Consider the following 144,179-nt stretch of genomic DNA (forward strand, 5'->3'; position numbering starts at 1 on the left):
CTCCTCAATCTTTGAAGACATTGTTTAATTTTCCATCACTTTGGTTTTCCTCTGCCAGTTTGCTTCCTTTGCTCTTGTTCATATGCTTCTGATTGAAGTGCTTGTTATTTAGTATCTTGGTTACAGCTCATGTAAGAGTTTTTCCTACGCGGATCCATTCAGAAATGGTTTCTAGGAACCCCAGTCTGTCAGCTCGCAATCATCTCTTTAACTGTCCTCCAGCCTCCTTTTTTTCTGTTACTTTAAAAATAAGCTATTTGCCTTCACTTACCCTTTATGGCATATGCCTACCTTACCATAAGGTATTTTTATATGTATACCTAAAATCATTCTATTTGATACAAAGACAAGTACCTATTTGTATGACCTAAATCTAATAAAGCCATGATGTTGTTCTTCAATGTGTTTTAAAGCAAAAAATTTTAGGCTTTATCACATAGTACTCTTATTTCAAGAAAATTCCTCTGGAAACATCCACAAACTTAGCCCATTACCTTCCTTCAAATCCTTCCTTCAAATAGCTACCAAAAGATGCTGTTTCAGCCTCTATCACAGAAACTGTTATCTTGCAACTGGCTTTTAAATTTCAGGCTTGCTTTTTTTTTTTTTTTTGGTGGGGGGGAGAGGTAAGGGAAGCAGTAGCCAGGGCCTTCTCCATGTCCTGTGTTGGTATAACATCTGGCACAATAGGGGGTCTGGTCCCTGGCTACTTCATTTAAATGTTGCAGCAACAGAAATAAATCCATGTAATTTTTTTGTTGGCAAATGCATCTATACCCACTGATGATAATTTTACAGGTCCCATCTGCACATGATCTGCAGAGAATATGAATCCAGCTAGAGGATTTATTCTGTCACAGTTTCAGCTTTCTGTTCTGAAACTCTTTCATTCATTCCCTATTGTGTTGGCCAAGATGGCAACTGTAACGTATACTGGGGTTTTGCTTATGCTATTGCATTCTCCCCACTAGTAGTAGGACCTGTAAAATCTTTGTCCTGCAAGGACCCCATGGATGTGTGTTTTAATTGCAGAGTTTCCTAAGATCTCAAAAAAACAATCCCAGACCCAGCAACCTTGGAGGCTTTTTCTAGGGATGCTGAATACTAAGTAAGCATCAACTACTTCTTCCATTCCTTCTGCATATCAGGGGAAAATTGGCCTCGTGAAAGTAATTGCACATTTCATTTTTGCCAGTGACGTGATCCAGGAAATCTTATATCAAGAAAAATGCAAACAAAAGTTAAATGAATTCCCACCTAGCCACAGGAGCCAACAGCTTATATTAACATTCTGTATTTTGGCTGAGTATTCAGGTAGAAATTACAAGGCATTTCACCCTATTTATATGTGCATGCAAGATTAGAGCATGAAGGCCAGACAGTACTACATGAAGTTGCAAAGAGAAATTCACGGTGTAGTGTGCATCCTTGTAGCCTACTGAATGAAACAGTAGTGGTGATTTCTGGAAAGCAGTATATGCTGCTCTCTTTGGATATGTTTTACTGGCTGTGTTCCCTTCTGTGATGGCTTTCTTTCCATTCTTCCAGTGAGAAGGTGCATTGTTAGGCTCAGTCCATAACTTTGGTAGGGGAAGTCTGTAAGACTTTATTTAAAATTTGTATTTATTTTTAAATATATGTATAAAAATTATAATATATAATTATATATAATATAATATATAATTTATATTTTAATGTATAATTTATAACATAATTATATAAAAATATAATATATATATTTAAAAAAAAGGAGAAATAACAAAGTGCAGAGTTTGTCATAACTTCCAGTAAGCTACCTCAGTATTGTTGCCCCTACCCGTTATTTCCCATTGGTGTTTGCCCAGGCAAGATGTGTACAGAGATAAAAGAGAGAAAGTGAGATTACTTGGAGTCAGGGGAAATTAATGTGTTATTTGCAACAGAGCTGAAGTGCAGTGCATTGTATGGAAGGTAGTTTTAATTAAAACCTTTATTTCAGAAATAATAATAAAAAAAAAAGTAGATTGAAGCTCACATAAAAGAAAGGAGGGGGGGAAAAAAGGTTGCATTGTCTTGCATTTTTCTGTTATAGAAACTGCCTACAAGCTGAAGCTACCCTCTGTGCCACACTGTTTGGTATATCACAGGATTTGCAGCCAGGTGAAGGAGAACACTAGTATGATTTTAGCCTCCTGAATTGGCTGCCTACACAACAACCTAGGTTTCTGCAACTTTTTAACAGAGGAACTAAAACTTCAGAGAAGAGCTTCTTGTACAGTATTTATTTCCTTTACTGTTTGCAGGCAGAAAATGGCTAGAAGTGGTCATATTTCCCTTTCTTCTCATTTACTGGCCAGGTAGCGTGCACAGAGGATGCTAAGGACTAAAAGGGGTTAAATGCTTTATTTCTCCTAAGACTCCCAAGATAATTTTGAGTTTGTTTGTTGCAGTCTGTTCCCTGAATGAAAGTAAAGAGGAAATGTCACTATTGTTCCATTCTGCGTTTCCTTTGCAGAAATTACAGCAGTTGGCCTGGAATCTCTTCTCATTCATTGTAATATAAGTCCACAGCAATCAACCGAGTTGTTCTAGATTTTACATGAGATTGGAATGTGACCTGGAATGTTAGCTGGATAAAATAAGAGCAGGATAAAGAATTGTTCTGAAAAATATTTCAGACTGCTTCTAACCATCTGGATTGAGTATACCAGCATCAATGTGTTTTGCAGATGTGCAAAGAAAATCCAGATTCTGCTAACTGTACTGGTTATGGTCCCTACCTCCTTAAGTGGTATAGGTTACAAAGTCTGCCCCCCACTCCCCCCCTTAAGGTAACTCACATATTTTAAAAGAGATCTTTTTAAAAGAGATCCCTTCTAAAAAGGAGATTCAGCTGACCTCTCTTCTTTCATCAGCAGTGCTTGTTCAACTCGATAGAGAATTATTCGTCACTTATGTTAGGAAAGTTTTAGTGAAGTGAGAAACAGTGTAAAATAAGTGATTTGTGGTTTTAAAACAAGAAAAATACCTAGCCCTTACAGAACGGTTTTCATCTCGTCTAAAGGATGCAAGCATCTTCACGTGTTGGGGAAGAGAAAAGCCAAATGAAACTCCTGGTACTAGGGTCTCTAAAGTGAACCTAAGCTTTTTTTTTTTTTTTTTTAAAGTACATTAAAATCCCAAGTATAAAATTATTTGCCTTTGATTCTGGAAATTGAATCTATGAGAGATGTGTGAAATTCTTACTGAGATATTGTTTAGCTCTTCCTCAGGTGAAGTTTCTATTGGGTCATGCTGTGATCTTGCCCCAGTATTATGTTGGTACCATTCAGCTTATTTCAAAGAGACTTCTTTTGGTGACACCAATGTACATAATACACAAGCTTGTTCTGGGTTTTGCTTGGAATTTGACCTAACGTGGCTTTACAGGAAGGGCAGTATCAAGATATCGCTTTTAATGAGCAAAACAAAAAGCTACAGACTGCAAAACGCACGACATGAGATTGATTTTTGCCGATTAAACACCTACTTCGCCACAGGCAGCTAGGGCTCTGTACCTAACCCGAGATGTGTGTGTTTGCTTGTTCTTTCGCTCCCTGTGAGCATTTGTTCATTTACTGCCATGCAGATAATGCATTGCATTTCACAGCACAGCAAGTTTAATCAGGACATGTCATCATTAATTTGTACTGATATGCGCTGATGGACAGGGTTTTCCAGGAGCATGACTAGCTGTTTATCAAACAATTGTCAATTCTGGAGAAAAAAAATGGTGCTATCCCCCTGTTGTCTTACAGCATCTGCTTTATCTGCTCACAGGAGTGCCCTTTTTTCTTTCTTTCTTTTTTTTTTCTTTTTTTCCCCTGGGTTTCCCTTTGTAGCTGTCACTTTCAGACAGCTTCATTTATTTCTGCTGATTTCTAATTCCTTTAGGAGAGATGTCCAAAAGACACTTGACTTACTGAGGCATGCTGTGGTACTGAAATGGTTAAGGATGGCAAGACAAGACTAAATACCACAATCTGCATTTGATTTCTGATCTTTCCTGTTATTTACAAAGTGTCTCTTGCAGTATCATAAATAATTTACAGTTCAAAGTGAATTCTTCTTCCAAGTGCTAGAAAGCCAAAATCACATTTATTTCATTTGCTAATGTTTCTACAGTATAGCACAAAGCATAAAAAAAAGTTCTATAGTTTAACAAAAGAGCTATTAGAGTAGCACAAACTCAAAAGGGCTCTTATAATAGCAGGTTAAGGAGAGGTGTTAGTTGTTCAGTCCTGCAGTTCCTACTAAGGTAAAATTCTAACTCAAATCACAGTGGGTTTTGTCTGACTAAGGCTGCCAAGATTAACCCTTTAGCATGCAAAATTTGTTATCTATCAAATACACTGTTGTATTGTTTTGGGGAATCACACAGTGGGAATAACTCTCTGAAAGCTACATGTTATATATTAATAAATATTCCTAGATAATAAGGATTTTAATTTTAGTTGGACATACTGTGAATTGTTTATAACAGGTAGAAGTAGCACCATGAATTTCAAAATGAAATGATGACAGATACTGGGGGGGGAAAAGAACATTGAAATCAAAAGTTTTGTCACTGATATGCAATTAGTCACATCCACTTTAAACCCCTTCTGTTCTTGTTACCGCCACAGAGTCAATGGACATAGTCTGAGCCAGTTTAAGAGATGTGCTAGAAGCAGCAACTAGTCAAACTCTTGCACTGCTTTATCTGTAGAATAAAGACTTCATACGTTTTAGTCCTTAATTCTTTTTGGAGCAAGACACCCCAGGTCTTACTGGGATGGGGGAGGCAGAAGAAAAAAATGGCTATCAGTCTTGGAGCACAAATGAAAACATAAATTAAAAAAGAACATAGAAAACCAGGTATTAAAAATAGAACTTAAAATCTGCGTAGTGATAATGCCATCTCAAGAAAAGCGGCCTCATCAGAAGACATCCCCCCCACTTCTTTTGGTAAAAAGATAAATGTCAATTCTGTCCCATACATGCAGACCAAACAAGTTACTCTAAGGGACATGAAAGTTCAGCTGAAATAAGATATAATATATATTTGACGCTGTAAATGGTGTATAATTTCTGGAATTATGTATTGTTTTGGTACAAGTATTAAAAAAAAGTCAAACATTTGTAGAATGCTAACATACAAACTTGGCTCATTTTTGTAAAGAGAGGGAAGTTCTGGTTAAGGATCTCTCTATATTCAGTTTATTCTAACAGAATAATTTGAGCATTACTGACACTAATGAAAAATTCGATCAATCAGATACATTTATTATCAGTCATTATTTTTGCACCATCTCTTCATTCTGCATGATCCGCATTTACTTCGTCCACCAAAGTTAATACAAAGGCTCACTGATGGTTAAAATTAGTCTGCAATGTTTAACGTTGCATAACAACTTCATACAGTAATTTGAAGGGGAGCAAGGAAAGGAACACAATGCACAGAAGGAACTTTAGGAAAACAGATATTGACTCTTCAAATGGACGTTTCGGCCCTAGGGACAGGTTCTTAGCTGAAGGAAATAGTAGTTCGCTCAGAGTTAGTGGAGCTGATTTATTACCAGCTGAAAGACTAGCTCTAGAACGACAATGTCCCAAGCCTTTGAAAGCACATGTCGTATTCCCAGTGAATACAAATTGGGTGGGCCTTTTAAACAGGCCTGAGTGGAGGTTTTGTGTTTGCCTGTGATTTGGCAAATGGTCCATTTTCTGAAGCCTGAAACGATTTGCAAATTTGGAGGAAGAATGCAACTGGGGAGGGGGGGAGAGGGAGGAAGGCTGTATTTTTGGGAAATAAAACTGTTAGGAGAGGGTGCCTATGCAACCATTTTTTCAAGTAGTGTAGAGCTAGGGGCACTTCCATGGCAAGAGTCAGCGTCAAACCCTGTTTGCAGGGTATGAACCCTCATCCCCCAACTTCTATGAGAGCTCTCGATTTTGAGGTCTGATATACTGTGGTGGAGGTTATCTTTTCTTTTCCTTTCGGAGTTGCACTTTAGATATAATTTTAAGCAAGACTAGAGTGTGTTCTTGGGAAGGGCTTAGTAAATGAAGTGCCTGTTTTACTGGGAATAGATGCCTCAGGGCAAGGAGTGGGGTTTCTCTGTGAATTGATGGTTTTCACAGAAGCTGCAGTTGACAGCAGAAGAAATGAGGAACTCATTAATTTGTGGCAGGCTAAGCAGGCACTTCTTACAAGGCCCCTGGCCTGACCTTCTAGGGCCCTCGGTTCCCTTCCAACCGCACGAGAAAGTGCGGAGGCATGGAGAAAAGGAGCAAAGTGGCAGGGGCAAGAAAACATTGGAGATGTGTTGCAAGTGGTCAGCTGAAGTTAAAATACCTAGGGCACAGAAAGAGAGTCTTAAATAGTATATTTGATACGGATATTGATAAATTACAAGTTTTCTCAAGTGTTTTTGGTTTGTTGTCCTTCTAATACTTTAGTTTAATACAGGAGTCTCAGTACAGTATATGAAGTGGGGAGGGGAGTATTGCTTGTGAAACATTTAGTTTCTTCAGGTTACTAAATGAATACTTATTTGTCAAGATTTCACAAGAGACTTGTAGTTTATTGAACCTGGTCCTTTTTTCAGCTGACAGCATTTAGCAAATGAATGTTATTCTATGATGTATAAATATATAGTTGTATATGCTTATGAACTGAAAATTGCTATAAGTGTAGCAATTATAAGTTTAAATAACACCTAATTAAGAGGTGCTGTTTCAACGAATAGAAGTATTTAATTAACCTTTACACCTAGATTTTGTCCCTTCAAACTCATCCTTATTATATTGACCAAAAGAAGAGAAAGTAAAATGCCAAAAATCCTTAAACTGAATATATTCATAATCTGAAATGTAGTTAGCAGACAGCTTTAATGATACTGTTGTTCTCCCCCCACCGCTAACATTCAAATCCACCGTTTCTTCTGGATTTGGTTTGGCAGCGCATCCCACTCAATATGAAGGCGTGTGAGTGAGAAAATCAGTCTGCTAGCATACTATATTGGACCCAATTTCTTACTCATCTCATGGCACTAAGACTTCTTTTATCTGCAGGAATGCCAACTGATAGAGCAAATGACAGATGAAGCAATCGCTTGCAACAGTTTGGCTACAGAATTTGGGATACTTTTTTTTTTCCTATTGTGAAATGCCCTTTGGTACTGGCAAAAAAAAGTTAATGAAAAACAGTTAAATTTTCAAAGGCACCTCAAGTGAGTTGGCATCCAAATCTCATTCTTTTTTAATGTCACATGAGATTTCCAGATATTTTTTTCCTAGATACACAGAAATTATTGGAGTGAAAGCCATCAATAATTGAGTAGTTAAAGGAATAGTGGGATGTCTTTAGTTTTTGTGAGACTTGGGCTACTCTTATGGACTGACAGCTTTTTGTCTAGTTTCACAAATAGGTGAAAATAGAAAATTTATACATTCTTTTAAAAAGTTGTCTTAGTAGGATTTTTCTCCTGTCTTAAATTATTTTAATTTTATTCAGAAGATTTCCCCCTTCTATCGTTAACTTCTCTGCCTCATTCAGCAACAGCTCCTGCTTTTTCTTAGTCTTCCTTTTTCTTCAAAGACGCCAACCTTGGATGCCTTTTGCATCTCCTGCCGTCTGAGCTTTGGCTTTTCTAATTCCACTCCTGCATGCCCAGGCAATGTTTTCACAACTTTTCTGAGTAGCCCAACCTTGCTTCCACTATCTGTATGCTTGCTTTTTTGCATTTGAGGTCACTCAGAAGTTTCACATTCAGCCAAGCTGACCTCCTGTGCTTGACCTTCTGCACATTGGAAAATGGGCAATTCTTGTGCTTTGGGGAGACTGTCATTGAAGGTTAGGTAGCTCTCTTGGGCCCCTTTGCCCTTCAAGAGAGCCTCCCATAGGATTCTGCCTACCAGCTCCCTGAACATGGACTTCAGGACAGTAGCCTTTGGCTTGATCATTTTTTCTGATACTTGACTTCCTCACTTCTCTCAGGATCTTAAACTCTGCTGTCTCCTGGTCACTTCTGATGAGGTTGCCTTGACTATCACATTCCCAACCCATTCTTTCTCATTTGTGAGTAGCAGATCCAGGAAGGCATACCCCCCAGCTTGTCCAACGCCTGTGTCAAAAGTTGTCCCTGGCACACTCCGTAAGTCTTCTGGATTTCTTGTGCCCTGTCATGTTCCCCTTCCAGCAGATGAGAGGCGGTTCAAAGCCAGTGTTGTTTCAATGCATTAGTGTGGTTAAAATCCCCCTCGGGAACCAGGGCCTGCAGTTATGAGGCTTCTTCCAGATGTTTCAAGTAGACTTTGTTCACTTCCTCTTCTTGATTAAATTGTCTGTCATGCATTCATTGCAGCACTCAAATCATGGAGTCTACCTTCTGTTATAACCCCTGTAAGTTTAATCCTTGACCATCTCCGTAACTTTTTTCTGTTACTGAAACTTAGATTATGTCTACACTGTGCAATAAACTTTTTTATTACCTGGTTTTTATTTACTTTCCTGGCCCTCTCAGCAAAGTAGCTTACTTAGATTTGGACTTGCTTCAAAAATTAGAATCAACACACTTCAATTTTTGAAACTTGCCTTTGTGGGATGCAGGTTAAAACATAGGTTCTCAATGCTCTGCATACTCTGAGGTTGTAGTAGGCTGCAGTCTAAATTTTCTGAATGCTAGGAGTCCTCCAGTGACTCTGTAGTTATCCCCAAAGTGACATATACATAATTGGCATGAGACTGGGAAAGAATACAACGTCTTATCATTAAAAAAACCATAGATTATACCAGGTTCTTTAGTGAGTATAGGGACAATGACAATACAGGAATTAGGATGTGGCTTTGCAGTGGGAACTCTTGCACCAGGCTAGCCTGTGCTATCTCAGGTTCTGGTCACCAAATTATACTATGCAGGTAAAACTTTTGTGTTTTGTAAGGTATAACCATATCGCAACTTGAAAAATAATGTCGTGTCTTAGGCTATGAAGAAGAATAAGTTAGGAGTTGTATAGATATTCTTTTGATCTACCAGAATTTGTTCTCTAGCGTCACGGTGAGACCAAAAAATATGCTAGGTCATGTTTCAGAAAATAAAATGAGACCAAAATGTTATTTGTGTTGAAGGAACAAAATACTTTCATACACAGATTCACAACAGAATAACTGAATTTCGATGAAAGTAATAAATGGCAGGTTCACAGTCCTGTGTTTATGTTCCTCTTACCTATTCAGTTGTTCAAGGCTTTCACCCTAGCACTTGCTGAACATCTAGAAAAAAACTGAGTGATCTCTTGGGGTAGTAAAAAGGTAGAGTTATTCAATTCCACTGTAAAGACTGGCAGCAGTCTAAGGACAAAAATTAACTTTGCAAATCTCAAAAAGTGTAAGATTTGCTTATGAGCCTCTAAATACACAGACCTTATGGATGATATTTCCAATGGACTCTAGAAAGAGTCCTGACATGACAGCATCTTTATTGTTTGTCCGCACTGAGAGCAGAAAATTCTACTTTTTCAGAAAACTGTTTGTTTCAGGATCACCCTTTCTCTTAAATATTTCAAATAAAATGATAAGTATCAGCTATTATTTCTTCAGCTTGCTGAAAATTAGTGTAAACTGGATACTAGCTATGGAGATTCTAGCTTGGTAGATGATTTAAAAGGAGCATTTAAGTATGTGAAGGCTTTCATTTAAGACAATGGGTCTGTTGTCATACTTAAAGTTCAATATGTATTTAGGTATTTTGCTGCAATGGGGTTCCTCTCTTTAGATAAGTTATATGACCCAAATTTTTGTAAGTAATCAGAAGGCACTCAGCTACTACAGATAAAAATAGCAATAATTCTTTCTTCCCCTTCTGTAGAGGAAATAGCTCAATTAGCTATTTTTATTTGCTTGCTTGTTTGTATGCATGAGTGAGTAGTTATCATCCATGTAGAAGTTAGATCCATCCAAGACAGTGAGTCTAGTGAACTTCATCATATCCATTTATACCCCTCTATCAACTTCTCCAGTCAAATTTTGATGTCCAGGAATTTATAGATTAGTGAATTGTTACCGAGGTTAATTTTGCTCTGCTGTTAGAGATTTAAAGGACTCTCTGAGGACTTTGTTTGGAAAGAAATGTCTTTGCATTTCAACTTAGACAAAAGAAAACTCTTTCCCTGTCCCAGCTTTTAGCCTTCCTCTCCATGGGTTAGGCACATGACATGAATAGGTATATATGCTGGTGAGATGAGCAAGCAATAAGAAGAAGCTATATTCTGTTAAAACAGATTAAATGGAGTTGTTAGACATGGATAAGAAAGAGTTTATTGGTTACATCTGTCTTGCATTAATCAAATGTAGCTGGGGTCCTGGTTCTGTATATATCGATAAATAACTGCTGGGGGGGAAAAAGTCAATCATTAGGCTAATTTAATGTTATTACCGGAGTGCTATGTCTTTGACCTAGCTCCTTTATTTAATAGCTCTTTGATGGCAGCAATGGCTTATTCCAGTGTATTTCTGACTTTGAACTGGAATGCATGTTGGATCAATCAAACAGAAATGTGGGGAACGTTCAGAAAATGTTGGATTATATAATGAAAGTTTTTTAGCCTGCTGAAACCTGAAGCAGAACTGAATAATGAGAAAACTAGAAGAGAAGCCCCTGGAAAGGTTCATGAGAGACGTTGGGGTGATTTTCTGACTTGTATGGAAGCCCGAATCATTAAAAAAATTTATTGGGCAACCTGTCAAAACAATAAGACAAAGATCAGAGAGAAAACTGAGGCTTAGACTTTGTAAGGGTAGGAACAAACTACTTCATTATTCTTCTACCTATTTTAGTAACTGCTTGTCTGGCATACAGTCTGGAACCCTTTAATATGCAAACATCTGGCAATAAAACTTGGAAATTACCTTTCATACTTTCATCACGTTCAGTTTGTCAGTCTCTGAGCACTCTACTTCCTTGTCTTTCCAAGGGTAAATCTAAGGCTCTTGAAAATTTTTGCAAAAGTTCATGCAATTGGATTTCACTTTTGTGTAACAATACAGATATTTAATCACTGCAAATGAGTTCCAGGTGTTGTAATCTTCACTGCTCAGACTAAGAATATGTCTCTGGAATAAATGCACCTCAGCAATTTTGTTTGAATATCATAATTGTTCCTGTGTAAAGATGTTCAGCTTAGTTCTCACCTCTTAGTCCATGGATGATAGTATTGTGATTTTCAGTTATCAAAGATGTCTGTTTTCCCCGTACAAAATTGTATTAGTTGCTTGAGAATCCAGTAAATTGAGTTCTACTCTGTTTCTTTAGAATATTATTTAATTTTGTCAATTAATATATTGTAGCCTTACAGTTTTGAAAGAGTTGAAACATTTGTGAATATAAATCTAGAAAAATAGCAGTATGTATAAGTAGTTATTTTCTAATACAAAAAAAAAATCTTCCTGAAGATTCTTGAGTCGCTTTTGATCCAATATGTGGATTTTTTTTTTTTTCCAACTTCACACTCTTAAAATAAGAGTACTACAATTTTGGAAACTCGTGGGGGGAGGGAAGGTATTTTGTTTGCGTTTTTTTGTTTTGTTTTTAATTGAGCCTTAGCACTACTGAATAGGAACATTTATCCTTGGAATTATCTGTTACTTATTTCATCTCTTTTGTTTGAGAGTCAGCTGCAGATTTTTTTCAAACAAAGTTTTAAGAACTATGTTGATTAGCTTGTTTATTATATGACCTAGTATTGTCTCTGCTCTAAATTTTAGCAGTTTTGTTTGGTCATTGGAAGAGAGCTAAGCCCTTTAGTGCAGTCCAGCTGCTGTCTTGCTTTTTGTACTCTACATGGTCCACAAACTGCAGGTAAATCCTAAAAAGGGACAATGCTCTGAAGTAACTGATGTATTTCTGGCAGTTTGGATTGAGAATCTGTGAGATTTGATTCTTTTCAGGATAAGTCATTTTTTGATTCTCATTTCTACATAATTACTACTATTTGGCCAGTATAAAGAGCATCTTAGCTCATAGCAGTTTAGACAATGAACTGCAGCCCATCATTTTTCTTCCTACTCTCTCCTCCAATGAGGAAGGAAAACATTATGTCACCTCTTTATGCAAACAGGTTTATATCTGATGTGCTTGGCCAACTATTCCAGGCAGTGAGGAGAAAGCTGTTCCTTTCCTCTTTACTTCTTTCAGTTCTCTCCCAGCGTCTCTGGAGCCACAAATTGAATGCTGCTGAGAGAGGGGAACATTATTCCCTAGATAGCCTAATAAAAGTAGTGACAGGGACTTGACAAAGAACTTGGGTTTTTCCTTGTCATGTAGGGAGTACAGTAAAAATAGTACTCTATCCACTCTTTGTTCCTTCAGATACTCATGGCTCTACTGGTCACATCACAGGCTTGGGCAGACACAGATGCTGTGGGAGCAGTAATGACTGCTGCTGTCACTGTGTGTCTCTGATGACAGAGAACAGATCTGCTCAACTGAGTGGCATTTATTAATATATTTTCTGACGTTTCAGCAGAATGGACTTAGCTGTTCACCTTATGATATGTTATGAGTAGAAAAATAGTTTATATTAGATTTCTTTGGAGTTTCTTTGGAGCTCTTTGGAGTTTTTTAATACGTCAACACTTTAAACATTTTGTTACTCACAATATATCCCTCAATCTAATCTAACATCTATTATTGAATTTTCCATTTCCAAATCTATCTCCATTCTTTCTCAAACTTTTCCTTCAACACATTTAGTACACTAGAAAAACACGTTTTCACTCATCTCTATCTTACTTTAAAGCACAGTGTACTTTTGATCTCAGTTTGTTCCTTTCCGTGACTTAGAAAAATGAGCATTTTGTTCCCTTTTTTCTTTTTCTTTTGCAACTGTCTGTAAGTCTCTCTCTCTCTCTCTCTCTCTCTCTCTCTCTCTCTTTTTTCTGTTTGTTTGTTTTCTGTTCTCAGGTCTTAAAATATCATATTGTGGTACTGTCGGTACTGTTTATTTGCTATCACTTTCTGTATAGGCATTTAGGGCTTGTGAAATTTGCCAGCTAGACTAGCCTATGAAAGTGAAGGTTTCTGATAATCCCTAAAGTAGATGCTCGTAAGCAACAAAGAGAATCCTTTTCTTATTGTGTATTATTTAGAGTTAATATTTATAGTTAATTGTTGGGATACTTTTAAGATTTTGCCTTGCTCTCATTTGTGGACATCAGATATCGCACAAATAATGGCCAATTTGTCTGAGGCAAACTTAACATACTTGACTCATTTTTGTAACAGACTTACCTATCAACAGCAATCTGCCTTTTTTTCATGACAGTCAACCCATCTAAATTCATCTGGTTGAAGTTCATTCAGCAGTTCAGGAAAAGATCATTGATTACTGATTCTCTGAAAATTCCCTGTTGTGCTACTCTTACTGATTTACTGATTTTTTTTTTTTTTCCAGCAAGCTACTTCTAGTTCTAATATGAAAACTGTATTGCTGGCAACATTGTTCTTTTTTTAAGAAGCTTGTTTACTTTTTTTTTGGCTTTTATTAGAGAAAGAGAGAGACCTGTGTATGTGTTCATTACATGCTTATATATGCACACACAGAGCTAATAGTGCAACCTAGTGTGTAAGAATAAAAAGTGTTAAGGAAGTGTAAGAAAAGATAGTGGTCAGCAGTTTTATAGAGAAGAATGAGGACTTCCTGGACAATAAGTTAATAACAATGTTGATGAAAGGATCGAGTCTTTGACCTTTAAACAAAATTAGAGTACAACACCAATCAGACTGTCTTTACATCCCTCATCTTCCTTAGTTTGCTTTGCAATCTAACTAAACCTCTCAGATTCCTAAATCCTACAGTACATTGCAGTATCCACCTAAATGATTTGTCTATGACTGGTAAATAAAATGACGTTCATCAGCAGCTGACCAGAATTATCCTTCAAGCTTCCCTTCCAATCCATTTTACTTCAAGCAGCATGATGACCATTTCATTTTTAATTTGAGAATATATGCTATTGGTTAAAATAAGCATGGAGAACTGCAGCTATATTTGGGGGACTGCTTTACTGTATTTATCACTTTTACAGTGGTATCTATCACTTTACTATTTTATTATTATTTATCACTTTATTATTATTTTATAGTGGTATCAGCTGGCTTCTTTCCCACTTCCTACATCAATAGACCCACTAGCCAAATTTAATTGTTACTTTCAATTTTTGGTGATGAGGATAACCGAGGAGGACATAGTTTGACTTTTGGATCCCTGGCTAACTCTGTGGCATCTACTCTTCTTTGAATCAAGTGCATTTGATGTGTTAAGTACTACACAGTAAGGAAATTCTTACAGTGAACTTTAGAATTTTTACATTTCAGACTTCAAATATAGAGTTGCTCAATTAGGGTGAGATTTGTCATCCTGCTGAGAACAATAGATGATAAGATGATAGCTGCAACTTAGTAGGTCAGAAAGATGAAAGATCTACCAGCCTATAGTCTTTCTATTTAATGTGGCTGAATCAGGATACTTATCCTGAATACCCTGAGTTGAATGTTTCCTAAAGTCGCTGAAACGATAAACACTATTTTTACTGGGGTAAGAGTTATGTTCCTTGCTTTGGAAAAAGCACAAGGAAGAGCACTTTCTCAGTCTGCAGACCATACACTTTCCATAGATGTCCAGATCTCCTGTACAGTGAAATTAGTGGACTCCCTAGATATAGCTCACATATTCCATGGTGTACATAGTCACAAGCTGCTAACATCTGTTGTACAATCTTTGCTTTAGTTCAGGAATTTTACCAGCCAGACTAATATTTCTGAGAGTAGAAGTCTACACATGAATGCATCTTTTATTGGCCTTCTGAAAGAGGACACGAACATGTCCTTGGACAGCACAGTTGACTGTGCTATCTGCTACTGTGGCTCATTTAATAGTGAGAAAAAAAAAATCACAGCACTAGTGCACATAAGGATGCAATTTTGCTTGATATACAAAAGTCTGTACACGTCTAAGCATGGTAAGTACATTTTTCACACAACTCACAGTTCTACTTCTTGTGCCAGTAAATCTGCTGCTGGTGTTGGTAAAATGTAATATATGCGCTAGCTGATGAAACTGTTCCTTAGAGCAGGATATTGCTTATGTCTGTGGAGGATTTTGGGCAAGAACCTGCTATTGTTGCCGGCAACGCAGGAAAAGGGGCTTGGTTTTCCTGAGATTTCTCTTGCTATGTGCTGAATTTTCGATACACACATCTGAAAATTTCAGTCACAAGATTTCTAGCTGATTAATGGTATTACCAAGACAATTGAGTTTCAAAACTTTACCTTTTAAAAATAAGCTATATTTTTTCATTTAAAAAGTGCCAAATCCATTCCTCATTCATACTTACCTAGTTCAAGAACAGGATGGATCCAGAAACATTATGGACCTAACAGTGACTTGCTTGAAGTCTTTGACAGCATTTGGCAAAATTTACACTCCCAGAGGAGACACAGTAGACATTTTTAGTACTTCAGTTCAAGCTGTTGGTGTTGGTTACAAACTGATCACCAATAACTGAATACTAAGCACATCAGTCCCCAGGTAAATTTTGCCACAGAAGACACAAAAATGTAACAAAAATTGAGGTATTAACATGACAAAAATAAAAACCTGAAGAAAAATGCAAATTTATGCTATCTTTCTAGATGAGGAAAAAAAAGAAAAATTATCTTATTTTTTGCTCTGAGAATGATTTGTCCTCAGTGAGTGAGATCTGTCTCAGATCTCACTACTTTATAAAAGTAAGCTAGGAAAATTAATTTTAAAGTGAATGTGTAAAGAACAATTGAGCACTTATGTAATGTGATAGGTATAACTTTGTTGCCACAGGCAATTGCTTAACTAAAACTAAACTAAACAGCTGTCCCAGTATTCCAATTTAGTAGCACAGTTTTGCCTTCCATTTCGAATGTCTGTGTATCTAAACATTTAAATGAAATCTAGGTGAAATTTAAATTTAAATGCTTAATGAGAGTAACTAGCAACAACCATGTACAATTGTCTACAACACTCTGTAATGTTGCCAGTATTTTTGTGGAGGTGGGCACTGTTCAGTAGTGGGATGCCTATATAGAAATGTGGGATGTGATCGAAAAAGCCTATCTAGTAACAATGAAATAGCATGCCTGAAAAGCAGACGTTTAATTTACCTGCAACCAGACTGTGACCCACACTTCAACTCTTTGTTTTTGTGAACTCCTCATGTGTTTTGATTGTTTTCACCTAATGGTTCACATTCGGTACCTCAGAAGAGACAGAGGGAAAAAAAAGTGCTCAAACCCCAGAAGAATACATACAATATATGAAACCTCAGTTTGAGCATGGCTTAACCTTTTTCTCTTATCTTTTAAACCTTTCCACTGGTGCTTGTACAGCTGATATCATTACTCATACAAGCTTTATTTTATTTTGAGTAGTACATACCTAGCAACAAGCTGGCATGCCTGATTGTCTTTTTTTTTTTGCTTTTTAATTTTCTTTAATGCTTCTGAGTGCCTTTTGTTCAGAGAGAAACATTTTCTACTTGAATTTTTTCCCCACTATGATACAGAAGATGAATCCAGATACCCTTTTGTTCTTCTGGGTTCTGTGACTTTTAAAGCAGAAGAGTCATTATCTGTACTGTTATTTTGTCTATATTTCATGATCTTTGCTCTTTCAACCCCTACTCAGTTGCAGATCATGTTTCCTGTACTACAAGCAGCTCCTGAAGCACCCACTTTGGCCATATTCAACCTACAAGGTTTCTTGAGGATGTTCAGCCTGTGGTTTCACAGATTCTGCAACAGGAAGCAATTTAGCGAGCTCTATTCACTGGAAAGGTCAAATGCCCTTTGCTTAGAAAAAGACAACTGACCTAACACCCATTACCATCCAAGAGGAAATAACTCATTGGGACTGCTGCTCAGTAACTTTTATTGTCTTTGTTACAGTATTAGAAATTTTGTCTTATTTTCTGCTGGTCGGCTACATTCTTCTCAGCACTGCTCCTTTTAATCTGTGTGTTTTATATGAAGAGACAAGAGATCAGTACTATTGAAATCTTTACTTACCACCTGTATACAGTTTATACTTAAATATGGACAGCCTGCGTACATAATGCATTACTTATTTCCTCACTCTGAATGTATTGGACGAAGGTGGGGGAAATTAGGTGTGCAGTTCCAGTTAACAAGCTCTGGAGTCATATTCTTGAAGTTACTTTTTAAGCAAAGTGAATGATGACAGTATACCCAACACTGAAAATAAAAGCCACTGCTTTCAAAGCAGCTTTTCTCTTATCACTGAAATGGGAAGAAATTAAAGCTTGATATTTCCCCCCATCCCAGGAAGGTGTGTGTACATTTGCCTTCTGTTAGAGGCAGGAGCAGAACCTGCAAAGTTCCATAACTATTGCTTCATCTCCATACTTTTCAGTGAATAAATACTGTACATCGATAAAACCTCAGGCAGGCAGTCAATAATGGTTGAATATTAGGTAAGGCTACAATGAATGTCTTGATAAATTTATAGGTTGGTGGTAAAGACAACAGAAAACTCTGAAGGATAAAGAGAATTTTTTTAAACGTTCTGCAATTGGAGCCAAGTCATTCACTGGAAGTCATGCAGTCACTTACCCCTTTGGGAGATCTGATACTAAAATCCTACTTAGCACTTTGAAATGTTAAAGAAAAGTTATGTCAGTAGTATTATCTAATGTTAAAAATTCTTGCTTAGTTCTGTATAAACTTTATTTCTTCCTCTTTACTCCACTGAAAAACAAAATAAATATTTGCTTGCTAGATGCTTATACTGAGTTGCTCTTCATGCAGGTGGACATTTCTTTGAAAAACTGCAAATGTTATGCGTAGTACCTTACTGCTAGATACATATGCTTAGCCCTGTTTTAACAGATGGTGAAAATACTGCATGAGGAAGTAAGGTAACAGCAGAAGTCACCTTCTCAGGTAGGTTTAGACCATGTAGAACCCCTTGTTTCTAATTCTGTGCTTCAGATTTAGAACTTTTTTTTTTATTTATCTATAGCAGTGGATATACAATAAAGCTAAAATTTTTCTGTAACTGTGGTACCTACTGGGCAGATTATCTAGTTCTTTGTAGAGCTGAGAGCAAGCTGGACAATCACAATAAATCTAAACTGAAATCTATGCTGTGGTTTTCTTTATAATAACTTTGTACATTAAAAATTATCATCTTCCTTGACTGATAAGCCCCAGAATCCTTAAGATATATAATACCACTCTTAGGAATGGAGTGGAAAGAAAAGGGTGTGATCCTTTTTTGGGTAAGAAAGAAGTGAGTTACACATCTGAATACTCCCTGGACTTAAATAATTAAAATATCTGAGTGTCATTTAATCAGTAATTACTTCTGTCTTCATAAATATGGAAGAGTGAAGACCTATTCTTTACCATTTTCTGGGTGAATAATCTTCAGAGGATATATTTCTTGGGGAAAAAATATAGTTTAGAGAGGAAAGCAATTTAGAGAGAAGATAACTATCATGTTAACTGCAAGTATTTCTATCATTTGGAATGGGCCATGTAAGAATATGATGAGTGCTTTTATCTATTGTGCACATCACTGTCAACCATTATAAATCAGTGGGTTTTATGCATTTTTTTTAATTTGGGGCTAGAGACAGCTCAATGAAATATATTTGCGTTGAAACCTTCTTGATATTTTGTAAAGATATAATAGAGGTATCTTTGTCTTAAAGGGCAGAGTTGGAAACTTAGCAATACCTACATTTCAATACAGTAGTTAAAGTGTAGGATGAGCCTGCTAGATGTATCCTTTTGCAGTCTGTCCACAGGAAGATGAAGTCTACATGAGGTAAAGAAAAGTTCAAAACCTAGTTGAAATTGCAGATGTATGCCATGAGGTAGATAAGTCTTTTATAGAAAATAAGGAGAAAACAAGGCTACATTTGCCTCTCCATATGTTTCTTTCTCTCCTCCTCCCCCCGCCCCCCTTTTTTTGTGTTGTTGAGAGGTAGCAATGCATTACAGAATTTTCTGGTATGGTGATGCTACTCTGAATCAATAAATGAAACCTCATGTTACACAAAGGATACTGAGCAATTTTGTTTTATAATAGGTTACAGAAAGTGACCACACTTTGCATTTCCTGCCCTCATAGTGGTTTTTGGCTTTCAAAGTCTCCATCAATACAAAGAAAGTAAGAGTCAAGTGAGAAACAGCCTGCAGTGCGGAGACATGAAAACTGACGGTAAGGTAGGAAGCAGACGGATCTATACCAAGGTTCAGGTTTCAGTCATACCTCTGTTTCCATGTATGTTGTCACACCACCCCCAGATGCTGGAGGCTGCTGCATACTGAAGAAGCTATTAGTATCTGAGAGACATGTGCTGTATCTGAAGACTAGTAATCACAAAAGATCTCCACTGGGCTCTGCCTTACCACATTGCATTTAATTAACTACCAAAACACCCTAAAGTAAAATTAAATTAAAAGTCTCACTTAAACCAAGAAAGTGAAGAGTGTCAGAGTTAGATTTGTCGCATGGTATTTCATCATTTCAAAGCTAACCTGCAGCTCTGGCGTAAGATCACTTAGAGCTAGATTGGTCCTTCGACATTGTAAAAAGCCTTGAACGGCTCTGTGCCTCAAGCAGAATTTCTTTTCTTTTGGGCAAGGTAGAATTTACACCAATTGCAAAGAGTTCGTACACCAGCTCCACATTGGCTGTGATGTGCCATGTAGCACATTCTGGGAGCAGGAAACAGAGCTGCTGCTTCTCCCCCTTCCTTTGGGTGAGGGGAATAACAGTTGTGGAGTTGCCTCTCCTCTACTTTTGGGAAATCCTGCCAGAGGTTTAGGAAGCTACTCCAGACTGTAACAGGAGATTCTTACTTACCTTCCTTGTTTTCTTCATTTTTTTTTTCTTGGGGTGGGCATGGGGAAATCCAATGAGAATTTATGCTTTATTGATCAAAGATAAACTAAATCACTCAGTGATTGTACTGCAGATGCAAAAAGCCCCTTTTCCAGAAAGAGCAGCACCAGCTACCTGTACTTAACTAACAGAATATGTTTGAAAATATAAGTCAAGTTTTCCTATTGAACTTCTCCACTTCTGTCATTTAGACAGGCTGTGTTACTAGCCTATCTAAATATGCTGAATATTTACATTTTAAATATGAAAGAGGATGTTAAAATATGTCCTTTGTCTTGTTTTCTCCCCTCTCAGCAGGCGAATTATGTATAGACTTTTCCATTGACATCATAATGGTTCTGAAGTCAAAGGAAGTGTAGGAGACAGTGATCTATTATAATATCAATGGAAGTATATGAATTCTACAACTGGCATCCTCAATGGAAGTTTAGAAGTTGCTTTAAAGAAGTGCAAGATACCTTCATTGGCATGTATGGAATATAGCTATGGATGGACCTGGTCCAATGCAATTTTGAACCATTACTGCATGTGTCTGATAATTAAATTGTATAATGTATAAAAAGGTCATAAAAATATCTAGTTCATATGCATTAGCTTCCTTTTAAATGCTTGCTTTTTACAATATATATATATTTTTCATCTGTTATGGGCCTGATACTTTCAACATTTAAGTAGAAAGCAAATGTACTTATAAGAAAATCATATTTTTGCCTAACAATTTTCATGTCAGACTTTGGCTTCTTGGAACTTAAAGCAACTACCATATGAAACAGAAATTCTGTAGAAGGAGATGAGAGTAGTGATGATAACACAAAGATCCCATGGAATGTTTAATTATATATACTGTTAAGCAGCTTCTTCTAGTAAAGAACTAATTTATTTCAAATTGTAGGGGTTATTTTGTGTAGTTCACAACTGCTATAGCATCTTTGCCTCATTTTAGTTATTATATCTCAAATACTTTGTTCTAAATAAATTTTAGAATGTAGGCTTTTATCTAATCTGAGTATTAAACTACTTCAGCTACTTCAACTTCTTCTCCTGGGCTACAATTTTTTTTTTTTTTAATGGAGACTGGCTAGTGAAATTTAATATAAGATATCCTTTTGAAAATAGTGTCATTTTCTCTTTCCTAAGGCAGGAGAGTTTGTATAAGACTGCTTTCCATTGATGACAAAGGAGCTTGAAAATGAAAGCAGGTTTAGGAGATACTGAACACTAATGCGTGTGGAGCTGAACTTCACCTCCTTGGAAGAAGCATATTTTCAAGAATAAGGATTTGTCATCAAACTTTGAGCAGAACTTCTAGTTTGTGGAAATCATGTTTTTTAACTGCCATTTCTATATTAAGGAGATATCTCCATGAACTATAAAGATATTGCGAAATTAAGACCATCAGATAGCTTTGCATTACAGAATCACAGAATGGTTGAGGTTGGAAGGGACCTCTGGAGATCATCTAGTCCAACCCCCCTGCTCAAGCAGGGTCACCTAGAGCACGTTGTAGAGGATCACGTCCAGGCATGTTTTGAATATCTCCAGAGAAGGAGACTCCACCACCTCTCGGGGCAACCTGTTCCAGTGCTCTGTCACCTTCACAGTGAAAAAGTATTTCCTCATGTTCAGATGGAAGCATCTGTGTTTCAGTTTGTGCCCGTTGCCTCGCGTCCTGTCGCTCGGCACCACTGAAAAGAGTCTGGTCCCATCCTCTTGACACCCTCCCTTCAGATACTTGTACACGTTGATAAGATCTCCTCTCAGCCTTCTCTTCTCCAGGCTAAACAGGCCCAGCTCTCTCAGTCTTTCCTCATAAGAGAGATGTTCCAGTCCCCTAATCATCCTAGTAGCCCTTCGCTGGACTTGCTCCAGTAGTGCCACATCCCTCTTGTACTGGGGAGCCCAGAACTGGACGCAGTACTCCAGATGTGACCTCAGCAGGGCTGAGTAGAGGGGGAGAATCACCTCCCTCGACCTGCTGGCAACACTCTTCCTGATGCGCCCCAGGATACCATTGGCCTTCTTGGCCACAAGGGCACATTGCTGCCTCATGCTTAACTTGGTGTCCACCAGCACTCCCAGGTCCTTCTCCGCAGAGCTGCTTTCCAGCAGGTCAACACCCAGCCTGTACTGGTGCATGGGGTTATTCCTCCCCAGGTGCAGGACCCTGCACTTGCCTTTGTTGAACTTCAGGAGGTTCCTCTCCGCCCACCTCTCCAGCCTGTCCAAGTCTCCCTGAATGGCAGCACAGCCTTCTGGTGTATCAGTCACTCCTCCCAGTTTTGTATCGCCGGCAAACTTGCTGAGGGTGCACTCTGTTCCTTCATCCAGGTCCTTGATGAATAAGCTGAACAATACTATACCCAGTACTGACCCCTGGGGGACACTGCTAGCTACAGGCCTCCAACTAGACTCTGCGCTGCTGATCACAACCCTCTGAGCTCTGCCATTCAGCCAGTTCTCAATCCACCTCCCTGTCCACTCATCTAACCCACACTTCCTGAGCTTGTCTATGAGGATGTTATGGGAGACAGTGTCGAAAGCCTTGCTGAAGTCTAGGTAGACAACATCCACTGCTCTCCCCTCATCTACCCAGCCAGTCATTCCATCATAGAAGTCTATCAGATTGGTTAAGCATGATTTCCCCTTGGTGAAGCCATGCTGACTACTCCTGATCACCTTCTTTTCCTCCACATGCTTGGAGATGGCCTCCAGGATGAGTTGCTCCATCACCTTTCCAGGGATGGAGGTGAGGCTGACTGGCCTGTAGTTCCCTGGGTCCTCCTTCTTGCCCTTTTGGAAGACTGGGGTGACATTGGCTTTCTTCCAGTCCTCAGGCACCTCTCCTGTTCTCCACGACCTTTCAAAGATAATGGAGAGTGGCTTAGCAATGACATCTGCCAGCTCCCTCAGCACTCGTGGGTGCATCCCATCAGGGCCCATGGATTTGTGGGTGTCAAGTTTGCTTAAATGATCTCTAACCCAGTCCTCCTCCACCAAGGGAAAGTCTTCCTTTCTCTAGACTTTCTCTCTTGTCTCCAGGGTCTGGGGTTCCTGAGGGCTGGCCTGAGCAGTAAAGACTGAAGCAAAGAAGGCATTCAGTAACTCTGCCTTCTCTGCATCCTTCGTCACCAGGGCACCCACCCCATTCAGCAAAGGGCCCACATTTTCCCTAGTCTTCCTCTTGCTACTGATGTATTTGAAGAAGCCCTTCTTGTTGTCTTTGACATCTCTAGCCAGATTTAATTCCAAACGGGCCTTAGCCTTCCTCGTCACATCCCTGCATACTCTGACAACGTTCCTATATTCCTCCCAAGTGGTCTGTCCCCCTTTCCACTTTCTGTAGACTTCCTTCTTCTGGTTGAGTTTTGCCAGGAGCTCCTTGCTCATCCATGCAGGTCTCCTACCTCTTTTGCTTGACTTCCTACTCATAGGGATGCACCGCTCTTGAGCCTGGAAGAAGCGATGTTTGAATATTAACCAGCTCTCTTGAACGCCCCTTCCTTCTAGGGCCCTAACCCGTGGGATTCCTCCAAGTAGGTCCCTGAAGAGGCCAAAGTTTGCTCTCCTGAAGTCCAAGGTTGCAATCCTACTTGGTGCCCTGCTGCCTCCTCGCAGGATACTGAACTCCACCATCTCATGGTCACTGCAGCCAAGGCTGCCCCCGACCTTCACATCTTCAACCAGTCCTTCTTTGTTTGTTAGTACGAGGTCCAGCAGCACACCTCTCCTTGCTGGCTCCTCCACCACCTGTGTCAAGAAGTTGTCACCAATGCTCTGCAGGAACCTCCAGGACTGTTTGTGCCTAGCTGTGTTGTCTTTCCAGCAGATATCAGGGTGGTTGAAGTCCCCCATGAGAACCAGGGCCTGGGATCATGAGGCTACTTCCAGCTGTCTGTAGAAGGCCTCATCAACTTCCTCTTCCTGATCAGGTGGCCTGTAGTAAACACCCACAACAGTGTCACCCATGCTAGCCTGCCATTTAATCCATTAGGCTGCGTGGAAGAACCTATCCCTACATAATTATGGTCTTCTTTCATTATTATTACCTTTCCTCAGACTACTTTTAAGATTGATCTAAATTACACAATAATGAGGCATCTTGTGGGGTTTTACCAATTCTGCTAAGTGGCTGTACCATCAGCATATCTCAGCACATGACTGCAGATGATTGCTATCAATATTGAAATGAGTATTGCTTTATACTTCTATCTGCAGTATCTCCCATATTTTACCCAATTATTTTACCCTTGTAATCACTCTGAGGGCATGGGTTGTACGCAAAGGTGAAAGAATTAGGGCTGTTTAGGATAGAAAATAGAAGACTGTGGAGAGATGTTAAGTCTTCAATATGTAAAAAGTTGACACTAAAAGGGAAACAGTACAGTCTGTCTGTGGATAGGGCAGGAAGTGATGTGTTTAGTCTGATCATTAAGATGAACAATCTTACTGTAAAGGATAGTAAAGCAAAGGAGTAGTTTGCCTAGGTAGATTCTGGAATCTTCATTTGCTGCAAGTTTTTAGGAACTGGTTAGATAAATGTGTTAGTGGGTTTTGTGTCATTTGTCTTGCAGAAGGGGATGGGCTAGATGGTCTCCTAGGTGCACTCCAGCCTTATTTTTCTATGATTCATTGTTTAATCTTAGCCACTGTTTAACACTAGGTTTACTATTTCATCTATAAATCTTCCAGGATAAGATTGTATGAGTACTCTTACTAAAATCTATTAAAATGATGACGTTCACTTTACGAAGCAAACCATCTCTTTTCATTTTTTCAGAGGAGGCTTCTGATTATTGTGGCCTGATAGGTTTTATTAAATTGATCCTTGTCATTTATCATTCACCATCTATTTCTCTCCTAAGTGTTTACATATTGATTCCTTTTTTACCTAAATTTGACCTGGTAAGAAGGAAAAGTAATCTTCTTGTTCAGTCCACAGAGCAACAATAAAGGTAATCTACACCTTTAGCATGCCTTTCCATTCCTACTGTGTTTTTGTGTTGATGAATCCATGTTGATGAATCTATTCAGCATTTTCAGTGGTCTCATCAGTGCTTCTTTACTGGCCTAACCCTTCCAATCTCATGGTGTGGAGGATTTGTAGCATGCAGTTGGCATTAGATATCCTTGGCAGAATTTACATAATCTTCACCACCCCTAAGTGGAAGTGCCTTGATTTAACTATATTTGTGATCCTTGCAACTTCAGAAGGAGGTAAGATTTAGTCCATTTACTATCTGTAATGTTAATATGGCTTTCTTAGACATGTTTTATTGTTGGGTAACCCTCTGAAAACTGAAAGGGAAGAAAAAGCCAAGAACAAATTGTCTTGGCTAGCTACAAAAACTTGAAAATAGAAACAAGATCCCAATAGCAATCATCTGCTGTAGATTTTGTAAATCAGCAACTTGAGCATTTTTTCAGGATCCCTCCTACACGGTGAGTATTTTACCCTGGCTGGAAGCAGATGTCCTTGAGAAATTCTGCTCTGTAAATAAAAACATTAACTTAAAAGATAACTGAAATAAATAATCAGAATGTTATGACATATTGTTTTATTTTGACATTCCCTGTTGTCCTTGTCTCTTACAATTCCAGTTTACGTTCACTAGGAATGGTACTTTCAGTCTTGAAATCAACTAAAGCACAAATATGTTCCTCCCCTTACAGAGTCAGTAGTATTTTCATCTTTTGCTTGACTTAGGCACAATTTACATCTTATCTTTACACTAGTAATATTTAATTACACTAGTAATATTTACATTAACAATAAAGTTTCAGTGGGGAAGACTTTACTTTTGCAAGGTGTGGAATGACTGTAGAAGCTCAACATATCTTCAGCCAGTCATACACTTGAAAACTGAATGCATCCTGTTACAGATGCATTAGTTAAAGAAGTAAAGAACTTCCATCAGACCACTGTTGAAATAGATTCTCATGGATTTTTTTTTGTTTACAGGTAACAAGTCCTATTACCCCAGACAGATATTTTACAGACATGTTGTTGTTCTAATACACCACCTTCCTGTTATTCCACCACCACTGTTACTCTGCAATTGAATTAGTGAAGGTTCATGTGTTGACTAATAAGCCAGCATCACTTTAAAAATTATTGTAGTATTTTTTGCATAGAGCCACTATGTGCACTATATCCATACAAAAGTCCACTCTACTCTATTTACCTGTGTATCATTTTATTGAGGTATATTTCCTGAAGGCTTTCCTTTTGAATAACTGAAGCAACATAGAAAATGGAACAATTGAGAGGAATGGTATTTAAAATTGCATTAGAGTTTATTGACATGATATAATCTGTAGGGTTTGACAGTTTGCAACATGAGAGGTACCCCTGAGATAGGCATATATGTCAAACACATCTATGCCATTTTCAGGACCCCAGAGTATTTTTGCAATGGAATCACTGGTAATTCATTTTCCTCTATGCATTCTTGGTAATTAACTGTAGAAACGCCCAGTGAAACAGAGGGCCACAGGGCTTGAAGCTAGTCTGCAGGAAAGTATGTTTGGAGTAAAAACTTCAGAAGATTGCCTGACATCACTGGTTCCCAAAAGTCTCTATTTTAGTTTCTTCTAGAGAAACTGTACTGAAATGGATTCTTAGTATGAAAAATGCATCTCTATCAGTGTGCATCCTCAATGAAACTGTGACAAGCTTCTTATTATGACTAGTTTAGCCTAAGAGTTAACCTTTATTGTAAAGCATGTTTGCATGATATGACAAAAGCTGATATAATTGAATATTCAAAGCTAATGCTTGTACTCCCCTCTTTGGCTTATGATTTTATGGAAAAAAAAAAAAAGAAACACAAATCAAGCACAGTGTGAAACTTAAATGGACAATGTTAAATCCTCTATGCCAAATCACTAATCTACTATTAGACCTAAATATTCTCAAATGGAATATAGCTTTCATTCCAATTAAGTTTGAAACAAGCAGCTCCCCACCTACACCTACACAATGTTGCAAATGTAAAATTAACTTGCAAAGGTAAGTTTTACTCTAATTCATACACAAAAATCAGTGTAGCAGTAGGGAAAACTAAATGACATACATATACTCCTTTTATATGTGACATTAGGGTAAATACTCCTTTGAAAAGATGCACTGGAAGGATTAAAAAAAAATGGAGTAAGATTTTCTTTTTTCTTTTAAATTTCTTTTCATTCTGGCTAAGCTCTAGTGAAGTCAGCAGAACTGACTTAAACTGGCTTTGTACACTGCTCTAAGGGACAGATACAATAAACAACCTGGCTGCATAAAGTGGGTGTAGGTAGAATTTTGCTGTCAAAGTTGAAAATTACAGAACTGAAAACTTCTACTTCTCTGCTGCGTGTCCCTGGAGGCAGTCAATAGCATAGGCATCTTTTGCCCCTGTTCTCATAAAGTTAGCCAGAATTAAGTGTCTGAGAATGTGCTGGATTTGAGAAGACTGAGTGGCTGAAGACCTATGTGCAACAAAGTTTAATCAGCATCCAGAAACCATTTCTCCGCCAAAGTAGCAAGATTAAACCAGTCTGTTTAACCTTCTTTAAGCCTCCACTTAAGAGGTGAGAGTCGTGTATTTGTGCCATTGCTTGTTACAGCTGGTTATGTCCCATATGTTGGCACAAACAAACCCATCGTGTGACTTCACCTGCACGTGTATTATGTGATTTGATGTATAAACAGCTATGGCACTCATATTAAAACAAATTAAACTGGCCTGAAGTTGACCTTTTGCGTATATTTGGAGGCCAGGTGTCAACTACAGGATTACAAATTCCACTAATTTCTGGCCACCTTAGTTTTATATAGAGTTATATTTGATATGCATAGAGATTGTATTTTTTCCAAAAGCAATATGCAAGAATTTTCCATGTGTCCATGACATCTGGATCTACTAGCTACAGTGAAGTTTTAGTCACCCTACCAAGAACAATATTCTGGTAGGCAACATCTATCTGTGGAAGTAAACTATTTGCTTCATATGCAATTATTATGCAATTATTTTTAAGATGAAGAGGCTTTTTAATGCTGAAGGTGAGAGGAGTTATACTTTCTCAAATATTACACAATGACCTTTTTTTAAAGTCCTCTTAAGCCATCACTAGAGAGTTGATGATGCTCATACAAAACACTCAATTATTGATTTTTTAAGCACCTTTAAGATTCTCAAGATGCAGTTTATATGCTTGTATAATTTAGAAGATGCACCACAGCTCATGCTGTGGAAAAGATGCCAGATATTTATGGTTGTATGTCACACATGACCTCCCAAGGAAGTACTCCTATAGTTGAAGAGCAGTCAAATCAAAAGAATAGAAAAGAGTGAAATGCTTTAAAGGTAATTAATAGTAACACAACTTTCACAAATGTCTGAGTCTTTAAAGCCCAGTAGTTATGACAATGTGAAGGACAAATGGCATTTTTTTTCCCTGTAATTTCTTTCTTGAAATGTTTCTCAAGATCTTTGAAAGTTTTGGCAGAGACTTCTCGTCTTTCTCATCCACATAGAATGATGTGAAAGCAGAAAAAGGTATTTAGCCCTTCACGTATTGTGAAATAATTGTTTGCGTAAAGGAAGCTAACACACAGTACTCTAATGTAGGTAGCAATGCAGACGTGCCACAGTTTAAGATGAGTTGAAGTTTGTATGTGGTCTAATGTAAAGTCCATAGGGAGGAATATCTTTCTACCTGCTTGAGCAGATGCAGATTAAGTTCCCAAGATAGAGAATACAATCTCATTCACATATATATAATGTTTTCTTCCAAACTGTTGACATTTAAGACTAGATCTATATTTGTCTTTCAGCTTCTGAAGATATTGACAATGCATATCTCCTATTGATTTCAGTAGGCGTTGGGAGATACATACTTATCACTGTCATTAGACACCTCTATATCTGTCAAAAACATGTCCTTTAATGTCTGAATATATTATTTTCAAAAACACAGAGATTAAATTACTTCATTAACTCATTAATGATTCATAAGAATGAGTGTTCTGACCAGGAAAAATATTTTAGTATTTTCATAAGTAAATACAAATCTGAATAATTTTCTCAAGTCAATGTTTTGAAGTAGTTGTAAGCATTATTTATCTTTCTATGCTCTCTAAATTTCAGTTTAAAATTTTTTATTAATTTATATTTTATGACAAAATTAAAAATTACTGTTTCTATGCAATTATCTATAAGGTGTACTTATTAACACTATTTCCAATTTCTGTTTATGGCACACTGTTGGAAACAAATGTTTTTATTTTAATAATTTTCTATTTCTTGGTTAACAGTCTAGCCTGTAATGTAAGTTTAAATAGAATTAACTATGTTTTTAATGTAAGACATATATTTGATCATATATATGTTTGAGGTCCATTAGTCAACAATTTTATTTAATGAATAATGAGATGTTTAGAAGTGATACCAACAGTTTTGTAGATTATTAGAAAACCTAAATTAGGGATAACTTTATTATTGTTATAAAATCTGTTACTTAGAATATTTTTAAAGTCATGATTTTCAGTTTTCAGCAGTTATTGTACTAATATTTTGATAAATATTTCTAAAAAATTATTTCTGCATTGATTCTTTTCAGCAGGGAATGGCTTACACAAGGTATTCAGGTGAATAAAGAGGCTAGCTCAAGGATGGAGAATCTGGCTTTATGTCTCCAGACAGAGTGGTCTGATTAAACTCCATATATGTATAAAACTGCATGGTTCTTTAGAGATTTCAGAGGAAAAAAAAAAAACTGATTAGATTTATCATGCTTTCCCTTACTATAAGATCTACCCTGTCCTTAAGTTACAATGAGGAATCTATATTAATTTTTCAGGTGAGGTTCTTGAAAGAACACACATGTCTAGAGATATAAAGATATCTCACACTTGTTCTGTTCAAATAGAGTAACAGGAAAATCCACCATATTGTATATAAACCTCTCAAACATTTATACTACATATACTACTTCAAGGAATTTACTTACTCCAAATGTTAGGCATATTAAGTGAATTAGAACATACAATTAACAAAGCGGATCGAGCAGAACATAAATGAAACTGAACTCTAAATACTGTCATTGCTACCACCTGTCAGTAGTGTGGTGTGAGTTGAGATCTAATATCAAAATTAAAATTAATTTGAAATGTAAGAACAAGCTTTTCCCCCCATCCTCATTAATGTTTTTCAAAAATGCTCACTGAAATTCCGTAATGTATATGAAAGTCTTGAGCAAAATTTCTGGCTGCAAATATTTCAAGCACCTATTGTTTTTGAATATGTCCATTCCATCAGACTCTCTACTGAAGATGTGATGAGAGCACTACTTACTGCATGTGCTCTTTGTTTAGCCTTTTTCCCTGTTGGAAAGAGTTATGTAATTCTGTAAATCGGCCTCTTTGGATGATATCCCCCACCTTTTTGTACAACATTCTCCCCCTTCCCAGTTTCACTGAGCGTAAAGGCTATAGAAAGGCTTTAGGAAATTTGAGGATTTACCTTTCATCACAGGACTAAATAATTGCATATCACATGTGCATGTTTTCCTAGTCCTATCTCAAGACCCCTAGACCCTACTAATATTAGACTGAGCATTGCCAAAGACAGCCATAGGTTGTCATATTAGGCAAAAAAGTCTTGAGTTGATTCTGCATACTTTTCATATGGAAATTTTAGAATAAGACAGTTAATATGAGACTTAAGAGTTAGGCTAGACAATCAGACTACTATTAATAATTAAAATGAAAATAAATACTTTATTTGTATGGACAAGGTGAATTTTGGTTTAGGATTAGGACTGGTGAAATGTGCTATGTTCCAAGGGTGAATTCACAAAGTTTGACTAATTAAAACAATAACATTCTGAGGAGGTTTTTTTTTTCCTTAAAAAAAAGAAAAGGGAAGAAAAAGGAAAAGAAAAGAAGGAAATGGAAAAGATCCTTTCAGGTCATGCTGAAAGTCATAGATCTGATCGTTTATGGTGTGAATTGGTCAGGTCTTGCAGTTTTCCAGTCTCTTCTCAGAGTTACTACTTGTGGCTGATTTGACTTTTAATGTTTATGATGGTTCTTTCTGTGTTACTATAACAATTACTATACCAGTGTTAAAAAATACTGCTGTTAATAAATAGCATATGACACAATATCATCACGCAAGCTAAGATTTTTTTCTGCTTTTCATTCTGATATTTACTAATTTATCTTAGCAGTGACAAATAAGATGAATGTGGTTTTCTATTCATGCGGAGGTGAATTATGTTTACTGTTTCACTCTGTAGCTTGTGTAGTATTTTTGTAATTGTTTATTCTGGAGATGTTTGTACAGATAAGAGAAGGCTTTAGAACATGTTTCTGCATACTTACATTCCACCATTAAACATTCAGAACAGCAGATGATATCCATATGGGAAGCATGACAAATCTAAGAAATGTTATATTCAGGCAGAGAAAATAGATTGTGTTTAGTGGTCTTGCAAAACCACCACTACATTTGGCAAGAATACTTTTCCTTGTTGACAGTCTCTTCTCAGAAGCCTAAGCCTAAATGCTCATTGAGACTCAACTGCACTCTTGCCTCTAGAAGTGTTTCCCTTGGAAAAGCTGAGGGATAGTTGTCAGACACCACAAATTTCTCTGCTGTATTAAACCTAATATAAAACTGCTATTTTTTAAATGCATAATGTGGATACTTCTTTGAGTTGTCATTCCAGCATTTTCCCAAAGCACTCAGATTCCTACAAGAGGATGTGTTTTTGTTGTTGTTGTTTTGAAGTAAATGCCAGAAGTATATGGTCTCTTTTAGTTCTGTGCAGGGAGATGCTTGAGCTTTTGGAAGAAAACTCTGAATTTAAGCTCTGATAAGGGCTTTTTGAGGGAGCTTGTGGAATTCCATAGGCTGCACAGCCCAGGAAGCTACATTTGCTGACTGCCTCATATGCAGTAGAATAACTGTTGCTAAAAAGAGCTACAGAATAAATGAGAAACATTTGGAAGTTATAACAAATTATCTCTAATATTTTTGACTTACTATGCTGTTGCAGCAAAGTGGCATGGAAAGATTATTGAGGCGCCTAAGCTAGTTTATGCAGAAACTACTTCTGTACTGTCAGGAGCCCTCTGGAGAATCAAAAGCCACTGGAAGCCACGATTATTTGGAAAATGGTGCTTTCACATCCCTTGTACCATAGCTTCTTTCTAAAATACCTGTACCATAGCTTTTTTTCTAAAATACCTCCAGGAATTTTACAAGCATTGGCTACAGTCATTTGTGAGCTGAAATCAAATCAATTTTCCTCAGCTCTGAAGAAATCAGTGCAGTCTACAGTTGTTCTTTTCTAGTAAGGAGAAAAGTTAAAACAATTAAAGCAGAATTAGTTCAGTTATCCTTCATTTCTGTACTGTATACTGGAAATTGGGCCAGCATTGCTCTTTGTGGCAGCTGGTCGTTTGGGATTAAAGCTATGTGAATAACTGACTTTTTGTTCTTCTGGCAGTTCCAAAAACTTGAAAAGAAAATTTGTTTCAGATCAACTAAAATATTTTTTTTTTAATTTAGTCATCTGTCTATAAACTTAGAAAATATGATTTAGAGTAATTTGAAATGTTCCCTATCTACTATTTTCAAATATTTTAAATAAATGTAAAGGAAAGTTCTAAAAGAAAACAGTAATTTAAAAAATATCAAAACAAAAATATTTTGATTTGTTCAGACTTGAGGGGCTTTTTTATGAGAAGAAATTGAGAAAACTGGAAAAACAAATTAGCAATATATTTTGGTATACTTGAAACTGGATTTCTGAGCTGATAAAAGCCTCATCTAACAAATTTTACTCAGAACCAATATAGCAAAATGATTCTTCCGGTAAAACTAGAAAAACTTGATGGGGAAAGCACCAAAATGTCTGCTGCATGGATTTTCCAATCTACCACATTTAAAAGTGGAGCTCAGTCATCCATCCAGTATTTTCCATTGGTTTTCTTACCTGTATCAAATACACAACAGCATGTAGGAAATGTACAGTTTTGTGAGGGCTGATAAAGGAAAATACACAGGCTTAATTGCTGAGAAATGGTTTTAAAGGCATGATAGTAACCATGAGAATTTCATAGCAGATGAATCACTATTAGAGAAGAGAGAGAGGCTCATATTCAGAGCCCATGGATTGAATAGCTTTAATCTCACTCAGTTCTCTACCATACACAATACACAGTGATATGGAGAGTGAACAGAACTAATAAAACTGCACTAAAGCAGTAATAGAAGTAATAAGTATGAGCCAGGGTCTCAAGTGTGTTTTAAGTTCATGCTAAGGAGCTGTCCCAAAACCAACAGATTAGACAATTCTGAATTAGAGATGCCAAACATCCCCATTTAAACTATTAAAACAAATGGGATGGTGACACATGATCTCTCTAAATAACATGGTAACCAGTGAGAAATCTACTGAATTTCTTCAGTAATAGGTAAAATCAGGGCCAAGTAAATGGCCTGCAGGCAATTAATAATGGCTTCAAACAAGTTCCAATTGAACAAGTACCCACAGAAAGAAACCAAGCACTCCTTATTTGACCATTTATCACAGAAGCAAAAAGCTAGAGTTAAGGAGAATACAAATCTTTTCTGTGCTTCACAGTGATATCTAAAGCAAAACTACCCAGCACCACAAAATAAAGCTTGCAGAAATTTACATTAATTAATAAAATATTTTTTAAATTTCTGTGAAGTTCTCTACTTTTTGTGAACTTCCAAATACTTTTTTGAATAAAAAGAAAAGAAAAGAAAGGTTAGTCATACTGATTCCTCAGTTTGCCATGTTTTTTTCTCATATTTTTCTTGTTTCCTCTTGCTCTTTAGCAAACTACCAGTTTGTTATATTCTACACCTTTCTACCAGAGGACTAAGCTCCCCATGCTATGCTAAGCCTGCAGCATCTGCAGGGTGGTCAGCAGCATGGTGATCATTCACCATGGCTGGGAACCATCTGATGGGCAGCTGTTGAACTCTTCTACGCATATGGAACTGTATCAGTCTTGGAAATGCACAGAGTGAACTTGTGGTGGTAAATGATGTGCCGGTGCTCAGATCATACATGCACAGTACTAATAACAGAAGGGTGGAAGGAAAATGCCTTGACAAACTGGTAACTCTTTGGTTTCTATGTGTTAGTAAAAGAGAGGAGAAGGAAAGGAGAAGATTCCTTGTCCTATCTTTAAACTTAAGATGAGGTATTAGGATTCTGAGATAACCTTTTAAAGTCATAATTTTACTTTTAAATGTCTTTTTTTTGAAATTCAATTTTAATTATTTTCTTTGGGGAAGAAGCAAAGTTTCAGTCAAGGCATCAAGCTGGGTCAGAAATCATGGTTCAGAAAGAAAATCTAGGCAATATCCTCTATCCAAATGACTATATGCTTGGATTACTCCCATAAAACAATACACTTTTACAAAGCAGATCCTCTCATGGTCCTCTCTAGGCTGTGAGAAGTGTGTTGTTAACCAACTAGTGCCAACAGCTTTAAGTTTCAGTGAGGAATCTTTTTGGTTTCATGTGAGTGAAAATGAGTACAAATATGTGCAGAACTCAGGTATCTAGAAGATATTAAGTAGGTGAATACAGAATATGATTTGCATAGTTGTGAGAAGTTTGTCTAGCTGAAATTTCTTTACGGAAGTAAATAAATGAGCTGGTGCTTAGATAGCAATATTTGGCTTGGATGGCAAAGGCATTTTTGACTTAGCTCAAATGGAGACTTTTTGCAGAGGGTGGATTGCTTTGATCAAGGTAAAGATATACTTTGATCAGAATAAATCACAAAATTGATGAATATGAATTTTGAATGATGGTGACCTGGTAATGAGTCATCATGACTGTTACTAACATTTTGCTACAGATTTTGTGGAACTGTGCAAAAAATAAAAAAGAGTTCCTTTAATGATGATTTTTATAAACAAACTTTATAAAGTTGGCAAATTGCTTCCACAAAGTCTGACAAGATACATAAATCTTTTGGAATGTACCATTTAAGGTTCATGACTGAGACCTTAGAGAGAACAAGGTATTTATATGTCCCAAATAGCAGGATTTATGGGAGGTGTTTTTGAAGACCTAAACAACAGATTGGTGTCTGCAGTTCTGAACAGCTGGAATTTCCAAACATTCACATTCGTGTTTTCTAAGGTTCTTTTCCCTCTTTCATTCTATAAAAAAACATAGAGTACAAATCAGGAAATCTTAATTGTAGGCATATCTATGCTAGTTCTTTATGGGAAACTTTCAGCTCCATTTAATATTAAAAAAGTTGTTAACATATTCCTGTATGAATAAATATGGGAAGATGTTAAATCTATGGACAAAAAATCTCCTGCTTTGTCATAATCATCTGATATTGGTTGTCTTTAGGAGTTCATATCTTAGTTTGAGAGAAATAATCTTTAATTTCACTTTCTTTAATTTTCAAGCCTTCATCATTAAGAGTTCTTCTTGCTTCTGGAGATCTGAATCCAATATTTAACTCTGGAGTGTACTTTATGGACATCCATATTCTTCATTGTTTGATTCACCTGAAATATTTATTTTGTTATTTTCCATTATAATTTCTTGATGGCTTTTGAAATAATTTGGCTTTAGGTAGATAACTGTGGCATCTTTGTAGTCAGTGGTTTGAGCTGAGCTAGTTTCTGCATGGGTCTAACAATTTCCTCACTGCTTAAGCTTCTGAGCACTCTCCAAAATTGGCCACTATCTGTCAAGTATGGCCATTTTTTATTCTTCTAACTGTAGAATTTGGAATGGAATATTTAGTTTTTGAATATTTTTAGGTGTATCAGTGTGCATAGGTGCTTCTTTGTGTATATTATTGCTCCTTTGTATTTGTCACATCCAAGGAACTTGTACCAAAGATGATATCCTTTTGCTGGTATCCTTACCTCCCATGGAGGTTCATGCCATGATTTTCATCCTGAAACTTTTAGTTTCTGAACTTAATAGGACTTTTAGATATATACCAAGAACCTATACCTATACTTATACCAAGAACTTGACAAAAAAAGAATGGGATCCACGCTAGAGAGTGGTGCAACAAATTCATTTTACAAACTTAGAGGAGTGAAAGTTCTCCTTAGAAGGATTTTCTCTGACACTTTGTCTGGTACCTGAACTCAAGCAATCTGTGCTTATTTTTCCATGAATTATATTTACAAAATGTAATTTAGTAAGCAAAGCTGATAAATTGACACTTTCAAAAAAGCAAGCAATAGAATTATGTAGTTCAGGTAAATTTTCTTTTGTATCTTCTCTGTGTAAAAAAAAAAAATCACAAAGATTCAGGGGCATATACTTAGTTAATTGGAGCTTTCCTATGTAAGATGTGAATAGAAAGCCCATTTTCTTCCTTAGGCCATCGTTTAAAGCATAGTGATGATAACAGAAAGAATCAACAGAGTTTGAATCAGAAACATCCTGAATAAAGCATCAGGTTTCAGAGATTTTAACCTTAGATATAAGAAGTCTTGTAGTTTTCCTGAGGCAAATCCACAACCTGATGACTTTTATGCCAGCCTGAACTTCTGTTCCTACCCTAACTGAACTAGAAGACTTCTTTTTTTTTTTTTTTTTTAAATACAGCCTGGCCCTGTTCACAATGGGATTCCAACATTTCCTGTTAGAATGTGATTTACCAGGAATTTAATTAATCTCTAGTTCAAACTGTACTGCAGGCCTCTAAAATTAAAAAGAAAAATAAACATAGCAATTAACATTGAAAGAGAGCTAAACTTAGCACTTGAAACTAAAATTACAATAAATAAAGATGAACCCAAACCAAAATTGAAAAAATGAATGCCAATGGGGACTATTATGTTCAAAAGCCAAATATGATTACTATATTTTAAATCTTAGGTTAATAAAATAAAATGGATCATGATAGGAATGGCATAATATAATTACATAATCTGAGTCCTACCAAACATAAACTATACTTTTTTATTGCTGTTTTTCTTAGAGATGTTTATTTCTTCTCTCTCCCTCTTTCACAGTCAAGATGTGATTTTGAAACACAAGCAAATAAATGTCAAATCCTTCTGCCTCTGTTCTGCCATTCCACTTCTGAAATTCTGCCAAACTGAAAATTTCCATTCAGACTGACTGGCATTTGTTGAACTGATTTTTTTTTTTTTTAATTTTGACACTCATTTTCAAAAGTAATGGAAACTTTGTGCAACCCTTGCTGTGTCTATGCATGACATTTTAAGAGCAGCTGCCTCTGTGGATCTTTTTCACAATAGTGCATTTTTTTTCTGCAGACACTCTGAAAACCACTCACAAAAAACTTTACAATTACTTGCAAGTCTTGGTCTTTGGTAGTTCCAAATGTGTATGTAAAGTAGGTACCACACAATTTAACACCATGCCAAGCTGAGAAATACAGAGAGCAAAAAAAGAAAAGCTGCAGTAAAGAGTAAATAAGATCAGTGGAAAATTTGGTAAAATCTCTACCCCTCCTCTTTTGAAACAAAAGCAGGAGATTGTACAGACTCTGGCTTCCAACTCTGCTCTCCTACCATATGAGATCATCAGTTACACTTTTTATGATAAAAATGAATAGCTAGAATAATATGCATAAGGAAATAGCTGGAGCAGAATGACTTATGAGGAATTCCTTATGTAGAAAAGTCTTTTTGCCTGTAATAGCAGCAGTAGCCTGTAGGGCTTGACTATATTTGCCCTATTTAGCACTTGTCTCATGTACTGGGGATCTAATTCCAAATCCTGCATTTTCTCCAGTTCCAGGTTTTTTGTTTGTTTGAATGCAAGGGACTTAAAAATAGAATTTATTCTTCAAAAGAGACAAAAAAAAATTAAGATAAAATAAAATAAAATAAAATAAAATCCAATATGAACCAGTAATTTAAAGAAAAGAATGCCTTATTAAAACTGAATAGTTAAAAAATGAAATTCCTAACATAAGTATGTAAAGTTTCATGTCCTTCCCTTCTCCCCTCTTTTTCAAATACTGAAAACTAATGAATTGCAAAGTTCGAAATGATGGTAACCTTGTGCACACTATGTGGAAAAATCCTCTAAAATCACAGCTAAGTTTGGTGACCCAATATAGCTGGGTCAGAGAAGCAATGAGGTCCTTGAATATGACTGAAATCCTCCCAGCATGCAACATTTGTCCCTTTTACTGATCCCTGGTATACTTGCAAGAACCTTATTTTCCTTTTTTGAAAAACAGGGGTAATTATGCTTCTGTATCTTGCCAAGAGTTTTTGGGAGGTGCAATGAAAGTTTTTAAGCACGTTAAATTCTCAGAATGAAAAGATCACTTCCTGCTTCCTAATGTTCTGCGCCTGCTACGTTTAATAATTCTGAGGGCTCAAATGTTATTGTGCTGGCATATCCTCTGTGCCATTTCTTATTTCAGTGAAGTCTTCCACAATGCATTTTGGTGGACTCTTGCCTGTATTTCCTGTACATCCTACTCCTGCCTGTACATATAATTTTAGACTCCATCTTTAGGCAATTTCTTCCTAGCTTGAATTTCTTCCCAGTGAGGAATTTACTTACCAGATGACTAAAATAGAGTTGTTTAGTCCTCAATCTAAAACTTGCTTTCAAGAAAGTATTAGCTTTTCCCAGTTACTCATGCCTGCAATTTTCATATTGCTTTGAACTTCACTTCTGACTTTTGGCAGCTCTGCCTGCACACACCACATAGTGCTATCGAGGACGAGGTCCTGGTCTGTATTACCATCCTCTTCTCATTCCCCCCTGGCTTTCTTGCTTTCTCCTCTACCATCTTTAATAGAAACGCTTTGCCTTCGGCTCTTCATACTTTAGTTTATCAGTGGTATTTTCTGCTCTAGTTAGCTGTCTAATAGCTGCAATAGCCACACAAGCATCGCTAAAAGACTGCATTGCCCGGTGTTTGCTTCTTTCTTTCTGCTTTTTATGGCAAAAGTTCCCATGGAAAGCTCAGGAACGTCAAAGTGTTGTCTTCTCTCAAATGCTTCCTCAAAACCTTGTTTTGTTAATAAGCTTTCAAATGCCTCCGTTTGGCACAGTTAGGCAGTAGCAAGGTATGTTTTCTATTTCGTTGTCTCTCTCTCAAAGATAGCTACTTTTTGGAGAGAGGAGGGAGGACGTTTTCATTTCTGTTTGATGAATGAAGAGCACTTAAGCTCTCTGGGGCAGAAATGGACATCTTTATTCCATGTTTCACAGGCACGGTGGAGCCCTGCTGCAAGGTTGGCATTTGCAGATACTATAACGTGCAGAACATATTACATATGGTTGTACATGATCTGATTATCCTTACAGAAGTTAACATTGTCCTTTTCTCCCACATTAGCCACTCCATAAAAACACATGATCCTTACTGTAAGTAGACACAAAAAATTAATTCTTCACTCTAACACAGATAGCCAAACATACCTCTTGCCCTCTCACCAGCAAACCAGCTTCATCGTTGACAAGAGATTGGGTCAGGGTTTGTCCCTGCTGCAGCATTTACAACAAATGTGGTTTTCAAGTAACATCATTGTTTATCTCAGGGCTTTTTTTTTGGTCATTTCTAATATTAAGGAAGGTATCATTTCCTATTAAGAAAAGTGTTAAGAAACACTATTTTAATTTTTTTTTTTTTATAAGTAATCTATATCTGCTGTTCAGTGTCTTGCTATTTTATGTACTTGGGTTTGGGCTTAGATTTTGTCCCCTTTCTTTGACTCTAGTATTATTTCTCTTGGAATACCAGATGTTAGTTCAAACATCTGGGTTTAAGGAGAGTAGGCATACAGGAGAAGAAAGGTTAGGTCTTAATGGTTGTAAGTGTTTATGATTTGACATGCGTATGTGTAGCTCCAGATGGGGAACCTAGATATATACAGAGGAGAGAAAGTCACAAATAGTTAACATATTTCTAGTGTAGGTATGACGGTGCTAATAATATGACATAGTATCAATATAGCCATTGCTGGCTAATAGTAATAGTTTTGTAGCTGTAATGGTCAAAATTCATAAATAAATATTTGTAAAGAGAGGTAATATTTTTTACTAGCCCAGTCAATACAGTTATGAAAAAAGAACAGATAAGCTTTAGGCACACAAGCCCTTCTTTGGGTCCAAAAGCTTGTGTGTTTTTTGTCATTATACCCACTGGTCTAATAAATGGCATTGCTTCTTTCTATAGACCTCTTGCTGCTGTGTTAATATATCTGCTCAAGCTTTGAACATATCCTGTAGTGATCTTGAGTGAGAGTCTGTAATTCTGAGAACGGTCTTGATATCATCTTTCTGCCTTCTGGATTTCAGGCTGTCAAGAGGGATGAAATGACGAGCAAGGTCATTTAATGTGTCCTGTACAGAACAACTTTTAAATAACAGATTTGCTGGAAAACCTAGTAAACATGAGCTATAAGCATATCTCTTCCCTATCATTCTTGCGTGTTTGTCTTAGACTATAGCTGCATCAGGAGATTAGAGGTTTTCTACAGCCCCTATGAACTATAGCTGGGCAGGAATCTCACACAAAATATGTGAAGGATTCTGAAGTGTTTGCATGATTCTCTCTTGATATTCATAAGGGAAGACATGCAAATTAAAGCCATCTGTGAGATTAGGGGTTGTGCACAAATTCTTTGACTGGCCTGATATCCAAATGACTTCTAGGCTACTTCATTATCACTTAATCATGGCCGACCATTTCATGAGTGTAACTGGGAGGATGGCAAGCCAGGAGCTTCCCTGATCCTGCAAGAGCCCATTACAATTTACATTTGCATGTTTTTCCTTGGTTTATTCTTCCAGTGACTCATATACTGCTATAATAGGTCTTAGTCTAGTATATTTTTTATTTTATTTTAATTTGCTCAATTGGTCAGGAAATGAGAGTTGTTGATCCTGGATAGTAATGATTTATACAAATCGATCAAACTGTTGTTTAACTTGTTCTCTGGTATTTTGTGGCAGAGGACTGCTTACTGCTTTGGTTGGGATGGTATGCGGAGCTACATGTTCTTTCCTGAGTGTTGGTTAAGAGGTCTAGTTGACCCTCTTAAGTTTAGTACCAACTGTTATTGAAGTGACCACATATATGTAGCATGATTTTGCCTTCCACCAATTTAATGGTAGTTACTTTAGGGCAATCTAATGTGCGAGGTACAACCAGCATCAGGACAATCAATAATAATACACTTTCAATTAGTTTCAAGGCTGCTTCTCAAAAGAAGAAAGTATTATTATTTCATGTCATAGGCACAAGAAACAGTGCAATAAAAGGGACTGTCCATGCAAGGATTATCCAGCAGGCTAGTAGCAGAGCCAGAAAACGACTGAGGTTACTTTGCTCCAACAGATGGGCCAGTGCAGTAACTGCAAAAGCTGCCAGGCCTTCTCCTTTCTAATGCTTGTACAGTCAGCCCTAAGTTTTAAGTTTTAGTTAATTGTAAACACTGAAAATATAATTAAACTGAGATCATTTTTCACCTTTCTGTAATAAAGGATTTGTTTGGACTTCTGGTTTCTTGCACTGTTTATGGAATATCTTGATTTTTGTTTTCCTGGCTAGTGTAAGTTTCTAGTATATAAAGGTTTACCTGAAAATTGTCTTACATTTCATTATCCGGTAAACATACATTTTAATTCAGTTAGTTAGGGAGGCTTCTAAGTTTGTGCATTGTTGTTTCTTAATTACAATGTCACTTATGTTTGCAATGTGTTATTAATCCATATGTTAAAAACAGTCAAACTGAGATTCCTTCTTTCCTCTCTTTCCTTATCTCTTTGAAGATACTTGTTTGCATGTTACTTTTAATCCCACATCTGATAGTTTAGCATATGGTTATAATCATGTGCTTTCTTCCTACTGGTACTTTGCTTTTTCCTAATTTAAGGTTCAGTCCTGGATGTTGCATTTGAATCAAAGGCTTCATGAAAATCCACGCTGCAAGCAAATATTTTCAAAGCTCATTTCTTTTTCTTTTTTTCTTTTTCTTTTTGCTACTATGTATGTTGCTTTGTCGTATGCCAGTAGCATCATGATAAAATAAACACTGTTAACATGCTGAAAGATCTGGCATCAGTAAGTTAAAAATGTGGTCAAGGGTTAATTTCTTAGAGAGGAATATCATTAAGTTTTCATGGTTTTCATGACTGTAGCCAGTCAGATACTTAGTTATTGTTTTACTGAATTTGTTATAAACTGTTGTAGAAATTGCTGCTGAACAGTTGTTTGGATTGATGGCATCCCTTTTTTTTTTTATCTTGGATTCATCAGTATGTTGCATATACTGGAGAAATGTCTAAAAGGAAGGACAAGGCTAAATAATTTCAGAAAAACAAGGGTTTTTTTTTTTTACTTAGTATTGTTTCAAAATTTACTTAGCTATTATATTTAAGTTGTGACTATCCTTCCTCTAAAGGATTTTCTTTGGTGTAAGTATAATTTTATAACGGTGTCCAAAAGTCTTATTTTTTCAGTATAAAGTGTTTTTGAGTGTAATTGTCTGTCTTGTTCTCAAGGCAGTTCATATTCTTTTTTTCATATTGAATTTTGATTTTATCATTCTGGATTATGGTGGTTTATTTCTTTTTTTGATAATGTGGTTAAATTCTTCTCACATTTTCCAGGAAAAGCTGGTGTTTATCAAATCTTCTCTTTGCCCTGCCTGTCTGGATTTATTTTTATTTTTTATATTAGAGCAATGATTTGTAGCTCCATAGTGTGTCAAATCAAGCAAAAAATATATATTTCATTGTCCTATTTCAGATAAGTGTGTGAAGTATATATTGTCATTATGTAATGGAAATAATATATAATTTTCAGTATACAGTGAAGTTTTATGGTGTAATTGAACATTTCTGTTTCTAAAACAAATATCTTGCTTCTAAAGCATTGTCATTAGAAGAGCTGAATATTCTAGAACAATTTTTCTAATAAAATAAATTCAACATATTTTGTAGGCTTTTTTAAGTTTGGTCAAAACTGTTGAATACATTCAATTAAAAAATAGAATGTGATTTTGTGGTAATTTTTCAGTTTTCTGAAAGGATTGTTTTCAAAAAAACTAAAATAAAAGTATCACTTTCTGCAAATAGTATTTGAAACAGCAAAACTTAAGTTTATCAAGAAACCAAAGCAAAATTGCAAGAATTTTTGACAAAAATGCAAAATTACAAAGCATTGACTGTGGCCACACCTGCTTTACGCATAACACTCATATGACTGGTGATGGTGCAAGGCTGCATTTCTGCACACGGATATTGGAGTGGGTTGCCAGTAGATAACATGCTTTTTTTTTTTTTCCCCCTGTAAGTATCTCCCTCTTAATAGTTAATGAAGTTTCCCCGAGTACCACTCAGCACAGTGGATGAAGAGAAAGGAGGATGAAGAGGGCTTCGCAATAGCTTTCCTCCCCCGCACGTGCGAGCAGGCCAGACCCGAGATGGGGAAAGGGAGAGGGGTGAGGTGGGGCGCAGCAGTGTGGGGTCTCCGCACGGGACGCCCGGGGACATTTACGTGGCCCAACTGACAAGCTCTTAGTGACCACACACACCAGCGACTCGTAGTGCGCTGTTTCAGGTGAGGAATGCATCACCGTGTCGGCTGGGAAGAGCCCGCGGTGGGCGCGAGCGCTTTGGGAGCCAGCTGGCGGGCAGCTCAGACATCCACACACCACAGGACAGGGCGAACAACTGGAGACGGTAGCCTTACCAGCTGTCCTAAGGCAACTAACCTTGTTATTCCCTGCGTTAGAGGGTCCGTACGCTCCCCAGAGACGGACCCAGCTGCAGCCCCATCCTTTCCCACGCACACCTCAAGTCCCCCCAGCTCAACAGGGAATCACACTTATACCTGGGGCATTCTGTAGAGTTTTATTTATCATATCACAGAAGTGGCTTCCAGGAGTGGCAACCCATAGGTTTGGCCCAAAACACAGTAAAAGTGTATGAGGTCTACACAGTGCTTAGCATACCGTCAAGTACCTCCCTGTGGCTCCAGGTCTGCTGGGGGTGTGTGTGGAAATTGAAGCAGCAAGACCAGCAAGCAGGTTGTTGGTGGTAAATCATTTCCCCTGAAAAGCCTGTACAAGAATGACAGAAGTGGTTGGAACGGGACGCTTCCCTCTTAATTGGCTGGCCAGGAGAAGTGGCAAGTGAGTAGAAATAGCGAGATGAGAAAGGAGGAAAAAGAAAAGGTGGGAAAAAAACTTGTGGAGAAAAGTAATACACTGCAGAATAGAGTGTAATGAAACAACTGCAATTTTCAAAACCAAATCGTACGGAAGAAGTAACCTGAATATTGTTAATACCACTGCAGGCAGTTTATGCAAAAGTAGCCTTCTTTAGTTGCCTTTACGCCCTTAGCTATAAAGAAAAAACAAGTTGTACTTGGTAGCTTGGGGCTCTGCCTGTTAACTGTTGAACTACATCAGATCTTAAAAATAGGAAACTTTGCCTCTCACAGCAAATCAGTGTCACAAATACCTAAATTTACCACCCGATTCCTACAATGCCTGGAATTCAGTGCCCAAAGACAGAACACGTATAGTTGCTATATGAAACCACACAAACAACTCTGGTGCATTTTTGGCACTCAAGAAAATGCAGAGTTTTGGTCACAGCCCTCCAATAGCCACTACATACAGGGAAAAGAAAGCTCACTTTCTTTGAGAAGTCCTCAGAAGTCCCAAGCTTGACACATCCTGGCACTACCGCACCAAAAAACCCTAGATCCGGTGCCTGGATCCTGCCAAATTTTGGCCACAAAACCTAGAAATTACGGCATCGCAGTAGAAGTAACAATTGCTTTCTATGATTCAGCTAAAAAAAAAAAAAAAAAAAAAAAAGGGGATGTTGCCCAATTCTGGGCGGACGACACAGAAATCTTCGGTGTGGCGTGAGAGCATCTCGCCGTGCTCACCTACCCCCTAGCGCGGTGCTCCCGCGAAGTTTTGCGGGACTGCTGTGCTACCCGCAAGGGCAGAGGGGCTCCTCTCTGGCGGAGTCAGAGAGGCGAAACTTTTTTTTATTTTTATTTTTTTTTGGGGGGGGGGCGGAGGGAAAAGGATGCCATCCCGCCCCGGGGGGATGGGGCCCTCCTCTGCCCTCCGCAGGCTGGCAGGGATCCGCGCGGCGGCGCGCATCGGCGGTGTGGATATATATGTGTGTGTGTGTGTGTGTGTGTGTGTGTGTGCGTGTGCGTGTGCGTGCGCGCGCGCGCGCCCCCCCCACAGCTCTCCCCCCGGCGAGACGGGAGGCGCGGGCCGGGCCGGGCCGGGATGCGCGGCGGGCGCGGGCCGGGCCGGGATGCGCGGCGGGCGCGGGCGCGGGCGCGGGCGCGGGCGGGCGGCGCGGCGATCCGGCGATCCGGCGGGGGGCGCGGGGAGCCAATGGGCGGCGGGGATCCGCCGGCGCGGCTCGGGGGCCCCTGGAGGAGGAGGAGAGGAAAAACCACCGGATTGAGCTCTGTCAGTGGCGCTCGCCGCTTCCAAGGGGGAAGTGCTGGGGGATAATTAATGTTTTTATTAAATTTGGAGGGAATTTTTTGCAGCCGATCGCCTCGCGTGGCCTTCAGGTGGGTCTTCCCTGCAACTTTGTCCGTCGCTCCGGATGATTGCGTGGTCGTGGGTTGCAAAAACGAGCCTTGGGGAGAAGGTAGCTCCACGCGTGTGTGTGCGCGGTGTGTGTGCATCGGTGTGTGTGCGCGGTGTGCGTGTCCCCGGCCGGCTCGGCGCTGGCTCTCTCCCCCACTCCCGTTAGGTGCAAGGCGAGCCCTGTTGTTCGCCATTACGAGTTCAGCACACGTTTGCGAATCAGTGCTGCCACTTGCACGGATCGCCGGGGGGATACGGCAGGAGTGTAAATAAAACCCTGCCTCTCGCTTTGCTTTCTGCTGCTGCTTCAAAGTGCTTTTGCTCCGTGTTTCCCTGGCAGAAGCTTGTAACCCAGGTGAAGGCAGAGAAGGGAGGGTTGTTTTTATGAATGGGACTCTTTGAGGTTAATTAGCTATGCAAATTCAAGCAGTTCATTCATGTTTTTTTTTTTTTTTTTTTAATCTAAAAGCCATCTTGTATTCCCCTCTAGGCTGATTGGAGTCCAGATCCGAGGAAATCTGCAGATCAAATGCCCAGTAAATAAAACACTGAACTAAGACTTGTGGAAGAGCTGCAGAATGGATGGATTTTATGACCAGCAAGTGCCTTACATGGTCACCAATGTGAGTGATCAGTACAAAGTTGGTGTTTATAAACTTGACTCTGACTTCTTTCTCTGGGGGAGTTTTGCAGGCAGAGTATCTGCTTTGTTACCGCTGTAGGGACGACTCTTCATCTAGGAGCTTTGCCTGCAAGATGAGCTTATCTTCTTAGTTATTTCAATAAAGCATCCTGTTCTTTTAAAGACAGTTTTGGAATGATTAAAAAATCATGCACACGATTAGTGGAAGAGAAGGGCAAGAGCAGCAGCTACATTCGAAGTTTCTGGCTGCGTTTGCCTGCAACACTTTGAAGAATGAAGTTGAGGCAAACGTTAACATCTTTTTTTTTTTTTCTCCCCCCCCTTTCCCTCCCCCCCCCCACCTTTTGCTTTCAGGATTTTGCAGACAATTTTACAAGTAACACTGGGAAACAAAGCAGTCTATTATTATCTCCTCATATTTGGGTTCTCCTGCATAGCTTATGCAGAGGGGATTTATGTGCTATTGTGTAGGTTTGTGTACTTTAGATGCTAAAAATACATGGTTGGTATTGTGTTGCTGCTTGAGCACATCACATACATATCTGTACAAATAGATGTCTACATAGACTGATAGAAATGTGTTGCACTTAGATACAGGAATCTTTTGGAGAATGTTAGGTGCTCAGCAAAATCTTTTGCTAGAAACTGTATGTAGTGATTAAGAATAGAGGCTGTAAGATGATCATTTCCCCGTTGGAAAATGTAAAGAATTTGTGCAGGCTTTGAGTATTCTTGTTTAAAAAAAAATCAGATTTCTAAAGTAACTGATCTTTCCTGTTTATAGAATCCGCGTGGGAGAAACTGTAATGAGAGACCGACAAATGTCAGGAAAAGAAAATTCATTAACAGAGACCTGGCTCATGATTCAGAAGGTGAGGGCTTGTTTCTTCCCCTCCCCCTGTCCCCCTCCCCCTCCTTTTTTACTTACTAATGCAGAGAAACTTTTTGAGAGCTCTATTTATTTATTTTGGAGATATATTTATCTAGATCAATTAGAATAAACAAGACAAGAAAATTGCATTTACAGTTGCAAAACAAACTGGCAAAGGCTAAAGTTGATATTTCTTCCTCGAATTATCCTGTTGCATTTTAGGTATTGCTGCCCATGTGGCACATAGATGTCATGCACTGAGGCAAAGATTTGCAGTATCTGAGTGCACCTGGCTTTCTCACCTTCAGGCCTTATGAGATTCAGGACTTTCCCCATTTCTCTGGTCTTTTAACATTCTTTTCACTGGTATGAGTTCACTGGTGGAAGCCGAGGTGAGAATGCTAGTGTGGCAAATGTTATTTTTCACTATAGAGTTATAGCAGTCAAGCTCCAGGGTTCTGGTAGCCTGTTTCTATTGCTGTAACATTGGTAGGGTTAAATGTCCTGGGAAATGCGGTTACGAGTGTCTAGAATGGAAGAAGTTTTGAAGGGCCAGAGGTTTGTAACTTGGTCCCATCAGTAGCTACTTACATGATTCAGGCTTGTAAACTATAGTGTAGCAATAACTGTAACACTTCTTTAGGTTACAGGGTCAGTATATGCTTACTTTCCTGTATGTCTTATATACTTATAGGGGCCTTCAACTTACATATGCCTCCTCATCGCACTCTGATGAGACTTTGATATGCTTTTCAAAATCTGTACAAATTTGTTTGGAAAACTTTATTCTAATATAGATTGAAAAGAAAGCAACTTTCTGATTTTCAGTTAAATGATTTCCCGACATGGATATGAGGTATCAATCCAACAGATAAATGAATAGCCTCTGTCATTTAAGTATATGTGAATAGTTATCTGTCAGCATTCATAAAAGAGGAAGTCTCTCTCAAAATATAGCAAATTAAAAATAAACCATTCGTCTGTTCAAACATCCTACTTAGTCTTAGTTGTCCATAAACAAAATTTTCATAACTGAGTTTTTGAGCTTTGCAAATGAGCCAAACTCTGCTCTGGTTTACACCCATTATGTGCAATTGATTTCAGTGAATTGCAGAAATGCTGCTGTGAAATTCAGTCCATGGAGAAAGTGGTTTCACTTTAAAGAATTACAGTGAGCACAGTATAGAGAAGTTAGTGGTGATTCTCTTGTGGTACACACTAAAAGAGAAGGGGAAGTACATACAATGTGCTATTTCTATTTGCTACTGCAGCACCTGCGGTCTTTGCTGCAAAATTTTGATATGATAGTTATGACCCTACTAATAAAGGATATTCAGTCTTTGCTCAGGCAGAACTCCCTTTGAAGTCTGAGGGAGTTTTGTCTGTGCAGATATTACAGGAGGAGGCCTGTATTATATGAGGAGAAATAGTTCACCTGTATGAGAAAGATTATAATTTCTAACTTCTCTATGTGTTTCTGAATAAGCATTTTATACTACAGAACTTGGTTAAGATTCTAGTTATTATTTCAAGAGCTGATTAAATGATACACTTTTTTTGTATAAACCGAAGTAGAAAAATCATTAACTGCAATCTGAAGGAATCTAGTTTTGTCCATACATTTGACTGCCAAAATATAATTCACAGATATTGTTCTTCAGGAAAAATACATTTTTGAGCATATTTTAATCTTACGGAGAGATTAAAGGTGGGAGTCTTTTATCCATGTCTTCATCTTTTCGCAGAACTCTTTCAAGATCTGAGCCAATTACAGGAGACATGGCTTGCAGAAGGTAAGGGGAAAAAAACTGCTTGTAAAAAGAGGAAAAACAACTCTGGAGGGGAAGAAAAAAAAAAAAGTCCTGAACTTGCTGTCTTAATGTTCAGCCCAATTAATTGAGCTCTAAAAGAGCCACCTCATGTGTCATGCATACATTAGAGCCTCTGATGAGTTTGTCTTTGGGGACTCTGGGGCTGCTCTACCCAGTGTCATCACAAATTACCAGGAGAAATTGCTTCCAGCTCACAATCACATCTGCTTTTGGCAAGAACTAATGCACCAAGACTTCAAGTTCTAAGCCTCTGTTCAGATTTTAATTGCAATTGATCAGGTTTATATTATTGTACCTCGAGAGACTACATACAGCCAGAACTGGGCTTGCTGTTTCCTTTAGAGCAGCACATATAATTATTTGGTGTTCTGGTGGAGTACTTTTCTGATGGCAGAAATTAGTTTCTCTGGGTTCATCGGGACGGGATGCTTCAAGATTTAAGTGCAAGTGTCTTCTTTCCACCCTGTTCACAACACAGAACATTAGGTGTGTATGGAATCCTTAAAAAATACTATTTGTTTTTTTCAGAATTCTTTTAGTATTTTGCATGTTATTCTTTTCTTCATATTTGTTGTCGTAAGATTGTGTATTAGGTTATTAGAAAACTGACATTGGTCTTTTTAAGCCTGCCTTTTTTTTTTCTTTTTTTTTTTTTAAAGTATTTCAACTAATCTTTCAGAGCAGATCTTACTGAGGATTTAAAAACAATAATATAGAAATCTGAATTTAGAGTAGCTATTGAGAGATTCATTTACCAATAGCAAAAAGATGAGCTGCTGCTACAGGAGAACTTTAAGAAAATGCAAAGGAGCTTTCTGCTTGTGGAAGTGCATTTGTTCACTTCAGCAATGTTTTCTGACTTTTGTTTTTCCCCTTGATATTTATAATGTTGTTTATTTTATGCATAAAGATTCTTATGCCTTGTCTGACCTTAATATATTTCAGGCTGAAATTTTAATGTAAGCTTCTGCATCTGAAGTAAACATGATTTTGATTCAAGTTAACATAGTTTCTGCAAATTTGTCCTGACTTAAATGAATGTGGGTATTAATATATATTTTAATTTTTATCATGTACTGGACTATGCACAGTTGTTTAAGAATAGATATTCTGCTTCTTTGGGAAGGAGAGACGTTGAGGTGAACTGCTTGCTGCTGCTTTTTATAGAAAGAAGGAAATATTACTGGTGACTGCTTGGCTACATACTGATTTTTTTAATAGTTTTATATGTAGTTAGTCAAGTCCTTAAGCTGTGAATAAGTCATGGGGTTTTGTTAATTTTGCTGACATTTTTATTCTCCTCTCATTATTTTTAACATGTAGCAATTCTGTATATAATCAAAAAGTCTTCCTTTAAATAGTGGAACAGAGGTTATATTTTTTGTGAATTAATATGATTCTTTTCTAATCACTGAAAACAGGATGTCCTGCAACAAGATAATTTTTATAATATAATGATTGAATACAATTGTAACTATTTCCCTATGGTAATTTTACTAAGGATCTCTTATTTTGTCTTGTCTCACTCATTCTAACAAACCAGAGGATGTTAGAATACTATTCAATATATGATATTTTTTGATAGAGGGGAAAACTTTTAGTTTGATTGTTCACTGGAATGGACGTTTTTGTTTCTGAAAATGATTAAATTTCTTTGATCATTAGTCAGAAAAGTACTGGCAGATTCATAGGGTATGTGCACGTAATGTAAGTTTAAAAAATAATATGGAATTTAAAACTGATTTAATCATTTCTGTAGGTACATAAGTTACTGTAATGGCAATTTTTATTCTAGAGCCACTGTGCTTATTTCAGACTAGAATGAAATGTCTGAAAGCCTTATTCTTTTTTTTTTCTTTAGCTGAGTCTACTCCACTTGATAAATTTAGATAGGATTTGAGAGAGAAAGGTGTCTAATCCTGTATCAGCTAGGTGGAGGAACCTTTGTAAAATGCAGATAGCATCATCTGGTAAGTATTTAAAAATGGAGGAAAAAAAAAAAGCGCTGTTTTTTTGCATGGCAGAGGATAATAAAGCTGCAGAATTTTACAATTAGAAATTTCCACAGCATATTAAAACTAAATAATACAGACTTTCCAATGTTCTAGAAATATGTAAAAAATCTATATGCTTCAGACCACGCCATGGTTTTAACTGTTCCGTAAAACACAAACTTTATACAGCTTTTCTAAAGGCTAAACTAAAACTGAAATAAAAAGTCAAGATGAGACAATCAAATATTGATCTATTAACTTGAACCCTTCTTTACAATTAAAACATAAAGTCCACCTTTCAGTAGTCTAAAATATACTGATGTTAGAGGATATTGTAGCTCTGCTCAAATGTCTACATGGGTGAGCTTAGCCAGGAAACAGATTTTGAAATCAGACTTGTTTACCCATTGCTAGATGTGTCCATTTATGTTCTTCTGGACCTTCATAGGCTAGAAGTCTGCCAATTTGGCAGCATCAGTAATGTTTACATATTTCTTTTCATAATGCTCTGGAGTCAGGGAAATGGCCATGAAATTTTAAAACATCTTGACCCTTTTTAAGAAAAGCAGTGGCAGCTGACCAGGTTTCTCCCACGAGTTCAGAACCCTACTGGGGAGTAACCAGGTCAAAAATCTACTTATTAGTTGGGAGAAGAAAGTGAGTTGTATTTTTATTACACACACAGAATGCTTGCATATTTTTTTTTTGTTGTTGTTGTTTTGCTTTTGTTCTGTTTCTCCCAAAGTTATCTTTACTACATCACATATTTTAGCCTGGAGATTTTTATAGTTAGTGTCACCTGTGTTCTGTGAAAAGTTGGTGGTGAACAAGTAAACACAAAAGAAATGTATTCTTTTCTTACTGAAAACGGTGGAAAGTTCACATGTATTAAAGAATTAATCCAAAATGTAAACAATTCAGTAACCTCTTTAATATTTTATTACTCCATAATTAACAAGCTGAATACTACTTGCAGAAAACTTCCAAATGTATTATACTAGCTGCATACTAGATTTTTATGGAAATGAGTTTTAGTTTTTACCTTGTGTAGTATTACAAGTATGAGAAAGAATCTAAATTATTTTGATGTAAAACTAGCTCTAAATTAATTTCCCTAGTGTAAACTGTTATTCAGCACAGAGGATAGATTGTAACTGTTTCCTGATTCCAGTAATTGAAAGGGGGAAGCCTTTAGTAAATTGTTTCAACCTTCAAGCTTGAAAGGAAATAGTTAAAATTGCCTATTGCTAACCGAGACAAATATTATTCAGATATTATCTTTTGTTTTATATTTAAATAACTTGATGGCAACATTTTGTCATGATAATATTATAAAATGACTTTATTGATTCTGTATATTTGGAATTAGATTGGTTTTGGCAGATAGCAATTGTTCAGTGACTTGAAAAGATTGGTTCAAATATTAATCTAATGTTATCTCATCATGGTAGCTGTTACTTCTTATTCTGGAACAAAAAGAAGACAGAAAAATTCTTAGTGAGCGAAAGTCTTCTGTGCATGGTGGAAGCATTTGGATTTAGGAGAATAATAGATTAACCCCAAAAATCAGATTGTTTGTTAAAAGTATCTTTTTCTGATACTAATCCCTTCTATTGCTTGTTGAGGATGTGTAAAAGTCATCAAAGCAAAGATAAATAATGAGTTTATGCACAAGATCTGCTTCTTAGAGCAATAGGTAGTTCCCTTCTCGGATGGTAGTAAATTTGCAGATAAAATGTTATGTTCTTTGGGTGAGAAAATACAAAACACCTAAGTGAATAAGTGAATAGTAACTGGTTTGAAGTAATAGCTACAGGTAACGGGGGTTCATACCTCTAGCACAGCTTAGCTAGATTATGTGGACGGTTAGCTTAGATAAGTTGCCAATATGAAAAAGCTAATACTTGGTATCTGGAAATAAGTGATTTGTCCCAAATAATTAACACCCAAATTTGGGATGAACTTTAGGAAATAAGTTTCTGCTCCCTAATCTCCTATCGTGAAGCATAACATCGCGGTGATGTCTGATCCAGTGTTGCCATCTACTTTATGCCATAAATAGGGATGTATGAAAACAAGCAGTTTATAGTTTCCAAAGGAAGATTTTTAATAAAAGAAAGTACTACATTTTTAAATATTAGTATAGTTAGGGTGGCTTTGTTTAAATCAGTGAAGTGTAGCAGCTTATACCGGGTAACAAGCGTTGTTCTGCCAGAAAGTTGTAAAATTTACTTAGTGTAAGGTAAATGCCATGTAGCCCGTATTCAAGAACTCTCAATGAATCTGCATTTTTCTAGGAGTAAAAATAGTCAAGAAAAGACAACTTAATATCTTCACGGCTAAGATCTGTCTGATGGGGCATACTATAAAAAGCAGCAAAAAGGTTTTAAATTTGTGGTATGTAATACAGCAAATAGCTTTTTTTTTGGATTTTAGTCATTTGACAGATTTGGCTTCCCAATCTTCAAAACGATTGATCTTCAGTATCTGTGCACAAAAGAATGGAGAAAAGTTATATTAGGCAAAATGATGGTTTTTTTTTTTGTTTAAAAAATAAAAAGTATCCAAAACAAATAAAACCACGAGAAATCTACAAAGCCTGAAAGCATGTACAGTAATAAACTTTTTAACAGTTTTCTTTTTTGCTGTAAAAGTAAATGCCTTTTATTCAAAATAATATTTTTTTTCAAAAGCATAGTGGGATTTGTGAACCATGAGGGTTATAGCTAAATGTGAAATGTGGGTGTTCCTTTTAAACTGACTTTTTTCTCATTTTTAATATAGCACCAAATGAGGAGCAGATTCTGCAAACCCATCTTCATATTCCTAGGGCTTATTCACATAAGGAAGAATTTTGAGATCTGGGGCTAGTTTTGAACTGCATTTAAGTTTACTAGTCAGAGCATCTCACTTTATGTAAAAAGGATTTGGGGTTTGTTTTGACAGCAGATCCTGTGCTTATGGGAAATATATTTTTTCCATCTTGAAATTTGTCACTCTGTTGCCTTCTGAATGCTCCTTTGTTAGAAACAATTGTTCCTCTTAAAAAAACCAAACAAACAAAAAAAGCAAACAAAAAACTTACATGAATACTTAAAATTTATACCATCTTTCAGATATTCAGGACTGATAATGAATCCAGCAAAACTTAGTAGGCTCATTACTTTTGTGGCCTGAAGTCTTATTTTAGACCAAGCCAAAATACTACTGTTCATATATAATTTCCTGCCAATTTCAATTGAATAAATCTTTGATATTTTAAAACAAATTGCTCTTAGCTCTGAGTGAAGCTTGAGGTCAGAGAACACAGTACCATAGGAAATGCTGAGATACCCAAAATAAAGCTCTGAAGTGAGGCAAGGAGTCTTGCAGCTTGTTTTTCTGGAAAGTTTCCGTTTTTTGACAGGAACACCTTTCCTTGGAGTACAGTAGAGCTTTTGGAAGCAGTCTGTGATGGGGAGAAGGAAGAGTTAAATTTAAGCCCTGTTCAGTTTGCTTAACTTTTCATTTATTAAATACGTTCCTCAGCAGGTCTGTGCTACATCTTGAGACAAAGCAGTGAAATCAGTGTGTTTATGCCTAAAGTTCAAGTTTACTTTGCTGTAGCTTTCTGGAAGGGTGTGACATGAAAAGCTTGTGGTTGGGGCCACATGGTTCATGCTGGACTGTGTTTTTGTGAATGGAGGCAGAACTCCAGTTCTGACTGCTTGTCTTGAGGAATTGCTTAGGAGATCAGCTGTCTCATTCACTGGCAGAAAGAATGACTCATACATCTTCTGCCTTGTTTGGCTCCAGGTCATTGTTACAGTGGATAGAGCCGGTTTTAATTAAATATTAACTCCTTTTGTCCTGGATGCTTGTTAATGGTGACTTTTTATTTTTGTTTACTTGCAGTGAAAGCAAGCTAAGGGGCCCTAGTTTAAAACTTTTTTTTTTTGCTTTTCCGAATTGCTTTCCATTTGGAAAAATATGCTGTAAGTTCAGCTTTTTAGAGGCCTTTTAAAGCCTCTGAAAACTACAGACAGGTATGAAGTATTTTTCTGCTTTGAACATTTGCTTTTGGCAAATTGATTTTAAATGAGTAGGTTGTGAAGCTGTAAAATCTAAACTGATACATCCTCAAGATCATAATTAACATTTTTGTACACTTCCCAAATCCTCTTGAGATATTATTGGTAGAATCAGGAGAAAAAGAAAACTTTTGGTAATAATCTAGGCTAAACTGGATAGCTTTTGGTGCAGATGTTGTCCGCTTCAGGAGTCTGAGACTTGACGGCTATGAATGCAGAATGAGCTATATAGCTGCTTCTGCTATTAGCAGTAAAAGCCATGTGCTTAATATCCTTGAAAACCTTTTATTAGTCTTTTGGTATATACTTCCTTTCTCAAACCCCCATAATTAAGTAGCTCAGGGAAATATTCTCATTCAGTTAGATGATCATTTCAGATATTTTTTCCAATATACTTCTGAATGGCAAAGTAAAAAAGCTTTGGTGATTTATGCATTGTGTCTTGTGTTGAGTATGTTAACAGAAGACCAACGAAGATTTTATGGCAGCCTTGCTGAACTGCAGTATCTGTGACTAAAAGAGGAAATGAATGACATGCATATATAAATGTGCAGACAGTTGCAACAGTCCAAGTTACATTTTCCTTTCAGAAATGCGAGTTAAAATGTCTTTACTTATTTCTCCGCTGGCTTGATTTGCTATAAAGGCTGCCTCTAATTATCCAAACTCAGGGTACAAAAGCCCTCTTCCCTTTGAGTAATGGGATGATCTGCCCAAACTATTTGCCTTCTCACAGCAAGATGCTGGTGGAAGAAATTTGTGTATTGGGCGGATCATTGCTACAATATGATCGTGTGTGAGTTGCAATTCTGTTAGTTTGAAAATAATACTAGATTAAACGAAGGAATAAACTAACAGTTTTGAGTTCTCGTCTCTAACAGTTAAAGCAGTCCTGTTAATTTCTCTGTATAGGCTTGCGGGCTCATTTCGAAGGTACTAATGCTTTTAAAACAGATTTGAGTAGGAAATGTATGTTCCCAGGTTTAACATTTTGGGTGTTATTCTTTGCTTTGTTTTGTTTATATTTGGTAGGATTCTAAACACTTCTTAACTTGCTATATTCCTTTTGCTACAGAGGCTTTTAAGATTATGTCAATATTGTATTTAAAATACATTAATCTCCACCTGTTTTCTAGAGTACTGATAAAGAGATGCTCCTTGATCTCTATTAAATATGTCTGCATAAATTTGGGGGATCCATAAAATTAAGTATGTTTTTCTTGTTTATGCCATACCAAATCAGTGCTAATTCCAGTGGCTCCAAAGGAACATACTGGTTTTGCGTGAATATTCAACTGGATGTATTCAAATTTTTCTCTGGGAAAACAGTCAGGGACAGGGAAAACAAAGGCCCTCCTTTTGCTGATACATACATAAATCTGCATAACAGTTTTGTTCTGGAGTAAATAACCTGATAAAACTGGCATAAAGCAATGGTGAAGCAGTCCAGCGCTCTGAGTATGCTCTAGAAAGTTATATAAAATTGCTGTCCCAATTCTGCAATCGCTAAATGTAGCTTCCTGGTTTCAACAGGAGAGTTTTTGTTTTGTTTTTGCCTTTTTCAAATGTCCTGGTTTCACTAATTTATTTATTTTATATATAAATATTTAAATATCTGTATGTATATATAGCCTCCTTACTGCATTTGAAATGGTAGCTAGCTTAAGGAAAATGTGTAGGATGTGCCTTTTGTAAACAAGAAATTACTCGGTAGAATTACTTCAACTCTTTATGTACTCATAAACCATTCAAAAACAATTGGAAATGTAAGAAATAATACTTAGGAATTGCCTTTTAATTAGGAGACCTTGCTTTCATAATTGGATTCTTCTGTGACAGTCAAATATTTTGCATTTTTGTAAGGAAAATGCTTAACATTTGCATGTAGTGAATCACATGAAAGGTCAGAAACTTGCACAGTGCTGGTATTTGGGCTTATATTGTCCCTGAGTTCATTTCTGGTAAAAGTTCTGTGGTTTCTCTGGAGGAAAGAGAAATTTAATGAATCAAAAATACTAGAAATATTTGGTTTGGTAAAATATGTGTTCTATACAGCTTTAGACTTTGAGGCGCTAACATGTCCTCAGAGATGCTGGTTTCTTCTTAAAAGGGTAGGTTACTATATATATATATATTTTTTTTCTTTCTTTTAACAAAACAACATCTATGTATTTTTCTCAGAGTAATGTTAATTACTCATCATATACTTACCTTATTTACACTTCTGTTAAAATCCGTGTTTGGAGATTTCCCAAGGTCATTTGTTCTTAAAGGGTATTTGCTGTAATTAAGACATTAAGATTTTAAACGTTTGTTTTAAAACCAAGAACAGATAATTTTTCAGTACAATGAGCCTGATTCTGAACTCTTTACCCAGAAAAAACTTGCAGTTAAGTCATTAGAAATATTTCCTGAGTAAGGAGTGAAGATCTGGTCCATGAAGAATACTGTAGTGCACATTCAAAATAATTGTAATTATAATTAAATAGGCATTCTTCATTCAAACAGATTCTATTCAAACTAGTAGGAGTTGCACATGTATAAAGGTGAACATATGTTTAGTGCTTCCTAATCTGGGGAGTCTTCTGAAGGCTTTTAAAGTTATATTTTATCATTTCACTTATTTAATGGTTTGATAGTTGCTGTTTCAATAAATGATTATATAACCTCTTGAATCTTGTTGGGTAACCAGATCATGGCAGATGTTAACTTTTAATTAAGAACATATGAATTATTTGCTTGTCTTTAGACAAGAACTGTGTAAATTAAAACATTTTCAAACAGATAGTGTTATGTAGCTTTGCTGTGATGATTCTGGTTAGCATATGTTGACAAAAAGATGACAAAGTTCAGTTAGGTAAGCTGAATCTCTCTTAGGAGGTGTCTAGAACCAGTTGTGCTCTGAGGATGCTGCTTCTTAGCATAATGTTCTGCAATTATTCATCTGTATTCACCTACACTATATCCACCTGTAGTATGTGTGCAGTGGTGTTTCAGCTTAAATGTTTTAAATGAGTTATCAACACAGTATTAGAGATGGCTCGTGTCCTAGGTGTATGATGAAAAGGAACTGTGGTACGACAGAAGCAAAACTATGTATCAGCAGCCCTTGAAACTATTGTATTTTATAGTGCAGATTTGAAATGAAAGTTTCCTAAGAGCAAAAGTGATCTTGCACAAGGTGCATGGATGTTAATAATGATTCTTGCTTTAAGTAAACCATTTATGGGATGTCTGAAATATCACCAGTGAAACTGGAATTCTGTGGTCTGGTGAAATAGTTCTTTTTGAGTAATTAAAATAATAACAAAAAAAAAGACCACAGCGTGTTGGCTGACTGCCATGAAAAATTGTAATCATTTGTAAGTATACCGAAGATGTGGTAGTTGGGGTTAAAGATGCCTAAGTGTTAAACGTGAGGGTTTGTTTTTATGCAGCTATTCCCTGTGAGTGTTGTGCAAATGAGCGCTGCTGGCGGGGTCGGTGCAGACCCTTGCGCGGGAAAGGAGCGGGGGCTCTCGTGCTGCCTGCTGCCAGGGTCGGCCTTCCCGTCCACCCACTGCCCGCGCGGTGTGCCGGGCCGCTCTGCGCTCGCACCGCGCTGCAGAGCCTCACCCCAGCAGTTATCTAATACTAAAATGATTCTCCTGCCTGATTCCCATACCCCACAATGAGAATAAAATCCGAGTTTTAATCTTGGCTGTGCTTCAAATTAAGCACGAGAGTCTTTATTTATGCTTTAATGGCTTCTTTTAATTCTTTCCTCGTTTTTGTTTTTTGTTTGTTTGTTTTTTGTTTTTGTTTTCCTTTCTTCAGCTCAGGTACCTGACAATGACGAGCAGTTTGTGCCAGACTATCAGGCTGAAAGTTGTAAGTATAGTATGAACCATCGCTTTCTTAAAAAATAATATCTATCTATCTATTTACATTTGGGTCTTCATATTTGCTATTTACTGTTGTCATCTGCAGTCACGTGATAGTTCCTTTTGCCGGTCAGTGACATCGGCGCAAGGAATAGATAAAGCAAGTAGTGTTTTGAAGTGTGGCCAATACAGGTAGTTTTGGCTGAAGGTATTACCTGCAGCAGGGGCCCTCTCCTCTCATTCCCAACCCCCGTCTTCCCATCCCTGGGGAAGCAAGGGGAAGCCGCTGGTGCCCGAGTGCTCCGTGGAGGTGCCAGGACTTTCTCTGGCCACAGAGCGGGAGGAGAAGGATGTCGGCACCATACGGAGGCAGACACTGTGAGGCACAGAGGACAAGCCTCTTGAACCAAAATTGAGCTCCTCAGTAGGTTTTGTAAAGAATTTTCTCCATATAATTAACTGAATGCAGCCACTGCTGAAGCATTTTAGGTCATTTTAGTAAGTGTTATGTTGTTTAGCAAATGCTTCTCAAGCAAAATTTCCCTTTGAATTAATGGGAGAAAGCAGGAATTATGTTAAACTGGGTGTGTTGTGTTGCATTGTTTGCTACTCTACTTAACACATGCCAAAACTTTTTTTTTGTTTTAACCTGTACCCCTGAAATCTTGCCCTTAGCTGCTAAAATGCTAGCTCCCCTTTGATGTACTTGCTGTTCTGTGGTTTTAACTTGTTGCAAAGACATATTAAAGAAATGAGATTATGAACATTATATGACAAAGTCACAGACTTCTTACATCTCCTTTATATATCTTTCTACCTCACGATAAATCTCTCCATGAGCAGAGGTCTCTTCTGAACAGTGCCTGCTGATTGCAGCAGAGTGCAAGGCAGCTTTTCCATTTTGCTAAATAACTTAAATTATGTATCCTATTAGAGTGAATTACTGCAGCTCACTAAATCAGGTACTTGTTAAATACAGCATTCATGTATTGAAATGTTGAGATTAAAATTAGAGAAATTAGAAAAAATTGCATTAAAATAGTTTTTAACCCATAAAACAAATTCAGAGTTGTTTAGTTTTTTATATAAATCTTGGAGGATTTTCCCAGTTATTTAGAGACTGTTTTAAGAAGAACTTGTTGAGAATATGCATGACAACGTTTTAGGAAAAACAAGTTTTTTTTTTTTTTTTTTTCTTCTCTGGGCACTGATAGCATACCTGCACAGAAACAGTTTATTTTTGATTTTTCTCTACTAGTTCCTGTACATGTACTAATGAACAATTATGGAATTATGGTCACTTTTAAAGTTGCTCTTTGTAACAATTGTTTCACTTCTGGGTTCACAGACAATTCTTTGTATTATAGTAGGAAAGCCAAAATGGTTCTATAAATTGAAAATTAAATCTCTTGTTCTATGTATGGAGCTGTGTCCAAATATAGTCATGTATGCATACGTCCTTTGTGTAAGAGTACAAAGTTCAGTTAGGGCTTCTATTAACCCACAATTATCGTTGCACAACAAGTCAATGATTCTTGGAAAATAATTTGTGAACTGTGAATGAAAAGCCCCATTGAAGCTTGTCACTGCTTTTGGTGATAAAGAAATTCTCCTAACATGGCTATTTTATTAATGCTGTTGCATTTCAAAGTTCCTTAGCCACAGCTTACACAGTATTATCAAAGGAACATTTATTTCTTCATTTCAGTTGCTTTCTTTATCTTAAGTAAAGGTCAGGAGAGCTTCCTGGAGAGTTACTCTGGCAAAGGTTATGGAGTTTCAGATATATACTTGGATATAATGTATGTAGCTGTGGGCTCTATGAAACAGGAACGGAGATCAACATAACCAAAGCCACAGGGAAATTACTGTTGCAGAAGTGCCACAATTGGGACTGTTTTCTCTAGGATCCAGACCTGCCTTCAAACTGTATTATAATTACTCACTATATATAATCTTTAAGTCCATATATAGTGCTTGCCTTATTACTTGGCAGCAGTCTAGCAGGAGTTTTTTGGGTTTGTTTTTTTCCTGTTTGTTTGATTTTCGTTTTACATGGGAGAGGATAGGCCAGCCTTCAGTGCAAAGGTTCAGTGTCTAATACACATAATGGAGACAAAAATGGTAGTGAAGGGCAGAAGTGTAAACCAGTGAAGGTCACTGTCTAGTCCACAGGCAACCACATTGTGGTCCACCAGCATTTTTGGTGCACTTTATTTCTCTAACCTTGTTTAAACTTCCTGAACAAAGCTTGTTTATGGAGCTCTATAGGGATTGGGGGGAGGGGGGCGTGTAATTCACAGAATACGTAAAGAAATCTGAAGTTTTGCACTGAAACAGTTACAGCCTACGGTCCAGGAGCAAAAATCAGTGAAGTTTTATTTCTAGCTTTGTTCTTTCAAAAATGGTCTTTAAAACTAGATTAGGTAGATTTGTGGGCTTAACTTGAAACTTAGAGCATGGAAAAAAGTTGTAAGAAGTACTGCTAACAGTAGCTGTGCTGGGAAGCTATGGTTAAAACCTTCTCACCTAGAAATCAGCAGATTAGTCATCTCTTGAAGCAAAGGTGTGGAAAAGAGTGGAGGAACTGGTATTTCTAAGAACATGCACCATGTCCTAGCACTGAGCAGGATTAAATGTCCCTTACATTGCAGTGGGTTCTGCCTTTCTTTTCTATAATAACATTTTCAACTAGTGAAACAGTGCTGGTATTAGTAACTAAGGGAAACATTTAGTTTAGATTAGATATAGAGTCCGCTTTATCCACTTAGGGATTTAACTTCAAAGCTAGCTTGGAACCATGAAAATTTCAATTATGAGCGTGCTATTAAACTTCAATCAGTTTTTTTTTAAAAAAGCAAACTATATATTTATAGGTAGGTGTGGGCTCTAGAGACTGTGGGTGAGATCAACAGCTAGCATAACTTTATGTAATATTATTGACGTTACTAGATTTACGCATACTTCTACTAGCTAAGAATCCAGCTTGTCAAGCTTTGCCTTAATGCTTTAAACTTCAGTTTACCTGTTAAAAGTTGAATTTATTTTCTTCTTATGTTGTGCTTTCTGGGAAGAGGTCCTTCCTCCCCACACTCCTCCCCCAGTAATCTTTGAAACATGTGCACTTCCCAAACCTTTCCTTTTTGTCACAGTGTCCAAAGGCACATCTTGTTTTACCTTTTTATTGTGCAGTTTTTAACCTTGAATACCTATCACAAAGAACCATTTTGTGCTCAGAGTCAGCTGAGTGAAGCGTAGGTAAGGACTAGCCTGTTCTGATGAAATTTGGCAAACAAATCACAATTAGTTTCTGATAACCTTCTGCTTTCTGCAGCAATTGAACTTCTTGAGTTCTAAGGGAGAAAAATGTGCGTCAGAAAGAATTTTTCATCTTGCAATTACACAGGAAAAAATATGGCAACTGCATATTAAATGGTGTAATTTTCTCACCCTTTCCTTTCATCTCCATTCTGGCAAGAGATAAAAATTCCACGAAGAGAGGGAGGAATCACTTTTGTAGGCATTTACTTGGAAATTTTGTGTTGGGGAAGTTTTTTCCCCCGTTCTGAATCTACGTCTATACTTCATACAGCAGCAGACTTCTAGTAGTTTTCTAGTAGTCTTACAGTAACTGGGGAAAGTTGCATAAGACAAAAGCACAAGTGTGTGTGTGTGTGTGTGTGTGTGTATTTGTTTTTTTTTGAACAAGTGTTCTGTACATAACACTTTTTCCAAATTCTTACGTAAGACCTACTTAAGCTGTTTTGGTGTCTGTATGAAGACTCTGTTTACTTTTTAAGAAGTATAACTTGTGTTAACTACCTCAGATAAGGTTCCCTATTGTTTCAGGGCCATTTTCATATACTGAGGAGGAGCCAGATCCTGAGCTGGCTGTAATCAGTGGCAAGGCTTTCAGATACTGTAGAACAGCAAGGACTTTTCCAATCTAGGAGTAAAAATGAATTAATCGTTCAGTTTGCTTGAAGCTAATAGCGTTTGAAGTGAAGATTGCTTGCTCCCATTGTTTGGATGGTTTCTATGACAGACACAAGAGGAAGTAGGTAGGATTTGCTGATGTCTAAACGATGTAGTTGGCAGAGAAAACTCGGTACTATCAACAGCACGCTGATTTGTAATTCGACCTTGCTACAATTGGTTATAAACAGGGATTACCCTGCACCAAACCAGGATGCCTGGTCCTTTAATGGCATAATCATGTTTTGGGGTTTATTTAATGGTTTGTATTAATATTCATCTGTTCTTTTAGGGTTTTTTTTCAAAAAATGTAGGATATCCATTTAAGATTCATGATAAACTCTAGCTTTTTTCTTTTTCTTTTATTATTGAATTTCTGCTAATGAGGATTTGTGTTGTGCTTTGCGCTCATCAGTCTCCTTCCTTTTCTTTCATTTTGTTCCGGTATTGTTTCCCTGACCATCACAGCCTTAACTTAACACTGCCAATGGGTAAATGTTAATGTTAGTGTTAGACCACAGCTGTTGACTGTAAATTTGGAAGGGCTGGCTGTAAAATCCCCACTCCTCCATGTCTGATTAAACTTTAAGATAGGAAAAATACTTTTTAGTAAAGGTCTTGAAGGATGAGCAACAAAATCATTATTTTTTCTCTTACCTCTTTTTTTTTTTTCCTTCCTCCAGGTTTAGCGAAAAAGTTCTTTCAATGTAGATGCCAGGAGCCTTAAATTATTCAGGGATGTGCTTTTTAGATGCTCTGTCTTGCAATCTTTAAAAGCCTGTTAAAGAGAGATTCTTTACATAGGCTTCAGGTAGCTGTATTCTTCTGTCATTTTAAATAATGGCTTGGTATATTCCAAATGCAGTTTAAATGAGGAAAAGCTTTAATATTTATTTATGTATTTGCAGTATACAAAATCGTGGTTGGGCTTTTTTGCACTATCAAGCGAAAAGTGCTCTGGGTTTGTTTTCTTTTCTTGCTTTTTCTTTCTGTGAGTTAAATTTCAAAATTAAATTTCACAACTACAGGAGCACTTCCTATTTGCTTTAATATAGCAAGAATTGGTGAACAATTGGTGAAGTTTAATTTTCATTTATTTTGACATATTTTGATATATTTTGTTAAAAATACATTGTTCTGGTATTCTCTACTTTAACTATTTAATTTCCAGTGAGCCTGCATAAGTCAGAAGGAGACTTATTGACTAGGTATGATTTTGTTTATGATGCAGAATACTTTTAATTTTACAGCCTGTAGAAACAATTTGTTAGTGGACTGAAAAAACGACAAATTTTTTTAACGTGGTGATTCAGTACATGGGCAGCTGGTAGTCATCTTGGTAGTGCACAGTGTCCTAGAAAGTGCAGTTGGTAGTGTGTGGCAAGCTGCAGGCTAATACCAGCATGCCTTTAGATTTTTTTTTTTAAATAGATTTTTTTTTTTTTTAAGTCTGTGTGATAGGAATTGCCTTTTCTTTAAGTGTCATTCTGCAAGTGTGATACTGCAGGAGGCAGTGCAACAAGTACTCTGCGAGGTGGTGCTAGTTGTTCTTAGCACCGAATCCCAGAAAGCTCTCCCTGTTAGTGCTTTCTGCTGCAGCTGTGCTCTGTTTCTTGCCACTTGTCTTTAAAGTACTTCCTTTCATAGGTCAGACTTTGTCAAATACAGATAATTTTATTTATTTTAGTGCATGCCCGACTGTGAGGGATTCTTTTTAAAGGGCTGTGAAAGTCAGGGCTCCAGAGTTTCTTCCTACCTTTAGCTTTGCATGACCTTGGGCATGTTGCTTAACATCTTTGTTTCCCAGTTTGAAGTAGATACAGAAATGTGTGTATCACTCTGCTGTGAGGTATACAGCTTTCTTAATGATCACTTATCTAGAGATCTCAAAGCATTTTGTAGAGATAGTCCAATGCAATTGCTGTTGTTAGAGCTGGAAAGGTCAGACTGAGGAGTCTGTGCTGACCACCTTATCTCCCTCCCTTCATAGTTGCCTTAGCCTCACTTCTTTCATTCTGCCCCTGAGTGGGTTGCTTTCTTGTTTAAAACAGGACTGAAACTGTTAGCGGCTGTTAACTTTTTTTTTTAATTTTAATTCTCATTCAAAAGAAATTAGGGATTGATGTCTTCCAGAGAACTTTGCGGACTCATTTAGTGGTTCACTGCTAGGCATTAGCCTGTGCTAATAAGGATTTTTTTCTTCCTCCTTCCTCTAGAGGATTTTTGAGCTATTTAAACCTGCATAGTCCTGGCCTTTTCCATAACTGCAAGATTTAATTTTTGGACAAGTTTTATCAGTAGGCAGGTCATGAACCATAATGCCTTTAACTTGTGATCTTAACAGTATTTAAGAGAGTTTGTGGATTTGCTCTGATTTTAATAAGCAGATTCTGTTTATTTGCTTTTCTGTTTGCATTTTTATACTAAATTCCAAGCTCTGAAGGATTAGAAGACTTTATGTTCTCCTGAATGTTAGTAGTACTACTGACTATAAATTGCATAAATACTGATGGTGGCAATAGCCCTGTGAAACAAATGTCAAGGTTCCATTGAGTTACTTAGCTTTTGCTGTCTAAAACTTAGTTGGAGCTGTTCATTTCCGAGTGGCTTGCATGCTGTGATGCAAAGTTTATTGCTGACTTAAAGTTACCTCTGGGCATCCCAGCAGAGAAGGAGTCTTATTATGTGGATATGGTTTAACTGCACAGGACCCGGATGTGAACCTGATTGACTCCAGCTCTCTGGAGTATGGCGGAGTCCAAGCAACTGGATAGCATTCCCCCGCCCCCCCCCCCCCCCAATCTGCTCCCTTGCCCTCCTTCTAGGCCAGGCTAAGTTTTCTTTCCTCAGAGCCCTATCCTCATTTGCTGTTTTATTGCAGATTAAAGGGTTGAGTTGCATGTTGAGGTTATCAGCTAATGAATAAACTTCAGTCATCCTGTCCTGTGATAAATCTGTCTTGTAGATCAAAGATGAAGCATGTAGACCTTTTTGCTTTCAAATGGTAATTTCTTAAGGCTGTCAGATCACTTCCTGAGATCTGTTTACATAAAAACAACAACATTAAACGTTTTATTTAAAATGTTGAATTTTCAGTATGGAAAAAAACCTTCCATTTCCTCTCTGAGGAAAGTTTCTCCTCCTTCCCTCCTTCTAAGAACTCCGTGAAGATCCCATCTGTGGAAATACAGGCAAGCCTCACAGCGTAACTTGTAATCACAGCAGTATTTTCCTGACGCTACAGTTATTTCTGGCTTAAAATGGACAGCAGTTCCATTAATTTCATCAGGAATATAAATTTTTGTTTGTTTTTTAGAGGCTCTGTTCAGTTCCAGTTGTGTTAAAGTACGTGGACATTTGTTTCTACTGTATTTTCATACAGAAATCAAAACCAAGCAAGGCAGACTGAAGAGTTTCTGTAAACCTGTTTTCACACAAGCAGTTATTCTCCTTAAATTGCTTTCCATGCAGTGTCTTTGGACAACATGTCTTGTATTCCAAGAGCATCCTAGATAATGGTTTCAAAATCCATAAGCTCTGGGATATTGTAAAATAAGAGGCAGTTTGAAAGTTGAGTCCACTTCTATTTATTGCATGTGTTTCTCTGCGTGTTTTTACAGTCTCTGTCATTTTTTTTTTTCTTCTGCTTACTGCCTCAGCAACTGAAGACAGAAGTCAGACTCTCCCACAGACCACAGTGAAGTTTTCAAGGGCTATAGCAGGAAAAAAAGGGAGGAGAGAGAGACAGTCCTCAGAGCGTCAGTTAAGGATTGGAGAGTCTGTGATTCAGTCATGTCATGCAAGACCAATGTTGCTAGCCCCTGCAAGCACGCAGGGAAAGGCACCCCTTGCTTCACGTTTAGTGTCCTTTCATTTTGGTCCTGTGCGTTTCAGTACTGGGAAGTAATTATGGTGGAGCCTTTTATAAGCTGATAAATATGTATAAATGATAATATTTATTAGACTAGCTACTCAATGCATTAAGTAGGAAAGTTAAGCATTTTGAGTTTTAGAAGTCATCAACATTTTATTCTAGAAATAATCTAAGCCTACCTACTCCAAACTTGTAAATGAAAAACTGGTTTATTTTTTAAGGTTTGTGCTACAATCTTTTGCCTGAGAAGGATTCTTCTCTTTTCTTTTTTCTTATTGAAGCTCCTGCTTGATCTCCTTGTCTTTGATACATTACTCTTACCCATTTTGGATTCTAGGTCGACCTTGATTCGAGGTGAGGAGAGAAGTGAACTATGTTGGTAAAGGATATCTTTATTCTTATGTATCTGTTCTTTAAGCTGAGGATTATGCATGTTAGAAAAGAGTGAATCATTAGCAACTTTATTTCTGGTTGTCTTTTTTCCTGTGTCTGTTTATGGACTTACTCAGCAAATGTGGTTGCCAGTAAGTTAATGTAGTGAAATATTTTTTAGCAATGACATTTATTGCCAAGTCCTGCAGTCAGTGAAAGGCAGGTTACTCACTGGCCAGGTTCTTGTCTTTAAATTTAACTTTATATTCTGGGAGTCATAATCAAGGACATTTGAAAATTTACAAGTGCAAAAACAATTGCCAGTTTTGCAAATTTGATCCTCTTTGTTCAAATGTTGGTTCTTTTCTGTTCCTAACATATATCTAAAAAAGATGAATAGTTTTATTATTTTTTTTAACTGCTCGCACATCTTCATGCTGAAACAGAGCGCAATGTTTCCTTTCTAATCCACCTGTAAAGAAAACTTCACGTGGCTAAGCACAAACACAAATGGAGACAATAGAAACTTTGGGAAAGTACCAATATTCAGTAAAGACCAAAAGTATCAAATATTTAGCACTAGAATTTGGAAGCTAGATTTATACAAATGCATTTATATATATACAGTGTCTACTCTGTGTGTGTATGTGTGTGTATATACATATAGTATATGTATATAGACACACATGTTTATAAGAATTACACATTGTATAATTTTTACACTCACTGATTGCATGCATGTGTAAAATAATCAAAAAACTTAATACATGGCTTCAGAAAAATGTGCATTTAGTGATTCTCAAATGTTCATTTAGTGGTTCTATATATTCAGATCTGAGTCTCATGTACAGTAAAGACACTATAAGTGATAGCAGAAGCTTTAAATAGCTGTGCTGAGAATCAGAGTCAGGTGGTCCAAATTCCACCAACTTCAAAAAAAGCTCTTTGCTAAGAGTCTTTGAATATCAAGCTCCTTATTTCAGTCCTGACTTTAGTTTCCCAGATGTAACCGCTTTGACAATGGCTTCTTTGTTTCCCTGTTGAATCAGTGATAAAACTTGTGAGCTGAATTTTACTGTTGACTCATTTGAATGGCCTGCACCTTTTCCAGTGGAAACTGCAGCTTTTGCAGTGCTCTCTGTAATTTAGTAGTAAACTAAAGATTTAGATTTGAGCCTCGCTTTAATGAAATAGAAACTAGATCTGGGTAGTGATGCCTTATTGCTGAGTGTTCTTGAAAATTTAAGTATGAAGGAGACATAGGTATTTAGAGTTGTGACTGTTTCATTCTTCCAGCACAGTAAACAAAAATCCCATTAGATACCTTGAGTGAGTGTGTGCTTGTTCTGTGAATGAATACATTTTTCTACTGTTAAAGGCAGCATCAAATTAAAAATTATTTTCTGAAAATATAATTTTTGTTCCCTTTAATGCCTCTCTATCACTGAGAGTTGCTAAAATAAAAACAAATTGTAAATAATCTTTTAAATTAGTTGCTTAATGTATGCTTGAGAGAGCTCTCTGGTAATCCATTTTATTATCTATTGGCTTGTCTAGCACTTGCTTTCACATATTTTTGAGTAGCTAACTGACAGACAGGCATGATTATCCTTAAGGATAATTTTATTATGATGTTCTTTTATTATGATGTTCTTTTATTATGATGTTCTTTTATTATGATGTTCTTTTATTATGAAGATAGTCCTATTTTGCAGGGAAGTAAACTGACTCACTGGTTATGGATCTCTGAAGGTAGGCTCCTAAGACTGAAATACTTCAAACTAGAAGCAACCTTTTGAAACCAAAAGTTGTTTGGGTTATAAATGACAAATGGCAGAACTAGAGATTAAATCCATTTTTTCTTCACTTTTTGTCTAGCTGCAAGTACAAGATCAGCTGCCTTCTCCTGTATAGCTGGCTCTTTGTATGAATGAATATATGAGAAAAGAAAAAAAACATATATTTTAAACTAGATTGATCTGACTTGAAAGTTTCCTATAAACGGGAAACTAGAGTCAGAATTAGTTCCTGCTAAAAACTGTTTGGTTTTTTTTTCTTCCGTGCTATGAACATGCTTGCCTACATATGAAGTTGAGGATACTTTTAAAATAAAAAATACCAAAACAAATTAAATGGTTTATTTTAAACCTTATTGTTATTTCTGGTAGAAACATTTGTTAGATTTGCCAAAGTTTTCTTGATGATTCTGTATCCTTGAAAGCTGGGGGGGGGAAAAAAAGACCTCAAACTGCTAATTTACCTGAAGTGGAAATGGGATGAGAGTGTGTGTGTGCGTTTTGTGTAAAACACTGGGGTATTATATCACTTGGATATTTTAGTAATGGAAGTTACATATGTACTTAGCCATTACATCTTACAATTTAAATTAAATTTTCAAAATTGCTGCAAATGGAAATCTCCTCCTCAGAAAAGCGCACAGACCCTAATTTAGTGTCCAGTGCTCTTCCTCCTTGCATTTAACTCCACTGATAAGTCCCAGGTAGGAATGCAATTTAGGTTTTCTCCCAGGCTTGGTTTTACATTACGACCTGCCTCTTTAGTGTGAGTTCTCAGGGCAGATTGGCCTCCCTTTGCATCCTGCCTGGGCGCCTTCGGAGCCACAGACACTGTAAGGAACCGTAGGAGCAAATGACCCTGATCTCCTGGCAGAATTTTAACACCAAAAGTTAATGCAAATGAAGAGCAACTGTGTTTCTCTGGGGGGTCCTTGGGGTTGCAGATCCAGTCTAGAAAGGTTAAAATATCTTTAGATTTCCCCCCTCCCATCAGCTTGTTATCCATGGGTTTTAGATCAAATGCTACAGAACCCGGCTGGTTTAATTTTTATTAGGTTACTGCTTCCTCCTCCAGAGAGCTGTGAGCCCCGTTTGTTTTGGGGGCAGGGGACGGGAGGAAGGGAGCTCTTCCTCCTGCCTCACCTTCTCTCCTCTAACATCAAAGCCAGCGAGTTTGATCCTACTGCCTTAATCCTGTGTTTCTCCCTCCCCGCAAGGTTCTGCAAATTTCCTCGTATTATTCTCATGGTTAGCCGGTGTCTGTGGTGTTTACCAACAAGTTAACTTTTGCCCTCAAGGCACTTGCTCTGAGGCGATTCGTTGTGCCGGGTGAGGGCACCTGCTGCGGCGGTGGTACTTTCCCTTGGCTGCCTGCAATTGCCAGTCTCATAAACTCCAGCAGGTAAATGTCTGGAAGGAAGGATAGCACTGCATGAAGGGGACATAAATCAGTGGAAAATAGTGCCCGTGAAAGCATTTCTGGGAGATTGCTGCTTTCAGACGCTAAGAAACTGTGTCAGTAACTGTAACTCCCCCTAAATAAAATATGCTCTAGACAATTCTCTGCTAGAAATCTTTTGGGAGTGGAGGATGAGAGGGTTCAGCTAGCCAAAATCATGTCAAATTAGTCGTTTGCTTTGGGGGCAGAGGGGAGTGACAATCTTCTGATACCATGTGGCGGTTCAGCCTGTTAGCAGCTGGCCAAATACAGTGTCAGTTTAGGCCAAAGGACAGATAGTGTCCTAACAAAGTGTTTGCTAGCAGCCTGTTGAAAAGTTTGCCTTGTAATTGCTCGGTCTTTGGGATTTGGGGAGTAGATTAACTTTTATTAATATTTACTGAAAGCTTTTTTTTTCTTTTTTTCTTCCTCCCCACCTCTTTCTCTAACCAGCTGGCTTACTCTTTTGGGCAGGCTTTTTTTTTTTTTTTTTTTTTTTTGATATGCAAACTTACTTGTAACTTTGATTGTCAGCTGCCAGGGTCCTTTTAAGTGAGGAGCCAAGCGGCTCGTAATCGCTGCATTCTCTGCCATGCCTCCAGCAGTCCCAGCCCCAGTGCTGCAGTTGTCCTCCCAGAAACTTCGACGAATATTACTGAAATTGCAGCTGCACAGACAAGCAAAGGAGGGGTGTCTATAAATGGGGATTTACAGAATTAAACCAGTTATTAAGCCATGTGGGTACAATCTTGTGCCCCCCTCCTCCACCCTGGCTAAGAAGCCCTCCACCTCTGGAGTACACTGCATCTGCCGTGGCTCAGAGTCCTCCAAGCATGCAAGCGTTAGAAAAAAATATTTCAGTTAAAGAATGACATTTCTTTCCGCTTCTAAAGAAATGTCTAGAAGAATTTCTTTGCTGAAATGAGACAGGAGTGCCATTTTTAGGAGTCAGAAAAGCTCTCCCGTAGGAAGCGGCTCTTACAGTCTGCAGTATAATTATAATGATGCTGGTCACTTTTTTTCCCATGTACAAAAGCCCTGATATAAACCTGCTGTATGGATAGTGATGTAACCTTTTTCTGTAACAGACCTGCTGCAACTTTGATATGTTCCAGGTACTGTGAACCCATCTCTGTTCTCTAATTCAACCTTTTCTTCAGTCTTGCATGTATTATTCTCAAAGGCTTTATGTTAAAGCCAGATCACAGTAAAGACAGGGAATAATTATGATGGAGATGTAGAATTAAAATAACCTAGAGATGAACAGTTGATTCAATTAATTTAAAATTGATTTTCACTAATACTTGTTTTTTTGTCTTTTAGTCTCTAATCTGTACTGCTTTGTGGTTTGCTTAAAAAAAAAAAAAAAAAAAACCTACTCCAAAGCAGAGAAAGTAATTTTAACAAACAGTGTTTGTTAATACACATGCATTACTGCAGATGTTAAGGTTGAGAATTTCCCAATATCAGTTGTAGGAAATCGTGCTGTTACTTTCCATCTTGAAATTCTACAGTAGTAAATAGGAAAGAATTCCAGTTTTCAGGGCAGTGCATCTTCATCTACTTACTACTCTTTTCTAATTCAAATTTATAGTCAATATCTTTTTCTTCTCACATCATATCATGAGAGAGCAATTCATGTAGACTCTGAGGGCCAAATCCCACAATTATGGACTGTCTTTTACTCTTCTTTACCTCCCCCCCCCCCCCCGGCCAAGGATTTTAAAAAATATGCTATTGCATTCTTGCAATGCAGTATTTAAGTAGACTGTTAATTGACATGCACAGTATTGTATGCTTTAGACTGGAAAGGAAAATAAGCAATATTTGCTTCATTTTGCAGAGTGAGTTTTAACTGTTATTAAAGTGAATTTGTAGTTGCATATTTTCCAGTAAAGGTGACAGATTACTTCCAAGCTGGTATTTTCTTTTTGTTAAACAAGGTTCTCAAATAGATCCATTTGCCCACGTATTCTATTCTTGCCAGTTGGCTTTGAAAGCTAGTGCTTGGGCTCATCGTTCAGAACCAGCTTCCAAAAAATGAGGTCCCATGCTGTTTCTATCTATTGAGCTGGTAGGGGCTGGAAGGATCTGATCTGAAGCCAAGGCAAAGACTGAATTGATGGAATCATATCTAATAGGTCTGCCAAGTACTGCCCAATCATGAGGTTTCACTTTCTGGGAAAGAGCACCGAGAGGAGGGGTGGCAGAACATTTGCAGTGATACTGGCTATCCTCAAATTTCCTTCCCTGGACATAAAACCAGGCCACCACATAGTAAAAGAACCAGCTTTTTAGTTGAAGCCATTTTTACATGCTTACCTCCTGTTCCTCTCTATTGCATGCCTCTTCCCCATTTTCTCCCAAGTTTCAAATAGGTATTTGAAAAGGAAGAAACTTGTTGCTGTTTATTATAATATTAAACATATTTTGACCATACGCAATGTATCATTGCAGAGGCATGCTTTCATCTTCAGTATATTTACTTCCATTTGACTGTGCATGTGTGTGCATGTGCACGCACACACACACTGATTCTGGTGAATAGTCACCACTCAGTGGGACTCGGTGGAGGCCAGTTGTCTCTAGGGACAAATTCTTTCTCTTTGATTTAGACAATAATACCATATCAATATCGTGCCTTCCCCCCCTCCCCCCCCAAAAAAAAAACTTGAAAAGTTTGGTTCAGAATATTTTTTTTTCCCCCTTTTCTAATGACTTTCACTTGTGAAATCCTGAAAGCTCAGGTCCCATGTCCATGTTCAGTTTCTATATAAACTGCCAGGAGAGTCTCTGAAACCACGATGATGATACACATCTGTGTGTCAGATATCCAATTTGTCACCATCTTCTTTTAATATCTGGCAAAGAGTAGGACCTAAATGAAATCCCGTTGACTGGAGTCCAGCTGAGATCTGATAGAGGTGACTTTGATAGATCAAATGGTTGGAGAACTTGGTAGAGTCTGTACAGATTTAATCTGCTCAGCCACTTTTTAAAGCGGTCTACAGTCTTCAAGTCTTGCTCATTGCAGCTGTTTCAGTGGTCAGGAACAAGAGCATTTTTTGCCGTCGTCTAGCCAAGAGACTGTACAAGGTGGAAACTTGCCTCAGTCATCCATACTTGCAGCTGTTGCAGTGGTCTGTATGTGTAAGCTTGGATTCAAAAGCCTTGGGAACAGTTTAGCTGGACAGACTCAGACACCACCCTTTTTACTCTCTTTTCCTCCTTCTACCTCTCTTCCATTGACTATGAGACTTATATATATGCTTATTGCTGAGCTGTCACCTTTCCAAAAAGGTGTTTTTATTTCAGTTTGTGTTAGTACACTAGGCTGTATGACCATTCAGCTGCTGTAGCAGCAGTAACCTCCAGAGTATGAAGGATTGGTCATCTGGGTCCAGGCCCTGCTTCAGCTGCTTCAATTAATTCCTCCTGTGCACCCCAGAGATAACCTGTAAAACGCCTCAGCTAATAGGTAGTGGAATGACATGGAAAGAGCACACTGCTCAGGCATGTCAGATGCCTATTAAATGTTCAAATTCAGAGTGCAGGTAACTAACTACTTGCGAAGGTCTGTAGCTCAAATCACAATGATCTAGAAATAAATAATCAATAAACAATCTCCAGAACACAGAAGGCTGTTGTTCCGTAAGTTAAATACATATTTTTAGAACCATTTCAAAAACAGATATCTAAGACTGGCATTCCCACCTGGAAGGTCATGTAAGAAGTGTTCAGTTTTGTGACTTGTTGCATTGGAAGGACAAATACCAATACTGAATTTAGAAGTTGTAGATTTAAATGGTAAGTAACTGTTGCAGAATTAGAGCATTGCAGGCATTGTATGAACCCACTATGTTGTTTGGATTTTTTTTTTATTCTTCTAAGTCTGCTGATAAGAGCACCTAGGTCATCGCTAACAGCTGAGAAGTAACCAGCATTTTGCCCTCCTGAATGAACCGTTCAATAAACTGTTACTCTATCTATATATATCTTTTTGGACCAAAATGCCTACCTGTTGTACTTACAGCATAAATAATTGCTCTAAATCATCAGGTGAGTGCTGCTCAGTTATAGTGAGCAAGGAAAATTGCAAAAACGCGAACTAGGGTCCCTGTCCTTAAGTGTATTTCAGTTTGCATTTTGATAGCAGTTTAGAAATGTTATCACCTGTTTTGTCACAGACATAATTCACATCTTTCTTCAGGCACTGTAAACAAGAGAAATGGTTTAATGGCTCCATAAAAGGCACTCTGTGCTGATAGCTGAGATTAGACCCTTTAGTAATGGATTTTTGTGTGTTGGGGGAAGGGGAGGGCTTGGCGGAGGTAAATGTACTGGAAAAGAATCTTTGAGAGACTCTGATGTATCTGAAGTGCCTGCTGCATTTCTGTGCGTATTGCAAGATAGATTTAAAGTGTGGCAGTATTGGCTTTATCAGTACAGAGGGCTTCTTCTTTTGCTTTTGAAATTTTACTGAATACTTGCTCAGGTCACCTCAATCAGTCTAGCACCTGGAGATGTAAGCTGTGTTAACTTACTTTTTTTTCCATCTTCTATCTTTTTTTCTTCTTCTGTCAAAAATCAAGTCCCCTCTATTCAAATGTGTTCATCTCTGTAAATTTATATCACATATTAACAGTTTTTTTGTAATTGGTTGTAAAAATGAATGAGTTTATTTACAAAATCAGGTTTAGAGGGTGATTTGAGGGCATAAATGTGAAAAGCAAGCCAGAAACATTCAGCAAAAATATAGAGGGCATGACTTAGGCTGACCTCCCTGTTACTTCCTCCTCTCTGCGGATGCACAAAGTCCTCGAACTTAATACACATGAATATAATATCACTTAACGTCATTTGAGTTCAGTAACACAAGCAAGGTTGCTACTGTCAGTTCATTCTATACCATACAGTAAATGCTCATTACCTACAAGTGTCAATAATAAGACATCATGGTTTCTTTTGGGCAGTGCAGTCAGATTGCCAGCCGTTAACCCACGTCACTAAATTACCAGTAATATCTCATAATTTTTAAAAAAATATTTAAATCACTTCTTCAGAAAATAAAAACAAATTTTACTTTGTGTTCTAGACAGGAATCTGAAGTTTGAAAATTATAAAATAACTTTTTGCTTAAAGTAGAAATGACTTGCAGACAATTTCATGTAAAATCTCTCTCATTTCTTCATCTTGAATACTCATCTCTTGAATTGAAAAGTACGTGAAACCATTGCTTTTGTATTTTATGTAATGTATTTCTGAGGCTTTCTCAAAAGAAGAGATTCAGTTCTATTTGTGCAGGGATGGTAAATGTCCTGTCTGTCAACCTAGAAAGTATACAAATTAGTCTCTTCTAAGACAAACCAATTCTTTCTTTAATTTAAGATTTCTTGAAACAGTTGTTATTCATTCAGGTCTTAAGGTGGGAGTTATCATGAGTAAAATGTTTGGGGATTAGGCTGCTGACAGGTAACAACCAAAGGAGAGTAGCACTTCAAAGCTAGGTGTAGTTGGCTTCAGCCTATATTTATGCATGTTCCGTATGAGTTTACTACATGGCAAAATTACTGTTTTGCAGAATCTAAGTCCTTAAAAACACTTCAAAAATACAGAATGCTAATATAAGAATACACAAGATTACGTTATGTGTAACATGCAGGCCCTCTTACTCTGCAGATACAGATAGATAGATCTATAGACAGAGACTATGCATACAGTAGTATATTGTACCTTAATCAATTTGCCACAGATGGTAGCAAGCCTTCGGCTTGCCTTATGTCTGCATGTTGGCTTCAAAGGAGCTACAGGCAGGGTTTGCAGAATGAGCAGGTCCTGATGCCGGTAAGCCAAGCCGTACTTTCCCTGGTCGTTGAGATGAGGTGTTGAAGACATCCATCTAAATGCAGGTTGTAGGATTGTTTGCCTTTCACGTTTGGAGGTAGTTATCTTTAAGTAATCACTCGGGATGAAAGCTTTGCCCTTGGTCACTTCTTAATAAGATCATTATTAAGGCAAAGTGCCCGTTACTTTAATAGGGTTGAGACTTTATTCTGGGTTTAAGTAAAATGAATTTGCCAGCAGGAAAAAAGAAATGGTGAGAAGTTGAGAAGTTGGTTGTTTTAAATGTCTGTTTTTTTTTTTGTTTTTTTGTTTTTTTTTAATTTGGATGTGGTAGTAGCTTGGGATGCTGCACTAAAATTAGATTATATAAATAAGCAACCTTGCTCTCTTAAAAAAAAACTGATTAAAAGCATAATGTAAAATTCAGCTTAGTAAAACTGTGTATTTTAAAGCCTATTTTAATAGGTATACTATAATGAATGTCACACTAAAATGAACAGTGATGGGTGGAGGTGGCAGTGATGATACAAGGAACTGTTTTGAATGGTTTTGAAATTTTACTCTTAAAAACAACTGTCATTTTCAGCCACATGTAAGATGTGGTTTGAAAGGTCAAATAGCCTTCAAGGACCACCCCCCCCCCCAGCATCAAAACAAAACGTGAAAAGTAGTTTCCTAAGGCTGTCTTTTTTTCCCTTTCTTCCTGTAAAGTGTACATTTAAGAAGTTACAGATGAAGCTTTGCATGGTGACTGTGTCAGGGGACTGCCTGAGGAAGGCTTTAAATTTTGCAGCTACATTATCTGTTCTGGCCATAGTTAAGATAAAGATCTAATATAAAATCACTTTGGACTGTAATGCTTTCCCTAAATGAAATGAAGGCGTTAACCTACTTGATTTGATACACTTTACCCTAGCTTATAAAGCTGGGAGGAAGGTGAGGTAAACTTTAATTAAAACTACAGCACAGATGCCTTCTAGCACTGTGCCCTGTACCTAGCTAGGTCTGTACAGTAAGCAAAATAAAATGTACCTCGCAGCCGAGGCAGCAGGCTGGAGCCGTGCTCAGTGAAAGTAATTTAATTAGTGTTGATCATGACTCCAGATGATGGTGATTTGATAAGGAATAATTTAGTACTTAACAGCCTTTTACATGCACCAACTCCATGTGGGAAGGTAAAGCAAATTGCACAAAATGAATGTGCTGCTTTCACTTGTGCCTGTGCCAGTGAGCTGGAAAACTGCCTGTTAGCAGACGTTCAGGCTCTCAGCGCTGTGATGAAATACCCAGCCAGTTCTCCGCACAGGGCTGTGGTGTGGGAGTCTCTGTACTCCCGTTATTTAAAAATAAATAAGGGAAGTAATTTTTCATAACAGATTAACTCTGAGGAAGTAGCAAAGTTTAAAAAAAAAATAGAGCATCGTGTGGCCTTTGTGCAAATATTTGATACTGGCTTTAAAAAAGAGTCTTGTTACAGTTGTGGTTTAATTCTCTGATTCGAGTCAAAGACATTGCTTACCTTTGCATCAGAGCCACAGCTCTGGAGATGCGGGGCCCATCGTACACATTAAACGTGTATTATCTGACCAAAGCATGTGAAGAGAGACAGCAGTAAAAGTTCACTAGCAACCCCCCCTGCCAAAACTATTGGACATCAACCTGCTTTGCAATTACAGTGTAAGGCTAAGTGTGGATTGCATTTTGCCTCATTACTAAAATTTGACAGCCCTTATTCAAGAGGTCCATATAATCTCTTATTTTAGTTCCAACAGTTGAATTCAGAAAGACTTCTTTCCTTGTTTTGATGTTCACCACTTTTCATCTGAGTTTAAGTTACTGCACATGAGTATTGGGTGCCTGCCTTACTGTCTGCTTTTCCCTCCCATCAAAATGTTTTCAGGTAATTGACTATTACCCACCCAATATAATGGCTGGATAACAGTCTTACAGACAAGTTGTTTGTGTTTTGTGAAAATAGGTGGCAAATGATGTAGCAATATCTTGCAGATGTCTCAATTAAGAGCTTTAGTGTAAGCTGTCATATAGTAGGGTACCAGAGGACCCATTTGTGAAAGAGTTTCTGTACGTGGCCCAACTATGGGAAAACCTGTAGTGGGAATCCCTAATCAGGATAGGACACAAATAGATCAGAATTTATTGGTTCTATTGCTCACTTTTTAGAGAGTTTTATTTACTTTCCTCTCCCCACCACACACATGCATATACATGCACATATGTTAGTATCAGAAAATTTATGGAGTGTAGTAAATTCTCTCCTAAGCTCATGTGCAAGGGAAGGGACAAGATACTACTTAATGGTATATAATAATGCCCTAATTTTGCACTGAGGTTCTCTAACGGGGACTGCTATGCATATGTGGATTTCCACAGAGGCACAAGTGTCTGTGTCAGGCTAGACCCTGACTATGGGGTTTTGGTGACAACATCAAACCTCAATCATAAGAGCTAATCCCCAAACTGTAGGCTTCTCAGCATCCTAAAATAGATTTATAGCCTCATTTTATTTAAAACTTGAAGGATGTGTTTTCAAACTGTTAAGTTAAATACCTGTCTTTTAGTCCTTTGTCCTTTTCCCCACTTATTGTAGATTTGTCTAGATGAGGTGAAGGAATTAAGACTGCTTTGAATTTTCTTCTGCTTTAATTTTGGTTAAGGCTGACTATGGCATCAGGAAAAAGTTGACTGGCTTGAACTAATATGCTGGTTTACCTTTCCTTTACCTTTGGCTTTTTTCTGAATCCAGACCAACTTGTGCTTCTAATTAATGCTGTGTTTCTGTCACACTCCGTCTGTTCCTTTAGCCATTTAGAAAAGTATGGCTAAAAATCCTTTCTCTGCTTGTGTCTGCATCACACTTACTGTTGACCTCAGTGAGGCCACAATTTTATCCTGTGTAGATATGAGAAAAATTACTGAAAGCATTTCGTGGGTATTTTTTCAGACATTACTTATAACTAAAGGAGTGTGTAATCCTCCAATTTCATAAGTTTGTCTGCAAATTTTCATGTATTTTATGGGACAAAAAGATTACCAATTGAATACTTGAGGCTGATATATGAGAAATTAATTTTGGAGTCATTTGTGTGGCACTCTGAGGTGAACTACCATTGCATTTATAGCTAAAAGCTACCTCACTAATATTACTTAGAAACATTTGGTGCCTGGGAAGTATTTTGCCTCTGACAACATTGACAGTAGTAAAGCCAAATATAAGTGGGCTGTTATTTTCCTGCTAATGAGATGGGATCCTGGCCATCATTCTATTAAACAATAAAAGTGCTAATAGCCAATGCAAAGGATCTCTGGTGTCTATTTTTCTGCTGACACCCGAAGAAATACTTGAAATGTTTATTTCCTATATTGTTTCTAGTACTACAATGGTTTAATTAATCATGTGTTTAATTAGCAGTGTCTAGCTAACTTGAGAAAGCTCATTGTTAATATTGTACTTGGTTTTTAATTACATTTTCTTTCTCTTTCCAGTGGCTTTTCATGGTCTCCCTGTGAAAATCAAGAAGGAACCCCATAGCCCATGTTCGGAACTTGGCTCTGCTTGCAGTCAAGAACAACCATTCAAGTTCAGTTATGGGGAAAAGTGCCTGTACAATGTCAGGTAAAGCCACCAGGAGTACATTTGTCGTGGTTTCAGTGGGAACTGCTGATTTAAATGAGGACTGACTAAAGAGTGATAAAACTGTAATAGGGATCTTATAAAAGTTACCTCTTCAGCAGATAACAGACTGATGAGATAATGCATTTAGCTGATGAACACTGATGGAGTTGTTTACAGTTGTATCAAACTCTTACATAATCATTCTAAAGCAGTGTTTTTCATCAGAATGCATATTCTTCATTCCTCCTCTGTGGGAGGTAGCCAGAGTTTAAAAACGGAGGGTGCAAGTGTGAAATAGAAGGAAGGAGTGTCTTGTTTTCTGAGAGCTGTGTTGAAAGTACTTTTAAAATACATTACACACATTAGGAAAGAGAGAGAGCTCTGTGCAACAGACAAGAGATTGGCAGATCTGAGCAACACATTAGGTATTTGACAAGTCTTGCAGATGATATATGTGTGCATTCGTGGATGATTACAATTTAAAATAGTATTTTATTAGGCCTTTGCATCTTTATCTTTTCAAAAGCAAGTTGTCTTCTGATTATAAGGGTAGATAATAACAGCTTTAATTCTTTTCTGGGAGGGGGGAAGCTTGATACCACTATGTTCTTTATTGACTTTCTTTTCGTTCACACTTACATGTCACTCATTCTTCCTTTAGTGTCAGCAGTGAAGGGTTTCTTATTGACATTTTAGTCTATTTTGGAATCTTTTATCTTGGCAGTGAGTTCTTATTCTCATTAATGTACTACCGAACCTGGTAATACTTAAAGCATTTGCATTTAACTTGGGTGGAGGGAAGGAGGAAAAAAAAGACCGACAGCTTCCCCAGTCATAGAGGAGTGATTTTGATTTCAAAAAATCAAATGCAACCATCAATGGATTTGATGGATGCTAGGAGATATGATTTAAGGAGAGATGTAAGTTCATGTTTACTATCTGCCTAACATCTGCATTTGTCCTGTTTAGACACAGGGATGATCAAAGTGCTAAAGTCCTTTCCTCATTTGAAGCACCTTTGAAAATAGTGTCTATGTATTTGCAGGACCAGAACTTTATTTCTGAAAGAGAGAAAAATAACCTATTAAGAGAGACTGAGACATTGTAGTGTGGGTAGCTAAACTAACAGCATTGTTTTTCTGGGTCAGATCCCTTCCCTCTAGCTGCATTGTTTTACTGTCTCACTTTGTGGCTTGTGCAAGCTCTAAAAAAGAGACTTGACAGGCACCATCAAGACTGCCTTTGTACTCTAGTCCAGGTGCTTCTACTTTTATGTATTTTGTATATCTCCTTTAGAATGTCACTTTAAGACTGAATCCTTTAAAAAATACATTTCTAGGCCCTGGAGAGGAAAATGCTGTGTTGAGCCACTTGACCTCTAACTTGATTTTTTCCTGTGCTCTTCTCAGTGTAAAGCAGAGAATTCCTCTGCCCCAAACTGGTTAATAAAGTATCTATAATAAAAAGCTTATAAATGTGACACTTCTTTTCTCTGGATGTAGTTGCTATACTTTTTGCAGAGAAAATAGCTTGACCTTTTTTTCTGTTTCTGATAGTGCCTATGATCAGAAGCCACAAGTGGGAATGAGGCCCTCCAACCCACCAACGCCATCCAGCACTCCTGTGTCACCACTGCACCATGCCTCCCCAAACTCAGCTCAGACTCCTAAGCCCGACCGGGTTTTCCCTACCCATCTCCCTCCATCCCAGTCCATTCAAGACAACAGTTTCCCTATGGACCACAGGTAAAACACAAAATATGCAGGGGATCCAAACAGAAGGTGTTTCTGTTGTGGCTGCAAGCTGACTGACTGTCTCTGTGTAGGGCAGCCGTGGGTTCATGCCCTCAACTATTCCCTTTAAAAAGGGAATAGTTGCAAAGGTCCAAGGTGAAAGCCAGAGTGGTTCAGAATGCCAGAAATAGGCATGTTTAATAACAGAGTGATATCCAGCTTGATGGACTCCAGTAGGAATTCATATGAGCAATGACAGAGTTTTAATGACCTACTTCTGCTACCTTGTGAGGGTAATCCACTTGAGGCTAGTAAGTCCTACGAGATAATGAAGTCGCTAGCAGGCATGGTCCTGGCTATAGGTGTCTGGCCTCTTGCTAAGAAATTGTTTTATCAAAGAGATAAGTGGTTACGTTATGGTGTCACTGCTTCAGAATATTCTTTGGAAGGGTGGATCATTTTTCCAAACCCTTTTGAAATAAAGCATTTCAAACAAATTAAGATGCCAACAAAAACTATGCTTAAATAACATTAGTCTAAGTAAAAACCACAAGAGCTAGAAACTAGAATTAAAGCTTAAACTGTCCTTAAGTCACCCTGTTTTGTTTTGATATGTTAGAGAGCTCCAGACAACTGACCATCTTTCTTAGCTCGGTTTTGCAGTGCATGTGCTTGGAGTGGATTTCTCTTATTTTTGAGATCAAACACTTGTGTGTACAATTTTAATCATCCTAACTTTTATTACATAAGCCTATTTTTGTTTGCTGCACTGTGTGGTTGCTCTGAGCATTCTGAAGTTCAGCTATGTATAAATAGATATATATGTTCAGAGACTCGACTTAGCGCTGAAGCATTAGCAAAATAAAAGGAATCTTGAAAGAAAATCATAGTTGTTGGGAGTGCGATTTGCATGCTTCTGCTCTAATAAGGGGTATTATCTCCAGGGATTTATGCACATCACTTCTGAAGGAGGTTACTAAGGTTTATATTGCTGTTTTGTGCTCTGCTGAGATAGTTTTAAATATTACCCAAGGTTCTTTATGAGCCTTTCTCAGTGCCGAAACACTGAATTGGCCCCTTCAGCTGCCCTTTCAGCTGCCAGTCTTTTCCTCGTCCTTGGACTGTGGTCTAACCATGCAGGCCACCAGTGAAGCCAGGGTGTGGTTTTGATTACAGGATGGTGGACAAATTTTCTGTACATACAGCAAAGTCAAGTAGTCAGGAGACTGAATCTCCAAAAGCTAAATGGCTTCTGTGCAGAGAGCAAAAACAGGATTTTTCAGGTTAGAAAAACTTTTGTTTTAGAGCAACCTGTAAAGAGAATACTGAAGCTGTATGTCAGCCCTAATTCAAGTATTTATAGAGGCTTGTATGCGCCTCGGACAGTTTATTTTTCTATACCCATAACACTTGCTCTACACAAGCTTTATGGGGTCTTGACATGGCACTTTTTTTCTGTGACTTTGATACTCATGTTCTTTAGGGCATTTTGCTTTAACGGTTCCCTTCTATGACAGAACATCATGTTGAACACCCTTTTAGTGACGTCCAAAAATAGCTGACTCGGAATAGGCCAAAAGTTTTGTCTTTCTCCTTTTCTAAAGGAAGATGATTTACTTTGAATCTCCTCGCTTCCAATTGTTTGAAGCAAATGTGTACTTCATGGTTTTGTGAAATTCAGATCCTCCTAATGTACAAGATGGTATACTACTCAGGGCCTGGTTTAGCTGGAGAAGACATTCTTTCACAATGAGTGTATTTAGAAAATATCATTTAAACAAATGACCTACCTGTGTGAGTTTATACATAACTCCATAACTCAAAGTATATTTCTTTGGAACAGGCATTGATGGCATAAGATAGCATCACTATCTAGAACATAGAGCACATACAGCTTCATACAAGGCATGAGTATATGAACGATAAGTGGTCCTAACAAGTACCAACAGGAATCAAATCCACTTGTATAAACAAATGGCTTGATTCCATACAAAGCTTCCAGTACAACAAGTATTATTAACTTCCTTTGAGGCTTTGTGAGTGAGCCTGTTTCTTATTTTAACTTCAAGTTGCAATTTTCTGATTCACTCCTTGACAGTTCTTAATGATAATTTCTGCTTCTTTTTTTGGCTAATGAAAAAAGGAAAAGAGGGAAATGAATGCAGTGCCAGTCAGCCTAACTGTTTCATAATATATTTGAGTTTCCAAGTTTATTTTCTGCAGGTGTAGGTGGAATTGCAAAACCTAATGTTACAGTGCAGTACTCTTTCTACAGCAAAATAGAATCCTTGCAGCAGCATTAAAAATTATTTTTCAGTAAAACAATTAATTTTCAGTCTTTGCTACTACATTCTAATAACTTCTATCCCTGTAGCTCCCACAGTATTTGTAAATATTTGTCAGACCAAATTCAGAGCAGTATTTTGATAGAAATTAGTGGAGTTAAAATTGTTTCAGAAACATGTACTATATATAAGATGATAGTCAAGGATTGTATTGCCTGTACAGTCAAAACCCTGCTTTCTTCTTCACTCACCCAGTTTTTTTCAAGAGAATATCTGCTTTTGCTTGCATCAGCCAAAGTCAGTTGAGCTGCAAAGTGCGGGAAGCTGAAGAATGATTAGTTCTTGACTTTTAGTGCGACAGTGAGAAACTTGCAAAGGAAGGAAGAGGCTTCTGTTTTATTATTTATTATTATTGTTATTATTTTTAATTTAAGAAAAGAAAAATGTGTTTGTTCACGGTGAATGATAATAGGGGTAGTAAACTGTTTTAAGAACATTTCATCTGCTATGGATTAGTGCAGAAGCAATAGGTCCCCCCATTGTGGTATTTCACAGGAGAGGACAAGAGGATTTTGTTATAATGCATGCAGTTCATCAGGGCCGGGTAGGAAAATAGCACCTTTGTATTCTCTGTGCTTCTGAACCTGCAGGTGTCCAAGTGATTCCATTCAGACCTTTTAGTTCAGACTGTATATGTTTTACAGATGGGGCAACACATGTAGGTTCTTGAGCATCACTGCATTGAAATGAAATTAATTTAAAGCTGAATTCTCAGACTTTTTTGCCATTTGAAGAGCATTTTGGAGTAGTGAGTGGCTGTATGGCTCATACGGACTTTTTCTTTCATGCAGAAATGACCTAGGAGACAAATTAAGGCAGGAGGGGAATTCTTATGCATTGTGTCTCTTAGCAAAATCTGCACCCTGTCCTTTTTCCGGAGTGATTAAATCTCCTTCCCATTGAAGCTGGAATGCAATGCCAGCTTCTCAGGTAGACCTCCCATGATGTTGTCTCCAAGAAAAGAGAACTGGAGACCCTTACTCTGGGGTGATTCCAGATGTTACCACAGACAGTACTATTTGTTTGAAATGTATGTGTTTGTTGGGTGGTCAGAATCGTTTCTGTGTAGCAGTAAGAATAAAGTAAGAGTAAATTCAAATGCCAACAATATGTCTATGCCTAACTCTAGCTAAGGCTCCTTCATGTTACTGTGGTGGGTAAAGTCCATCTTTCTAGCTAGTTTGAAGTTGTTGGAAGACCAAATGCATTTCCTGCTTGCCTCTTCTGTTGCAGAGATGATGTTGAAGGCAAAGAAGATTGTGGTGGGAATGGGTTTTAGAGTTGGTATTTATTGGGGTTCTTTTTGTTTTTTTGCTTGTTGCTGTTTTCTGTTATTACAGCATTGCAGTGGTCATAATCCTGATGGGAGCATGTGGCATTATCATAAATAAAATATTTGCTACTGATGAAGTGGTAAAGCCATTCCCTCCTGCTAATCATGACCTGTGAAGATCTTCAGGAAATAGAATGTACCTTAAAGCCAGTAACTGCATCTTTAAATGACCTCTCTAACTTGTGTCCTAGATTTCGCCGCCAGCTCTCTGAACCTTGCAATTCTTTCCCACCTTTGCCTGCAATGCCAAGGGAAGGACGTCCAATATATCAGCGCCAGATGTCTGAGCCAAACATCCCATTCCCACCTCAAGGTTTTAAGCAGGAGTACCACGATCCAGTTTATGAACACAACGCTATGGTTGGCAGTGCAGCCAGTCAAAATTTCCCCCCTCCTCTGATGATTAAACAGGAACCTAGAGATTTTGCATATGATTCAGGTAGGTGAGATTCTCCTTTGGTTCTACGTGGTAAAGTAATAAATGACTCCAAGCTTGTGCTGTTGATGTTTTGATCATATAAATTGCAGCTTGCTCTTTTGACTTCTCAATCCCCTGAATTCACTTACATCCAATATATCTGCAAAGTAGTAAGACTGGTACATAGTGCAGAGTATCTTGTGCCACCATTGCCTTGGCTGCTTGCTCTGTAAAGGATATTATTTTCCAGAACTCTCTATCTAGGCAGTGCATAGTTTAAAGAAGCCAAAGAAGAAACCTCAAGGGTGGAAAGTTGAGCTTTGCTCAAGGGGCGGGGGGATCTTTTGTAATATAGTGTCTTTGACCTCTAAATCTGTGTGCTCTGTTTTATGAGCTCTTTCATTTGTCTGCCAGAAATAGAGGACTCATTCTCCTCTTGCTTACACTACTTTAAATCAGGAGTAACTCCACTGAAGTGGGGTTTATACGGCTATAAAACCAATGAGGGAGAAGAATCAGCCAAATTGGTGTCAGCTTCTCAGTTTGTGCACACTGATGTGTTTTGTGGATGTACATAATCTGTGATGCCAGGTTGCTGATGTGGAGAATAAGCTGTTGCTATTAATAATGTTTATTATGATAGCGCTTATAGGGTAACCAAAATGGAGCCTCATTGCTGTAGGGACTGTACCAAACAAAAGAGGTGGTGGCAGAACCTGCCCTGAACAGCTTCTGGGCAAAATAGAAAAGATAAGTGACAGAAGAATAAAAACAGAAGTCGAGGGAATAATACTGTAAATGTTAGGTTACTTTGCCACAATTTAAATATAGTGTTTATATTATATATGGGGAAAAAAGGACTTTAAGAAGAGAATTAGGTAAGCAAAAAAAGAGAGTTAAGTGACAAGGACCAAGGACCTAAGGAGGAGAGGGAAGCTAGAAGGATAGGTGTGGAGAGAAGCTGAGGTTAAAGCAACATGAAGTGGGCTGGATGTGTTAGATGGGTAAACAGTTTAGCCCATGATAAACTGTCTTGCATCTTTGATAGTGGAGAATTTGTTTTTTATTGCCTTCTCTATAGGCTAACTTAACATTGTCTGTTAAGTGAGGCATTTTGTGATATGATTATTGTAATGTGCTTGTTTTAGAATTGATTTGTATGTTGGAACAGGGGAATCTGTAATATAGAGTTACCATCTCCTTTCTTATTTTTCACAAGCAGAGGACCAATCCTTAGAGGAATTTGAGGTAGACATATACAGGAAAGGGACTAAGGAGGCAAGTTGAAGTATAAGACAAGATGAAGATGGGTTCAGATTACAACGATCAGATCTAAACTAAACCTTTTCATTGATGAAGTTTCTGAGATATGTGGTTTTGGCAGTCGTGTATCTTTAGTCTTACAGAGCAGCATCGGGGAGATTGTCTGCATAGTTAATTACACTATGGATAATAAATAGGGAACTGCAGTTTCAGGCACTGCCAGTCACTTACAACCTTCACAAGCACCGTTATTCATCCTGCTAAATTAAAGGGTAAAAAAAGGCCCTTTTGTAAGCATGCCTCAAATTTGGCTAGGAAGTGGGATCTCCTTATTGCATACTATTACTTTAAATCTGTGTTGGCTGCTGGCATTCATCTTTCTTTGCAATATTCTTTACTGCAGAAAAGCAGATTTTATTCTAAAAGGATGATTTGCAAACTTGTATTCTCTCCCATAGTTCTCCTTTTTTGTTTTTTGTTGTTGTTCTTGCTAGCAAGAGCAACATTCCACTTTATAGTAATGATGTTCAAGCAAAGTTGTTGTTTCTTTTGTAGATGAATAATTAGTTTTTAAAAATGTAATAGCTGTGTAACCAGGGGTCATGAAAAATTAATCTGTTGGTATCAGGAAGTACTTTTATTGGTCTCAGAATCACTGCATTTAAGTTGACACATCTGTACACTCCATAAATTGCAGTCAACAACTGTGGTCTGTTGATATTTTGTCTTGTTACCATCTGTTCTCTAGAAACCATCATTTTCCATCCTTGCTAAGAGTACATTAAATAACCCCTTAGGAAACATAATGTATTTGTCACTGAATCATTGATTTCGTTTTTCACCTATGGATGTTCAGGGAAGGAGGAATGCCAGAGTGAAAAGTCTTTTTTGCGTGGTATTTTATTGCAGCTCAGATAAGAATACAGAAACATTTTTTAAAAGTTCATTGTAATACACCAAGATGTTCCTTTTGGGATGTTTTTGAAACAGCCTTGTAAAGTTCATTGCTTTTGTGCATTATACTTTTATACTTTGTGGGAAGCTGGTGAATGAAAAGCATCATTATGGAATGATTATAACTCTATTAAAACATGACATTAATTATGACATGGGAAATGGCAGATCAATTAGTTGTAATTGTAATTGCAGGTATGCAATTTCTACTGCAGAATGTTTGAGATAATGGAAAAAGAAAAATGTCAACAAAGTAGAAGCTCTTTCTTATCTGTCCGCACTTGTAGAAGCTGCAGTGCATCTCACACGCACACGCGCGCGCGCACACACACACACACACACACACACACACACACAAAATTTTTTCTATGGCTGCCAATCACAGGTGTATTTAGTACCTGGTGTTATATCTAGCAATTTCAAACACAGCCAAGGACAGCGACAGAGACTTGACATTTTACATCCTTAATGAATATAGACCAAAATGCTTCCCAAGACCTTTTTCTTTGTTTTACAAGGATAAATAATGGGCATTCTTTTACAGTTAGCATGTCTTGATTTCAATCCATGTATTTAGTTGTTCAAATAAAAAGGCCTGGCTTCAGACACTTCATCTATTCTGGCCTTCATTTTGAGGTGGTTTTTTTGCCTACTTGATCCTCCTTACTTAAAATATTTGCAAATACATTGCATTATGACTGTAGCCATGCTTGCATAAATTAATATTAAAAATTAATTTGAAAATAAAAATTTTAAAATCTTAAAGTGCAGTTAAATCTCACATTTTATTTTGCCCTGTTGAAATAGTTCTTTTGATTGGAAAATTCTTTTGTGCCTAATCTGGGACTGGGAACTTTGAAATTTGTCACACGGTAGTGTTAATGTCAGAGATATGTAGAGGGGAAATTGTTGCTTGCATATGCTTACTACTGATTGCCAGAAATTTATCTGCTAAAATCTAGCTAGATTCAGGCCTTACTGAGCAGGTTAGAAGCATTAGCAAGACTATTCTTGCAGTTGTATTTCAGGATAGCCTCATGATTAATAAACTTGAATGGACCTAAGGAAAACTGGGGTTCTGTCCCTGCCACTTCCAAAGTTTTCTTCCAAGATACTATTTGCATCACTTCAATAATTCTAAATAGTTTATTCTTTGTCTCCTTGTCTTATTTTCTTGCTTGCTTATCAAAACGTCTAATTCCTGAGGGCTTCACCAGCAATAAATACCCTTTATCAGCACATGAGAATGGATGGGGAATTGCCCCTCTACTAAGAGCGATGAGTGGAGGCAGACAGACACATCAGATACATACATGCTTAATTTGGGTACCCAGTTAGGACTGGATAATTTCTAAAGAATATTATGTATATTCAAAGCTCAGTTCCTAGTGACTTCATTTGTATTTCTATACAAGGAAATACAGGGGCATCAGACAGGAACATCCCAGTTTATGCACTGCAAAAATAAGAAATACATAATATGAAAAATCTGACATAGGTGACTTGAAAAAGTCTGGAAAACATTGCTGGAGCTTAAAATTGATCATTCAGTTGTATTAATCTTGAGGTCATCTTTTTCCTTTCTTGAAGTGTTCTGCCTCATTAACTGTACAACTTCCAGCTTCTGCAACAAATGAAGCAGGGGGTCCACCTACAAATCTGTTTACTGCACAGCCCTCCCTTCCCCTAAAGTTTTGATCTGTACACTCAAGAGGCAAGAGTCCTGAGGCAAAAGGCTATCTCAAAATTCATTTGCAACAAAGGACTTGAATCAAAGTTACCCAGGAAATTATGATTATGACACTTCTTAACCTCCTGTGTTTCCCCTTATAGACATATGATGTTATCGGCTTTCTCCTATCCATGTTATAAATGTGTATTTACGTAATGACTGTGAAAAGAATAAAAAGCAAGAGTCCTCCCAAATACCTGATGTGTGGTTTTTTGAAAAGCAAATCAATGCAAATTAACTTGGAAAATGATCCCTAGTAGTATGTTTTTTTCCTAGAGATCAGCTGACACCCCGTTAAATTTGGGAGTTTGTGGAGTAACATTAGGGAATGTGGTGAATTAAAATGCCAAGAAAAAAGTAAGTTTTTAAATGTATTTCTTGGGTGTATATTTATTTTTAGTCTCATTTAAAAAAAGGCAACAATTGGATATTCTATTGTATGGGGTTTTTTTCAGTGAAGTTAGTTTTGGTCTTCAAGGTAAAGTTTAGACATTTGGAGACACTAATAGGAAGAAAGAAAGGAAATCTTAACTGTCAGTCCGAGTCTAACGAAGGTTGCTTTTTCCAGGATATTCTCTAGTGCATTGACCAGAGTAACATTTAAAATGACACAACGCATGGCGTTTCTGCTACCCTCTTTAATTATATTGGCTAATTTTTGTACAGGGTCTTAAAAATGTAAAGCACTGTTTGAGTGCTAAGTATTATTACTACAATTATTCCCTTGGGAGATTATTTCACAGCCTAATAGACTTCACAGTTAAGGAAGGTTTCTTGATAGTAAGCCTAAATTTTTTTCCTTTGATCAGTTGCATTCCAGTGCTCGTAGCTACCCCTGCTTGGCTCATCCGAAACAATTCCTTGGTATTAAGGCAGCACCTCTAAATCTCTGCAGACAGTCTGCATGTATACTCTTAGGCTGTCTGTGTGAGCAGTGGTTGAAATCTTGCTTCATAAATCCTCGAGCTGCTTAATCTTTTCCTCAAATTCTCTATTCTTTTTTGGTCTTGTCAGGTTGCAAGTATTTGCAGTATTTTCAACAGAGTTTTATAAAACGCTCTGTGAAATGGAACTGACCCCATCCTTTTCAGGGATACGATGCTTCAGTACGTGCACCTCAAAGCTGCATCTGCATATGGCCTTAACGAAGCTCTTTTACACAGCACTACAGCTGTTCTCAAAGCAAATCTGGTAGGGATGAAGGCAGGAGGCTGTAAGGGACAGGAGTTTGCTCCTGAGTTCAGCAGGTTAAGAAGTCTCCCCTCCTCTGTTTCAGTTTTGCAGTTTTCCCCAGTATCATTTGTGTGGTTTCAAATATCTTGTTTCAGGAGCTCATCTTTGCTGTGTTGCTTCAGTGAGTGAGCAGGGATTTGGTTAAGCCGATTGTTAAGCTGCACTGCGCTTTGCACTTGTTCCTAAAACACCTAGACGCCAATCTGCTGTTGGATGCTAGGACAGCAGAAAATGATGGTGTCTGAGATGGTGAGCTGCAGGAAATGTGGGAAATCTGAACTTAGGAAAATTGCTGCGTAAGGCAGAATTTTAACTTTCCGCTTGCTTCCTATCTAGCTGATTTCCTCTAGTTATTCGCTAATTCTGTCTGAAAGAAATTTGGAGTTAGACTAGAATTAATTTTGTAGTATTATCTCCATGAACAAAAGAAAGCCTGAGTACCATGTTAATGTGAGCATATAGGCAGGAGACCATACATTTATTCTTCTTTTCAAAGCAGACAATATGATCTGAAAAATTGTCCTGCAGTCCCTGTTTTTTTCAAAGAAATGGATAAATATCCTCTAAATCTACAGTTACAGTAAGTGGCACTGGCTAATGATTTGATTTGAGGATTGAGAGCACAGTCTGGATTTACTCTTTGTGCATTAACGCAGGTCAAATGGACACAGGCTGCATTTTAAATCAGTAATGGAAGGCTGAAGCCTGCCTTAAACCAATCACATCAGCCTTACCCAAGACCGATTGATCCCGAGAGACTGAACCCTGTGAGCATAGCTTTTATATGAATGGACTCTGTGCAGCCTGAAGTTTCATTCATAAAATGGATGCTGAAGGCGGGGGGGGGGGGGGGGGAGCCCAAACCCTGGAATGTCCATTTATGCGGAGCTGAAGGGTGTAGTGTTCCCTCAGCTGCTGCTTTTGCCAGTTGCCTTAAAGTAATGATTAATGCTCCTTGGCCCTGCCTGCCTGTAACCTGACACCATTTATGGCCTTGGTGTGTTTCTAATGTATGGTGAATGAGAAGGCTACATTCTCAAATCAGAAACATAAACAGGAACTGGTTGGTCTGAATTCCATTCAAATATGTCACTTCAGCCGTGCAGTGTTTGTCCAACTTCGATTTTACAGGCAGGGGATGGGGCGGGGGAGAAAAAGCAACACAGACATTTTTGCTGTAAAACTACCAACAAAAGGAGAGAGGGGGAGAGAAAAAGATTCACGCGTTTCATTGAATTCAAAGGGAAACTATGCTTGAAATGCATTTTAAAGTTATTAAGCTTAATAAAAGTAAATACATGATTTTAAAATATGCTAGAAAGATCAGTTCCATGTGGGATTTCAATTCGGGACTGAATGTATGAGCCTTTGTTTTCCTGCTCTGCTGTATAAAAAGTTACACATCGCCTAGACAGGCTGTTGACATCTGGTCTCAGAAAATGCATTAGATGTTGTCATAGATCTAAAAACCAAAGTTATGGAAAGGAAGTTGTTTGCTTAAGGTTTTCTTTCTGTGTGTGTGCGTGTGTGTGTGTGCATGCGTGTAATAATTTCACTTAGATGTGAGCTGCAGGGGCCAAATCTAGTTTTCTCTAGTAGATTTTGTCAAGTGAAATGTGAGAAATTAAACTTAAATTAAATTTATAAAGATAATTAAAATCAAAGTAATGAAATTACTTTAAAATAAAATATTTTAATTACTTCTTTTTTTTAAAGAGGGGATGTATTCATGTCTATTTGTGCACATACTTGTACATGGCATAATGTTTTTCTAATTGCCAGTATGAAGATTTAATGTCTGAGAAAATGAAGACCAAAACCTTCCATGCTGAATGTTTTAAACTACACAATGATTTGGGAAAGGAATGCTTAATTTTTAGATTGATTTTTAGAGAAGATAGTGGCTTTATGTGACCTATGTAACTTAAATGGATCCACATTTTACATGCTGGCCTTGCTAATGAAAAATTAATGTTGACTTTTGTATTGTCAGGATTTTACCAATTTGTAGGACTCTGTTATAGTTGCATAGATTCTGTGGGGACAGAGCTTTTAAAGAGTTAACTAAAACTTGACCCATCAGCATTTGACTTGTGAATATGCACAAGCAATTCCTATATAGGAAGATTATGTCATTATTTCCAGTATTTCTACCTAAATGTCTTGGTATGTAGAGATATATGATTTTTAATCTAAATGTATTCTACAGGTTTACAAAATTACAGATTTCACCATCGAAAGGAATCATTTGATATGTCTCCCCGCAAAACATAGATCATGTGTTTTCCTTAGTGGTGCCTGCTGCCACCTTAGCTACTTGTAGAGATGTAGTTTGAACAACTGTCTTATCTAAAATGTCCTGTTTTCCAGTGATTTCAGTATTACTTTTCCACTGTTGAGCTGGCCAGAGCTTCTTGGTGGGGTTAACCAGCTGCTTTCCACTATGAAGCTAAATGCACTTCAGTGTGGATGAAACGATCCTTTGTAAACAGTTTGTCAGTGCTCTTGGAAGTTCAAGAACAGAAAATTTCTTTGCGGTGTGATTGTAATGTTACTAAGTTTGAGGCCAAAAGTATAATATGTTCCAACTTGAGCATTTCATTATAAAAAAGCCACCTTTGTCTCTGTACTAAGTAAAAATCTTGCTCGCTGCTCCAGCTGTCTCTCCATGTAGCAGAGAAACGGTTGCATTGCACAGAAAAGCACTTTGCAAAGCCCTGCGAGGTACTGATGAGAGGACTGACACACACGTGTTGCTACATGTGTTCAGTGCCTGGGAGCTAGATTGGTCCCAGCTACCTCAGGGGTTTTGTCCTCCCCTCTGGGCCCTGTAGCACGAAGGAAATAATCTGTACATGTGCTTTCTTGCCTAGGGGGAGAGAAGTGGCAGAGCACATTTCAGTTTATTTGTACAGATATACCAGCTTTTAATCACTGAAAATGGAACCAAAGGCCCTGCATTTACTTTTGAGACCAAAAGGACAATTCAGAAGCTTAAAATACAGTATTGTCTGTATCCCTGGCCAGCAGAGTCCCACCAAAGTTTTAGGAATCTGCCCCTGTTGTTAATATGGCTTAATTGGTCATAGAGTGCAGATCAGAGAACGAGGAGAGCAAGTAGTGATGTGGTTCCAGTTTTAGTGTCATCACTTTATTTTATGCCTGGAGGGAAGGAACCAAGTTTTGTGTGCGGGTTGAGAGGTTTGGTCAATTTGTGTGACTCATTTGCAGGCTCAGTGCACCCGACAGCTGTCAGTGTACCATACTGTAGACGTAAGCTGCCACACCGAGTTAAAAGCCGGGCAGATAGCTGAACTTTTCCCACCCATCCTCTTTCAGATCGTACACATCTTTTCAGCCTTTCTCTCTCTCCCTTTCTGCATGTGCATGTATGTAATATAATACTTCTGTATCACATTATGCTCTGTCACATGCACATGGGCAGTGCTGTGGGCTTCCAAATCTTACGATGGCCTTGATAAAGTGAACTAAAAAGTAATTCAGAGTGACAGTGTAACTTAGCAACTTGCCTTTAGTTAGAAAGGCCATGTAACTTCAGAATCCCAGGAACAGCCCCAAGAATAAATCCCAGTCTGGGTTTCCAGTTTCTCCTCTGCTCTTCTTTATTCAAGGAAAGAAAGTCCTTTTGCCTAGAGAAGCTCAATCTTCCCTGTGTACCTGGGCAGTGACTCTGAAGCTGAAAGGGGGTCTGTTGCTTTGCAGGGTGTGATTGTGGGTTGGTAACCTGTTCCTTATCCCCGAATCACAGTCTGAGCAGAGCCACACGGATTCCTTAATCACTTGGAGTTATTACCTAGCCCTTTAAATTCTGATATGATAACAATATGAAATACTTCCTTACCAAGGGTCTACTCAAATGTCTTATTTGACAATAAAACCTAGAACCTGTGCCTGCTAAATTCAGCAGCAGATTTTTCTTCTTGTCCTGAGGAAGTCTATTTGGGCTTTTTGTACTTTGATGTATTTTGATTAAGGCACAGCAAAGCATATTTCTAGTAGTTCCTCCTTGACATTCCCAGATGAGAAGGCATTTCTGCAGTGTCTAGATTATATATAATTAAAAAAAAAAACACCTACTGGAAAAAACTGGTTTCAGAACAATATGAAATAGGTCCAGATTCTCTGTTTTAAGATGACTGCTATACTGCTGTTAGCAAGAGAAGCAATGAGAATGACCTCAAAGTATTCCGAATTAATAGCAGTATTTTTTATGTCCCCATACTTTTTAGGTTTTTTTTTTTTTTAATGGACTCTGCTATTCTTGAGGTGATGTAACTTCACGATGTGAAATACTTCATTAAGAGTCTGAAATGAGCATGTTTTGTATCCTAAATGCAGGCACATTTTTTAGACACTGAAATTTGCTAAAAGGCAATAACATCAGTCACCTCAAACACTTGAATCCTGCCCTAGAAGTGTTTTATGCCTACTTTCTACTTCTCTCTTATTTGTCTTCTTGAAACAATACTTTAAGGAGAAGAAAACATATAATTGCTCTGTAATTTCTGCACTAAAATGCTTTCTTTTGAAGTAGCTCCGCTTAGCTAGTAAAAATACTTCTGGGTCTTAGTCAAGCATTTAGTACAATTTAAAACTGCAGTGCTAAATTTCATTGGTTGGACTTTTTATTAGATAAGGTAGAAATGAAAGCAGCAGGCAATTTAATTAGCAGTAATTTTTCTGGGCAAGTCATTACTTTGATGAACTTCAGAGCAATGTTTATGGCTCCTAATTAACCATATTAGTCATTTGATTGAATAATCACTTTGGAAATGTTTCTACAATTTGATTAGAGTCTGACCCACTCTGATAGTCATAATTTAACTGATAGCACTTTAGGATAACAAGACTCTAGTTACTTTACGAGAAATAAACTCTTCCTTGCTATATTTTTCCGTCCTCTGTGGACTGTTTAAACACAAGCTAACCAAAAGATTAAGTAATGTCGGTACAAACAATGCTCGTCTCAAAAAGACTCCAGATGTTAATTATAATTACAGGAGCATAGGAGATGAAACCCAAAATGGGCTAAAACCAGAACTTTGGGGATAATGTGCATAATTCTTTATTCCTTATACTCTGTTATATCATTTTGCAGGAGTGGAGTTCATGAGTCAAAAAAAGGTCTTGTTGCCAATATTAGTGAATTTTTACCTAAAATAGAAAATAGCATCTGTTTCAGTTCTCGGACTTCCTCTTTTTTTATGTAGATTTTTCCATTCTCTTTAAAATTCAATCTACTTGGTAACATGAGTGATTTTTTGCAGGTGAACCACTACTCATAGCCTTGATTTCTAGTCTACAAAACTATGCTTGACTGGTGCGATTGCTGAATCGCTGATTCCTGTGGTTGCTCAGAGTAGTTGTCAGTGAGGTGGCTGAAATGCTGGCGGCCTGAGGAGGCAGGCACGGTGTGCTGCCTCCAGGCAAGAGGTGATGAAGAGCGCCGCACAGATGTGCAAGAGAGACCTCGGACTCTTAGAGGAAACTATCATTACCACCCTGTGTTTCACTTGTTTTGTGAAGTCAGTGTAAAACCTCCTTTTCTTATCCTGCCAAATCTTTGATACTCATCACTAGTCAGTGAACAGTGAAATTTAGAATTACATTTTGAAAGAGTTGGTTGGCAGCGTAGGAAAAATAATGTCTGCTCTTTTGACCTCTGTTTGCATCTCTTACAGAATTACAAGTTACTGGTAACAGATTGCATAGTTTAGGGTAGAAGTTTGTCACAAGATCAAATAGACTTTGTTAAGCAAGACTTTTGATATCCAAGAAGTGGGTTAAACATGGTCGAGAAGGGCAAACATTTATGGTGTATTTCTGTTTGCAAATCCCTGCGCACAGGATGTGGCTCCTTGGAGAAAGAGCAAGACACAGGGGAAAAATATAAAGACGTTCAAAGAATACCATTTTCATTAGTTTGTTTGTTCTCACTCTTCTTGCATACTTGAGGTGGGGAATAGCAAATAAACATTTGCGTTACTTTGAATGTGCACACTAATTTTTTAGGGATTTGTGGGGGGAGGGGATTGGCTTTTGCTTAAAGGTGTGCAGGTGGAGGGTGAAATGGATGCATCTGAATTCCTTAACCAGTTTAAATGCTTAGCAATTGCGGACAATTTCTTTAACCTTTCAGATCCTTAACCAGAATCCAAAAAGCAATATCTTGCTCTAGATTTACCTTGACATTCCTTGTATTAATAATACCATATTTTGCGGAGTTTGTAAGTCTCTAGTGTGATTGGCAGGCTTTTCTGTGTTACTGATTAAAAATGTTATGTCAAATTAGTTACCAAGATGGATACACAAGCACAGGGTTTAAAATATTAATACCATCTCATGTGGATTTTGGTCTGTGAATGGTTTTAAATCACGGGAGTCAGCTTTTAGCAAGGATGATTGCAGTAAGGGTTTGAGTTGAAATGCCTGCGTTAGATGGGATCAGTGATCCTCACTTTATGTTTTTCTTTTTTGCTATGCCTTGTGCATGCTGCTTTGAAATGTTAACTGTGTTGACAGGTCCCACCTTGCTGTAACTTGCATCCTTTTTGCTACTTCTCTGTCTGCAGCCTTTCTCATTGATAACCTGCACACTTTTAATTCCAGATGGTCTTTTGACTAGCGTTGTTGTCTTCTCCTTTCAGAAGTGCCTAGCTGCCATTCCATTTACATGAGGCAAGAAGGCTTCCTGGCTCACCCAAACAGAACAGAAGTTAAGTTTTGTATTATGTATCGCTTTTGTACGAGAGAAACTTAAAAAATTAAAAAAGCCTGGAGGGATTTGGGGTTCACTAGTTTAAGTCTGCTGCTGAAGAAAACTCCATCATCTTTCTTTCCCTTCCCAGCCCAGAGTTTTTGATGCACTGATCTCTTGTAGCTTCTTCTAGTGCCACAGGTTGATTATGATAGAAGCAACTTTATTATGAATTTACTCATTATGCTTTTCAAGGCCTCCAGCCATTGAAAGGAAGAGACGCTTATAAATTTGTCCATCTTACCCAGTCTGTTAAAATGATATTTTCCAGGCTATTGGTGTGACAGGCTCAGTTAAATGTTAAATAATCAATTTGATACTTTAAAAGGTTTTCGGTGAACGTTTTTGGCTTTCCCTTTGGTTGATTGTGAGGTGGGTTTTTTGTTTTTTTTTTCAGTGTTTTAGTTGCACAGCCATTTAATATATAGCAAAACTCTTATTTGCTTCAGTAGCACTTTATATATATTCCAAATAAGACTGCCAACACAACTAGGAATAAATGACCACTGAAAGATAGGTTCTACCTTCCAGTCTCCTGCTTTAGTGTATCTTTTTAGTCAGTATACAATCTTTTTGTTATGAATTTGTTTGTTTATTTGTTTTTTCTCCAAGGGGCTAATTTTGCAAATCTGAGGAGAATTGTATATGAAATTGATGGGTATTCAGATGGACGTATGAATAAAAGCCCTTTAATAGGACTTCATTCAATAATCAAAAGACACAACTGAAAAGATAACAAATTTGGCTAAAAGCCCACCCACTTCTGGAGTGGAGTAAAGGCAGAAAATAGAAATAGAAGGTAACAAGGAGGGTGAGACGAGAGATGGAAGTATATAACAGTCTCCATATATGAAATTATATCAATTCTAGAAGCTTGATAAGGGAGGTAGAAGACATCAGGGAAAAATCTACAAGCTGCAGGGCTAAGGTAACAAATTTGAGCTTTATTCACAGCATAGATATGGGAAAAACAGTCTTAGCAATGTTATACAGCCATAAATGCTTGGAGGTGGTAAAGTTGTTATGAATGATGTAGAAAAAGAAGTGATGTTCAATAAATATGTGTTCTGTATTTGGAAATCAGTCAACATGATTTCATGGAATAAAGGTCATGTCAAACAAATCTGATTTCATTCTTTGTTAAGATTAAAAGTTTGACTGATAAAGAGGCTTGTCTCTGTATGGTATAGTTAGACTTTTTATGGCATTTGTCTTACCGCTGCATTACTTTCTGATTAAGAAGTTAGCACTATGCAATATCAATAAAGTACACATTAAATACATTAAGATCTGGCTAACTGACAAATCTAAAAGTGGCTGTCACTGGGCAGTCATCGAATGGATTGTTTCTATTACAGTTCTGTAGGAATTGATATCAGGACTGTTGCTATTCAACATTTTCAGTAATGTTATGGAAGTAAGTTAATTGATAACTTTATGGCACAAAGATAGGCAGACTGGTAAATAACGGGCAGGACAGGGCAGTTGCACAAAGCAATTTGAATTGTTTGGTAATCTGGGCACATTAAACAAAATGTGTTTTTAATATGCTGAATGTAGACTAGGCCAATGGAATCGGAAAAGAATATATAGGAAAAAATTGCTGTGAGAAGGGGCTGCTCCTCCTAGGCTTCACAGTGGGGAAAAATACTTCAACTAAACATTGCAGCCATATGGCGAAAAGAGCTTTGGTAATATTTGCATAATTAAATGGAAGGTCATGGGAAGACAGGAGGAGACAGGGAATGATGTGCCCTGTGCTGTGCCTGTGCGAAGTAGTGGTAGTGAGGCTGATACTACCACGCAGTGCAGTTCTGGTTAACCAGAACATTAAAATAATGGCTAAAAGCTGAAGCCACACTAATTCAAATAGGAAATGAGACAAACATTTTGGAATAAAACATGGAGAAAAATGGACACTTTTCCATTTTTGCAGGTGGAGATTAGCTGTCTTTTGGGAATGCACACTTTAATTAAACATCCCTGTATTGAGCCCAACATGTTGTGGGTGGGTGGTGTGTAAAAAATATGGGATATTAATTGGATTCCTGTATGACTTAGTGTTCCCTCTGGCATTAAGTCTATGATCTCTTCTTTATTCCTGCATCTTTTAAATAAACACCTCTCTCTCTTTGACTTACAGGTTGTATGTATGAAAAGGGACCTAGACAGTTTTATGATGACACTTGTGTGGTTCCAGAGAAGTTTGACAGTACGTATGACACATCTTTGCTTTTTTTTTATATCTTGTGTTGGGAGTTGAAAAAGGAAGAGATGAGGGACTTTTCTCTGCTGATCAAAAAAGGTTGGTAACATGCCAATTTAGGATTCCTTAACACACCATTTGCAGTGCACCCAACCAAAGCTGACCTTTGTCTCCTGAAACCAAAGTCTCTTTTTCAATAAGATGTCATTCTGCTTTTGCCAGTGAAAGATCCCGCATCCAGAGTTGTGATAGAGGACCTCAGTTTTTGTTATGTCGAGAATTAATAGGAGGATTTCCATTGCACTGTTGATCACATATAACTTCTTGTTAGTGTTTTAATGAAAGCTGTCCTTAAAATTAACAAAACAGAGGAGGAAGCAGCAATTTGGGTTTACTGAGGACTGAGCCTCTTGTCTCATTGTCTGTGAGGAGATGAATTGTGGACAGTAAGTGTACAGGACATTTTTGTGTATATGTAAGTGTATTTGTGCTACATTAGACATTGTACTAGTCGTTTATTTTTCAGTGGGGATGATAACAAGTCAATGACCTTTTCACGGCACTACCCATTATAACAGGCATGTTTTAAGAGGGATTCTGGGGTCAAGTAAAATTAATGCCCCAAATTATCCTCAGTTACACTGATGTAAAAACAGTTTCCTGGTGTAATTCAGTTGATTTCAGATTTATTTCATTATAATCAAAGTAGATGGATGCAGTATTCTGTGCCAGTGACTCTGTTAGTCTGCAACTTTGGGAAGCCATTTGGAGACTGACTATTTAAATTTGCTATAGTGGCTTGTTTGAGTTAGTGTATGTATGTCTAGCTTTGTTTATTTTAGCAGGAAAGATTGGATATCCTCCTGATGAATTTGTGAACAGCTCTCTGACCATAGCTAAAAATACAGCTGCAAAACTTCAGAGGATTTTTTCCATTTTGTTTTTTCCTGAGATTCGCTTATATGGACTACAATACTACTGTATCTAGCACCATTTGTTGTGTTTATTGAAGAATGGGAAACTCTAAAATGAAATGAACTTAGAGAATTACACGTTCTTCAGACTGAGGTATCACATGCATTTCAAGGTTGGTGAGGAATAGCAAAAAATAAACAGGATTTTAAAAATATTATACCTAATGCTGAAGACTGTTAAACTTAGCATTGCATTGTCACAGGATTGACACGTTCAGTGAAAGGGTGATTTACTGAAAGTCTGCTTTATACCCTGGCGTACCTTGAAATATATGCTTTATACACACACACACACACACACACACACACACACACACACACACACGTATTGTATCAGTTCAGCATTTCCCTCTCCCTCCCCCCACCCCAAAAAATCATTTGTGTGCCTGACCTGTTTTCAGTATTGGTGACAAACTCCTATTTAGATTTATAGAACAGGATCAGGCCCTGTACCCCGCAAAGTTAAAACTCTTCAGAAGTAGTATTTGTCTCTGTTGTTCTTGAAAATCCTTTTTTTTTCTCTTGTACAAGGAAGGGAATGAAAATAGAAAAGAAATACAAATAAATATAATAATAATTTTTGAAAGTATTTGTGTGCTCGCAAAGCAAGCGGTCTGCTTTTAGCTGCAATGACTGTCTATTGAGACAACGCCTTGTACTTCAGAAGATTGATGCTGTGATACAAATGTGTATGTTTATACTTGTAGCATGAGTTTTGAGGAAAGATGACGGATGTGTCATTATGTTTTGGCCAGTAAAGCAAAAGCAGGATAAGCCAGGACTAGACTTGATGTTTCAGAACTAGATTCTCAGCTGCTTCGGTTGAAATCAAAGATCAGTGCAGGATAAGAATCTGATCCTCTCTAATACCGCACTTGCTATTTGCACATTGCTCAGCTATCATTAAAAGAATAATCCTGTCCTTGAAAAAGAAAGCCTTTCAGGCCTGGAACTTGAACCTCACAGAAACCAAAAAGCCTTGTGTTGATTTATTTGTTTTCCACAGCTATTGACTCAATTTTCTTTCCTGATTATGAAAGGAAGTGCTCCATTTTTAATATTATTATTCTTACTTTTGCTACACAGAGCCATTCCATAATGGCCATCAGAGCATCCTAATGCTGTGGTTGAATGTAAAGTCCTCGCTTTCAGCATTAAACAGGTCATGCTGCTTATTGGCAAGGCCTGCTGTTCTGGTAGCTGAAGTGAGGAGTTTTACCGGTGTGGCAAGGATTGCTGTCATCATTTGCAGGAAAGAAAAAATCTCTGCTTCAGCATCAGACCTTTCAGCTATCATTGTTTCCATGAGATTTTCACTATGAGTAAGATTTAAAAACAGTAGAGACACAGTATGGATGAAGCAGGACAGTTTTTCACTGGCAGTCTGTGGAACAGTTAGCAGAATGTTATTATTGTTGTTTTTTTAATAGCTTCCTGTGGATTTGAAATTTTAGAAAAATTAACTTACTGCTCTTTGGGGGAAATGCTAATCTAATATGTAGATATGAGTAAATGTAATGTGTGCATATATGCAAGTCCAATATGCCACAGAGGAACTTGCATATCTGCAGGATTTGCATACCTATACATAAAGCACATGCTGTTTAAGTCCAAGTCAAATTTTCCTTAAAAGAATTTGCATGCAAAAGAAATTTCACTTAATAGGGTTTTGCAGCTTTATGAAGCATACATTACATTTCTAAAACTGAGGCTTGTGCAAAGAGTTGTGTACAAACTCAGTTCTTCAGACATCAGAGTTGCTTACAAAAATAGCTCATGCTCTTTTAGATAGAAGATGTTGCAAAATGGTTTGCAAGTGAGATTTGCATGTATCAGGAGTAGATGGGGATAGACTTAGGGAGACTGCCATAAAGTGTGACTGAATTTAGGAACTACTTAGTTTATGAATACATTACTGTAAGAGTATACACAATTAATAGCAGAAAGAGAATGTGGCATTTACAGACCAGCTGGGAAGTAAGAATTCATTCCATCCGTTTTCTTAACTCTAACGATTGCTTTAGCAGTTTCTCTGACAAACTGAGTGCCAATGCACGTTATTGTGTGTGTGTGTGTGTGTGTTTGTGTAGGTGACGTCAAACAGGAGCCAGGAATGTACCGTGAGGGACCCACGTATCAACGGCGAGGCTCGCTTCAACTGTGGCAGTTCTTAGTAGCTCTTCTCGATGACCCGTCAAACTCCCACTTCATTGCCTGGACTGGCCGAGGCATGGAATTCAAGCTGATCGAGCCGGAAGAGGTGGGTTGGGCGGACAGCATGCCCCTGCATCCACCGAGGTGTCCTGCAAATTGAACAGGGCTCCTTTGGAGTTAGCCAGTATTTTCCTTCAATATTTTGCTTCAGTAGTACTTTAGAAAGATGATGGAAAGGACTGATAAGGGAAGTGCTGTTTTAGTTAAGATAGAGATGTGTTAAGCATGGTCTTGATCTCCTAGTTGTACAAAGTATTAATAATAATACTGCAAGTGCCAGAGGTCCAAATACTCAGCATTACTGTTGGGGCACAGATTTTTGGAACGGCTTCACACGGTAAATAGAGAGTTACTGTGTTTCATGTTCTTTTGAAAATTTGTCCCTGAATAGTCTCTTAGCACCAAATATTCTTCAGTGTGACGATGTGGGAACTTTGAACTTCTTAGCTCTGCGATGAAAGACCCGGAGTCTGATATGAATTGAAAAGGAGTTTAAGAAAATCAGCCTGTCCAATCCCATCAAAATTAAATGGAACAACTCTTTTTAGAGTCTTCCTGCCTATCTGTACAATTAGGTTGCTTAGTGCACACTTAGATCTTCGTCTTGCAAGCATTCATGCACACGCGCAGTTCCCCTGAACCATGAAGGACTCATGGGTAGATAAAATTACTTGTATTCATAAATATTTGCTGAACCATAACTTAGTTCACTTGTGTGATAAACAGGAATAAATTGAACATTTTATTAAGTAAACTTTTTTGGACTAGATAACATTTAAATCATCTTTAATCTATCATAGATTCTTAACAGGAATGGAAACTGTTAGAAAATCTGGTGTGTCTGTATTCTATTTTAATACTGATGTGGATGTTTTGATTAGACTTGTCAAAAAGTGATATCATTTTGGTTTATGATTTTGTCCCTTGGAAGGAGTTGGGTAACAGAGGAGACCACAGCAAGTTTTCTGTTGGGATCCACTCCCAGTTACAGCTAAGTAGGATGGTTCAGGGGGTGTAAGGCTGCTTCTGCATTCCGCCAGCTATTTCTGCTGTTTGCCCTCCATCTGTTGACATATTGCAAGAAAGCTTTCAGATTGCTTAAAGTTACATCAGCTGCCGACAGCCCTAAGGAGATGCTACAGTAGCTTGGGATGGGACAGTACTGATGTCCCTTTTCCTCTTGACATGGTCTTGCTTAGGGGCAGGTTGCCGTAGGGACTAGGGTGCTGGCTCTGGTCTGTCAGAGAGTCCCCGTATTAGCGTTATTCACAGTGGCACATTCTGGCATTGTACAGCTGAGGGTTTGACCACAGTCTTGGTCCATTTGATATCGAAACTTCGCTGGCAAGTCTTTAAGCCTTAGCAAGCTCTAGGTTGTGCTGAGGCACTAACAAGTTTCAGTGAACATAGTCTTCTTAGTGGTGTGGCCTGGCCCAGAGCAGAGTGAAATCTTTGGAAAGACTTCTCTTTGATTATTTTTGGGTGAATATATGATTCATTCCACCCCACCTTTAGTGTTTCTTTCCCTTCTTGATTTTATCTTGTCTTTAAGGTGTGTCCAAAGTTTTTCAAGTTCTAAAGAGTTTTATGAAAATATGATTCCCAGCAGATGGTGCAAAAACTTTATAAATTTTATTAGTTAAAAAAAGAAAGTAACAAAACAAAGGCTTAAGATTTCTCTATTTCATAATTCCCTGAAAACCAGAATATTCTGATTTAAGCTAACCAGGTCACCTTCTTGCCTGACTGTGCAGCAGTTGCGCTGTGTTTTTGAGCAGCCCTGTGTCTAAGAGGCAGACAGCTCGACCCTTGCTCACTCCCTTGTGCGGTTAGTTAGTACAAAGGAGTCTAAGCTGTTTTCTCATGAAAGTCACGGATATGAAAGAAACTGTCAATTAAAATAAGAATAGCCTATGGGAAGTCGCACACTCCTGTTGGTTGCTAAGTGTAAACTGAAGGGAAGCCAAAGAGCTTGTTGTTTCAGCTGTGGCAGGTCAGGGTGTTCATGATGTGACATCCCTTTCTGGAGGCTCATGTCCCTGTAGAAAGGCTAACAACAGACACTAATACGTATCAGCTTCTTGGACACCATAGCTCATTGAGAAAGTAGGCTTGTGTTCATACAGGCAACTGTGAACTCTGGAGGCTAAGGTCCGCTTTTGCTGCCTTGTTGCCAGGCTGGTCAGCTTCAGCAGGAAGGTGGGATGGAGAGTAGAGATCTGAATCCCTTTGGTAGTCCTAGCGAGACTTCCCAGACGCTCTGCAGATGAGAGATGGGAAGACTCATATACTTAGACTAACCATCTCTGGACTTGCTTACCTATTTAGGAATGTCAGAATATTATACAGTGTAGCATATTCTCATTCACTATTCTGTTATAGTTAACTTTGCAGCATATTTATTTATTATGTAACCCTGATATGTTGGGGAATTGGGGGACTCTGATTAATGCAGAAAAAATCTTGGCAGGAGTGAACAAGGGAGACATAGGCATGTGTTACAAAGATGAATAGGCGAATCAAGGTTAGGTATCTAGGGCAAATCTACAGCTGGAGTAAATTGACGTGCTTTGGAGGTATACTTCAATGCAGCTGCAGCATAGCTGAAGTTAGCAGACCTATGATAATTTACATATGCCTGAAAAGCTGCACCACAAAGAGGAAATAATATTTTAAAAAGAAATTTTAAAAATTATTGTCCAGAGGGAGATGAAAATCATGGCTTTTGCAGTTGTTATTTAGTCCCTTTAAATTCCAAATGCTGCGTGTCATCTGTGACTTGCATCAAAAGACTCCAGACACCTATAGGGAAATTTCATAGCGCAGTCTACAGAGAAACTGTTTGGCTACTCTCCCCTTTTTCCACGGCTGTATGCATATGTACCTTACAAACATTTTTATAAAATGTATTTTAAAGAGTTCACCAGCTACAATGTTGGTTTTTTTTCTTACAGTGACATGATAATAATTTCTACAGCAAGTAATCGTAATGTCACCAGCAACAGATTATAATTTAGGGTGGGGAATAAGCAGTTAAGCTCTTTAAACAAAAAGTCTGTTTCTCAAGAACTGCCTCTGGCAATAAAACAGGAAGTATAAAGACAAGTAGAAATCATAAGTCGGAGCAGAAGGTGTATTGTTCTCCGTGGAACGGCTTTACAAGTTGCTTGTGGCTCCTTTTTTATTATTATTATTTTTTTAATGGAAATTATACAACTGCAGCCATATAGTTTCTCTCCCATTCTTTGTACTGCCATATAGCTTCTCCAGGTGATTATCTTGCCTCCTCAGATAATTCATTTTCTTTGCTAAAGTAGTATTTAAGACTGGGAGTTGACTTTTGACTCATATCTTCTAATAATATCATCATTACTGTCATTCCAAGTTCAGTCTGAATTAGTTCATGAACTAAGTGTGCATGTGTATATACACATGTGTTTAATATAATTTAGTGTTCTGACAGCAAGAACAAAGCAAGGAGATTAGTACAATTATACACACTATAAAAGTAAAGAAAAGTTTTCATCTTTCCTGAAACTTTTCTGATGAAACTTGATTTTTTTGTTTGTTTATCGGCTTTTTGTATGGTTTTATTTTCTCTTCACTTTTCTTCAAGCCCCCCCGGCCCCAGCTTTTCCACCTCATTTGCAAATGAGTAAGTCCGTTACAAGTTTAATGGATAATTCTGTGTCCAATTAAGAGTCACGGTAGCACAAGGGAAATTCAGGTCATGGCAACCTTTTCTCTTTTATTTATACCTTCCACTACAGGGTTCTACCTCCCACCCCCAAATAAAGTATCTGATGATAAGATCTGCTTGTTAAATGCATTTAACAAATCAATGCTAATCCATTTTTGTGGCAGGTGGCACGCCGCTGGGGGATTCAGAAAAATAGGCCAGCTATGAACTATGATAAACTTAGCCGATCACTTCGCTATTATTATGAAAAGGGAATCATGCAAAAGGTGAGCAGCTAGTTCTGTATTAAATTTCACTGGTACATTGCATGTTAATCCACAAGTCATGTTACAAGGAGTACTTGTAATTGCATTTCTTAGGTAGATTTTTTTCATCTGTTTAGGCAAATACTAAGGTCTGTGTTTCACCTACCAGGTCCAGTATATGCATCAAGTTATTTTTTTCTATGTAAAAAAATATCTGTGGTTTTTAGATAGTTCACACAATGCACATCATGACTCTAGGGCAAGAGGTAACATTCAAAAATATCCAAAAGAGCTTCCTGGCACCTGGGAAAGGCAAACAGTAGAGTACGCTGTGATAATGTTTTGCAGTTCTAAATTAGCTGCCCAGCACTGGGATACTTTGATAACTGCAAGATAGGGGAGAAAAATGATACGTATTAAAATAACAAATATTTGAATATTTTACCAATGGTGTTGCAATTATACCATTTTTAAATGGAATTTATTATTTTATAATATGCTGAATTATGAGAAATGTTTAACAATAATTTACATATAAGTCTGGTCTTGCTGACAGTATTCAACCTGTTCCTTCCCTGGGGCTTGCTGATTTACATATATGTTCTTAAGTATTGCTATACAGTGCTATGTAGATTGACTGAGAAATCAGTAGGAGGGACCTGTTTGTTTGCTACATCTACTAGATCAGTTGATGTGATCAAAGATCGTAATGAACACCTTGCATTGTATAACTTGCTCCATATCTTTTCACATTAGTTTTGTGCCCTGTAATGACTAACATGTTTAAACGTGCCATTTGCCAAGTCTGTGAATGGAACAGTGCCATCAGTTCAAGTTACTGGGTAACTTTTCTAGTAGATTTTGTGAAGTCTCAGTTTAGAGTTGCCTGTTATGGAAGTGGAGATCTTTGTAGCGCTCTCCCCTTTCACTCTCTGGCTGTGAACTTGGCAAACAATTTGGGCTAATACTGCCTTATAGTACTTTTAACACCCCCGTGCCTCATGCATTTTTGTGGGTCACATAATTCTGTATTTGGCCTCTGTAAAATGGACTGGAGACTGGGTCCAGTTGAGGAGAGACAGAAATGCTTAATTTTGCTGTGTAACGTTTTGGCCAGATGAGTTCCTCATCCCAGTTTGTAGCATGGCTGCACAGACAGTTATGTCAGCACAACTCAAAGGTGACACAGAGGCAAGAATAAATGGCAAAGAGAGTGAAATGACATAAAAAGGTGGGGACAGGAATACAATAAAGCTGATAATGCTGCCCAACCCACATATCCATTTAATATGGACAGTTTACAGGTTCTTCTAACAGCTAGCTTGCTACCTGTTTAGCTTCTACTCTACAAGAGTATATTTAGCACACATTTTAAAAACTAGTTTTTAAAGCTTGCTTACTTTGGCACGGCCGTGTTTAAGGTTTACCCTGAGATCATCCTATCTGACTAGTTAGTGTATGTTTAAAATCTAATGGGATTTCTAGATTTGTGGCAGGTTTCTTTACTGCAAGGTTTATATGCACATTTCCCCCTTAAGACAATTTTTGTTTTAAGTTAAGCGATGCTAACAGGCTATGTGAATGTCCAGTTTCTGAATGCAGACTCCAATCTGTCAAACTTGCTGATGTTACTTTACTGTAAAAAAAAAAAAAAAAAAAAAAAAAAAAAAAAAAAAAAAAACTGCAGTTATAGCCTCTACCAAAACTTTACATTATATGTAGAATGCATCAGCTGAAAAAGGAGGTGCTTCAGTGTATTTTCACCCATAAGAGCGGAGTTAAGTTTGCAACATTTTGCTGCCTTCATTCACCCACTCTTAATGCCATGCCAGCTGGAGGCAGAAGCAGCAGACAGTATGATCTTTATTTTAAAATAATTTAAATTTATTATAAGCATGCAACATGTTTCATATTTTTTAACATGATTCTTTAAATAGGGTGCTTGAGAAGACACCATATTGACTGTTTTTTCAAATAAAACAATAATGCTGTGTTGTTTTTATCACTCTTCTGCTTTTAGGTAGATGAAGCACAGACTTCTATAGGTATTTCTGAGTAAAGGAAAACTTTAGGATCTGTGGACAATTGGCCCCTCCATAAGCAAATCCAAATGTCACGGGCTTTGCATGAGCAATTACTAAGTAAATATTAGCCTACTCGTTTGCTTATGCAGGTGCTGTACAATCAGCATGCACTATAACCAAGTGCTTTTATTCTTAAGTATGAATCAATCTGTATAAAGTGAAATTCAGATCTCTGTCATGCAACATAATTCTTCTTTTCCAGTTCGCACACAGAGTGTGGGACTTAGTCATTTTATTTTGTCACTGTAGTGACAATTTGTTTACATTTTCCAATAAGAACAGTTCCATTTGTGGTTAAGTATAGGAAACGATCACGAGCAAAGTTTGGAAGTAGAATACCTACTCCATCTTCCAACAGGATATCACGTGCCTCAAAACCAAAAACGTGCATAGCCTACTTCTGCAGGTCCCTATTGCCTTTGCTAGTGTCATTGCCTTACCAGTTCTGCTGCCCTGATATTTAATTGCATACACCCCAGTGTGAGTCCTTCAGAAATTTGTTGAGCTTGGAATTGCAAAGCCATGAATGAAGCCTTACGCTGCTGCGCCTTTCTCTCCCCTCTCTGTTACCCAAAGGTCGCTGGAGAAAGATACGTCTACAAGTTTGTTTGCGACCCTGAAGCGCTTTTCTCCATGGCCTTTCCGGACAACCAGCGCCCCTTACTGAAGACTGACATGGAGCGTCACATCAATGAGGAGGACACTGTCCCTCTGTCCCACTTTGATGAGAGCATGGTCTACATGCAGGACGGTGGCTGCTGCAACACCCACCCCTATAATGAAGGCTATGTCTATTAACAACAGTGACAGCGAAGGGGATGTTTTCCCCCTCCCTTAGGCTTCTCCTCTTTCACAAGACCCAGGGGAAAGCTGAATCAACTTCAGTTTGTTTTTTAAATAGTACACTAAAAGGGGCTTTTCCTGTTGCATTACTCCTATGGTCTGCCATGGACAGCGCACTTTATTTGAAAGGGGAGGGTTGGAATCTAAACGTTATTCTGTGTAACAGGAGGAAAAGGGGGGGGGTTGCTTTTTACTTAAGTTTGGGAAGGGAACATACAGGTTTTAAGTACAAAAAAACTATATCATGTCTGTTTTGTTTCATATCAGCATAAGATATTGTACATTTTCTCTGGGTATCTGTAGTACAGTTAATTCTCATTGTGCAAAATAACCACTTGATGATATCAGCATAGCATGCCTAGGGCATTTGTTTCTTGCCATTCTTAATCCTCTTTCTGCAGTTATAAAAGAGGAGCAAAGCATATATTGCAGCACTTAATTTAGAAGCTAGAAGTGGCAGACCTTGCGCCTTGCATTTAAAAACAAACAAGTATCCCAAGATAGTTTTGTCTTTTTTTAAACTCTTTTTTTTTTTTTTTAATGGCCTCAAAAAGATTCTCCTTTAATGGCAGAGTGGCCATCAGTCAGTGACTGAGTAGCACAATCCCTGACCTCAGATTACAAAGTTGCATATTATATCTGGTGCCACCTTGCTGTATGTATATGGCCCACACTATGGTTTAGACCTTTCAAGATCCACTTGAGGGTAGCAATTACATGTGGTAGTCTTTCTGATGATCATGTCAGCATTAAATACAGGATTGTGATCGGGAGGGAGAAAACATTTTGTATCCTTCCATTTCCTTTGGTACATAAATAAGTTATTTAATCAATAGGAATTAACTGTACTAAGTCACATATCTAATTATGCTGTTTAGACACAGCAAGCACTCCTTGAGAAAAATATCCAATACACTAAATAGGTACTTTAGTAATTTTTAGACACGGTACCCATTAATATGCATTTAAACCTTTTACTGCTGTGTTATGTTGATAACATATATAAATACTAGATAATGCTAATGCTTCTGCTGCTGTCTTTTTCTGTAATATTCTCTTTGATGCTCAATTTACTATGACCATTTATAAGCAATGCTGTAACTACAGGTAGCATTTCAGGACAAAATAGATGACTTGAACCATTTATTGCTTAGAAAAATAGCTTACGCCATAGCTGTGCTATAAGCAGCTTTTACGCGCATCCACAAATGCCTAGTGAGCTTCAGCTTGCTGAGGAAAGCTCTGCGGAACCTTTTGTAATTTTTGGTGGGACGGAGACTTATACGAACTGTCAAAGAATACCATGAAGTCGCTGTATGACGTTGTAGTGCTGGCACTGATGTTACCAATCAACTTGTTTTGGACACTAAATGTAAATGTGATTGGAGATGTTTGGAAGACAATTTAAATTTTGAGGGTTTGGTTGGGTTTTTTTTTTTTTGGTTTGTTTATTTTTTTAAACTTTTATTTTTTGTGAGGGGTGATCTTGAACACAAGCCACACATTATTCTGTATGTAAAATGAAAAAAAACCCAAAAGTTTTAAATATTTATGAGCACCTTTTCTGAAATGTAATGTTTCCTAGTTTGAAGGGAGGGAGAGGGGATAACATTTAGATTTCTTTCTTTCTTTCTTTCTTTGCCCAGGGAGATTTAAACAAGTGTTATATGGAATAGCTCATTTTCCAACATTCCCAAGAAGTGGAAGGAAAATGAATGCATAACCATGAAGCAACAAAAATGATTTGCATCATAATGGATGGATTTCAAAGACAATCCTAGGTGCTGGGTTAATTTTCCATTCTGTGTCAGTTAAGACACTAGTTAAGCTATGAATATTTTAATACGCAATTAATCAAAAGTAAAAAGTAGTGGTCACTGGAAACCACAGGTACAGAAAAACATTTTGGCAGGCATTTAATTTACTTAGATCCATCATAAGGCAACATATTTTATGGGAGTGTGTATATGCCTTAATATGTCACCTAATTCTGTCATCTATTTATGAGTCTCAATAGCACTTAAATTTTCAGTGATCAACCCAGAATCGCAAGTCTAAAATTGCAGAATTATCAAGAAAGGGAAAAGGTGGAGTAAGATTGTTTAAAAAAAATGTGGTTTCCATTGAAATAAGGTTCAAATGAAAGATGCTTTGATGAAAAGTCCTTGGATTGGTTTTGGTTCTTTAATGTCAGCACGGGAGCGCCTCCTGCCTGTGGCAGGATGTGGGTATTTGGGGAAGGGGTTGGACAAAAAAAAGAGGGAAAAAAAATTGCATCAAATGTGTAATATTTAAGAAGAAATATATATATATATCTGTATACGGTAGTGACTCACTGAACAAAACAAGCAATCAGACCAACATTACGTGATCTCTCAGCAGAAGATATAAAGGTCTTTCACTGAACTGATTAACCCTTTTTAAAATGTACCTAAAAGGTTTATTTAAAGTCTGTTTTTTATTCCACTTTTTTGTTTATTTGGGGTGGTTTTTTTGTTTGTTTGTTTGGGGTTTTCAGGTAGATTAATAAATCTGGCAGCTGATTTCTGCAAGATTGTTGTGTACTGGATTCCTAACCATTTCGACTGGAGAGGCCCTTTCAGTAAGATTCTCCTTTTGGAAGAGGAGATGATGGTCTGTTCCCAGTGAATGGCTTCTGGCAAAATGTATAAGAAAAAAAAAAGTGAGCAGTATGTACAATTCACACATAGGTATATATGGGTTTTAGGTTTTAGGACTTAGGTTGCCAAAGCACTGTATTTGACTGACAAAAGGGAGCAGGGCCAGGGACGGATGGGATATGTAAATTTAGAGAAAGATTGATTCCAGCTGGGAACACTTGCAGATTTTCACAGGGCATTTTAATACCCTGCTGAATTTGAATGTGGGGCTTTAGGTGTTTGGTTTGGGGGGTGTTTGTTTGTTTGTTTGGTTTTTTTTGGGGGGGGGGGAATAGAGGGTGTGTGTGTTTTTTTGCTTTTGTTTTCTTTTTGCTTTGTTATTTTCAAGCTGTACCACAGCAGTAGCCAGGAAAAAAGCAGGCTTCACCTCTCATTTAGAAGGAATTGTAATGGAGTTGGACTGTGTGTTTTCACTGCCCATAGCAGTGGGCAGCACAAAGTAGTGCTGCTGGGGACCAAATCTGGGAGGCTTCACTGTAAGACCCACATGCTGTGTTACAGCTGTAGGTGCTCAGATGTTTTTCCTCTGCTGTAACAGTTCAGTTGCACTGGTAGCTGAATGAAGGTGAAATTAGATAAAGACGTGACAGATCCCCTCAGAATACGTTTCAGCGTGTTAAGAGTATATGTTTGGTGCAACTCACAAATTTTACTTAAGGGATAAGACTTTCTATGTCAGGGAGCCTAAGCCTTTTCTCACCAAGTTGTGTAACTTCTCAGCACATCAACAGTAGTGCAAATTTTAACATTAACATTCTTTGAAAGCACGGAATTCACATGCTTGTCGGACCAAATTCTGCCCACTTGACTTCACGGTTGGCTGCTGTGGTAACTAGGAAAAATTGGGATACCAGAACATTTAGGAACATTTTCTCCAGTAGTTCCTGAGAAAAGCCCTTTGCTCAGGGCCAAATCTTTTCTTTTTTGGGAATTCCATGGTACCTGGCATCACTCCCCAGGGCTTAGTGCTTGTAGTTTTATTACCCCCTGACATCTGACTGTTTTTAGGCTGCAAGTCCATCCTTACAGAACCAGGACAATATCATCCAGTAAATATTTTTACCTGGTGTGTATGTATTTAATAGCAGGAAATAGATCAATAATGTGTGCAAAAGAGCTATTATGAGGAAATCTTTTCATTGTTAATGGCTGTACTTTCTCCTCTGAAGAGCATTAGCTTCAGTTCACATATTACAGGTAATAGCACCCATGAACAGCCTTATTCAGCGCCCACATTAATAGTGCTGAGGACTTTTCCAAATAGTCTCCTTCAAAGATGTTTTGGGAGTCTTAATTGGTGTGGTATCTTACAGTCTAAGAATAATTGCTCTGAAATATCCTACTTGACTCTAGCTATGAGAATCTAGGAGATTAATATCTCAGTTCTCTTCACTGTTTTTTTTTTTTGTTGTTTTTTTTTTATCAGAGGCTATTCTGCTTGGAAAGGAGGTAGCAGCTGGGAGCAGGTGCCTGTGCCTCAGAAACTCCAGTTCAAAGTCCCCTGCATTTTGCTAAGATACCAGGCTGAGAACTGGAGCATCTGGAATACGTACATGCGCCTTGTCCTGCTCGGTCTTTTAAGGAAGAGGTAACTCCAGTGCATCTTCTCTTGGTTCTGCAATGGGAGTGGTAATCTCTGGCAGAGAAGGGGGGATGGCACGTTAGGGTCGGAGGCGTTTTAAAACTACAAAATTACCCAGAGGATGTCTGTCAAATCCCTAAGAATCACAAATACATCTGGGAAGTGCTGTGTCTTGCCTTCCAGCTTTCCAAATGCCTCGTGACTGTGTAGGTAGATGAAGTTAACTTCCCTTACTTCAGGGAGGTTGAGATACTGGATTCCCCTTGAACAGCAATTTAATTTCTGTGGGAAGGGAACATTCATGCCATCTTGTTATATGATAGTTTGAAAATTCCTATGAAGAGTCTCGTTGATGTTTTCCCAAAGAACTACTTTTTACGTGCAGAGGATGATGCTAACATTGCCAAAGGAAGAGGTAAATAAGCTCCAAGGAGAAAGTATCCATACATCACATTCTTCACAACTATAGCATTATTTAGAATAATTTTAGAAATGTATCATGCCTTTAATAGTGTCACAGTATTATCCTTATTACACACTGTCATTGGGTTGGCCTCAGAACCATGCAGTCAACCCTGAAGTTCTTTTGGAAATGAGCTTTCTGATGTTAGCTGAGGTCACAGGAAGCTGCCTCTGAGAGGCAGGTGCCCAATCAAGTGCTTGGATCTGGTAAACCATAATTCTGCGCCTCTGCTTTTTTTGCTTGTTTTGTGGGCATTTCTGCCCATATCTGTGCTTTTTACTCACACAATAGCGAGGTAACTACAGCCATGGGTATTTCAAAGCTTTTACTTTTGCTAGTGTATTTAATAGGCAGGATTGATTTGTTTTGTTTCAGAAGAAATGCCTTTATGTACCTCTTTCCACACTCCAGAAAACCAGGTAGATGCTTGGGGTTTGTTTTTTGCTGTGTAGTAATCTACATTATAGGCTATGCCAGTTCCTTGGTGCAAGAACCCTAAAAGCCATGAGTAGAGGCTATTTCCCTGCTTTCTTTTTTTTGCCCTCCCCTCCTTGATAGGGCCCAGCTAATCCAGTTGAAGATAATTTAAATCAATTCTTCACTCACCCACGATATTTTAGTGAACTGTGTGTTCTTTTGTCGGTATATGGGCACTTCATAGAACCTCAGATAATGAGAGTCAAGTGTTTTAAACATACTGCAAAGGGCTGTACTGTGGTTTTCAGTCCAAGCCTTGCATGGGGAGTGGCATATGGCTACACGACCTAAATAGAGGCATAAGGAGGTGTTCTTGCAGAGGCGCCAGCGCTTCAGAGCTTGAGACATTTGCCCAAATATGCAGTTAAGGTTGCTGCCTGATCCGCTGGGTTGAATGTGCTCTAGAAGATCTGGCGAGGATCTCAGCGTGTATGTGCAGGAGAAGACCAGAGGGAGTGTGATCCCAGCATGCCTGGGTGAGGCTCAAAAATGGGAAAAAGTCTGTCAGTGACAATCTGGCCCTACCAAGTAGATAATCCGGAGCTGATTAGTGCAGGAAGGAGGAGGTTTTGTGACCGATGTAGTAAATCACAGAGATAATTACTTGAAAGACATGCTGCAGCAGAACTATAAGAAATGATGGAAAGTAATAAACTCTGTAAACAGCAATGATTTTTAAGACCTCAGTGCTTGTGGGAGTGCTTCAGGAAAAGGAAGAGAGAAAGTAAAATATAGAAAGGGACGATAATATTAGATGAGAACAACAGGAGTCAAATCATGAACTGCATTAGGGGACCTGGAAGATTGCAGTGTTTTAGATAAGAAAGTAAGGGACTAAGATAAGTACAGAGTCAGTAAACTGAGATAAGAGCAAGAGAGAGAAGGTAATTGGAGGCAGTGCACTTTGTGGTCCATGGGCCAAATGTATTACTCTAGCAGAGCTGCACCAGGGATGTGTTTGGCCCCAGTAAGTTTAGCCCCAAGGAGAGGAATATCAGAACTGACTTTGAAGTGATTGTTGATAATTTAGTAAAACCATCTGCGCAGTGTTTGGTAGCTGTTAAAAGAGCAAACAAGATCTTGGAATACGCAGAGAGTATTCTGGGCTATAAATGCAGTGATTTTATTGTCCCACCATATTAAAAAAGAAAAAAATTAAAAGATAATGGCTCAGATTGTGGGCTGGTGTAAATCAGCTTGGTTTCACTGAAGTCAGCTAAGTAGCTTTATCCCAACAGTCTGTGGCCTGTTATTAGTAATGTGTGTGTCTGTCTAGTTGTGGTATTTACAGAGGACAATTTCACTTGTTACACTATTCAGAAAGATATGCAAATGATCAAGACCTGGGGCATAGCATGACACCAATAATAAAAGATGAAATTAAACTAAAATGTGCATGTTCTGAGTTCTACTTGTGTAGACAACTCTTGTTTCCTATTATTTGTATCAAGCTCTCTGTGGTGCAGATCTATACATTCCATTAATTCTTACAGCGATCTTACGTGACCAGTGCTGGCAGATGTGTGTGCTGGAGTCCATTCTATAAGTGGCTTAGTGTTGGTCTCTGCAAAGGTGGTGGGATATGTAGGGATCAGGCTGCCTTCTCAGCTCTTTATGAAGGTAATGTGGACATTTAGCAGTCTAAGGAATACACTAGGCTTCCACCCGTTCTCAAGACTAGCAGATTTCAAGAAAGGCTAGACTTTCAAGGGAATTTCAGACACTCTCTGCTCCACATTATAAGGCTTTGTGTGCCCAGCCAAATGTATTAGATATCTAAGGGTCTCCAGAAAGACTTTCAAAAGCTGCTTAGCTGAACCGGGGCTTCTCTGCTTCCCTAGGAATGAAATGTGTGTGAGAGAGAGACAAAATAGGTAGAGCTAGATGTATATCTACAGAGAAATACAATGAAGCGCCTCTTTCTATTATTATCTTAAAGAAAGAATTCCAGCATGGCACTGCAGGAGAGAGTTCATAGGAGTTAAAGCGATCAGACATTTCCATGGAGCCCGGAATAGATCCCTACTCCTGGAGAGGGACTGTTAGTTTTGCATAGTCCATGCATGTGCTGCTCAGCATTCCAGCTTTCATGAATTTGAGTTCAGATGTTTAATTCTTCCTATTTTGGAAAGATTCTACTAAATAGCCAGGTATCTCTTTAGACACTCCAATGCTCTATTTTGTAGTACCTAAGGTTTCTTTGTGAATCTGGCCTTAATGGCTGAGGAAGCACTGGCACATAATTGGTTGATTCCGGAGCTATGCAGTCCTTTAAACTGAATAATTTCTATGATTGTTATCTAGCCTTTGGTAAGCGATGTAGCCTGGCTGTGACAAAACCAGTCCTTAAACCTAAACTTGGCTGCTTATTGCTTTCCATCAGCTAAATGCTAGGTAAGCAGCTTTCACGTATCATGTAAACTTCTCTTGGCCCTCTGATGACTTCTGCAGTTCTGGTTGCCAAATCTCAGAAGTTTATAGGAGACCTAGAAAGATACAGAGAGAGGTCACAAGAATAATAAAGACTTATCAAATGGCTTCTTTATTAATAGATACTAGAAAAGACTCAACTTGGGACAGATAGCTGAGAAGGGATACAACCAAGGTGTGCAAAATCATGAATCATTTGGAGAAGGAGAACAGGGAATGATAATTTGCTTAGTCTTATAACAAGAATTCTGTGGCAGCAATAGAAAGAAACAATCATCAGATGAGCAGTTTAAAGAAAATGAAGGAAGTACTTTGCCACACAGCACAATTATCAATTTGTGAAACTTACTGCCAAAAGTTGTTTTGGATGGCACAAATTTCAAGTGAATTAAAAAAAAAATGCTTAGAAAAATATAAGGAAGAAATGGCCATCATAGATGCTTAAATATGCTGTTGAAGTTGAACTGTCCAAATTGGGAAGTCCCTAAGGCAGAGATTGTCACACTCTCAGAGGATGTACCAAGGTCACCCTGTTCCCACACTCTCTTTCTAAACATTGACGCTGGCCTGTCCTAAGGCGGGTGGACCTTTGACTACAGTAGAGGACTTAGTATCTATCTCCTGGAAGTGAGTAATGATTTGGAATGAAGGCACAAAGCTCTGGTGGCAAAAGGTGGTGTTCTGTATCCTGCATTTTGTTCAGGTCCTGTGACTGAACTAAAAAGAATATATAACAAAACTGGCTTGAGTAGTTTGGGTACTTTTACAATACCCAACTGTACAGTAAATCTGTAAAATTGAACCTAGAATCCTTTGCCTCTAGGATCTGTTTTCCTTGTCTAACAAACACACTCCTTACAAAGGGCTATTGTAGGCTTGCGCGTGATTATTAAGCTGCTGACATTGGGGGTATTTTATTTTTAAAGGCATAAAAGAAACATTGCTGCATTTGTGTTTAACTGGGAACTGCATGTCTTTTGAAAAAGAAGAAACAACCAAAAAAAACCCAAGAAAAAAAGAACAATTTGTGAGTAATATGCCCTTTTTATATTTCTGCCACTGAAAATCCTTCTAACATTTCACCATGTTTTCTCTCTATGTGGCATTTTTCTTTCTAGCAAGCTAAGACTATTTAGAATTAAACAGGATTGAGGCAGGACTCAGAAAGTACAACCCTCCCCCAAAATAAGGAGAGAGAGAAAAAACACTAATGAATGTCTTTCCCATCTCATATTGCCTCTAACTCTATCAATAACATATTCCATAATGCTCTAACTTCCATCCTCAACAGATAACATTAAGCAGTACATATCCTAATTTCATCAGACTTGGACTCTTGCTTAAAACCTTAGGTGACTTCATGCATTTATATCAATTGTATCAACAGACCAGTGCATCTGACTCTTTGAAAGCAGGTATGGATCTACACAGAGATTTGTCATGACAAGATGTTTTGAATTTTGATGGAATGGTTATGACAAATGCAGACAGCAACAGACCCAAATCTCTCATGTAAAGTGAAAGAAAAAGCTATGGAAATACTCAAAATATTTATTGTGCTCAATTAGTAATGTTTTTGGAAGACGAAAGGCAGGTTATTTGACTGATTTAAGTGTTATTCAGGGAAGACCCTACACATAAACTGTAATGGAAACTCAGTATTTCTGAAAATGTGTATAAGAGGATCTGTCTAGCCACAGAAGCCTGACCTGCTGACTTACTTCACTAAAACAATCTAAAAGGCCATTGCAAGTATAAGCTGAATTCTCATAAAACCCCTAAATGAGACAGACAGCAGTTCCATAAGTTAGGACATTAATGGGACATATATAGCTGTATCCAGTAAGGAAGGATGAAGAAAAAATCTTAAGAGCATTAAGCATAAGAAAAGAAGACCCTTATTCTCAGTATTGCTGCAAACTGGCAATTGCAGGCTGTATATTAAAGAGAATTTACTCATAAGAAGTAAAAAAATCACCTCAGAACGTCCTGCTCAAAGACCCAGGGCATCGGATGAGTTCAGATTATATTGAAATGCACATCCAGGGTTTTGTTTGTATCTGGAGACATAGGTCATTCATGCCAATGAGTATTTCCATTGTATGACGAGCTCTCAAATTTGCTAAGAAAAACTCCATCTGGAGCACTCAGTCAGACACATTAAAGTAAAAAATCATCATGTTGGTGAAAAAACAGCTCTATAGCAATATGTTAAACAGTTGGGAATCAGTACAAAGCAGAGAGCAACGATACTGCTGAAAAACACTGGGTCTAGAGAGGTTTATATATATTGCAGAAGGCGCAAGAAAAGACAAGTCAGTTCAGTGACAAAACAGCACGATTATCTTGGACTCAATTTCTCAGGTATAGAGTAACTTCCTCTTTTTGCCTGACCCTGCTTTATGGGGCAAAAATCAGCTTCCCCTAAAAAATGCAATATCTATCAAACATCCTAATCTTTGTTTGATTCTTGTTGTTACAAACATGAAATTAAGATTTAAAGATGAAATCTGTAACCCTCTCTTCACTGGAAGCCATTATTGCTATGCCATAATTATAAAATACATCATAGAGTGGTGTGGTATAATGTTTTTATTGGCATGGATGTGAAGCAAATGTATTATCCATGCCTGAGCTGCTTGTTATTTCCATGTTGTTTGTTTGTGAAGGCAAAAGTACATTTTACAGCTCCTCCCAAATATATTAAAAAGGTTTTCATAGCAACATTCCCACAGCATCATATATTTTCTCTGTGCCACATATGCTGGGAAAAAAAATAAATAAAAGAAACCTATCCTTAGAATGTTTAGAAATTTTTAAATAATAGCAGAGGTTTCATCATTTCTCTGCCTAGGAAGTAAATCGCTGTGATGGAAATTCTTGTCTCTTGTCAAAGAATTTGAAAGTGGCATTGAGGTAGGATGGCTTAGAGAAGCAGCAGAAATGTGTTATCTAATACTTATGCATTCACACGCATATTTAAACTGCTTATTTCAAGAAAAGTTATTGATAATTTCAGGCAATATATTGATGTATTTATACGATACAAGCTGATGGTTCCTATCTTGTCAAAACTTCTTCCAGAAGCTGCATTAGCATGGTTAAAACTATCTCAGGCTGTTTTCTTGCACTGTGTTGTTGAAAGAACAAAAATGGTTCTTAGATCTCTCTGGTCCTGAGTTTCTCTGGGTCCATGGTATCTGAGAAAATCTAGGGGATCCTTGGAAGTAGGCCTGTCCAAATCTTTTACAGTACTGTTGCAACTGTGGAAATGGGGAGAGGCAATAGGAAGGAAAAATCTTTCCATCTTTGCAGAAAAATGGGGCTTTTGAGACTTTCTTACATCGTACTGTTGTCTACTTTCTGTGGGAGGAGTCAAAAATAGTCACCTCATCTTAGAAATTTAGCAGGCTAAAGTTATAAGAAATTCTAAGTATGCCTTGGGAATGTAGGTTTTGATGACTTAAAACTGTAGTTTCCCTGTCTGAAAATCTCAAGGTCTATGAGTTCGCTAAGATGTCAGTTATCACATTCTGAATGTTTTTCTAGATATAGAAAAGCTGCTTTTAAGGAAGATCTGAGCTTTAACCAAATTAGGCTATTTTGTTCACTAGACTGCTGTAATTTTGGAAGGAGACTCTAGATTTTGTTGTAAAAGGAGGAAAAATATATCAGAAAAGAAAAGAAAGGAAACTTAAGGTTGTCCAGGTTGTTGGAATGTGAGTGCTCAACGTAGCAGGAAAAAGAAAGTTAAAAATGCATGGATAATTACAGTTGACATATGGCTTTGTGATTTACTACATGGATACTATTCATGTATATAGACTATATAGGCACTTTATATAATAGCCATGTAATTAATGTATACATTATTAATATATAAGTGCTTCTATTAAGATCTGTCATTAATGATCCTGTCATTCTGAAGCTGCAGGATACAACTTAGTGTGTTCCCTATAAGAAATTTGTTCCGGTCTGACAGAATTAGCCAAAAAGGTTGAAGTAAATTCTTCCCAGTACATAAACCTACTAATAAAGGCGTATGATATTTCAGGAGTAGTCTGTCTCATTGCCCTAGCAAGGGACAATCAGCCTACAGGCTGACTTTTAGTGAGGCAAGTAGAAAAGATATGGAAGTGGATCAAGGTGGACTTAAAATAAACTGACAACAGTCAGATCGCTAGGAACAGGCTAGAAATAGGGCTGCACAGACATATACCATATTCAGACTAATAAACATCAACTTTTTTCTTTTTCCTTTGTCTAGTTTCAAAATGGAAGCGGAAATCAGAAAAGGAGAGAGCAGCAGTTCTGAGGGAAAGATCGTATAACCAATTTCTTTTACTACCATAAGAAAATTCATTTATTTGTTGCATGTTTCTGTGTGATAATAGAAAATTTTTTAGCTAACTCTGGGAATTGTCAAAATAAAGAAAATGTCTTCACAAGGCTTAAGAGAAAAGAATAATAATTAGTAAGTTTAAAGGTAAATACAATAAATATGACAGGTAGCAGAGACTTTAGGACTGCAAATATAATCATCTCTATCAAATTCAAAAGAAGCTAGAGAGGAGAATATTTAGCCACAATTTTTTAACATACGCAGTTCACTTTTTTTGAGTCTGCCTTAAAGTCTGTAGACTTTATGTGTCTCTGCCTTTTTTATACCTACGTAGATAGATGTATGATTTTCTGAATATGTGAGCATTCTCTGAACAGGTGAAAGTCTGAACTGTGAAGGGAAGGAGCTTAAGGTCTAAACAATCAGAAGCATCAGATTTTGTCAACATCTGCTGGTAGCAGAATTCAATTTAATGGCTTGGTAAGATCTGCTGCATTTCAAGAATGGTGCTATGAATTTTTCTGTTCGGTTTGGATAAAACAATAACCCTGAAACCTGCTGAATTCAGCAAGAAGTTCAACAGCATTGTGGCCAAGGTCCCCCTACTATGCCTCATTATCATATGGATGAAGCTAATCTCATATGCCTTGTTGGTTTCTTGTATTTCCTTGATATAAGGACACTGACCCATTCTGGCTCTGCCTTTTCTTTAGATATTTTTTCTTTTATAGAGGGTGTGAATGTAGCAAGGTCAAACCAATCAGCACAAATGCAAATGAAAGTAAAAAGTAAAGAATTGGGTTGTTGCATCCAGTTGTTTGCTGTCTTCTCCATGCAAATCCAAGAATTTTTATTCCTCTGTGGTTTTTGAGTTGTAAGAAGCTTTTATTCTATATCTCTTTCACCATAAAGAGAATACTATAATCTGCTGTTTCTTCAAATTAGGAAACTTTTTTTTCTGCCATTTTCCATGCACTTCACTTAGCTTGATTCTACACTCTTTCATTATGAAAAGCCCCTTTTCAGGAAGCTAAGGTAGACATAACAATTAGTTAAGACGGGTTAACATATCTTGTGGAGAGTACTGTGGCATGGACACAATTAATAATGCAAATATCTACATTATTTAGTCTCAATATATGAAATATTTGAGCATAAAGATAACTCTAAATATATAAAAGGATATTATGGACATTATTAAGTACATCTTCCCAAGTGAAACATATGGACAGAACCTTTTTCAAACCCTTATTCAGTCTGCCAGATTCAGAGGAGAAATGTTCCTCGGTGACTTGTGACCCAGACAACCTGGATTCTATTTACAGCACTGTGGGTGCCCCTGGACAAAACTGCTTATTTTTCTCTGTTACCTCTTGTATCAAATGAGTCACCTCCCTTTGTAAAATGCTTTGAAATCTACTGATAAAAAGTATTCTATGACAGCTAAGAATTAATACCATTGATTGGTTATGTCAGCCTTTGATATTCAACTTGCAAATTTTCAGTCACTTCTAATATCTTTGGATCACAGGCTTTTCCTTTAAACAAACAAATAAACAAAAATCAACCCCCCCTGCAAGATTTTAAACTAAAATTCTGTTTCAGCTCCTAGATGCTTTTGGGGTATCAGTCCACCTACAATTGTACTTGGGAGGAATTGAAATGTGTATATGCATAGTTTTATTGAGCCTCATTCAAACCATTTTCTTACCTTTTGACAGATTTGTAACAATGTTTCTTCACTGAAGCATGTCCTGCTTACACTTAAAATATTGTAGGGAGGCAGCTCTTTGAAGAAATATTAAGCGTCTATATCTCCTTTGATATGCATTTGATGACTAATAGACTTTAAAGATTGCAAGAGAATTATAAAACTATGTCTGAATCAGAGATAGTCATATCAGCTGATTCCTTTCCTAGCATGCTTTTCAGCACATGATCAGCCTTCAGTCAGGTGCAAAGTTATTTCATAGGACATTACCTCACTAAAGGTCACTCAAGAATTTTTCAGGATATTGTGGAGACGCACCCCCATGGAAAAGATAGGAAATTATGTGAGATTCTTCATATTCCTAAGCAGTTATAAGCTTCCTAACTGCACTGACTGCTATACAATTTTTCCTCACAATATTATGGGATCAGAAAGTACTTTTCCTGCTTTATAGGTAAGTACTGAAATACGGGTGGAGGAAAGGTCGCACAAGAATTCATTCGATGCGGAGCTGAATCCAGTAGAGTGGCCGTGCACTGGATGAGATTTCCTACTTCTCCACACACAGTCACTAATGAATTCTTCTAATGGGATCCATGTGGCCCTCATGAGGAACCGTCTATGTTGGCAAAGCTCCTGCACTGAATCCCAGCTCCACAATGCTTATCTGCTATGGAATTTAGCAGCACTTTGGAAGTGGTTGACTGGACTAGTTCTTTCTGAAACCAGAGGTTAAGAGAGCTGTGAGGAGCTCAGTGGGAATGGAGAGGTATAGGTCCTCAAGAAAACTAAATATTGTGTTTCAGCTGAGCGGTAGTTTCATGCCACTGTGTGAGGAAGACAGTTGGGGGGAGCCAGGTGCCCCACTCCCACCTTTTGGTCCTACTCCTATTTGAGATGCTCACAAGATGTCTTGGCATCTGCCACATAGGTTGCTGATCCCTGATTTCTGTGGGTGTGCTGTCAGGACAGGGATCTCCTGCTAACCACAGGCATCCATAACAGCAGCTTGACTCAGTGGAGAAGAATAGAGGTCAAGTTAGTGCTCTCGGGGTCTTTGTATTGCAGAGTGCTTGCGTATCAAACACACTTCACACTCATTTGAAGGTTGCTTCTTCCTCCTACAACTCCAGCTCTCCCTAAGGCATTTTGCAGAGCCAAAAGAATGACAGAGCAATACTGTAGAGGTCACATTTTTATTCCCATTCTGTGGTTCACAGACCAAAATATGCTACATTTGCATAGTTTTTACTCATAAAGGAGAAGAATTCAGGACAGTCCTTTGTTTTTCCTTTTTATTTTCAATGAATAAATTAATGTAGTATTTAATAAAATCAGGGGCTAAAGATCTACTATGTGATCCAGCCAAATCTGTATTCACAGTGACCTTCCTTTGAAAATGAACTATCAGAAGCACAGCATGAGCATGGTTTGTATGAGACCTCAAAATTTGTTTGCTTTTGCACCTAATGCCAGATCTTAAACTCTGCTCTCCTGAGGCCAAAAGGCTAAATGTGCTAACTTACAGTATCATGCAGCTGCCTATTTGGTTGAGTTTTCTTCACACAGAAGGTTAATTTCTATAAAAGGGATTTTGATCTGACTGCGCTTGTTTGGATAAGATTTTATGGGATTTTGTTTCAGTCGTGGTGTTTGGTGTCTCATTGCATAAAGAAATACAGCACAATGATAGAGAATACTGTTTAATTTTTCACTAAACAAGCCTATCAAGTGTCTTTTTGTATTAACTGTATTTTCAGGTATATTGTCTTGGTCTAGCAGAGTACTTTCCTGTCTCCAACACTTGCTGACATATGTTAATCTAGGGCTTTTTATCCCTGCTGTCTTCGTGGTGCTTATTTTCAAGGAGTACTTAGCAGGAGATAAAACTGATTAAACTAGGATTAAACAGGAACCAAATAGTTCCAGTTATTGAGTCCTGAGTTCATCGTGAACTGGGGAAAATATTTGATTTCTGGAAAGTTACTGCAGAAATTTTCCCCTAGACGTGTTGAAAGTGTGGTGAACACATATGACAACCTTAAAGAGACAAAATATATTTAAACTAGTTGCTAGTTATGCACTTGATCAAAACATGCAGTTCTTGAAAAAACTTGTTTCTAACAGTCAGCTTGTAACTGGAGCTAATAACATTGATTAATAATACAAAACAGGTGAAAGAGCCTGTTGATTGTCATTACTCTGATTTCTTTGGTGTTCTGGGCTCTCTAACATGTGAGAATCAAAATGTAGAACACAACTTTCCATCCAGAACCTGTAATATAACCAAAGTAGACAGAGGAAAGAAAAATCTCAAAGCAGTAAACAAATCCATCTTCTTTAACTATACTGGACTGAATCCAAGTTGAATTCAGTCCTCTACAGCGTTGCTGAATTTAAAGCCATTTGCACAGGGGTAACTGATGGCAGTGTTTGCCCCTGCAGCTCATTTAGAAATACATCTTCATTTGGCACAATCCAGCAGAGATGAAAGGCAACAGCACTTTGTGAATTTTACTGAGCAAAAAGGTTTAAAGCAGCTGACAAGCATCATAAGATATTGTTGTACCAGTTTATATTGATTGTGCTGGAGGGCACCTCCTTGTGGAAGAAGATTGATTTTTTGTGTGTTTTCACAAAGAGATTTTAATAGTCTTTGTACTTGCTGTCGTGTTGCAAAGGCCCACAAGGAAGACGTGTCTGATACCACAACTTTAAATGATCAGCCCCTCAGCCTCCAATAAACATCAATTAATACTGTATAAAAACATCTCCAATGCATTTACACTAAAAACAGATTTTTATAAGTTATAAGGTCAAATTTTGCACTCTTGCAATAGTAAAGAAATCAGCACCAGCCAGGAATTAAATCAGCTCAGCTTCAGAGGTATATTTAAGAGAAAATGTTCTCAGTTTCTGATTCTTTCTTAAAAAGGTCACATTCTTTCTTAAACTCATGAAAGTGTGAAAGCTGTAAATTGTTATACTATCATTTGAGTCCTTGGATTGAAAATTGTTCCTAGAATTTTTCTAATTTTGTTTCTTTACTCAGGAATTTCTTGCCTTAACCACTTACTGAGGGAAAAATTTACAGAGAAGAAATGACTAACGAGCTAACTTTTTTCAATTTGGGGCAGAAAAAGCACTGACCACAGTCTGCATTTTCACATGTTATTTATGTAGGCATGGGCAAATGGCTATAATGATCCTGAAGATTTCTCATAGATCAATACAATAGCCGTTCTCCACATGGAAAACCCTTGTAGGATTTAACAGGGATGAAACTGTTACGTGAACTTCAATGTTTGACTGTTAAATGGACTTTAATGTAATATAAAAATGCTTGAATGTAAGAAATATTATTTACAGATTTTTTAAAAACCATCTTTTACAATTTAATAATAGGATAACTCTGTAGTGATTTCCACAGGATGCTTCTGTTCAGTTCTCTTGGCCTTCTCCATAAGGTCAGGGACCCCCTAGTGCCTATGTCCGTCCATGCCCTGCCTATCACCAGGTGTCAAGCGCTGTTGGGCTGCAATGAAAATTCTGCTCTAATAGAGCTGAGGTGTTAATCGTAGCCACTCTTCCAAGATACGAGTGGTACATTTGTCTTCTCGTGACTGCAGTAGGCCGTGTCCCCTTCCTGAGTTAGCATGAAATGTTGGAAGTGCGTGGCTGCTGCAGGAACTGTATTTCAGGCATTAATTAGTTCACGATGCATGCCATGAAGTGCTGAGCCCTGTGTACCAGCTAGATATCAAACTCTTCTTTACCTCTATGCCTCTTGTAATTACAATTAGATACGCTGGGCCTATTCTCACCTTCTTGCTTCATGTATATGCCTGAGTTAGAAGCTGAGACTTGCCTATATACAACCAACCGATAGTGTGATTCTCCTATCTTTGCTATTCTGACTTGACTTATAGAAGTGCCACTGACAATATAGATGCCTAAATTAGTTGCCTGAAGTCAGATAGTGAAAATATCCTCTGCTGCTCAAATTTTGCCTTGTCTTAGCAGTGTTTACAAAAGCCTTTTGTATTTTCTGGAAGTGTATACGTGAGTTTCAGCCATTGTAATGCAAATTACAGATTAAGTCAAAATCAACAAACATGGAAGTAAATAAAATTAATAGGAACATTTCCGCTGACTTCCATAGTAGGTTGATTTGAGGTAATAAGATTTCTGAAGTAGGAGCTTTCTCTTTCTGTGTACTCATGCAGTATTTTGTGAAATGGGCCCAGATCCTGTTTTTTACTGCTGCACTAAAAATAACAGTGATGTAATGTACTTTGCAAATCCTGAGTTTTACTGTGGAACCTACAATTGCAGCTTCTAACTTCTTCTAGTTTGTGACTTTTATTTCTAACTTTTTCTCCCTACGTATTCACACAATGAAAACTGGATTGCTTAAGTGTTGGGAAAAGTGAAGAGCAGAGAAATGAGAAGATGGAAAATATTGAATGGTTCTTAAGAAATAAAGATGGCTCCCATTCAAAATAAATTTGAAAGCTTTCAGTTGCTTGTTGGTATAGAGCATCTAAGAAGATGTCAGGGTGGAGAAAAAAATAGTGCCTTATTTTGCCAAAATATGAATTCAGAATATTTCAAGACAAATCATACTATGGTCATTATCAAAACCATCAACAATATTTTTTTTTCAGAAAAAACATGCAAGCAAAGAAAAAAACTTTGCTTTTGTACAACACTGATCAGAAAAGTAGAGAAAAGAATAGGGAGAATGCAGAAGACAGACAAAGAGAGAATGAGTAACACTGCTTTGTGAATCAGCTAGTATTGGCAGTGCTCCTTAAACTCTTAACCAGCTGGAAAAAGTTGGCTCTGATTGTAAGCTTGGATACAGAATCTTTATATTATGCAGGATAGATGAATAAAGCAGCAACTATATTAACTGGTTGTTTGTTGAGGAAAATAAATTGTAAGCTCATAAACATATAAAACTATATATAGATTGCATCTTAAACATTGGGAATGACCATTCCCTTCCCTAATCCTCTGAATTTTGATCTCTGATGTAAGATGATGATAAGGCATTCGTTACAGTGCAGTTTCCATCTTCCCTTCAGCAGCTCTTCTTTGGAATGGAAGGATAAATTAATTTGAAAGAGTCTATCTGAACAGTAGAAGAGTAGTGAAGTGAAGACGTGCAAACCCTGTATGAGCACATTCTGCCTCAGAATCAATTTTTTTGAGAGCCAGTGTTTTGTATGTAGAGGACACAACCTGAGATGTTTTTTAAAGGGAGATGGAATGTGATAAAGATACTTAGGCTTACTTTGTGGGATAAAAGCAATCTGATCCAAAGCACTTTACCCAATTAAAATACTGGAGCTTAAAAATCAGTTTAAGATGTCCAGAGAACAAGTGTATATTTCTATCAGTCAATAATTACAGAAGCCTGATCACAGAAACTTATAAAAATTTATGCAATTAGAGACAGAAGAATGTTGTATATGACTTATCTCATCCAGCTGTCTGCTATTTAACTGTTTTTGCAATACATTTTCTATTGTTTTAAAATTACTGTTTCAAACAGATCACTGTTTAAGTGTATAACTTTCAGCTCTGCCTTTTAAAATAGTATTGAGTAACTGAGAAAATATTCCCATCCAAATACAATTTTTAATACTTAGAAGTAGCATGAAATAAGTAATGAGTGTCAAGAAGTTATTGTGGTTGTACGGTTGGTACTCCACAGAACTTACCAGCTACTAATGCACGGCTGAGAAAAAATGTCAAATCTTTTCATATATAGTCATCAAACATTTCATGAGATCTTGTACAGAATCAAAGAAATCCCTAGTGATGTCTTTCTTGTCCCTCTGCACCATTAAGGACACAGCTAAGCTGCGGTTGTAGAACCTTGCAAGGAACTGTGTGCCAGCAAGTGGTTTTCCCTGACAGGAAGGCAGAATGATGGCAATTACAGGTCAACCATCTGAGAAAAGATTAGAATTGAAGGAGGCCAAGGGCTCAATTCTTAACCCAGAAACACGAGTATGAATGGTTGGTTTGCTGTGTTCCTTGTCAATATAACTCCTCTGGTTGCATGATGTTATCAATGACACAGTATGTTTTCATACTTAACAGTGGAATTGGTTTCCAGATTACATATATTATCCTGGTATGAAAGGATTTAGATAGCTAACTTTTCTTTTATGTTTGTCAGGGGAAAATATGATTAAAATATGTTGTGAAATATTTGTCATATGAACTGCAGACAGCTAGTAAAAATAAATGAGCCACAGTACAACACGCCTGGAGACCTGTCTTTTCATTCCAGTCTTACATGACTTACTTTACCATGACGGTCACAGTATTCTTTTCTTTGTGCTCAAGTCCTCTATCTGGAAAATGGAGGTAGCATTCCCTTTTGCATAGATTTGATATTCTCAGATGAAAAACAATATTATTAAGCATAGAAAATGATTATTCAACCTTCAAGAAGACTAATATTTTCCAGAAATGGCTGCAAAACTATGGGGGATGAGAGGAGAGCACCTAAGAACATGAGAGCATGTAAGAACTTACATAATAACTTTTAGTAATTTATTCACTCATTTTTGGATCCTGGCTGTTGACACCTGCAGGATGCACATAAGGGTGTGACCACAAAGAAAAGGCAGAGGCCTGGCAAGGAGGGGACGAATAAAGGAACATATATATACTTCCCTGTAGAATACGAAGGGGGAAAGAGATGAAAAAAGAAGGTGTAGTGGCAAGAAAGAAAAGAGGAGGAGGAAAGGATCAATCTGTGACTGGAGCCAAAGGAAGGAAGAAGGTTACTGGGGAAGGACTAGGGAGCAGGAGAATCTCTAGAAAGAACTGAAAATGGAAAGAACAGAACTGGCGAGTCATAAGTGAAAAAGAGGCAGGTATGTATGAATGAAAACTGCTTATTAACAATCACTTTCTAAACCATCTAGCCTTGCAGCAGTTTGTATGCAGAAATAGAAGAATAAAGAATGAGTTCCAGATGTGACAAGACACTGGCTGTCTTTCATGTTGGGACAAATTGTCACCTGAATGAATGTGGTATGACTACACCACAAGTTGTTAAAGCCTTTCAAGAAAATGGAAGTGCTCATGTGAACATCAGTGGTATTCTAATAAACCTTAGAAAAGGTGAGAATTGTGAAGATGAGATAAGGATTAATGCTGTGAGAAAGGTTTATGGAATATTCTATGAAGGAGATATTTTTATAAAGTGAGAACTTTTTTGACAGATTGTCTGTGTTTGGATACATGGGTATAGCCTTCTGGAAAGGGACTAGACAAGTGATAAAAGTTTGAAATTGGAAAATAAATTTGGAACAGATTCTTGTAATCTTTATTCCTGGGTTAGTATTTCAATCCACAGAGACTCATGAAATACTATTTGACCAGAGGAGTGTAAATATGAGAGTATTTAAATTCTCGGATAGAGACTGCAGAAGAAATGCTGCAAAGAATAGGAAGGCCAAGTTATTCCTGAACATGGCTGTTGATAAACTTCTTCACTAACAACAGTTTAGTGTTCTTTTAGACTTTCTAAGTAATGAAGATATCATAGAAATGCTAGTCATTAAAAAATACCTCTGTTCAAGAACTGATACCATTAGATTAAATGAAAGAAGAACAAAAGTGGATTTGTAACTAAGACCTTTCATTTCTAAAGAAAAATATTGCTAAACTAAGTGCATGAGGAGCTGAAGAATTTAATTGTAAAGAAGGCATGGATATTTGTGTGGTCAAAGGTTATCACCTGTGACAGTTTGGAAGGGCAGGTCAGGGTGGAACGTGCTCAGAAGAAAGACTCTAGGCTTAGAGGCTTAGTATGAGACCAAGAACGTACGAAGTGGGGACAAATGGACAGATCAATAAAAAAGGCTATATCTTGCATGTTGGGAAGTGTAAAAGAAGTAAAGATTGAGAAAAGTAAAGCTGAATTAGTTCTTACAAAGGACATTAAAACAAATCTATAAAAAATAAAAGGTGAAAAAAGCAAAAAGAGGGGCTATTACAAAAAGTGTACGTGGAGGGATGGAGTAAGATAATGTGACCCAAAAACTAAATGAATATTTTGCTTCAGTTTTCAGTGAAGACAATAGTGTTGCAGTTACCTCAGTGGATGTGGGAGTAAAACTGAGGGGCTTAATAAACTCCAACATTATGGTTCCAGAGTTCTGGGAGGAGAGGCACATGAAATTATGGGCCTAGTAATAAGTATTTCTAATTCCTCTATAGAATCAAGAGCACATAAAAAGTAGCTTCTTACATTAGTCTGATCTCTGAAGTATGCAAAATCTTACAACATATTTTGAAGAAAATATATATAAATGGAAATAAGGAAAAATCAGATTACATTAGATGACATTATCGAAGTAACCATGCCAGATTAACCTAATAATTTCATTTGGTAATTGACATTCAAGACAGAAAAGTTATACAATAAAACTTATGAAATTACATTGGCTAATTTTTAGTTAAGACAGAAAAGACAGGAATTAGTGGAAGAATTTTAAGGCAGGTAAGGACCTGGCAAAAAAGAGAAATGGCAACATGTAATATCGGTAATGTTGAAAGAGGATGTGTTAGGATGGACAGTGTTTATCAGCAAAATTCTTCTATGAATTATCTTTGGACTATCTTGTTTAATATTTACAATCATGGCTTTCAGATAACAATGAAAATGTTCTGACAAGACTGATGATGACCAAAGATAGATGACCTTATCAAAACAGGGTGATCAACATAACCTATAGGAAGAATTTAGTCACTGTAAGGATTAGGATAAAATTCAAAAGATATGGATTTCAGAGCTAACAACAACAACAACAACAACAACAACAAATTGTAATATAATGGAAAGATCAGGATTAAAAAAAATTAACAGCCCCCCCCGCCCCATCCTGGATGTTCTTATCTACTGTAGGAGGATGTGATGCAGACATGAAAAAAGCAAATGTGGTTCTAGGTGGATCAAGGAAATCATCACCAGTAGAAATTGAAAACCATCGGTCCCATTGCTCCAGTAAGGTTTCATATCCAATGCTACGCGTTATGTTGGTTATGCAGTTTCAAAAAACTCGGCCTTTAACTATGGTGGATATAGAGAAGGGAATGCTCAGGTCCTGTTTTTATAGATTGGTCAGGAGGCTGGAGGGTCTGTTATGTGCAAAAAGACTGGAATAGATATATGATTACCATTTATAAATGGTTGGGGAAATAATAAGAAAAAGAACTCTTTAAACTAAAAGGGTATGGGCACAAAAACAAGTAATGTAGATTGGCAAAGAATAAATGTAAGCTGAAAACCAGAGGAAGCTTTCTAACAGCCAGAGCAGGGATGTCCAAGAATTAGGGCTCCTAATCCAGGTCTTCCTGCTAGAAGAAAGGGTAGGGACAGAGACAGGACACAAAGCTGAAAGAAGGTGCTGGAAAGAGAGCCTCTGCCTTTGCACTGCCTTTGGACCCATGGGCCATGAGAGGGATGAAGGTGCAGCTGTAGCCCACATAACTCTGCCTCTGACTGTGGCAGCACCAAAAGCTTCCATGTCCTTCTGTTTTCCAGCTTAGGTCCAAAAAAGCAGTGGCATGTAGCCATTCTGCTGCCCCCAACTTTCTGGTTGTTCTAGGCAGTAGTCTTGTGCCGTGCACTGACTGTTCCTTAGTCCTAGTTCCTCATTTCCTAGTTCTGTTCCTGTGTGGCCCATAATATCTATTTAGGTTACCTATTGAATAATTGACATTTTCTAGGTGCTGTATCCACCACCGTCTTTTTGGAAATGACAAAAGCATGATGATACAGCTTATTTTATGTTACAAGGCTTTCAGCTTCATCTGTTTTTGTTTTTTTTTTAAGTTCCTTACATGCAATAGATTCAGTAATGCAGAGGCTGGATACAATATAATAGTATTGATAATGGTCGAGGAATGCTGCAGTTGTAAATGAAGTTTTTCAGGAAAGTCAGTCATGATGGAATCCAGTCAGTGAAATATTGGTGAAAGCTATTTGAGGCAAAAAATACTGAAAACACAGGAGTTTAAAAAGGTTTTTAAAAAGAGAACTATTGAGATTCTGAAAGTTGTTAAAGTTGCTGATAGCTAAATGAGATGGGTTTGGTCTCAAAAGTAATGTAGTTTTGAAAAGTAAAAAAAAAAAAATAGTATTACTGATTTGTTTGTACATTTTGAATAACTGTAGGGCATTCTGGGAAAAAAATAAGTTATATTTAAGTGGACCGCAGGAACTAATTTGTAACTAAAACACTGATGATATTTTTATGCTTATTAGCATAATACTATCAGTTCAGAGGAAGATTAAGCTTTCCACAGAACCCATAAACATTTAGCTTGTTGTAACTACAGATTTTAATGGTTGAAAAACAGGCTCATCCATCTGTTGGAGATAAGCAAAACAAATACCTTGAGTTACCTGTATGAGCTGCTTTCTCTGTAAATGTAGTTCTAAACAGGCACAATGAGAACTGATAATACTGCTCATTTTTTAGACAGGATGTCAAATTTAGGGTAAATGATGCTAAAAAATATTGTAAAATGGTCTCTAGCCTCTGTCAGTGCAATAAAATGATCACAGCAGTTTTTTTCTCATCAAAGCAGATGGCTTTAATGATTTTTCAAGCCATGCTTAATTCATCTGCAAACAACAGAGATCGGTTTGCAAATGTGTACTGAAAGAGAGAGAGGTTACTGTTCATAAATGCTCTGTAAGTTTGTTTTGCCCCATCATTAGTGGCAAATGGTGTTTACTTAAGGTAAATTATTTTTGTGAACCTTCTCAGAGTCAGTACTGCAGCTACAATAAATTACCTGTAAAATGAAATGAACATCACCTGGTTAATGTGGCTAGTGCAATTGACCTGATGGAATAAGTAAAATTATCTATTTTCTTTTGAATTAAAATTGCATTATAGAAATGATTTCCATCTTTCCTAAATACTTGTTTGCTTTGCACTATATAAATGAGTTTTATTTTTTCATAATTTTCTATTGTGAGTTTGTTATTGAAGTAATGTTGTTCTTTAATGCCAGGCAGAGAAAAATCACATGATTCACGTACAGGTTCATATTTTAAAAGTAGCTTTGAATATAACTTGTATAGCATCAGAAGTTCAAAGAAGATCAGCTATAGAAACATTCTATATATGATAACTAACAGAAGGGGAAGCTTTAAAATACACTGAATAAATGAAAACCTTGATTCTGGCTCCTTTATGCCCCTAAAATAGGAAATTCAGTTTTTCCTAAAACTATCTATATCATTACTCCATTTACCTAGTGAATGAAATATAACTGGAAAACATATTTATGTTTGATGAAACAATGGATATATTTCTGAACACTGAAACTCAGTTCTGAAGATCCTTTCTCCCATTAAAAACACTGAATTTATCAATATCTATGTTGCTCCAGGTTAGAAAGAAACTGAAGATTTTGTTTCTGTCTACATATATATATATATATATATACACCAAAACTCTATAAAAAAACAGAGTTTTCTTTAGCAAAACAAGCATTTATCACTTATAGATGTGAGTAATGTACCCAATTAGGCCATACAAGACTTGTTTTCTTTCTAAACTGATTTTACTTGAAGTTAAAATATATTTCATGATTTATGATTGATGGCTTGCCACCTAAACCATTTAAAATGTAGCAAGAATAGACAAAGGTGTTGGGATGACACTGACTATAATAAATAACATGAGATATGTGTTAAGAAAACTGTGAAATTAGTTATTGAAGAGCATTGATGCTTGGGGTTGTAGATGTTCTTGATTTCAAACTGGGATTATAAACAAAAGAAAGTTATATTAAATCATTTAAATGAAAGAAAGTTGCAGGTGGCATTCTTGATATGGACATTACATGTTTCTTCATAATGCTATTCTTGGACAGTCTTAACATTCAAAATCAAAAACTCATCAAAATGTTGAAATATTACTGCAATTAATAAGAATCATCCATTTCCTTTGTATTTAATCTTCTGTATTTTTCCAAGGCACTCCTGTCTAAAGGTCTCGTTTAAAAAAAAAAAAAAAAAATTTCAACATCACTTAGGTCAGAAAGGAAAGCTCTACCTGCACAGGGAATTCAGGTACACAGAACACAGGTAATCCCAGCAGTAAGAACACCTAATTGACTAAATCATTAGATATACACAAAGAATTTATTGACCACCCTCATTTCAGTGGGTGATTATGTAAAATGCCTTTTCTGATTTCATAAGGACAGATTTTTCCGACCTTGACTTGCAGTCCTGATAGGAATGGCAGCAAGAGATCCAAAATGTTTATATGCTGATACAAAATTTTTATAGGCAGTAGAAGAGCTATCTTCCTAATAATCTCCCTGTTTCACTGTTAGAAAGATTATTTTAAAATCATACTTATTTCAAAACCTTCCTGATATAACATTATTCATGATGTCAGTTGTCTGAGGAAGATAGCAAGCCCCTACTTGCAAAGTTGTGACATTCTTGAGTCACAGCAATTAGTTCAGTTATCTAACACAATACAAGTGAAAGAGAGAAAGAATGGGGCAGAACAGGAATAATCTACAACATGCCTTTCAATTCAGACAGGGGGTCAGGGTTACAAAGATTGCATTCAAGATGTCAGCAACAGTGTTAGAGAGCATAATTTAGCAGCAATGTCCATGCCTAATGCCAGGAAAGCAGTTGGCATCCTACAGGAAATACACTTGAATAGAACTCAGTTCAAGACATTCAAGACCTTTCTTAGAGGTGAAAACTTAAATGCAAATGCAGCTTCAGGATCTGTCTAGCACCATGCTATTGGTATTCTGTTAAAAAAAAGAAAAAAACAACACAGTTGAGGGGTGGGAGGGGGGACTATATCCTACTAAACTGTGAGTTTCAGTAATAAGGCTTCGCTAAGAAAAGTGCAGCATAACTAAATTTAACATACATTCTAGAGGAGCAATCAAATCGTATAGCCAGAGCTTCAGTGAATAATTCATGTGAAACCTGATGAGATAAAAGGGCTGACATGAGAGAACACCATAAATAACATACTGTAAAAAGACTGAAGACCAAAGATCTAGTCTTTCATCAGCAGATATAAGGCAACATCCCCCTTTGGAAATGCTGGTTCTTCTTCACTCAGTCTAGTCAACTTGCATTTTCACAGTTTTTAGTTGGGAAACTGACAGAAGGCAAATTTCCCAGTTGACAAATTTAGTTTTGCTAACTTGATACTAACTCTAATTTTTGCCAACTCTCTAATTTTCCCAAATTGTCATTTTGTGAATGGTATATGTGGGGCCTTCTTTCCATTCCTGCTGACTGTGAACAGCACAACAATCATATATATAATCTGCACAACACCTTTAACCATTTCTTCTCTCTGGTCTTGTTAAGTCTCACTGCTTTTCCTGATCTGGTCTTCTAAGTTTGGGAAGAAAGATAAAAAGTGCACACAAACACACACAGATACTCACAAACGTTTGCTCATGTATTTATTTTATAATTGTGTAATGAAACTGAAAATCACTTTGATGGGAAAAATGAACTTTTTCTTGACTATGTTTCTGCTGCAAAAGATTAATAGAAGTGACCCTGTAAAAATAGTGATAACCCAGCACTGTGGTGGAGCGAGTAGCTAGCTGCAGTACATCCACTGCACTGCCTAAAAACCTATCTCTGTGTTTCTCTCACTGCTATATAGTTGTGTTGCTCTTACCTGGGCATTTTGGTTGTGACATTATGACTAGGATAGTCTCTTTTTTACTCCCCTAGGCTTTACAGGAACTCCTGGGTGACCTTCCTGAGCACAATCCAAACATTTCAGCAGATACAGTATCTGTCATTACTTCCCCAGTCAAAAAAGACACATATGCTAGTTGACCACAGAGCCAGGCTGAAGATGATTGGCAAATTTCAAACCTAGTAACCACTCACATGGCACTGTAGATGTTTTGGGCTATGGTGTAAACCTGCTCTGAGGTGCAGCCTGCGGTCCTGCTTCTCAAGCACACGTTAGTCACCTCCTTCTGACTACATGGTGGGATGTGATGAAGGTCTGGTCCCCTGGTTTCTTTGTAAGGAAATACTGATATACAGGCAAGAAGGGAACATCTGTGATTCCAGCAGGTTCCTTTGATTTAAATAATTAGGGGACCAGGGAGCATAGTAGCCCACTGAGTATGTTTCCATCACTGGTGGGAATGGGTCAAGTGACTCTGGGAGATCAGAGTGAATTGTGGACTACACAGGTGCAGCATGCATACAGGACTGTTACTGTGCTTAAAGTTAAACATATTTCTGTTTAAGCACATGCTTCACTGGACCAAGGCCAGGATGCTCAGCACTATGCAGACCCAAAATGCATATAGCATTTAAACCAGATCTGGTCAGGAATTTTCCATTAACGTGTTAATTCTGGTGGAAAGTGCAATTGTCACAAAAAATTAAGTTTTCTGTCGTGGGGGGGGGAGGATCCAAACTACATATATCATTATGATGTGATAAATATATCTCTCTTGGGATCTCTTTGACTTGATTAGCAATATTTTATTTTGTTGAATTAAATCAAAATCTTTTATTTTTTTCAGATAAGTTTACTATTAAATAGCAGTTTCTGTTACAGCCTTTTGGGAATGATAGTTCAAGTAACTCACATTCTTGTGGCCTGGGCTGTTTAGAGAATTGTCTTGTCCATGTTGGAAAATGTAATTCACCTATCCCAGCTGCTTACAGCATCTTTGGACATCCAGGAAGAGTGGGAGGATATCACATGGCTCTGTGAGACATAAACAAACCAGACAGATGGTTTCATGCAAGAAAAAAAATGTCTGCCAGCTTCACCTCTACCCACTATAATGCAGTACCATAAAGAAATTAAGTTTAACACTGAAGTGATTGGAATTGAATTGTTTCATCTCTAGTATCACTGAAGAAACATTCTACACTATATTCCATGACGAGTTTTGTTTCAACTTTTCATCCCAATTTGGAAATTCTCTATATTGCCTATAGAGAATTTACCCACTCTTGCTTGGCTCACAGAACCTTTTTTTCCCAGTCTGTCAGAGCCACTGTATCTTGGTGACTAGCACACTGTTCTGAACTTATTCCAAAAGAGCAGAACGGCCCCTCGCAGGCCATTTGGATTGCTGTGGTGGACCAGTGTCTGGTTCACTTTAATGTGATGGTAAGCAGTGTCCCAAAAGATACTGGAATTTCTGGAATGCAAAGCTGGCATTAAGTCACATTAGCCTCCCTGCATCTTGCACTGGAGAGCTCTGCCAGCCCCAAGGAAAAGGGTTGGAAAGCTAACCTTGATTAACCATTGGTTTCTATCATCTGGCAGTTCCCTCAGTTGATACTTCTTTTTTTTTGTCAGTGAAGTTTTTTCCCAGACTTTCTATTTATAATGCATGTAATGTCCCCTACTGGTGGCTTACTCATGGAGTATAGTGGTACAAAAATATGTATTAGAAGCAGACAATATTAGTCCTAGATCTGCTGGTTGTCTGTGAATTTTATTGAGCATTTGTTTCTCTTGCCTGTAGGCACTGATTCATTACAAACTGATCCAAAAAACAACCCTGGATTTTAAGTAAGTAAAGTGAGGTCAGAAATTTGGCATGAAGCATTTAAACCAATAGTGGAGGAAATTACTTTATTACAGAGTTAGGCTGATACTTTTGGAGGCAAGAATAGCTCTCATTAACATTGTTGGCAATCACACAGCCTAATCCCAAGCACGTAACTTAGAATAACTTCCCCCTGTGTGGACAAATGTTCTCAATGAGTTTCTAAATTTATAGAAACCTCAAAAGCCCATGGTCTTTATGTTTTGTTGTTAGACTCTACAGTTAACTCCCAAAGGTGGGACTCCAGCCTAGCAGCAAGCAGCATTTTTACTAGGCCAACAACATTCAGCAAAGAAACATTAATGTGTTGTATTTTATACATTCTTATTTTTACACATAATTTTCATGATTCCTTTTTAGCTCTATTCCCAATAGACGTCTGAAGCACCATTGCTCTAATCTGTACTGACTAAGAAAACATGCAGTAGATTAGGCAGTAGTAATGATTACCAAGTGCAGGGCCCCTGCTGTTAAACTCAAATGACAAGCTCATCACGAGCTCTGTTTCTGATGTTCAGCTGCTTTACTTCATTATTCTCCAAGAAGCAAAGTTGGCAAGTCACCGCTCTGCTCTGAGAACAGAGTGACAACATAACAAGAAAAGTCAAGACTTCAATCGTGATTTCCAGAGCACAAAAGCTTCTAGCAAAATGCCTCCTAGGTTGATATTTTCTGTTTTTAACTTTCAAGGACAGTATGAAAATGACTTATAAAATAACAGCAACATCACCAACAATTTGTCATAACATATAAGCTTTTGTTATAATAGCCATTTTCTATAGTTCAAACAATCTGTTCAAAATCTGAATGCAAATCACGCTTGCAATACTGCCATGTCTTGGAGTTCATGAAGCAGAAGCAGAAGTTCCTTGTTGAAAAATTTTGTACTCAAATATCAGAAAGTTGCAAAGGCTGCTAATATGTCAAAAATAGAGAAGCCGGAGCACAAATCTAACATCTGGATATATCCTAAAGAAGCTCTTGTTTCTCAAAGGGGTGAGGATATTCATTTCTTTACTTTGTCAGTATTGTGACTGCTGTGCTTCAGTCACCTCTGGGTGCCAGCAGTCAATTCTCTCCGGATAAAATTCAGCCCTCCGTTTTCCCCATCTTCATACAGGCAGAGCTACCAAGCTGTCCATAGAGAAATCCCGAGTGAGAGAAACTGGCAGCTCCTCCACATTTGCTATCTTCAGGTTTTGAGGCCTCAGTCAGGTGCTCCTGAAACACTGGTCTGCATGTTGCTGGCAAACAGCCCCCATATTCAATTAGCATAATTTCTTCCTGGGAGGGAAAATGTAGAACAACATTCAAACAAACAACAAAATGCACAGAACAGTATTCTGAAATCCCCAACTTCCTCTGTCCTGGTTCAAGTAATAAAGAATATGTGAGCCATGAATAATGTACATGTCCTGTCTAGTATTTAACCACATGTGTGCACACACTTGGCATTTTTTGCTTAAGGCCAACAGAGATTTAAAAAAAAATAAAAATCCGATTTAAAGACAGTAAAATAAGCTGAAGAGATTGAACTAGATCGTGCCTTTCTGTCAAGCCAGCAATTCAAAGTGACCATAAAAGACTCTGCAACCAGGAGAGCTCAGGATCCCAGCCTCTTTCAAGGAGGTAGAGGCTGCTGCTCTCTGATAAAGTCTAGCTGGCATCAAAACTCTTTGGGGACTGGTGTAAAATCAGTCCTGAAGCTTTGCCTCATTGGAGTTTTGGGAATGAAGATGCAACAGCTACAAGAGGCTGACAAAACCTCACAGGAGAAAGGCTGGTCTGGACTGCAGAGGTAACACGGGCTGTGACACCTACCCCAAGTTACGTCCAGCTGTGCGCAACTCAAGCTGTGTATGAGAATAGTGGTGTGTTGCTGTTGTTGTTGTCTGGGTTTGGTCAGGATATCAGAAAGGCTATTTGGTCTTCTTGATAGAGTGAAAGACAAATATTTGTAGCTGAGATAATATTTGTTTGAGAAAGACAAATAAGGTGTAGATTATGAGATATGTATGAAAGAACATAGGAAATCTGTATAAGTCATGCAGGACAGCAGGGTAGGCCAGGGAAAATGGACGAAAAGCAGTTATAGGTTGACAGTTGGGAGGACAAAGAAGGGAAAATAAGGGGAGGGAAGAGGGCAAGTGCAAGTTTTTTTAAACAAGGGAACGTGAAATTTCAGGAGGGTTAAATACTCCAGTTTCCAGGATGGGGAGTTAAAAGGCAATTGTGAACTGAGAAAGAAAGAGTTGTGGCTGATCAGTTAAGATACCTTCCTGCACATTATTTGGTAAAAGATAGACATTACTCCAATAATGATTCTTTTCCAGAGAAACCATTTAGAGGTGAATTCACAAAGATCCTGTGGAATACAGAAAATCCACTTTTTAATCCATTCATTCTTCAGCATCCTTATATTGGGTTTTAGCCACACTGTTACAGAGATGATGTAGTAATATTTTTAGGTTGGGAGAACCAGATATCATACCCTACTAAAGCTTCTTCTGTAGTCCTCACACTGTAATTAGTTTGTTGTGTTAGTTTGATAGCTTCCCCTATACAGTAGTGGAATATCTTAAGAAATAATTGTATAACCAAACAAAATAAATTCTCTGGTACCAAAGTTAGATGAAACATTTACTGTATACCTGTGACAAGAGGGAACCACTTAAGTTACATGTCTTTTTATCTTATTGTTAGCGTATAGATTAGTTTTAAAAATGAAAGCTATTATTTCTGGGCTTCTGTTTTGCCACGTATGAAGAAAGGTGGCGTGGAAAGACAGCTCTAGACTGAATACATAATCTTGCTTGTGACAACTGCCCAACTTCTTCCTGGCAAATCCAGTCCTCTCTGCATTCATTTCAAAGCTGATGTGTGCAAATTGCATTGTTAATAAATATACTTCTGGTAAGGAGAGGAAAAGTAAATGAATTTTCACTTAAAAGTTGAGGTTGGTGATTGAACAGTGCCAGACTGCTGTAGTAGTTTTGTAAAATCTGTTCCTTTCAGGAAGGTTATTCAGGACTCACGAATCAATCTTTAAGTTACTGATATCCTTCAATATCCCTAGTTTTTTAATTAGCTTAGTTAAACAGTGTGTATCAATATCCATAAGACACCCCAATAAGGGCTGAGTTCAGATGCATAGCTAGAATGAAGCAAGGTGCTGTGACCACCACATTTGGAAAAGAAGTCAACATCAGAATATGGATTATTTTAAATCTAACTTTTGAGTTTCTGAAAGTGTTCCTCCTACTTGCCTTTATACCTGCTATTGAAGCAGCAGGCTATCCACTTGCATGAACAACGGATCCCTGGGAACTCACAGGTACACTAAAGAGCTTTGGCATGAGCATGTGTTTACCCCAGCACTAAGCAACATACAGCCATCTAAATGACTGTCTATCTTCCCCCAGCTCAAAAAAAAAAAGATTTTCTGCTGGCTCAGCTCCATGAACTAGCTCACTGCTTGATTACAGACACACCATTATAGGTGAGAAGGAGGGAGAGAAGCTGCACAGTTGGATCAGGGGTGAGGAAAAGCCAGGACTGTGGTAGTTTGTATTTGGATATGGCTTAACAGTCCCATACATTTGACCTAACAGGGAGAATTGAAACACTTTACTAAAAAAGATGCAGTATGATTATTCTCATCTTGGTATGTGTTGATGAAGAGCTGATTCCTTCTCCCAGTTCACAAAGAGCATCTCTGGTATCTAAGCAAGGCATATCTTTAAGCATCTTTACTGAATTTAGGTCATAAAAATACTATAACTGCAGGGTAAGCAAGAACACAGTATAAATAACCATGGGTATCACATTGGTACCTATGTCCTTTCTATGCAAACTTACTACTCTCTTTGGTTAGTTAATAACCTTAGGTTCTTATTGTCAGAGGTTAAGTATTTTTCTTCATAAATCATGTACAAATTGCAGCTAAATATCTTCGCTCATTCGTTGCCATGTTCAGTTACAGGAGTCAAACGAAGTTACTGCAGTGACTTCAGAAGTAATTAATGTCATTATTAATGTAAGTGAACAAACATTGTAAGAATATAAAAATGAATTAGATTGAAGCGATTGGTGAATTTGCTGTTTCAGCTGTTTTGGATTTTATCAGAAGAAATTTACACATCTCTTCCCTTGTGCCATATATATTCCAGCTTTTTTTTCACCAGTTATTTGATTACAGAAACATCATTATTTTAACAATATAACTTTTCAATATAGAGCCCTACATGGGCTGTGATTTATGAAGCATTACTTGAAAAGCTTACACGATAATTGCCTGAAATTAAAAAAAAATGCTTACAGTAAGGTAATGTATACTGGTAGCATCAAATTGATTCTACATGCAGAGTGTCAAGCCGGCTGTTTTTGTAGCAGAAATATTGTTTCAGTTACTGTATGTCAAAGAGCAACAATTCCTCTGCAAATTATCATTTGCTTTAAGCTGTATCTTGAATGTGAAGATTTCATCCAAAAATTGATAACAAAAATAAAATTTTGTGTCATTGTAACCTCCATTATTATTATTATGGTTAGGGGTAAACGGGCATTTTGAACCAATGGAAATCTCTTGCTATGATTAGCATACTGATGGTAGCTAACATCTCACAACCGTCTTTGCATCCCTAAGCATCCCTAAGTATTTCCAAATACTTTATAAAGTCCTGAGGCTTGATCATCCAGTCTATTGCTCACTATCTGCCCAACCAAAGGGACTATGTACCATATTATTCATACAGAGAAAACAGGTCGAACAATTACACTAATCTGTTTAGCCATACTATTGCAAACCCCTCAGATACAAGCCACCTGCAGTGAACTGAAGCTGACAGCACATCAGTTGCATGCAATCCTGCACAAGGTTATAGTCAGAGAAAAAAAAAAAAATCACTTTATGCACCCTGCCTCTAAATAGGGGCACTATTGTAAATGTGAAAGAGAAGTTTACAGTAAAGCTGATATATGCAACTGGAAAATATATAGCTGAGGCAAACAGAGTGTTTCAAAAG

General features: G+C 37.6%; 1 protein-coding gene across 4 annotated transcripts; it reads left to right on the plus strand.

Annotated features, from left to right (window-relative positions):
• Positions 1-45,082: 45,082 nt before the first annotated feature.
• Positions 45,083-112,376, plus strand: ETV1 (ETS variant transcription factor 1). Of its 4 annotated transcripts, none has more exons than XM_067291629.1 (13): positions 45,083-45,132; positions 46,054-46,186; positions 46,991-47,078; positions 48,823-48,870; positions 58,790-58,843; positions 79,640-79,769; positions 81,326-81,514; positions 85,372-85,619; positions 97,449-97,515; positions 99,700-99,770; positions 102,829-102,998; positions 106,817-106,918; positions 109,558-112,376. In XM_067291629.1, exons 2-13 carry the CDS (start codon positions 46,142-46,144, stop codon positions 109,777-109,779), a joined length of 1,434 nt encoding a protein of 477 aa, XP_067147730.1. In that variant the 5' UTR covers positions 45,083-45,132; positions 46,054-46,141; the 3' UTR covers positions 109,780-112,376. The 4 variants fall into 4 exon arrangements, with proteins under 4 accessions (XP_067147730.1, XP_067147729.1, XP_067147733.1 ...); XM_067291628.1 differs by lacking the exon at positions 45,083-45,132 and adding an exon at positions 45,374-45,544; XM_067291631.1 differs by lacking the exon at positions 45,083-45,132 and adding an exon at positions 45,606-45,624.
• The last annotated feature ends 31,803 nt before the right edge of the window (positions 112,377-144,179 follow it).

Source organism: Apteryx mantelli, chromosome 2 (genome assembly GCF_036417845.1).
Source record: "Apteryx mantelli isolate bAptMan1 chromosome 2, bAptMan1.hap1, whole genome shotgun sequence".
In the NCBI taxonomy this organism is placed as follows: Eukaryota; Metazoa; Chordata; class Aves; order Apterygiformes; family Apterygidae; genus Apteryx; species Apteryx mantelli.

Bases quoted from the DNA above. Each gene is read 5' to 3' on its own strand.
- ETV1 (XM_067291629.1), top strand. From the start codon at position 46,142: ATGGATGGATTTTATGACCAGCAAGTGCCTTACATGGTCACCAAT. The intron at 79,770-81,325 runs GTAAAGCCACCA...TGTTTCTGATAG, and splicing joins AAGTGCCTGTACAATGTCAG to TGCCTATGATCAGAAGCCAC. The intron at 102,999-106,816 runs GTGGGTTGGGCG...TTTTTGTGGCAG, and splicing joins AGCTGATCGAGCCGGAAGAG to GTGGCACGCCGCTGGGGGAT.